Source organism: Oreochromis aureus, linkage group 3, assembly GCF_013358895.1.
Source record: "Oreochromis aureus strain Israel breed Guangdong linkage group 3, ZZ_aureus, whole genome shotgun sequence".
NCBI classification, from domain to species: domain Eukaryota; kingdom Metazoa; phylum Chordata; class Actinopteri; order Cichliformes; family Cichlidae; genus Oreochromis; species Oreochromis aureus.
In genome coordinates, this window is record NC_052944.1 from 106272176 (window position 1) to 106416354 (window position 144179).

The 144179-nt window shown below is 43.1% G+C and overlaps 2 protein-coding genes, 1 long non-coding RNA gene and 1 pseudogene across 4 annotated transcripts; 1 reads left to right on the forward strand and 3 right to left on the reverse strand.

Annotated features, from left to right (window-relative positions):
- The first annotated feature begins 5411 nt into the window (after window positions 1-5411).
- Window positions 5412-12225, forward strand: LOC120438608 (annotated as a pseudogene).
- A 27913-nt stretch (window positions 12226-40138) lies between these two features.
- Window positions 40139-91176, reverse strand: LOC120438600 (muscle M-line assembly protein unc-89-like). Of its 2 annotated transcripts, none has more exons than XM_039608995.1 (11): window positions 91066-91176; window positions 74595-74939; window positions 74365-74484; window positions 53847-54179; window positions 53258-53539; window positions 48384-48713; window positions 48005-48106; window positions 44889-45068; window positions 42432-42749; window positions 41905-41964; window positions 40139-40271 (listed from the first exon to the last, which is right to left on the reverse strand). In XM_039608995.1, the coding sequence occupies exons 1-11, from the start codon at window positions 91094-91096 to the stop codon at window positions 40237-40239; spliced, it is 2136 nt and encodes a 711-aa protein (XP_039464929.1). In that variant the 5' UTR covers window positions 91097-91176; the 3' UTR covers window positions 40139-40236. The 2 variants fall into 2 exon arrangements, with proteins under 2 accessions (XP_039464929.1, XP_039464928.1); XM_039608994.1 differs by having other exon boundaries at window positions 44889-45170; window positions 47792-48106.
- Window positions 58805-61275, reverse strand: LOC120438701. Its single transcript, XR_005612058.1, has 3 exons — window positions 61158-61275; window positions 59682-59685; window positions 58805-58834 (listed from the first exon to the last, which is right to left on the reverse strand). It is a non-coding gene; the product is annotated as an uncharacterized LOC120438701 (long non-coding RNA).
- Window positions 91177-92625: 1449 nt separating the features above from the next.
- LOC120438666 lies at window positions 92626-100185 on the reverse strand. Its single transcript, XM_039609137.1, has 9 exons — window positions 100017-100185; window positions 98654-98695; window positions 98296-98532; window positions 98014-98127; window positions 97013-97087; window positions 96829-96885; window positions 96415-96480; window positions 93541-93582; window positions 92626-93457 (listed from the first exon to the last, which is right to left on the reverse strand). The coding sequence occupies exons 1-7, from the start codon at window positions 100048-100050 to the stop codon at window positions 96437-96439; spliced, it is 603 nt and encodes a 200-aa protein (XP_039465071.1). The 5' UTR covers window positions 100051-100185; the 3' UTR covers window positions 92626-93457; window positions 93541-93582; window positions 96415-96436.
- Window positions 100186-144179: the final 43994 nt, after the last annotated feature.

Below are 144179 nucleotides of genomic sequence, written 5' to 3' on the forward strand. Positions count from 1 at the left end.
AGGAAGGATCTCACTTTCCTCTGAGAAGGGGTGCAACCGTCACCATCCATGAGGTCAGTTTTCTGAAAACTGGCGATAACCCTCACTTTATCCTGATCAACCGAGACACCACCAGCATCCACTACATGACCCAAAAACCTCACAGAGCGTCTGAGAAAGTGACATTTTTTCTGCGCCAGCTTCAGATTGCTGGTCCTCAGGCGAGAGAAAACAATCTCAAGACGTTTTAGGGCCTCCTCTTCTGAAGGTGCAAACACCAGCAGGTCATCAAGATAACACAGAAGGCTCGAAAAGTTCAAGTCACCAAAGATGCTGAGCATCATCCGCATAAAAGATGCTGGGCTGTTGCATAGACCCTGGGGAAGTCTGTTGTACTCATACAGGCCAAGAGGTGTAGTGAAAGCCGTGTACCGTCTGTCAGACTCATGGAGGGGAACGTTGTAGAACCCGGATGTGAGGTCCATGGTGCTGAAGAAAGCATTCCCACCAAGGGCAGCAAGACAGTCAGCCTGATGGGGCAGTGGGTGAGCATCTTTAACAGTTTTGGCATTGAGCCAGTGGAAGTCAGTGCATATCCTCATGTCACCTGACTTCTTCCAAACCATCACCAGTGGTGAAGCGTATTCGCTGGTGGACTTACTGATGATGCCTTTCATCTCCATGTCTGACAGCACCTCTCGCAACTTATGATAGTGAGCCGGGGGTACTCTGCGATAGGGAAGCCTGAAAGGGTGGTTGTCAGTGAGGTGGATACGATGGACAAAGTCTTTCACCTCACCACAGTCCAGTTTGTCTCTAGAGAACACATCTTGGTAAGTCAACACAAGCTCCACCAATTTCCTCTTCCACCCATCTGACACTTCACAGCCCTCAATGTCAATATCAGCCAACCCAGCGTCTTTGAGTAGCTGCACAGAGTCAGGCACAGGGTCTGATGAGGGGGGAAAACTGGTACACTGGTCAGTCAGAGTCTCGCAGAGACCTTGAGTGATGGGCAGGTCTTCTACAGCAATACAAGGAAAGACATCAGCAATCTTAGCATTGCGACGAAGTGTCACAGGGCTCTGTGTTGGGTTAAGGACTTTCATAGGGACCCAACGATCTCCCCACATGGGTGTTATAATGCGCCCCACCATTACGTTCTTTGGAGTGGAACGGGCTGACGTGGGTTCCACAATGACAGTACTCCCTGGAGACACAAGGGCAGACGGTGGCAGCTTTCCCCAAACTACATATTCTTTTTGTGGCAAGAGAGTGACACTCTTCCGCAACCTGACTGTACCAACTTTATCTGGCATCACAGGAGCAGACCACCGTGAGATACAGCTCAGCAACTGCAGGAAGTCTTCACAATCAGTGCCAGTGTAATTGGAGTTAATAAGCTCCCAGTACTTTGTATCAGCCTTCATCTTCTGAATGATTGGCCGGATCACATTGCTCCCCACAATGAGTTCATCTTTTTGCCCAGGAACCACAAATGTTGGCACAAGAAACCTGGTCCCATATACTTCAATGTCCAAATCATAGATGCATTTCGGTTGTGTGAGAAGGCCACTGCAACCAACCAGCACCACATTTTCAGGGGCATGCTGCGAAATCAGAGCAACACCAGCGGCTCTTAGCTTGCAATCAGCCTCTTCACTCAGTGTGCATGACATACTCCCTGAATCAAGCATGCCTGTTAGGGAGCACCGCCACTGACTGACACTGGGTGTAAAACAGCTCACTAGCCCTGTCAACTCTTTGTGAACCCATAATAACAGTCTTCTCATCAGAGAGGCTATTACAGCAGTTAACATATATGGTTTTGGATCGGTTGCATTCGTGAGGGTTTCATCAACACCGCCCATGCTACCCCTCTCGTCACATGGGCTGGCTAGTTTAAAGCAGCACTGGTGGGAGGAGGGACTGACATGTTTGGTTTCTGGCGCAACTCGCCTCATGTGTCCAGGGTCAAAGCAGCTGTGGCATAGCTTGTACAGCCTACAATGCACATGGGTTGTGTGTTCATGTGAGCCACACACTCTGCACGAAGCACGATGAGCACTGCGGTGCCCATGGGAATGACCCGTGGGTTGTGGGCGCCTAGGACCAGTGGCTAATGATGCAGTGCACATGGACAGAACCTTGTCAAACAGTGCTACCATCTGTTGAACACCTGGCTCAGTTGGAGGAGGGCCGGAAACTGGCAAAGATGGGGGCGTGACATGAGAAGTCAGGGGAGGACAAGCAGAGGGCTGCTGCACACTTACCAGGTCCGCAGAAGAGAGAGGCTGACATGTGGCTGCAGAGGGAACAGAGGGCATAGGATACAAAGATGGCTCATGTGTTACTGGGACTGCTTTGAGCACCGCCGGAGTGGGGCTGGCTGTTAACAGTAACAGGACTTTGATGTGGGATGGACAGGCATGCCGTATTATGAGACAAAACACTAGACTGTCTTATTTTCCTCACATAGTTGTCCAGACGGCTCTGAACCTCAGCCGCAGTCCATTCCTCAGGAGCCTTCAGTTGAAAAGACAAGGCAAGACTGTGATCAGGACAGTGATTAATGAACATTGAAACAACCTCACTACTGGGGTCCTCTACCAGTTTGCCACGCCTGCGGAGACACTCATCAGCAGCGTCAATAGACTTGTTCAACCGGATCCAGTAATCCATGGCATTCTCACCTGGACGTGGCACAGTACTGTAGAAATCTTTCATGGGTAGGCTGGAATATGTCAAGTCGCTGAAGTTAGACCTCAGTATGTCAAACACAGCAGTGATAAGATCATTCCCATTCAACTCAGGGCGGCAACAAAGTGACACCTTGACCACATCTCTGGTTTTGCCAATCAGTCTAGACATTAATATGGCGAACATTTCTTCATCTGTGTCACAGCTGATTCTGTGCAGATAACATCTCATCATGTCCTCCCATTCACTGATGGGGAATAGATCTGTGTTGTCACCCTTGAAGTATGGTGGAGCTTTGGTGTCTGACTGAACAACAACCTTCAGCTGGGACTGGTCATTGCAGCTCGAGGGCACATTCTGGGAGACTGTGGCTGGGTGGGGCCGGCTGGTGCATAGAGTTAAGAGAGGATGTGATATTTTCCCCAATTTGCTTTGCTAAGTCAGTAATCAAGCTGCTCAACATGTCACTAGTGACAGCCTGGGTGTGTGTTTGGCATTCGCGAGCAGCTGGTGTGGAGCTAGCTGCTGGCATTAATGGTGAGTGCATCACTGACTGGTCTACAGTGTGGGCACCAATACCGGGGGCTACTGGCCTACCCCTCCCAAAACACTTCGGAGCAATCTGATGACCCCTCCCCAAACCAAAGGTCACATTACTCCCTGCAGAGAACAGATCAGGCATAGCACTATCCGCAGTTTCCTCACCTAACATGTTGACCCAAGTGAGATATCACTGTTCAACAGCAAAAAAAAAAGAAAGAGCCTAACCCACACACACAATTATACAAAACTTCACAAAACAATGAAAAGTGTGGGGAAAAAAACATCAAAGAATCCAAACACCATAGAAAAGAAAATAAAATCAATTAAAACAGGCTGTAAAAGTCAATATCAATAGAAAAAAAAAAAATCACAATCTGTACCTGTATAATTTGAGGCAACAATATGAAACAGTGACAGAAATGATCACCTATGTATTTGCCCTTTAAGTTCACAGTGACAGAGATGCCTGCGAGCCAAATTGCAGGGCATCGATCACAAACGGACGATATAAAAACCTGTGAGTCAAAGCGTAGGGCACAGAACCCTGGCACACAGCGCACAGCTGCAGAGAGGAGGCGGGAAAACAGCGGCCGCAGGGGGAGGAGGAGATCGCGGACTGGCGATGTCCCGGGTTTCGGCACCAAGTGTAACCGGTGTGTTTCTGCGTTGTGTCTGACGATAAAAGGTAAAAGAAAGAAAGAAAGACCTCCAAGTAAATAGCTTGCCCACTCCAGCTCCTCTCCCACAGGGGAATTGTAGAAAAGGGCTGGCATTTATTATTACACTAAACATAAAATATGCATTTACACGTAACATATTTGATAAAACAAAAACAACAACATGAAATCCGACATACCTGACGATAAAAGGTAAAAGAAAGAAAGAAAGACCTCCAAGTAAATAGCTTGCCCACTCCAGCTCCTACGACCAAATACAAACAGTGGGGAAGAGGGTTAGCTCAACCCACCACAACTTCCAAGCTAGCAAGAAGTATATATATCCATGCTAGCATTTATGGTTCTTAAACACATTTATGATACATACATACTACACACTTGTAACGTCTAACAAAAAACAGGCTTAATAATGACAATGATTGAACTAAAATCACAATCAGAAACATCCAGGTGGCCAAATATGCATTATATGAGCGTTTTACAGTGTTGGGAAAGAAATTACACCAACCTCTCCCACAGGGGAATTGTAGAAAAGGGGAGAGGCAAAAGGGGTACACTGTATTTATAAGGTTGCACCAAAGAAGAAGAAGAAAAGAATGAGGAGGGGCTCTAACTGATAATGAACATAACTACAGGCTTGGAGGTCCTAAAGGTCAGGTATAAAAGGAACAGTTTGGGGGTTTAGAACACATTTTGTGTAATTATAACAATGTGATTTATGACCCTGTTACATATAGAAACTCCGTCATGCTAGCTAGCACGCAGTACGAAAATGTCAGCATACCGAAAATAAACTCCACCTAAACTTGGTTTATATCTGACTCCGATAGACTGCAGGTCATAACTTCTTACCTGAAGTTCAGTTCACCTGACACGCGGACCGGCGGCCGCTTCGGGTCTCTCCTCTTGCCTCCCTTTTCCTTCATCCACCTGCTGGCTTCCACCACTTGCTAATGTTATTGAATCTGTGGAAGCTCTGCGATAGCCACCACACGAAGTAACGAGTAACGAGCCTATCTAAATCCCAGTAACGAGTAACGCGTTCCTGGTTTTGGCATAATAACTAGTTACCGTGCTCGTTACCACAATAATAACGTAGTTACTGTAACGCGTTACTTAATAACGCGTTAGTCCCAACACTGCTTGTGACTTCTGTGGACAGGAGGAGACATTTGAGCATGTAATGTTGGAGTGCGATAAGTACAAGCGAGAAAGGGAAAGATTGCAGTTTGAATTGCAAGAAAATAGTGTTCACCTAAGGGTGAGAGACATATTTCAAAGAGATGCAGGGGATGTTGTTTATAGGGCAGTGTTTGGCTTTTAAAGATTGACGGGTGTGTATCCGAGACTGTAGCTTATGAAACCGTTCTGGCCCACACTCCTTTCCAGAAGGTGGCGGTAAATGCACCTAAAAGTTGTTTGCCAACCGCCATTAAAATGTAGGAGAAGAAGAAGAAGAAGCTGCAGGGAGAGGCGGAGCAACACCTAAAAAACAAGAAGTTCAAAGTCATTTTGCAGAAGTGAAAGTGAGAGAGAGCAGCAGCAGAGCTGCAGTCGAGTCCTGTTTGTCTCTAAAAGAAGATTCACTGGAGTCCATCAGGTTTCTCTCAGCAACAGTGGTGAGTGCAGCTGATCACACTTCCTGTTTCTACACAAATCTTCACTCTGTTCACTTCATCAGGGCTCTAGAGTGCCACCTCATTTCTCCATGGTGCAACTTAGGCTACGTCCACACTACACCGGATAGATTTGAAAACAGCATTTCCGTCTGAAAACGCTTCGCGTCCACAGTAGCGTTCTCAGTCGTTTTCAGAGTTGCGCGTCCACATTGAACGGGACGAAAATGCTTACGTTGCAGTCCTGCGCCTGCGTGAAACGCAAGAAGATTCGACCTGTCTCATTTCTGTCTGCCGCTTATTTACTTTCCGGCTGTTTGAATCGTCGCGGCAGAGATGAGCAGCGTGATAGGAGTGGATGTAGCTGTGGGTAATGAGAAAAGATGAAAAGAACGATTGATAACTTTTTCGTTAAGGCCAGTGCTCTGACACGGAGCCATCAACCTCTCGGGTTATGTCTAACACTGGTCTGCAGACGGCATCAGATAATGAGCCACATAAGATGGACTCTGAGCCCACAGACAGTAAAAGGGGGAAGTGTAGACATTTGGAAGAGAGCGGCCTGACCAGTTTCTCTGACTATGATACTGTAAAGCTGACAACATGATGCATTTACTGTGGTGAGTAGGCAAAGACCGTGCTTGTGCCAAGGTAGGGATCCCCAACAGGATCTGTTTCCCCTGCGTCGGGAGCATTCACTGGGCAGGGAAAGCGGACCCAACGGACTCCGCCTCCATCACGACCAACCAGACGTGGAAGTAGTGAACTGTTTTAGTGACAACGTGAAAAATGAGTGTGACCGTTCAGTTTGTGGGTTACAACAGAAAATGATACATTTATTGTTCTCGTGTGTTATCGGACGGGATAATTTTAATAAATTAAGGACATTTTCCTGATAATTATCTGTATCCTCCTGTAACTTTACTGTTTAAAGAGCTAAAACCTTCAACATTTCAGGATCAATAAGTCCTTATAAGACGTGTTTGTGAGCTAAAAATCAAGAATGTGGGATGCTGTTTGTCTGTGTCAGCCAAACAATTTCACATCTTTTTAACGACTGTATTTATGTTCATCCCCAAAAGTTGATTCTGTTCATCTGGACGCTGCACTGTACAGCAGACACGACAATGTTAAGTTTGTGTTTGGGATGAACCAGTTTGTGTCTGAGGTGTTGCTGGGTCTCCAGTTACTCTGAGAACTGATGTTCAAGATTTATATTTTGACATTTGCACACAGGACCAACAGTCCATGTACAGTGTGCAGAGCCTTCCAAGTCAAATCACACTTTAACAATATAACAACATAACAATATAAAGACAGAAAAAGCAGAAGGATAGAAATAAAGTCCGGAGTAGGGTAGTCGTACTATTTTCTATATACAAAGAAAAAGAAGAAAATGTACAGAGAGTTTGTAGTCTCTACCTCTGTAACGGAGGGAAGGTGTTTTATTCGCACAGATGTTATTAAAAGGAGAGAAACCCTCCTAAAAACGGACAGAGCAGTAGAGCAGCCAAGGGAATTCACACAAATTTAAAACTGTAAGACTAAAATATAATTTATTATATTTAAATAGTTAAAAAAATATAAAAGGAATTAAAAAACAACCCTGGCCAGGGAGCGACACAATAAAAATCAATAAAACCACGTTAAAAGTCCAGTGGCGTCCGCCACGGTATAAAAGTCACTAATTAAAAATCCAGTGTAGCGGTGGTGAAGAGAAACCCGGCGGCGTCCTCACTTTCGTCTCTGCCCCGGTGCGCTAAAACAGAAAGGCAGCGGCAGTCACTAATCATTTTTAGGCGGCTACCATTCATTAAGGGGACAAGTCAAAAGACTTACCCCAGGTGGGCAGAGCTCTCAACTCTGCCCGCCGCTTCCTTGTGACCGCCAATCAGTACCGGGCCGCCTCGCCGCTTCTAATTCTCCGCAGACGTGTATGCTGGCCTCCTGTTTGCAGGCGCTATATCCTCCCGTTGCTGCAGTAGTCGGACTGCTCGCCCCACGTCGCTGGCGCTGTATCTGCTCCTCTGACGCCAAGCTCCACCACCTTCTGTGTCACTGGGCACACTGTATATTACCACTCACTCCTTTTCTCTCAGGTGTGTCCAATCAATAAAATGGGAAAAGGGCAGAGTCCCTCCAGGACGGATTGATGGTGTAACCAAAAACATGCAATAAAAATAAAACACTGCACAAAATATAACCACAACATGCAATATAGAAAGTAAATAACACACTTTACAAAAACACAACAAGCAAAACAACATCCGTCCTCCCCTGGATGACACCTCTTATTGCACTCACAGCACATGTGTTCCACAGATCTGTTTCACAAGTCTGTTGTGAGTGTATTGTCCATTGGTCAGTGAACCGATGATACATTAAAAATGAGGTTAAGTAGTGCTGTGTTATTTTAAGTGTTCTGTGTTTTTTGTTTGCCATCAGTCTGACAGTTGTGGGGAAGAAGCTATTGAAGAATCTTGTTCTGTGTGTGATGCTGCTGTCCACTCTGTTGTGTCTGAGATTGTATGCACAGCTTTGTATGTGCAGGTCCATGGAGGCAAGTTTTGTTCCCATAATCCTCTCCGCAGACTTTCTGACTCTTTGCAGAGCCTTCCTCTGTGTGTGTGTAGTGTTTCCATACCAGACAGTGATGCCTGCGGTGAGGATGCTCTCTATCAGTCCTCTGTACGCCTGGGTGAGAGGGCGGTGGTTCATCAGGGCTCTAGACTAACTTTTTGACATGGGTGCACCGGTGCGCCTAACTTTAAAAATTTAGGCGTACCGGCACAAAAGTTAGGCACACTCAAATTTTTCAACCACATCGCTTAACACCGCAGTTTTACATGTGCACTTTCTTTGGGGGGAAGTCCATACAGACAATATTCATTTCTTAATTATTAATTAACAAACTTGTGCTTAAAGTGCTTTGTCAGTATTGTAGAAAATGTTAAACTTAATCATCATCTTGGCTCCTCTGACGACCTGTTTGCTGCTGCCTGCTGCTGAAAGGCAGTGGGGAGAGGGGACACTTGTGCATTGCATTTATTGCAGCATATAATGTGTTTTCTGGATACACTGCTGTTTTTTCAGCATTCAAAGATTGATGGCACCGTGTCAGAGCTGACTATGAATTTCAGATGGATCAGTCCTTAACTTAACACAAAAGTTATCAATAGTTCTTTTCATCTTTTCTTATTACCCACAGCTACATCCACTTCTGTCAGGCCTAGGCTGCTCACTAGGGCTGAGTACCATCACTGATTTCTATAATCCATTCGATTCCGGTTCTCAAAGTCCTGATTCGATTCAATTTAGCCTCAGACAGTCAGAAATATTATAATTCTGATCATTTATCAGTACTGATACATGTGAGACTTCATCAGAAATGTGAACATCACAGCAGATGCCTTTGTGTGAAAGTAACTGAGAATAAAACACAGAAAAACATGAAGGAGATTTTCCTGGTCTGGCGTTTTATAGCAGATAACCTTAAAAATATTCTGCAATATTCTGCAATTTTGCATAATTTTAAGAAGTTTAAATTTCTTCAGTATTGAACAGCAGAAAATAGGCTTTCTTGACCGAGGTCATTTAAGTGAAAAAAGAAAAGGAAAAGAAAAAGACAGCGGCCGACAGCGCTGTAAACAACGGTAGACTGGTGGGTAATAAGCGAATAAATAATGCAGAAAACAGATTTGAGACGGGAAACTGTTCTTGAAGTACAGAGAGAGAGAGAGAGAGAGAGAGCTGTGCATGAAGTGTGATTTTTATCGTGGTGGAAGCAAAACAGCAAAAGTCAGAGGGAGTTCATGACGACATTGATCAAATGTAAAGCGTAGTTTGCTGCTTCTTTTGCTGCTGGCTCGGCGAATTTTGGTTGGAGAGACAAAACTTGCAGCTCAGAATCAGCGCAAAAAAGACGGAAACACAGCGTGGACCCGACGCATCAGAATCGCTCAGCTCCGACAGCGTGTCCGTGTTCGGGCCGTCGGGTGAGAAAGCCCAGAAAGACAAAGCTGATTCTGATGCGTTGGGTCCGCTCTGTGTTTCCGTCTTTGTGTGGAATCCGTTAATGAATTCATATCGCTTTATTCAAGCTACTCACCTCGGTCTTCCACCTGCACTTTCAACTGGACCACGGCCAATCAGAGAGGTCCCGCCCCTGACTATCTCTGATTGGTTTTGTCCACGATAGGGGTATAATGTGTGTCTGTTGTTGACCACACGGAGAGTTGCAGAGAGTTTTTTTTTTTTTTTTTTTTTTTTCTTGTTACCTGAAAATATTTGGTCGCACTGGTGCGACCAAATATTTTTTTTTAGTCGCACCACTGAAAAATTTGGTCGCATTTGCGACCAAATTGGTTGCACTCTAGAGCCCTGTTCATGCCAGCTTTCCTGAGCAGCCTAATGAAATAAAGCCTTTGCTGGGCTTTTTTTCACAGTTGCTGTAGTGTTGAGAGTCCAGCTCAGGTCTGATGTAACCTGCAGTCCCAGGAATCTGTGGCTGTTTGCCGTCTCCACCTCCGTCCCTTTGACAATAAGGGGCTGCAGGGGAGGGGGTTCTTTCAAAAGTCCAGTATTAATTCCTTGTTCTTGTCTGTGTTGAGGATGAGGTGAAGAAGCTTCTCTGATGAAAAGAAACTCAAAGAAGTCCAGACGCTTTTCTTTCCAAGCTCCTCAGACTACTGACGTTTGTTTCTCTCTTTTTAAAAATGAAATTTAAAGTGAATTTTGAATCAAATGTGTTTCTTTTCTTTCTCCCTCAGAGTGCAGACATGTCTGCTTCCAGCAATCTGCGATCTGAAGATCAGTTTCTGTGCTCCATCTGTCTGGATGTGTTCACTGATCCAGTCACTACACCATGTGGACACAACTTCTGCAAAACCTGCATCAGTCAGCACTGGGACATGAATCAGAGCTGTCAGTGTCCCATGTGTAAAGAGACTTTCTACACTAGACCTCAGCTGAGGGTCAACACCTTCATCTCTGAGATGGTTGCTCAGTTCAGACGTGAAGCTCAGCAGAAAGCCAGCAGCAGCAGCTCAGAGCAACAAGCTGCCAAACCAGGAGAAGTTCCTGTGACGCCTGCACTGGAACCAGACTGAAGGCCCTGAAGTCCTGCCTGGTGTGTCAGACCTCCTACTGTCAGACTCACCTGGAGCCTCATCTGACAGTGAAAGGCCTGAAAAGACATCAGCTGATTGATGCTGTGGAGAACTTGGAAGGCAGGATGTGCACGAAGCACGATAAACTTCTGGAGCTGTTCTGTAAGACCGACCAGACATGTGTCTGCATGCTCTGCCCTGTTTTAGACCACAAGAACCACGAGTTTGTTCCTCTGAGAGAAGAATATGAAGGAAAGAAGGCAGAGCTGGAGAAGACAGAGGCTGAGATTCAGCAGATGATCCAGAAGAGACGACTGAAGATTCAGGAGATCACAGAGTCGGTGAAGATGAGTAAAGATGCTGCAGACAGACAGAAAGCAGAAGGTGTTCAGGTCTTCACTGCTCTGATGGAGTCTGTTGAGAGACGCCTGAAGAAGCTCATGAAGGAGATCGAAGACAAACAGGAAACTACAGAGAAACAGGCTGAAGGTCTCATCAAAGATCTGGAACAGGAAATCTCTGAGCTGATGGAGAGAAGCTCTGAGGTGGAGCAGCTCTCACGCTCTGAAGACCACCTCCACCTCCTCCAAAGCTTCTCCTCCCTGAAAGCTGCTCCACCCAGCAAGGACTGGACAGTGGTCAGAGTTCATCCACCATCATATGAGGGGACTGTGGGGAGAGCTGTGGCTCAGCTGGAGGAGACAGTCTGGAAACCCATGAAGAAGAAGCTGTTTGAGGCTGAGCTGAAGAGGGTGCAGCAGTATGAGGTGGCTGTGACTCTGGATCCTGATACAGCTCATCCTGAACTCATCCTGTCTGATGATGGAAAACAAGTGTATCATAGTGATGTGAGGAAGAATCTTCCAGACAACCCAGAGAGATTTTCTTACTATGCTATTGTTTTAGGAGAGCAGAGTTTCTCTTCAGGCAGATTTTACTTTGAGGTTCAGGTTAAAGGAAAGACTGACTGGGATTTAGGAGTGGCCACAGAGTCGATCAACAGGAAGGGACAAATCACACTGAGTCCTCAGGATGGTTTCTGGACTGTGTGGCTGAGAAATGGAAATGAGTACAAAGCTTGTGCTGACTCTCCAGTTGATCTCTGTCTTCATCCTGGTCCTAAGAAGGTGGGGGTGTTTGTGGATTATGAGGAGGGTCTGGTCTCCTTTTATGATGTAGGTGCTGCAGCTCTGATCTACTCCTTTACTGGCTGCTCCTTCACTGACAAACTCCACCCATTCTTCAGTCCCAATCCTAATTATGGAGGTAAAAACTCTGCACCTCTGATCATCTGTAAGGTCAGTCAATTAAGGATCAGATTTCCCCAGTTCAGGTTTAAAGTGCGTTGTTATGATGATTTGTATTGAAGAGAACAAATGAACATATTGAGTGTAAATCCTCTACAGTCTCCATGTTTCTATAGAATCTGATCATCAGGACTCTGATTCACACTTTGATTCTCATGGAGTTTGATTTGAACAGAAGAAAAGTTGAATCAGGAAATGTTCCCACTGATGGAGACTCGAGCTGAAGAGCAAATATCAGAGAATAAATGTCCAAAAGCTTCATTTACAATAAAGTTTGTTCAATGCTTTGAGTGAATCCAGACTCATGTGTGGCTGTTATACGGAGCATCAGAGTCCAGCTGAGTTATGTTGGATACAAACTGCTTATTTTGGCTCTGTGAGGATTTTTGTTCACTGAAAACTGATAAGACGGATAATATTCAAAGAACTCTGTAGAGATTCATGCATCCATGTTCTCCACCTGCAGGTGTGGAGGAGAAAGGTGGAGCACAGACTGCTGCATCCTTCCAGTCACATCATTTTGATGATTATATTTCCATGTTGTGATGATTTGGGTTAAAGATAAACAGAGTTGAACGGCTGCAGTCACAGCATGAATAAGATGCTGAAGCTGAGCTGTCAGTGAACATGTTTCACTGTGATTTGATTTGAAGAATATAAAGTGTGTGTGGCTGCTGACAGCTGCAGTCTCTGTTAGTCTGCATGTTCAACACACACACAACTTTCCCCCTGAGGCAACGATCCAGCAACAACACAAAGAACAGCTGCAGACACACACACACACACACACACACACACACACACACACGATTGTGCAATCACTGTCAGTCTGAACTCTCAAACACACAAACAAACAAACTCTATCAGTGTCGTACTGTTAAAGAACACTACTGTTTAAGGCAGAATTCCTCCTTCTTCAGTAACAATGATTTGAGGTCTCTACCAGTGTCTACAGTGGTTTTAGCTCAACATACAATTTACTGAAACATGTGTTTTTCTTTATGCCGTACAAACTATTTTAAAAGAGCTTTGATCACAACATCTTTGCGATATGTCTGTGAAGGTTCTCAGTCATCCAGGTCATCGTAGTCAAAGGAGTTTGCAAAGAAAAGCATCTGGACTTCTTTGAGTTGCTTGAAGACGTTTCACCTCTCATCCGAGAAGCTTCTTCAGTAAACTTTAGGACCCTACACCACCGAGCAGAACATGTTCCCTCTAAGCCTGAAGGAAAAAAGAAGAAACACACACGCGTAAAGGAAGCACTCAAAACATGCAGTTATCCTAATTGGGCGTTTATAAAGTCAGCAAAGATGCACAGAAAAGAAGATCAGACACCAGCGAAGGAGGATAAGTAATACAGACGCAACAACGCCGTCATCCCCTATGTAGCCGGTGTATCAGAGAAACTCAGGAGAGTTTTCTCCAAGCACGACATCCCAGCAACACACTCAGACAGAAACTGGTTCACCCGAAAGACAAAACTCCTAAACACAAACTTAACAACGTGGTGTATGCTGTACAGTGCAGCGAGGAATGCCCAGACCTCTACATCGGAGAGACCAAACAGCCACTTCACAAGTGTATGGCACAACATAGAAGAGCCACCTCCACAGGACAAGACTCAGCAGTCCATCTGCATCTAAAGGTCAAAGGTCACTCTTTCGAGGATGCCAATGTTCACATTTTGGACAGAGAGGACAGATGGTTTGAAAGAGGAGTGAAAGACGCCATCTATGTCCACTGTGAGCGATCATCTTTGAACAGAGGCGGTGGTTTACGACACCAACTGTCTGCATCTATAATCCAGTTTTGAGTTCCCTCCCCAGACGCCTTAACGCCCACTCACATCCTGGGCCATCTGACCTCAGGAAATCACATGATAGGGTGGGGCCAGGTTTAACAATGAGCTCACCCGAAACCCTGGCTGATTAGGTACCACACCCACTTTCACACCTTGGCTCAGGCGATTAGAGGATCACCAGGGGGTCCTTTTGTCCCTCTGTGGGGGGGATACTCCCACTGGGTTTAAATCTGGAACTCTCCACCATTTGACCTTAGAACTGAAGAAGCTTCTCGGATGAGAGGTGAAACGTCTTCAAGCAACTCAAAGAAGTCCAGACGCTTTTCTTTGCAAACTCCTTTAACATCTTTGTGATTTTCCCCCAATCGGTTATTCCGATTATTTTATTTAGTTTAACTAACAAAGGCTTAAAATTTCACTTAATCTGACCTTTGACCTATTTATTCCTTTATCTCATATTTTCATTTCATTACATAATTTTCTGATTCATCTTAATCCTTAATCTTAACCTTTGACCTATTTCCTTGTTTGCTTTGATCAAACGTGAAATTTCTTTCACCTTTAAACTTCAGGCTTAAATTAAACCTTTGTTAAAAACCTTCTTACTAACTTGTAATTCCAACTTTATGCATTAAACATGCATCTTATCCAGTGTTGGGAAGTAACGGAATACATGTACCGCCGTTACGTATTTAGAATACAAAATATGAGTAACTGTATTCCGTTACAGTTACCGTTTAAAAAGGTGGTATTCAGAATACAGTTACTTTGGTGAAATAAATGGATTACACTGCGGTACTTCCCTGTTTCATATTGTCGCGGGTCAGGACTGTTTGGGTTTGTTTGACAGCTACGTTCTGTTGTTCCAGGCGGCAGCGTTACGGTTGCCATGGTTACAGGGTGACGCGCTCTCTCTCTGCGTGTTTCCTGGGTGAGAGAGCGCTTTTTTGTTGTTGTTGTTGTTGTGCTAAGCTAATAGACAGAATGCTACAGGCATGGCCCTAAAGAATGTAGCCTCATGGGCAGTGTAGTCCGTGCTGCAGGGAGAATGGACTACCATACCCGTTATGTGTCTGTGAGCGAGGGAGGGAGAGAAAGGAAAAGTCCGAGCTGTCACGGAGCAAAAACGGGAGCTGGAAGCATGTAAATATAATAATAACCACTGCAGCCAAGAAGAGTGCCTGACGAGCCCAGCTGTAAGTAAGCTATTAAGACTCAACTGTACACTGTGTTCGTGTTTTCCTCCGGAAAAAATAAGTTCCGTTGGAGAAGCCTTTCAACGCCTCTCTCTGTCTCCCGCAAGCAAAGTTGACCCACACAACAAAGTAAAGCTAGTTTTCGGCTACCAGCCCGACACGGAACCCACCGTATTAGCCAGAGGTCCCTTTACTACGGTTCGGAGCCGCGGACCTTCAGTAACAGTAATAAATCACAGCAATAGTACATTCACGTAGTTGTAAACAGCATGATAATATATTAACTAATCCAAAGTATTCAGAATACGTTACTCTCATTGAGTAACGTAACGGAATACGTTACAGAATACATTTTGGGGCATGTATTCAGTATTCTGTAATGGAATACATTTTAAAAGTAACCTTCCCAACACTGATCTTATCATATAAACACTCGATCAGTGTGACTGAGAGAACTGTAACCTCTCACCGCTCACATTTTAATTTGGTTTATGGCCAATTTTGCAGCTTTTGATATAACAGGCTCTGCTTACCTTTATTTTGAAGGCCTTCTGTGAGGGTGAATCAGTTTCCTCCACTTCTGGCGTCTGACAGCAGCTCCGTCAGGAGCCTCTCCAATCCTCCTTTTCTCCTTTCCAACTGAAAAATCACGTCAGGTCACCGATTTGTTGTGTTCAAATGTTTTCAGAAGGAATTCAGGAGAAAAAGATTTAAAAAGATTTCCTACTGTCACGGTTCTGGGTCTGTTGGACCCAGTATTTTGAGTTTATTATGCTTTGGTTTATATTTTGAATGATGGATTATTCTTTGTTTCTCTGGTACTTTGTGTTTCAGTTATCTTGGTGTTTTGGATTGTTTTTCTCATTCTCTTGTATTGCTGATTGTGGTGGTGGTCATGATGATTATTTGGTTCATGTTTCTGTTTATTTGTGATTAGGATTTGTGTTCTCATGTTTTGTGTGGGTTTAGTGCTAGGTGTCATTTTCTGTCTGTCTCTCAGTGTCAAGTCTGCGTCTTTGTGTTGGGTTCATGTTTCCTGTTTTATTGTGAAAGTCTTTGTCTTATGTTGGTGTGTGAAGCTTGGTTCCCCTGTCTCGTCAGCCCTGATCTCTTCCAGCTGTGTCTCCCTTCTGTTGCCCGTTCCCTCATTACTACCCTGTGTATTTAAGCCCTGTGTTTTCCTCAACCCAGTGTCGCGTCGTACCCTCAAGCTGTGTGTTTCCTCGTGTGTCTCTCTGCAAAGTGTAAGTTCATATTCTCCCAGTGTAGTTTCGTTTTGTATGCTTTTCCCCTGTCAGCAAATAAAGCTGAGTTTTTTGAGTTCATCCCTCGAGTCTGAGTGCCTGCATCTTGGGTCCAACATCTGCCTGCCACACAGCGGTTCACGACAGAACGACGCGACCACAAAATGGACCCAGCGGACTCAGGTTTTGCCACGAAGGAGGAAATGCTCAAGCAGTTGAAGGATTTCTGCCGAAGCGTAATCCACGCTGCTGACAATCCCAAGAGACTTATTCAGGTAGTGTTTTTGATCACTTATTGTCATCCACAACTTTGACCGTCAGTTTTATGGACATAAAAGGTTAAAACAAATAATCACAGGTCTGAGAGCGAGACTCTGCTTCGAACTATTTGATATGGGCAGTCCAGGGAAAGAAGATTCAGCTGCCCTCCTGGAGGCCCTCGCCTCTTGGTATTCGCGGCACCAGCGACCTTTTCCATCACTATTTGTTGCCAAATCACTCGATCCGCCTTTAAGGACGAAACTGCACCCTCACCATCCTCAACCCCTCACACCTCCACCTTCATCTCCAGTAGCTCACTTAGCTGCCCAGCCTCCAGTAGCTCACTTAGCTGCCCAGCCTCCAGTAGCTCACTTAGCTGCCCAGCCTCCAGTAGCTCACTTAGCTGCCCAGCCTCCAGTAGCTCACTTAGCTGCCCAGCCTCCAGTAGCTCACTTAGCTGCCCAGCCTCCAGTAGCTCACTTAGCTGCCCAGCCTCCAGTAGCTCACTTAGCTGCCCAGCTCCCAGTGTCACCTGTGCCGCCTGTAGTCCAGGCCCCAGTGCCGCCTGTAGTCCAGGCCCCAGTGCCGCCTGTAGTCCAGGCCCCAGTGCCGCCTGTAGTCCAGGCCCCAGTGCCGCCTGTAGTCCAGGCCCCAGTGCCGCCTGTAGTCCAGGCCCCAGTGCCGCCTGTAGTCCAGGCCCCAGTGCCGCCTGTAGTCCAGGCCCCAGTGCCGCCTGTAGTCCAGGCCCCAGTGCCGCCTGTAGTCCAGGCCCCAGTGCCGCCTGTAGTCCAGGCCCCAGTGCCGCCTGTAGTCCAGGCCCCAGTGCCGCCTGTAGTCCAGGCCCCAGTGCCGCCTGTAGTCCAGGCCCCAGTGCCGCCTGTAGTCCAGGCCCCAGTGCCGCCTGTAGTCCAGGCCCCAGTGCCGCCTGTAGTCCAGGCCCCAGTGCCGCCTGTAGTCCAGGCCCCAGTGCCGCCTGTAGTCCAGGCCCCAGTGCCGCCTGTAGTCCAGGCCCCAGTGCCGCCTGTAGTCCAGGCCCCAGTGCCGCCTGTAGTCCAGGCCCCAGTGCCGCCTGTAGTCCAGGCCCCAGTGCCGCCTGTAGTCCAGGCCCCAGTGCCGCCTGTAGTCCAGGCCCCAGTGCCGCCTCCAGCAGTTCAGCCTTCCCCAGTGCCGCCTCCCGCTCTTCAGCCTTCCCCAGTGCCGCCTCCCGCTCTTCAGCCTTCCCAGTGCCGCCTCCCGCTCTTCAGCCTTCCCCAGTGCCGCCTCCCGCTCTTCAGCCTTCCCCAGTGCCGCCTCCCGCTCTTCAGCCTTCCCCAGTGCCGCCTCCCGCTCTTCAGCCTTCCCCAGTGCCGCCTCCCGCGCTTCAGCCTTTCCCAGTGCCGCCTCCCGCTCTTCAGCCTTCCCAGTGCCGCCTCCCGCTCTTCAGCCTTCCCCAGTGCCGCCTCCCGCTCTTCAGCCTTCCCCAGTGCCGCCTCCCGCTCTTCAGCCTTCCCCAGTGCCGCCTCCCGCTCTTCAGCCTTCCCCAGTGCCGCCTCCCGCTCTTCAGCCTTCCCAGTGCCGCCTCCCGCTCTTCAGCCTTCCCCAGTGCCGCCTCCCGCTCTTCAGCCTTCCCCAGTGCCGCCTCCCGCTCTTCAGCCTTCCCCAGTGCCGCCTCCCGCAGTTCAGCCTTCCCAGTGCCGCCTCCCGCAGTTCAGCCTTTCCCAGTGCCGCCTCCCGCAGTTCAGCCTTCCCCAGTGCCGCCTCCCGCAGTTCAGCCTTCCCAGTGCCGCCTCCCGCAGTTCAGCTTTCCCAGTGCCGCCTCCCGCAGTTCAGCCTTTCCCAGTGCCGCCTCCCGCAGTTCAGCCTTTCCCAGTGCCGCCTCCCGCAGTTCAGCTTTCCCAGTGCCGCCTCCCGCAGTTCAGCCTTCCCCAGTGCCGCCTCCCGCAGTTCAGCCTTCCCAGTGCCGCCTCCCGCAGTTCAGCCTTCCCCAGTGCCGCCTCCCGCTCTTCAGCCTTCCCCAGTGCCGCCTCCCGCTCTTCAGCCTTCCCAGTGCCGCCTCCCGCTCTTCAGCCTTCCCCAGTGCCGCCTCCCGCTCTTCAGCCTCCCCAGTGCCGCCTCCCGCTCTTCAGCCTTCCCCAGTGCCGCCTCCCGCTCTTCAGCCTTCCCAGTGCCGCCTCCCGCTCTTCAGCCTTCCCAGTGCCGCCTCCCGCTCTTCAGCCTTCCCAGTGCCGCCTCCCGCCTTCAGCCTTCCCAGTGCCGCCTCCCGCTCTTCAGCCTTCCCCAGTGCCGCCTCCCGCTCTTCAGCCTTCCCAGTGCCGCCTCCCGCTCTTCAGCCTTCCCCAGTGCCGCCTCCCGCTCTTCAGCCTTCCCAGTGCCGCCTCCCGCTCTTCAGCCTTCCCAGTGCCGCCTCCCGCTCTTCAGCCTTCCCCAGTGCCGCCTCCCGCTCTTCAGCCTTCCCAGTGCCGCCTCCCGCTCTTCAGCCTTCCCCAGTGCCGCCTCCCGCTCTTCAGCCTTCCCCAGTGCCGCCTCCCGCTCTTCAGCCTTCCCCAGTGCCGCCTCCCGCTCTTCAGCCTTCCCCAGTGCCGCCTCCCGCTCTTCAGCCTTCCCAGTGCCGCCTCCCGCTCTTCAGCCTTCCCCAGTGCCGCCTCCCGCCTTCTTCAGCCTTCCCCAGTGCCGCCTCCCGCTCTTCAGCCTTCCCCAGTGCCGCCTCCCGCTCTTCAGCCTTCCCCAGTGCCGCCTCCCGCTCTTCAGCCTTCCCCAGTGCCGCCTCCCGCTCTTCAGCCTTCCCCAGTGCCGCCTCCCGCTCTTCAGCCTTCCCCAGTGCCGCCTCCCGCTCTTCAGCCTTCCCCAGTGCCGCCTCCCGCTCTTCAGCCTTCCCCAGTGCCGCCTCCCGCTCTTCAGCCTTCCCCAGTGCCGCCTCCCGCTCTTCAGCCTTCCCAGTGCCGCCTCCCGCTCTTCAGCCTTCCCCAGTGCCGCCTCCCGCTCTTCAGCCTTCCCCAGTGCCGCCTCCCGCTGCTCCGCCTTCCCCAGTGCCGCCTCCCGCTGCTCCGCCTTCCCCAGTGCCGCCTCCCGCTCATCAGCCTTCCCCAGTGCCGCCTCCCGCTCATCAGCCTTCCCCAGTGCCGCCTCCCGCTGCTCCGCCTTCCCCAGTGCCGCCTCCCGCTCAACCGTCACTACTACCTTTAGCTCAGTCACCTGTACAGTCGCCTCTAGTTCATTCCCCTGTGAAGCCATCAACTCCACCACCCACTCCTCTTTCACCACCACCAGTAGCTCAGCTCGCACCTGACCCATTGGCCCAGTTCTCCGTAGCAGTTCAGTTTTCTGGCCAGCGTAACATTGAGCCAGGGGTCCCAATTCCCTCTGGCTCTACATCAGCTCCTGCTGGAAGCTCTGATGAGCCCATCCAGCACTCCGCAGCTCCCATGCCGCCACCTGCCTTCTCCGCTGGAGGGCCCGAGAGGCCCGTTCAGCCTCCGTCTCATGTCTCCGCTGGAGGGCCCGAGAGGCCCGTTCAGCCTCCGTCTCATGTCTCCGCTGGAGGGCCCGAGGGGCCCGTTCAGCCTCCGTCTCATGTCTCCGCTGGAGGGTCCGAGGGGCCCGTTCAGCAACCCGTCTCCGCTGGAGGGTCCGAGGGGCCCGTTCAGCAACCCGTCTCCGCTGGAGGGTCCGAGGGACCGCTCCGGCCTGCAGCACCACCGCCTCCGGCTTCCACGCCGCCGCCAGCTGCAGCCTCACCATCCTCGCCTGCTGCAGCCTCATCGTCCACGCCAGCTGCAGCCTCATCGTCCACGCCAGCTGCAGCCTCATCGTCCACGCCAGCTGCAGCCTCATCGTCCACGCCAGCTGCAGCCTCATCGCCCACGCCAGCTGCAGCCTCATCGTCCACGCCAGCTGCAGCCTCATCGTCCACGCCAGCTGCAGCCTCATCGTCCACGCCAGCTGCAGCCTCATCGTCCACGCCAGCTGCAGCCTCATCGTCCACGCCAGCTGCAGCCTCATCGTCCACGCCAGCTGCAGCCTCATCGTCCACGCCAGGTCCAGCCTCATCGTCCTCGCCTGGTCCAGCCTCATCGTCCTCGCCTGGTCCAGCCTCATCGTCCTCGCCTGGTCCAGCCTCATCGTCCTCGCCTGGTCCAGCCTCATCGCCCCGCCTGGTCCAGCCTCATCGTCCTCGCCTGGTCCAGCCTCATCGTCCTCGCCTGGTCCAGCCTCATCGTCCTCGCCTGGTCCAGCCTCATCGTCCTCGCCTGGTCCAGCCTCATCGTCCTCGCCCTCGCCAGCCTCATCGTCCTCGCCCTCGCCAGCCTCATCGTCCTCGCCCTCGCCAGCCTCACCGCCTGCAGCACCGCCGCCGTCGGGTCCGGCCTCTGTGTCTTCGTCCACGCCGGGTCCGGCCTCTGTGTCTTCGTCCACGCCGGGTCCGGCCTCTGTGTCTTCGTCCACGCCGGGTCCGGCCTCTGTGTCTTCGTCCACGCCGGGTCCGGCCTCTGTGTCTTCGTCCACGCCGGGTCCGGCCTCTGTGTCTTCGTCCACGCCGGGTCCGGCCTCTGTGTCTTCGCCCACGCCGGGTCCGCCTCTGTGTCTTCGCCCACGCCGGGTCCGGCCTCTGTGTCTTCGTCCACGCCGGGTCCGGCCTCTGTGTCTTCGTCCACGCCGGGTCCGGCCTCTGTGTCTTCGTCCACGCCGGGTCCGGCTTCTGCTCCGCCATCATTTGGCCCTGCCTCGTCTGGCCCTGCGGTTGCAACACCGCCGTCAGAGCCAGCTCGACCTGTTCCGCCTCGCCTCTGCCGGCCGTTTTCCAGGCCTCTACGTTGGCATCATGGCCGCCGAGGGCGGCCTCCTGAAAGACTTTGTCGCCGCCGCTGGTTTCGCGGCCGACCCGGACCTGTTCAGTGGCCGCCACTGCCTTCCTAGTGGTCGGCCTCCTGATTGGTTTTGCCTGCGCTGCCGCCGTTGCCGTGTGCACGGTCGGCCTCCGGAACTGTTTGCCCGTCGCCACCGTTGCCGTGTGCACGGTCGGCCACCGAACTGTTTTCCTGTCGTTGCTGCTCGCACGGTCGGCCTCCTGGACTTTTCATGGACTCATGTTAGGTCTAGTTTGGTTTGGTTTTGATCTGTTTTTTTTTCTTCTGTCTCTGGACTGGTGCTCCTTGTGTTTTGTTTGGGCCCTCCGTCCTGGACCCCCTCCGCCCGCCCTGGTTTGGTGTCCTTCGTGCTTCTGTTTTTTGTTTGCGGCTGTCGGGAGCCAGCCCTTAGAGGGGGGGTACTGTCACGGTTCTGGGTCTGTTGGACCCAGTATTTTGAGTTTATTATGCTTTGGTTTATATTTTGAATGATGGATTATTCTTTGTTTCTCTGGTACTTTGTGTTTCAGTTATCTTGGTGTTTTGGATTGTTTTCTCATTCTCTTGTATTGCTGATTGTGGTGGTGGTCATGATGATTATTTGGTTCATGTTTCTGTTTATTTGTGATTAGGATTTGTGTTCTCATGTTTTGTGTGGGTTTAGTGCTAGGTGTCATTTTCTGTCTGTCTCTCAGTGTCAAGTCTGCGTCTTTGTGTTGGGTTCATGTTTCCTGTTTTATTGTGAAAGTCTTTGTCTTATGTTGGTGTGTGAAGCTTGGTTCCCCTGTCTCGTCAGCCCTGATCTCTTCCAGCTGTGTCTCCCTTCTGTTGCCCGTTCCTCATTACTACCCTGTGTATTTAAGCCCTGTGTTTTCCTCAACCCAGTGTCGCGTCGTACCCTCAAGCTGTGTGTTTCCTCGTGTGTCTCTCTGCAAAGTGTAAGTTCATATTCTCCCAGTGTAGTTTCGTTTTGTATGCTTTTCCCCTGTCAGCAAATAAAGCTGAGTTTTTTGAGTTCATCCCTCGAGTCTGAGTGCCTGCATCTTGGGTCCAACATCTGCCTGCCACACAGAGGTTCATGACACCTTCAGCAGGTGAAATGACAAGTTTACAGGATCCCAGTGTGACAACAGTCTGCCTCACACCAAGGAGCAGCCTGAAACAGTCATAAAGCTTATATACTGTGACAATAAGATTATTCTGGCTCTCTTCTCCCAACATGAGTCTGCTGCCAATCTTCCCCTTCAGTCCCTTTGAACTTATACATACGTATGTTTTTCTCATTTACAATTGTAAACTATTGGATTAGTTTCAATTGACCGAACGGTTCAAAAGTTACAGTGATTTAAAAACACGTTGCAAAAACCTGTCGCCGCTTGTTGGATTGTGAGTTTCAGGCATTAAAATGCAATTCTACATCCGGACACTAGAGGGGAAAAGTAAAAAGGTTCTTAATATTTTGAGGTGTTTAGCGGGACTGACATGGGGTGCTAATTTTGATGCACTTAAGAGTATTTATCTCACGTTGATTCGATCAAGATTGGATTATGGATGTGTGGTATATGGATCAGCGGCTGAAACTTCCTTGAAAAACCGGATGTAATTCAAGCTCGAGCACTGAGACTTTGCTTAGGGGCAGTTAAAACAACACCAGTATGTGCTCTACAAGTGGAATCGGGAGAAATGCCGCTGTATATTAGAAGGCAACAGCTGTTGGTTAATTATTGGATAAATTTGAAAGGTCATGACGAAAACCATCCTGTTAAAGTGTTAGGGACTTGTTGGGAAAGAGGAAAGGTTTTTAAAAATAGTTTTGGGTGGTTTGGGGATGATAGAGCAAGAACTTTTAAAGTGTATGACGAAGACTTCAATCAGACAGTGTTGTGGCCTTTACGACCCATATGGACATTGAAGTGTATTGACGTAGACAGATCATTAACGGACACTAAAAAGAGGAAAGTGACCACAGATATTTGTCAAAAATTCTATAACAGATTGGAGAGCAAATACAGTGACTTTTTACAGGTTTAGACAGATGGGTCAAAAGATCCTAAGACTGAAGCGACTAGTGTAGCTGTGGTAATTCCGGAGTTAAATATCAAGATTGCGAAAAGGACATCAACTTGTCTGGGTGTATATGCAGTTGAGTTATATGCCATACTGCTGGCTCTAGAATGGGTGGAAGACAGCAGAGTCTCCAAAGTACTGATATGCAGTGATTCATTGTCCGCATTATTAAGTATTGAACAAGGATGCACAACTACCCATCAGCAAATTCTGTATGACATTCTTTTTGCTCATCATAGACTGTCTGACCAAAATAAACATGTGGTGATAATATGGACTCCGGCTCATGTGGGTGTTTTGGGTAATGAAAGCGCAGATAGGTTGGCCAAAGCAGCTGTTAAAAGAGTCGACATAGATGTAAAGTTACCATTGTCAAAATCTGAAGGGAAAAGTGTAGTTTGGACAGAAAGTAAGAACTTCTGGCAAATGGCATGGGATAATGAAACAAAAGGGAGACATTTATATAGGGTGAAAAACTCGGTAGAAGCTAAGAGGAGTAGCGGATTAAAGAGACGAGAGGAGGTTGTTATCAGCAGAATACGGAGGGGCCACTGCTTTTTAAATGGTACTCTTTTTAGGATAGGTAAACATCCGACTGGGTTGTGTGATGGGTGCACTGATATGGAGACGGTTGAGCATGTACTCCTTAGTTGTAGGAAGTATGCAAGTCACAGGAGGGTGATGTGGGGTGAAATGAGTGGTGGAAGGGGCCTTACATTTGAACAACTGGTTAATAAGTTAAGTCATGGTGAAGGGAAAGTGGTGGTTTTTCGTTTTTTGAGAAATACTGGTCTCATCAAGAGGATCTGAGGATTAAGGAGTGACGGACGGTTAACAGCCAGGAGATGGCAGTAATGCAACAGTTTTGGATGCAAGCTGCCGTTAAACTTGACTGAAGAAGAAGAAGAAGAAGAAGGACACTATGGCTGTGTCCCAATTCAGGGTCTGCACGCTTGAAGTACGCATTTCAAGTGCGATTACGTCACCGCCACGCGACGACGGCTGTCCCAATTCAAAGTGTACTTCAAATGCATACTCCAAATGCGCCGTCGATTTTCCCAAATATCAAGCGTGGTCCGTGCACGCCGTGGTCCCATATATCCCACAATCCATAGCGCAGCGGTGGGTGTGGATAATTTTTGCCGCAAAATACGGCAGAAGGGGAGCGTCAAGAGTGAACTGTCAAAAGTAAGTACTGAATATTATGTCACTTATTTATGTGCGAATGTTTAATAACGAAGAACATTAAAACATTACTGTTGGCCACATGTCGGCAAAGTTATGTGACATTAGTGATGTTTGTACTTTCAGCGGTAACTTGGTTTTAAAGCCTCTACTTCTAAATATATATATATATATGAATATATATATATATATGATATATATATATATATATATATATATATATATATATATATATATATATATATATATATATATATACATATGTATAGTTGACCTTAATCTTACAGAGAATGTGATGATTTTATCAATTAAAGTTAGTCATATATCCACAAACACAACAAGCTGAAAGTCAGTGATGCTGCTCGGTTTGCAGTCCTGAATATGACGGCACAAGCAGGATTCACTGCACTGTTAATGTTAGCTATGTTATATTGCTGCCTCTGTTCGGTGGTGTCGAGCCAAACGGACTTTAACGTGTGTTTGAACGAGCTGACGGTTCACTCGTTAAGCTGAAAGAAAGATGCTTTAATCACAGGAGTCACACATGTGTCCACTGTACCATCTGGAACTCTTCTTGTTTAGCACTTTTCGTAATAACACAAACACTAAATCCTCCTTCTCTTGTGCTGTTTTGTAGCAGTGTGTACACCTGAGACTGTCACCTGTCTGCCTGTCCTGCACTCTCTCTCTGTTTCTTTCTCTCTGATTGTGGAATAAAAGTATGAACATGTATTTATAAGTTACACTTGTGTTTGAATCCTGCAGCTTATCACACATTTGATTTCCATGTGTGACAACTGCAAGTGTCCAGAGTGAGGACAGACTGAGGGACCCACTGCTGCACATCATCTGTGAGGCTTTGCACCCCTGATGATCCACCAGGACAAACTCAGCAGTGTGTGAGGAAGAGGAGGACGAAGAGCCAGCAGCAGCTGACAGATGGAGAGAATAGACAGACTGTTCCCTGTTTGTGAAGGACTGCTAGGAAAGTTTAACATAACTAATTGTCTGTCCTGAATCAGTCTTATTAGGTAATGTTCAAATAATGTTATCATTCCAGTGTTTTCAGTGTGGGAGAAAGTACTCAGGGCCTTCAAGTTACACACTATGAAAGGCAGCAACAAGTTTAATATTCAGAAACCTAAAGTATGTATCAGCAGCAGAATGGAGCTAAAAATAAATGTTTGTTTCAGTTCTATGAAGCTTTCAGTATTTTGGATTAGTAGCACTGCTGTTTGTTGCATCATATTGCTGTAATTGTTTATATGCTTTATATATTCTGAGGTAAGTTGATCTATAGTGTTACATCATATTCTATAAGCATGTTATGTGTTTACTTTCTGCCCAGTTTGACCCATTTAACAGAAGTCAGCCTGTTTAAGGCTCTGATATCTGTTCTGTATGACTTAAAGCAGTTATGACATGGTCTGATTTTCTCACCCAATAAAAGAATATTTAATATATCAGTCTGATCTTCATTCTATCAGAAACAGTTTTCACAGCTCGTACATTTTCTTTTTACACATATATGTAAGCATTGAGCCAAATTTAGTAATGCCAACATATTAAACAAACAACATTTGTCTCTTATATATAATACACCTATATATGCACTGTCAAAGATATTTGTCTTTGAGTGAAGATTTAAGGTGATAGGACTTATAAATAACTGGAACTTGAATCTTTACTGAAGCTCAGTATTTGACACAGAGTTCACTCACATGAATTTCACTCACATGTGCTGTACCAGTGTACCTGCACATGTGATGTGACAATAGAAGTTATTTGATTTGAGAGTTCAAACTCACTGCTGTAATAACTTATAATGATTAATATAATAACTATAATATTGGCCATATCATATTTACACTGACTTTAGTCTCATGAACAACATTAGCTGATTGTTATTTACTAGCTAATCTTAAATGACTGTTCAGTACAGATATGAAGGCCAACAATCATGTTTTACAGTCCTGTGGTCTCAACCTCAGATACTTATTAAATCACACAAAGCTGGTGTAGAAACAAACACACGAACAAAATATGTTCTCCTTCATTTCTGTCAAACAAAGCTGTATGAAACGTTTCCAGCGGTTGGTGTTATGGTTGCTAGGCAACCTGGGAAGCGCGACGGAGGCTAAACCGTCCCATTTCACGAGCCTCGCACTTCCGGCCTTAGCGGTCTTTGAGTACGCGGCCCTTGAAGATCGTTGAGGCTGCATACTTTAAGGCTGCAGCCCCTGAATTGGGATACAGCCCCTGAATTGGGATACAGCCGTAATCCCTCACCTCTAAACAGCTATCTTCTAGGAGACACACTGCTGGCTAATGATGTCATGTGATCAAACAGCGTAATTTAATTGGCTGAGAGCCGCTCGACTCGATCTAGTGCTGATTGCTCTGGCTTGGGTCATTTAAGTTCATCATTTTTGCAGGTGAATCTTTGCAGGTGAATTTTTTGCTGGTGAATATTTGACGGTGAATTTTTTGCAGGTGAATTTTTTTCAGGTGAATATTTGATGGTGAATTTTTGCAGGTGAATTTTGCAGGTGAATTTTTGCAGGTGAATATTTGATGGTGAATTTTTGCAGGTGAATTTTTGCAGGTGAATTTTGCAGTTGAATTTTTGCAGGTGAATTTTGCAGGTGAATATTTTGCAGGAAATTTGGAGGATAAAAATTCAGTGTTATAAATTCAATGTCTAAAAATAGTTGGATTCTGATGATACTATATTTCTTCCATACACACAGACATCATTACAGCACAATATTAAACATCAAGAACAAAGCTTGTACCTCATTTATGTGTATGCAACAATATTACAGTACGGTGTTTAATATGAAAGTAAACAGAGTGTTGTTACAGGCAGGATCACAGATCCATGGGTGAGAGTCTGAGAGCTCACAGGTCTGAATCTGAGCTTGAACACATTCATCACTCTGACCTGTTTGATGTGTCGGAGCTCAGCACAAACAGTTTTGCGGAAAATGTCAGGAAGGTGAGCATCATGTACTTTATTTCAATAAATCCTCACAGTGACAAGCTTCATATGAAGCCCCGCCTCCTATGACACGTCCTTCCCCATTTAGACACGTCACTTCGTGTCTTCTTGTTTTACTGTAAAAATGTACAAGTCGGCTTATTTCTAATTACTTATAATCAGCAGTTTTTGCTCATGCATATGAATGAATGTAATAAATGTGATAAATTTAAAGTATTAAATGTAATGTAGCATGATTACCATACATTCAGATTACAGTTCATGTCACACTGATATGATATATATATATATCAGATATATAACACATTCAGACCACTGGCATCAGCACACAGTGATAGGTTTGCAGCTTGAACCTATTCGCTGGAAAGTTGAAGACAATGTAATTACACAGCAAGCAAGACTCGAGTAGGCAAGTTCTTTATGTTTCACGTTGAAGCGAGATCGATCAACTGTAGACCAGACAACAAACGACGGAGGCCCAGAAAAGTACAATCAAACGATGAGTTTATTGACAACGGAGAACAACCGTCAGCATATGGCTTTTTGCTCTGACAAAAATACACTGAGTTCTGGTTTTATAGCATAGAGGATCACACCCCCACATACACGTCAATACAGGTCAAAAATACATTATGTCCAGTCATTGTTTACAGACAAGGGTACATCTTGTACATCTCTAATAACTATGAACAGACATATAACTTCTCTTTTTGATAACACCTTCCTTTTAAGGTAATAACTTCAAGCTTCAGGGCCTCTAAGGGCTAATAATGGACCCTCGTCCTCAATCACTAAGTAGACTGAATTGGTGCAGGTCTCAAATAAGAAGCAGAAGACACTTGGGCCTTCGCTCAGGCCTGCTACTAGATTTATGTGTATTGTAAGCATGCATGCAATTAACCTGCTATGTTCTCATCTTCCCTCAACATGTATCACCTGGACACTCTCACCAGTGAAGCTTAAAACCCTCTTGGATGGAACATCAACTCTAAACAAGCACAGTTATGCATTGTGTATAGAATAAACTCAACCTGTGAATAAAATGAATGTGATGACAAACATATTCAATGCAATATGAACCCTGTAAACAATATTACTGATAAAATAATACTGTAGAACATGTTATTAATGCATTTATCATAAGGCAGAGTATATGGCAGCAATAAAAGAATCTCTAAATCCCAACAACGTGCACGGGAGAGAACTGGACAGGCGCCGTTCCTTCGCTTGACCCCAGTTGCTCTCGTCCACTCTCCCGTAACACTGCTCTTTTATTGTGGTTACATGAATATGCATAGGTTCATTAACATATGACCTCGGTATACATGTGAACAAAGAATACCGTGTGTGTGTGTGTGTGTGTATCTGTGTGTGGGGCTCAAACTGTGACCCCAGGAAGACTCCCCAGAGCCGTCCATCTAAACAAAAGGCACTTAGCCTAAAACAGATATAGATACGTTTATCCTACCATAAAACAATAAGACAAGGTACGACCTCTCCCATGCTCCTAAAATGTGGGTGTGAAAGTCAGAGAGCTCTGGAATGCACACAAAGCTTGCAGACTATTAAGGATCAAACCTCTACCAATCTACACCTAATTATATACTTCTAAGCATATATGAGTAAATATTTCTAAGCATAAATGACAATAAACAATACAAATCTAACACACAGATATAACAAGTACATGCATGATCATAAAATTTTTCTCTGCTGTTTGTTAAAAGCAAAAGCCGATCTTCTCTGAGGCTTTGATGGTTGCTGACAGTCAGCAGCTTTGACCTTTGACCCACATGAAGCTTCAGCGTTCATCCACAGAAGGTCTTGCTCCATACTAACATGTGACACAGAGTCAGGACGCTCCATGGCGATCCATCAGAACACAAGGAAACACTACAGCAGCACCGAGGAACAACACTGAAGGATTCACTTCAGGTTCATTCCTGCTGTGCCAGTTCACAGTGAATTCCACCTCAAGGTGCTTCATAGCGCACTCAATACTTTAAGGCAAAGACACTAGAGCATTAGAGCAAACCCCAACAATCAAGTATCTCAGGGTTTTGTTCACAGATGGAGACAGAATGAAAAATAGATGGATGGTTTTGTTTTTACTTGCTGTTCACCGTGTTGTGTGTCTCGGTGAAAGCTTTGTTGGAGGCTGATCTTTTGGTTTTGGTAGTTCTCTGTCTCTTTTTTATAATGTTCTGTCTGTTTTTATGGCTGTTAATATCCTGATCATGTTCATTCTGAAACAACATCAATGAAGCACCTGCAAATGTTGCTGTAGCACCGCTCACAGCAGGGGAATCACTTTTGCACTCCAGTTTTGTCTAGACCAGGGTGTAACAGGAAGTGAAACGAGGAGGGCAAAGAAACACTCACCTGATCCAGCCCTAATTATATGCTTTAGTTAGGGCTGGATCAGGAAAGAAAGAAGGAAAGTTTGAAGCCTAATCTTGAAAGTAGAGATAGTGTCTGTCTCCCAAATCCAAACTGGAAGCTGGTTCCACAGAAGAGGGGCCTGAAAACTGAAGGCTCTGCCTCCCATTCTACTTTTAAATACTCTAGGAACAACAAGTAAGCCTGCAGTGCGAGAGTGAAGAGACCTGAACACTGAACAGAATCAGAATACTTTATTAATCCCTTGACTACGTCATGATCCACCTGATTCCTGCGTACAGACAGAGGCTGAAGCTCTCCAAACCTGTCATGAGGACTAAAAAACTGTGGAGCAACAAGTTGCTGGAGGAGCTTGGCACATGTTTACAGATGATACAATGAGGGCTGCTTCTAACAGGATGAGTTCATGGACACTGTCAACTCCTATATCCACTTCTGTGAGGACAGCATTGTGCCATCACACACCAGGGTGAGTTATAATAATGACAAACCCTGGTTTACTAAACTCAAAAAGCTGTGGCTAGAAAAGAGAAAGGTGTTTACAAGCAGAGACAGGGACTGCTACAGAAAGGCCAAGTACAGGTTCAGTAAAGAAGTGGACTTGCTAAACACCAGCACTGTGAGAAGATGCGGCAGCAGATCTCAGAGAACGACTCGGCCTCTGTGTGGAAACGTTTTAGGAGGACTCAAAACTAAAGACTAGAGTCACGTGGGCGTTGCAAGCAAGATGGCAGCTGGCTAGGAGTGCTCCTTCCACCGACATGATAATGTACTGAATATTGCAAATTCGTAGCTTATATTTTGGATCTTGTTTTTTTTTTCTCAACGCAAGCCGTGCTGCTGTCGTCTTTGTAAAGAGAAGTAGCTCGAGACAGCCATGGCTCCGAAGCAAAATAGGGAGAAACTCGGCACCCGCAGTGGCTTGCAAGATGGGGGTGAACAACAAGGCCAAGCGGAACAGCGAGGCCAGAAATCTCCATATGCAGACAACCTGCTGACTGAAGTATTAAAAACTGGAAGTACGCTGCAGACTGTCGCGGCTGATATTACTTCGATTAAGACTAAACTGATGGAATTAACCACCGCAGTCACGGATGTGCAAGAACGGGTTACTGAGGCAGAGTCACGCATTTCTAGCATGGAAGATGTTACAGCACGGCTGCAGACGGAGGAAACAAAAATGAGCAAACGGTGTGAGGTTATGTGGGATCGCATACAAGCCCTCGAAAACTACGGCAAAAGGAACAATGTAAGAATAATTGGATTAAGAGAAACTGTTGGTGCTGACGGGGCGTTGCTGAATAGCGTCCACAAGATGATGGCTGAGGGGCTTGGATTAAATATGGATGACCTCGAGTTTGAGATTGAGTAATCCAACTAAAAGGGAATACACCTTCTACTCTCATTCTCACAAATCCTTTTCTAGATTGGATTTTTTTCTGGTCTCAAATACTCTGCAATACAGCTGTCTAACAAGTTGTGATATTAAGAGTATTGGGTTAACTGATCATGCAGCAGTGGAATTGTGTATTAAATTAGGTACAGAGAACAGAGTAGGATATAGATGGAGAATGAATGCCTCCCTTTTATTGGATAAGTCCTTTCTGACCTTACTTGAGGAAGACCTCAAATATTTCTTCCAAATTAATATTGGAAGCACCAAACACATAGGAACAGTGTGGGAAGCTTCTAAGACATTCGGGGGTAGCTAATAGCATATGCTTCTAAAAAGAAGAAAGAAAGTTTAAATAAAATCCAAATATTGGAAAAAGAAATCAAATATAAAGAAAACCTGCTTTCAGGGGTTTACACAGAGCAACTATATAGGGATATATGTGGATTAAAATTTCAATTGAATGAGATATACAACAAAAAAGTTGCATATTCTATGCTTCGCCTGAATACTACATTTTATGAAGGTGGTGAAAAGAAAGGTAAAGTATTAGCAAGACAGGTTAAAAAACAGGATTTCTCAAACTTCTTTTCAGCTATTAAACATGAAAATAATTTGGTCACATCAATTAGAGAAATAAATGGGATATTCAAGAATTACTACAAAAGTTTATATACATCTACTGTTTCAGGAAATCAAACAGGTGAAAACCTTTTTCTGTCTAAACTGGACCTGCCCAACCTGCAACAGGATCAAATGGAATGGCTCGAGGGTCCGATTACTGAGGCAGAAGTCAGTGTATAAGCCGTGAGACCAGTTTTCCCGTGCTTCACTCGCGTAGGTCAGTTTGAAGAAGAAAACAACTCCACGGGACTCCGATGTGAAAAGATGTAACAAAAAATTTATTCCACAGTTTGCATCTTACAGGAGTGGTCAGGTTTAACTTCAAAACTTCCTCAACAAAATAACCTACTACGGTAGGAAAACCGTGTGGCTCTGTTCTACCCTGCTGCCGCGTATAGCTTATACCGTCTTAACTCTTTTTCTCTCTCCCCCCTCCCGCACCGCATGCGTTAATTTGCATACATAGGTGATGCCCAGATTTTACTATAAACACGAGTCTTTAAGGCACATGTATTCATGATACTACGTAACCAAACCAACACAGCAATAAAATAATTTTAGTTCCACCATAAACATGCATTTACTTCCTAAATTATTAATTACACAAACAAGCTTAACAACAGCGAAATATAAATACTAAACATATGAACTATCTTAACTTGGCTCCCACATACCGGCCCCTAATTGTGACTCTATTACACAATTACCAAATTAAACTTGTGGAGCCAAAGTACACAAACTTCAGTCTCTGCGGTTGATTACGTCAGTCCGATTCCTGCAGAAGGCAAATCCTGGGCCTGTCCAGTACACTCGTTTTGGTTTTGATCCTAACCTGCCGCACCATTCCTGCCTTGTCCGAGATGGTATGGATTACTTTCCCTGTAATCCAAGAGTTGCGTGGGGCTGCATCGTCAACAATAAGCACAATGTCTCCAACCAAAAAGTTGCGAGATGGATGGGTCCACCTTTGCCTCTCTTGAAGCTGCGGCAAATATTCCCTTGCCCATCGTTTCCAGAATATTTCCGACATGTATTGCACTTGCTTCCATCTTCTTCTTGCGTAGAGATCTTGCCTGTCGAACAGTCCGGGAGGAAGAGATGGTTTATTCCTGAGAAGCAACAGGTGATTGGGAGTGAGTACTTCCAGATCGTTTGGATCGCTGGATGCTTTGGTTATTGGCCGACTATTAATAATGGCCTCTGCCTCACACAGAAGTGTATGCAGGCTCTCTTCATCCAGTGTCTGCAGCCTCAAGGTAACGTTAAGGATTTTCTTCACTGACTTGATTAATCTCTCCCAGCCCCCTCCATGATGGGGTCCTGAGGGAGGGTTGAATGTCCACTGAATGCCTTGTTGTTTTAGGTGGTCTTCAATTTTGGACACATTCCATTCAGCAATGGCTCTTTTAAGTTCACGCTCTGCACCAATGAAGTTAGTTCCATTGTCGGAACGAAGGATCTTTATCTGGCCTCGTCTGGCTATGAAGCGACGGAGAGCATGGATGAAGGAATCTGTGTCCATCGAGGCTGCCATCTCCAAGTGTATCGCACGAGTAGTTAGGCAGGTGAAGATGACTCCATACCTCTTCACCGCATGCCGACCACGTTTGATCTCGTGACGGACCAAAGTAGTCCACTCCGCAGTTAGTAAATGGAGGGTCATCTGGCAGAACTCTGTCTCGGGTAGGTCGGCCATCTGCTGCTGTCCTGCAACTCCATGCGCACGCCCGGCAGGCAATACACCTAGCGAGTATTTTTCTTACTGCAGAGTTGGCACCGGGTACCCAAAATTTTGTTCTCAACTTGGAGATAACATGATTGCGACCACAATGAGCCAAGTTCTCATGTATTTCTCTAAGGATAAGCTTTGTGACGTGAAGATCCTTGTTCAGGATTGCTGGCCGCTTAGACTCCTCGGGTAGAGCCGCTCTGCTGAGTCGCCCTCCGACCCTGAGGATGCCTTGTTCAAGTACTGGCCTCAGTTTGAAAAGACTACTAGTCCTCTTTACCCCTTGACCTTTAGAAAGCGCGGTGATCTCTTTGGGAAACGTCTTCCTTTGACAGTAGCGAATGATTGCTTCTTCAGCCTTGGCAAGGTTCTCTACAGTTAGCTTGTTGGTGTCCCCTTGAAACAGGCTATCCTTGAAACCTTTCATATCCCTCTCAACTTCAGGTTGAGCTTTAACAGCACTCAACTCCTTCCTTTTGCGACACAGTTGCAGCAGAATGCTCTTGACTTTAAGCATCCATGCCACTGCCCTTTTAAGCTTAAACCAGGATGAGAAGTACTGCAGGAACTCCAGCACTACATCTTCACATTCCTTGATTGTACTAGCACACACCAGGTTACCCTTTACCTCTGGGTCATCTATAGTCAGGCCTTCAGCTGGGTGCACCTCTTCTGGCCACTCTTCCATGGGTTTGGTGAGAAAGTCCGGCCCCTGTAACCATGTGGGACTGCATGAAGCTCTCTGCTTGGAGCCCCCTTGACGCAAAGTCGGCAGGATTCAGTGAGGTGCTGATATACCTCCATTGCTCTGGACTGGAGCATTTCAAGATTGCATCCACACGGTTAGCAACAAAGGTACGGAATCTACTTGTTTGATTGCTGATATACTTGAGTACTGTGGTACTATCTGACCAAAATACAGATGGTTGGAGTGGAAGCTGCAATTCAGATGCCAGAACCCTGTCCATGCGTGCTGCCATTGTTGCTGCGGTAAGTTCCATGCGGGGAACTGTAATGGGCTTAAGTGGGGCCACTCTTGCCTTTCCCAACATGAATGCGCAGTAGACTTCGTTACGGCTGTTCCTCTGTTGCAAGTAGCTTACTGTACCGTAGCCCTCTTCACTGGCATCAGCAAAGTGTTGCAGCTGATTGTATACTGACTCTCCAAAGCCCACAGGTTTAAAGCATCTTGGAACGCTTATGTTCTCTAGCTGGTGGAGCTGGGTCTTCCACTTGAGCCACCTGTGAGCTAGGTCCGCAGGTATGATGACATCCCAGCCAACCTTTCTCCTGCAAAGCTCTTGCAGAATCTTCTTCGCTTGAAGCGTGACCGGTGACAAGATACCCAGTGGGTCGTAGACAGAACTCACAATGGACAAGAGGTTCCTCCGAGTGGGTGCCCTGTCCGGCATTACAATCTTGAACCTGAAGCTGTCAGATTGAATACACCACTGGACTCCCAGCGCTCTCTCAATGGGAAGTGTGTCCTGATCCAGATCGAAATCTTTAACCTCTGATGCCCTTTCTTCTTCTGGAATAGCAGACAGAACTGCTCTGCTATTGCTTATCCATTTTGTGAGCCTGAATCCACCCTCTGACATACAGCTCTAAGAGTGTGGTATAACTGTATGGCTTCCTCTCCTGAGCTCCCAGCCTTCAAACAGTCGTCCACATAGAAGTTGTGCAGCACTGTGTCGACCGCTTGGCTGTTGGCTGGATCTCGGTTGTCTTCAGCACATTTGCGCAGAGCAAAGCTGGCGCAGCTTGGTGACAGTTGCACCGAAAATGTGAACCACCATCTTGTACTCCACCATTTTCTGAGTAATGTCACCAGATGTCCACCACAGGAACCGAAGAAGGTCAGAATCTTCATCAGGCACCTTTACTTGGTGGAACATTGCTTCCACATCTGCCATGATGGCCACTTCTTCTTGTCTGAATCGGATAATTACCCCAAGAAGGTGTACTGGTCAGATTTGGTCCTTGTAACAGCTGATCATTTAAGGTGGTGCCTTTGTACGATGCTCCACAGTCAAAGACCACTCGAAGCTTGTGTTTCTTGGGATGGTAAACTCCGTGGTGCGGTAGGTACCAAACCTTTCCATCGTCACGACCAAGGTCCTTTTCTGGCACTTTCACTGCGTAACCTTTGGTTATGATGTTACTCATGAAAGCCGAGTATTCTGTGTGGAATGGAGTATTCCTCTCCAACTTCCGCTTTAGGTGTAAGGCACGTTGCTCAGCCACTTTGTGGTTGTTGGGCATCTTAATGCGCTTGTTCCGCAATGGCAGAGCGATGCTGTAATGTCCGTCCACAATAGTAGCTGACTCTGTCGCTATCTCCAGAAACTGCAAATCCTCTCTTGACATTTCTTGCTTCTCGTTTCTTTCACACTCAGGGAAGTCACATTTAAACTGCTGGTCCCAGAGTTCGTCCAATTTGCTAACTGATATACGGTTTGCTGCAACCTGAATCAGTCCGCATGCTGCCCTTTGAGAACTGCTTCCTTGGAGGGGTTCACTGATGGTCCAACCGAGCCTTGTCTTCACAGCATATGGACCGCCATTCTCGCTGGCTATAACTTGCCAAGGTTCGACAGCTTTAGGCGCATTAGCCCGATTAGCAGTCCAATCTTTGCTTCAATCCTAGGTATAGACACCTGCTGAAGGTAGGTCCACCTGTTCACGTAGTCTTGAGAAGGAGCATTGTCGGCAGAAGCAGGAATGTCACTGTGACTGTACATTTCTGGCAACTCAAAGAAGTCGTCACTGTCTAAGCTGCTTACTTCCAACCCAGACACAATGTGGCTACTGACGACCTTTTCTTCTCCCATCGTTTTCAGCAAAATGTTTGTCTTCCTGCCAGTCAAGTTAAGCTCATGCATTAACTCTTCAGTACAAAAGCAGGCAGTACTACCAGGGTCCAGAAAAGCATAAGTGTGTGTCACCTTTTGTCCTCTTTTAGGTTTCACTTGGACTGGAACTATTGCCAAGATGTGCTCTGTTTTCTCTGCATCGTGAGCAGGTGCTTCCATTTCAACAAATCCATTCACGATTGACTCTGTTTGGTCTTCTCTTTCTAATGATTCCACTTCAGAAGCTGCCCTTTTGCTTGTAGCACTGGGCTTAGTCTTCATGTGTAACACTGTGGGGTGCAGTTGTGCACAAACCTGACAACTTGCCTTTTCTTTGCACGAACTACTCATGTGTCCCTGCTTAAGACAGCTGAAGCATAGTCCTTTAGTTCGCATGAAATCAATCTTTTCCTTATGAAGTGACTTCCTCATCCTCTTGCACTGTTCCATGGTGTGCTCTTCACCACGACAGAAGAGACAGGGTTTGGAAAATGCACACCCCTGATTTCCGCTGACCTTGTTCCTTTCTTTAGAGGGTACGTCCTGTGTAGCGGTGATAGTTGCAGCTGTGGTGAATCCTTTTCTGATTCCACTTCTCCTTTGCAACCTCTCATCCACTTGCCCTCTAACTTGGACCTTTAAGGTGCTGTCCTTTATATCGCCGAACAATGGATGCAAAACTTCTTTGGCCTGCTTATTGACAAACTCCGCCAGATCTGCAAACTTGACTCTCGTTTTCCTTATCTAGGACCCCACAAGCAAATGTTCTCCACCTTTCTCTCAGCTTGTACGGAAGCTTGGAAACGATAGCACGCATGTTGGCCGTGTTATCCAACTCCTCCATGTACTCCACATCCATCATTGCATTTTGACATCCAGTAAGGTAGAGGCCGAAAGCATGCAGAGCCTCTCCATCATCTGACTTGATGGTTGGCCAGTTAAGAGCCTTGTGAATGTATGCCACTGATATCTTGAAGGCATTTCCAAAGTGCTCTTCCAACAGTCTCTTAGCCGTTTGATATCCATGTGTGGGTTCCATATGAAGACAACTGCGTATCAATTCTCGTGGTTGCCCACTTGTGTACTGTTCCATGTAGTACAATCGATCCTTGTCGCTCTCTGTTCTATCCTCCACACCAGGTTTGGTCCACACTTTCTAAACTGGGTTAAAGTACTATACAAAGAACCAAAGGCTGCGGTAATATCGAATGGTCTGGTTTCACCTTTTTTTAGTTTGTCACGTGGAGCTCGTCAGGGTTGTTCTTTAAGCCCCCTTTTGTTCTTAATTTTTATAGAAACATTGGCAGTGAGTATTAGATCAAACAAGGAGATTAAAGGCGTCATAGGTGGGCAGCAGGAACACAAACTCCTCCTCTATGCTGATGATATTCCTTCCATTATAACAGACCCACTTTTATCAGTGCCGCATTTAATGGACACCATAAATGCATTTTCCGAGGTGTCAGGTTATACTATCAACTGGGGAAAGTCTGAAGTAATGCCACTATCCCCACTATGCTATCCATACATGGTAGAAAAATTTAATTTTAAATGGGTACCTAGAGGGATGAAGTATCTTGGGATTAGGCTAAGCCAAGATATGGAGGACCTACCCCAACTTAATTTTGACCCAGTCCTTCTAAAAATAAAAACAAATATAGAAAAATGGGGCAAATTAAAAATCTCATTGTGGGGCAAAATAAATATTGTAAAAATGATCATAGCTCCCCAATTTAACTATGTAGTAATGATGTTACCAATTGCGATACCGTCCGGATGGGAAAAGGGCAAGAATCAAGCGAAGTAAATTATATGCTCCTAGAGAGAAGGGTGGTTTAAGTTTACCTGATCCAAGATTATATTCAGTCTCATTCAAGATGGCAAAATTGGTTAATTACTGGGGAAAAAATGCAGCCGGACAGGAATGGCTAAGTATAGAGTCTGAGATTTATACTCCTTTTGATCCAAAAGGTATGTTGTCTCAAAGCTGCACTTCAACGAACCCAATTTTGTTTCATTCTAGCCAGGTTTGGCTCAATATACATAGAACTCTTGAAATATCACCTCATGTGCAGTTTTACTCATCTCTTTGGAACAATCCAGCTATTTCTATAGGGAAAAATATTGTGTTTTGGAAATTGTGGCAGTCTCATGGCATAAATGTTATTAGCAACTTATTTAAGGATGGGGAAATTATGTCCTATAGAGACCTTGTTCAAACATATAAATTGGAAGGGAAGGAAAATTTCTGGAGATATTTGCAAATTAGACATTGTGTGACGTCGAAGTTCAGAAGGGGACATGAAAATCTTGTTCTAAATTTTATAAATATGCCTCAGGAGCACCACACAGCATCATGTTTTTATAGGTTGGTAAACGATAATAGAAGTGGGGAATGTTCGAATATTAAAACTTTGTGGCAGAAAGATTTAAATGCACCAATTTCAAACGAAAAATGGATGGGCATTTTGGCGGAAAATGGGATTTATGTTAAGGAGGCGAGGAGCAAATGCATACAATATAAAATTCTGTATAGATATTATCATACTCCAACAAGATTACATCGTATGAAGCTTATGCCTGACTATCTCTGTTGGAAATGTAAAATTGAGGCAGGGACTTTCCTACATTGTTTTTGGGAATGTTCCCTTATAGCTCCTTTTTGGAAGGAAGTCGTCACACTCTTAAAAGGTTGGTCAGGATTAGAAGTGCCCTTAACTCCTGAATTGTGCTTGTTAAGAGACCGTTCTCATATTCCAAGAATTCATAATAATATTTTTACGGTTGTTATGGTTGGACTGGTAACTGCATCGAGGATTATCCTTAGGCACTGGAAGACTACAGCACGTCCTGAGCTAAAAGACTGGATCAGAGCAATGGCAGAGACTGCTTCCTATGAGTCCATGCTGAGTAAACTTAAAAATGATACAGAAGTCAAAGATGAACATTGGGACTACTTTTGGAGCTATTTGAAGCAAAAAGGAAATCATGACCATATTATCTTAATTTGAAGGACTTAACTGTGACCATCGGTCCAAATCTTACTTAACCGTCAATTTTATTTGCCTACTTCTGCGTTTCTTCTGTTGGAATCCTTTGTTATTTACTCTTTTCTTTCCTTTAGACTTGTAAGGGCAGGGGTGCACACCAGCAGGGTTTTTTTGTTGTTGTTTTTTGTGGGCATTTCTTTTTTTGTTTGTTTGTTTGCTTGTTTTTGTTTTGTTTTGTTTTGTTTTTCTCTCCCTCTTATACAGGTTTAAGTATATGTTGCAAAATCAATAAAAAACTTAAATGTCAAAAAACTAAAGACTGACTACAAGTCTGAAACCCCCTCTCCACTGACAACTTCTTCTTGGCCAACACCGTCAATGATTTTTACTGCCGTTTTTATGAGCCATCAAGCAGCCTTCAGACCTCCACCAGCCCCAACAATAGAGACACCTTGGACACTAACTTTTGATTAAAGTGTTGTCTTCCAGTATGTTTCGCACTAAGTACCGAAGAAATTTCCTAATGTTGTAAATCTGCTCAACGTTTGGCAATAAAACCCTTTTCTGATTCTGATCCCTAATAAATTATGTAACAGCTGTTGACAGAGGAAGATCAAAGCTTCTTTAAACTGTATGAACCACAAAAAGCAGAGGGTCTGCTCTTCATCTGCTCGTCATCTGCTCTTCATCCACCAGCTCCTCTTCATCATGTTTTACCACCAGAGGAATTGGGGTTTTTATTTTTTCCTTTCTGTGGAACTCGTCAGACGTCCTGTAGGAGCAGACAGAGGAGAGTCAGACTAAGCATCAGATGGATCCAGTCTGGTCTCATATTGACACACATGTAACATCACATGGTCCAGTTTCACAAAGAGAAGTGAAAAATCAGCTGCATGGGAGATTTTTGGCAAATTTAATGTTTTTTTAGGGTGCTGAATCCAAAAGTTATGTCCATTTCTCTCCATCATGTACAGTGTTTTTTGCAAAACATGAGGAGTTTACATTAAAAAAAGTACAACAACGATAAAATAAAGGACACATATTTTATTACAATTAACTATGTATCATTGTTCTGAGATTCCTCAACTTCCGCTATGAACAAAATAAACCTGTTGGGACATGATCATTGCTCATCTGATCATCCTTACACTTTCTATTTTTATGTCTCTTGAGTCTCTATCTTAGAAATACTTGAATTAATGTAAGAAATCATTATTGGATATGGTTTTCTGACTCAAATATAGAACAGCAGATTTCAGTCTAAAAAGGGAAATTGTAAACTTTATTACACTAAAAACATGACTTTTGCCAGACAACCTGACGAGATGGCATTTTTAAATACTTTTTCCCAGTTTCAGTCAGAAAAAATCTATAAGAAACAGTAAATCAGTCCAGCAGTACTGGAGGAGGTCCAGAGGTGCACAAGGAGGCCACCTTAAAGATCTGACACATTTAAATCAGGTCTGGTTTTATTTCCATCATCCTTTAAGGAAGGTTTGGATTTGTAATGTCACTGTAATATTCACATCATGTCAGTCACCTCCACACTGAACATTTCACACCAACTTTAACAACAGGTGAAGAACAAGATGAACAGAGAGAACGAGGGAGGAAGAGGACATGATTCAGAGGAAGGAGGGAGGAAGAAGACAAGAGGAAGACAAGAGGAAGAAGAGAGGAAGAATACATGACTCAGAGGAAGGACAAAGGAGAAGGGAAGGAACAAAATGCATAGAATTAAGGCCGCGGTTAGCCTGCGACTTTTGCATCCCCCAATTTTGGGGCAGGAATTGGCCGGGGTTTAGTAGTCTGTTGGGGCATTACATGGGGATGTGTGTACTGTGTGGAGAGTGGAGAGTGGGTCATGCCATTCAAGGCATCATTTTTGCAGGTGAAGAAAGCTCTCTGTGGGGAACCACTGCTCCCCACTCCTAACTTTTCACTCCTATTTGTCCTGCAGACTGACATTTCGAGGGCTGGGGGCCATTTTGTCCCAGCAGGTAAAAGAGGGTCCACCAGCCAGTGCTCTATATTAGCCTTTCTCTCACATATGTAGCGTGAGAGAAGGTATAACACTGTAGAAAAGGAGTGTCTGGCTATTCGGTGGGTGGTGCCGGGGAGGCAGGTAAGGCCACAGGTGGTGGCATTTAGACTTCTCACAGTCTCTTCTTTTTATAGTGAAGCAAGAGGAGTGCCAGCTCTGAGCAGAGACTGTAGCTGTGCATAAAAACGTTGGGAAGCTGAACTGTGAGCACATTGTCTGTGTGTTGGGTCCATGTTACAAGTACATTACTCAGAGGAAGGAGAGAGGAAGAGAACAAGAGGAAGGACAGAGGAAGAGATATTTTTAATAGGAAGGAGAGAGGACGAGTACATGACTCAGAGGAAGAAGCTCTATCACTGACCTGTGGATTTCTTTGTATGTTGATTTTCGGCAGCCTGAGTTGTGGTAGTTTTATTGTCTCCTGTGGAGCAGACACACAGAGTCTCAGCTCAGAGTCCTGATGTAATTATTTCCACATCAGACACTTGAACACATCACATGACTCTGAACATGTTTGTAAAATACTGGAAACCAATCAGTGACAGTGATCAGAGCTGCCAGCTTCAGTTGTGTTGGAAAAGCAGCGATCATCAGACACACGTCAGTGAGTGTGATCCTCCATCATCTTCTCTGTCGTGTAACGAGCAGCTCTTCACTGCTGTTTGTAATCAGTTATTCTGGACAAACAGCTCTTACAGCAAACCTTCAATGATTCTACATATGTCACATTCCCATGATGCATCACAGGCTGTTTGATTGGATCGTATTCATTAACATAACATTATCTAATTGGATAAAATATTTAACTTTGAGCTGAACTGCTTTTCTGTGAGAATTCAGTGTCAGTGGACACACTAAACACTTTCTGCAAACAGCTGTAACTCTCACCTCTGACACTGAGAGTCACTACTTTCTGTAGCAGCATGTGTCCATCCTTGTTGTAGACGGTGCAGGTGTAGACTCCACTGTCAGTGAGGTGGAGGTCTTTCAGGGTCAGACTGAGGTCTTTAGTTGTCAGTGGGTCTTTCTTCATCTCAGTGCGCCCTTGTATGTCAGGCTGACTCTGGCCTCTCTGATACGTGTGGACCGTCACATTCTCATGTCTCCACAGCAGAGTTACATCCACAGGCAGGTTGTCTTTGATTCTGAAGGGCAGAAGGACAGACTTTTCCCCCTGGGTCACCTCCACCATCTCCACCTGCAGAACTGACAGCAGAACATGAACACAGACAGACATCAGTGAGGTTGATCCTCCATCATGTCCTCTGCTGTGTAACCAGCAGCTCCTGTTTTCAGTGTTTCTCTGACTTGGAGCTGAACTGCTTGTGTGTTGATGTGAGAGGCTGCACAAACAGCTGTGCAGCTTTCTGCTGGTAATCAGTCAGACTTCTTTCTGGTTGCTGTTTGACTTTGTGACTGACTGTGTTCATCACTTTTATGGATAGAGTTTGTAGGTGCAGTGAGGGGTGGAGGGTGTTGGGTTTGGTGGTGTCAGGATCTCGTGTCTTGTTGCAGATGATGTGGTTTTGTTGGCTTCATTGAGAGATGACCTCCAGCTCGTTCTGGGCACATTTACAGTTTAAAATGTGAGAAAGATCAAAGTGACTCTGAAGCTTCATCCATATGTTTCACATTTTAATTCTCTCTCATTTAATGAGCAGAGAAGGTTTCAGCAGCTCAGAGAGGCTGTAAGGGGACGGCTGAGGTGGTTCAGCATCTCATTAGGATGTTTCATAAATGTCCAACTGCTTCACTCAGAACACAGTTTGACCTCCAAACAGAAATCACTACACTCTGAAACTCTCTGAACACTGAAATTAAACCCTTAAAATCACACGACCAAATATTTTACTGTACAGAGCTGACAGATGGACCAGAGGAGACTTTAATACTGACTGGTTAGATCCATCCACCAAACATAAACTGTTCTTACTCAGCGACCTTTGAACCTGAGGTCCAGTTCTTTGGCTCTAACCTGTAATGATGACAGAGGTTTTTCACACAGTAGAAAAAAACAGAATATTTATGTTGTTGGAGTCTGAAATTTAAACCAAACTCTGATTCATCCTGTACTGTTCCAGATGTTGTTTTTATGTAATGTTGACTCTTTCATGACCTTTTCTGCCTATAATCGACTAAACTAAAAGTATATCAGAATCTCACTGAATCTCATCTTCATCCTGTTAGAATTAGACACAGCTGACTGCACAATGATTTAGGCTTGTTTGGTACATCATTCAGTAGGTGGAGGGACTTTTTAATCCATCACAGTACAGCAAACTAACATGTGAGCTTCAAATGAGCAGTCCTTCCCTTTAAATCTGAGCTCCCTTCTTCCTCTCCTGTCCTGTATTTCTTAGCTCTCTTTCTTTTCTCTCTGTGTGTGAAATGAGCAGTTGAACCTTTAGCTGCAACACACTGTGAGTTCAGTTACTGTCGCATAAACCAAAAAAACAAAACACCTGCCTACTTATAACCCTTGATTTAATATCTTCTTTTTATGCAAAATCTCCTGGTGATTAATAAATGAACAGCATTTCCCTTCATGTGTTTCTATTTAGGCTCAGATCGATTTGATGTTTGGAGGCTTGAAGTGATGTGAAATAATAAGTCGACCCAAAAGCATTAAAGCAAAAGTAACGAGGATGTTTTGAAAATACAAGTAGAAACTACAGATAATTTTTTTTATAAATGTTGGGAGTAAAAGTAAAAAGTAGTCAGAAAAAAAAATATTCAACTAAAGTACCTGAAAATTGTACTTAAGTACAGTAAAGAAGTATTTGTACTTTGTTACTTCCCACCTCTGGGTATAGGTAGGTATAGTAGTATATGAAAGTATATAAATATAAAACAAGCTCAAACTGAAAGCTTAAACTTAAAGAACACAAAATTCTGTTAATTTAATATGAAATATATTTGTATAAACAAACATTAGACTGTGACACAGTCCTACATATCAAACTGAGAAAACAGTCTGCTCTGATGGTGGACTTGTTCTGTTTTCCTACAGAGCACCACGTCATCTTCTTATATCAACATCTGCCAGTCTGTGTACAGGGAATGAGGAAACCCCGTTCATTTACTGAGATCAACAGCAGACTTTCCAGTGTAAGACTTCATAAATATGTGAACATGAGCTGACTCTGGAACAGCTTCTATACAATCATGGACTGTAAAACAGAGGCAGGAGCCACCCTCTCTCTCCTGCACTGTACGGCTCAACTCACATACAGCAAACCTGCACTGATTCTACATATGTCACATTCCCATGATGCATCACAGGCTGTTTGATTGGATCTTTTTCACTGAGGATTTGTAATGTGGATAAACAGATGTTACTCTCACCTCTGACACTGAGAGTCACTGATTTCTGTAGCAGCATGTGTCCATCCTTGTTGTAGATGGTGCAGGTGTAGACTCCACTGTCAGTGAGGTGGAGGTCTTTCAGGGTCAGACTGAAGTCTCCAGTTCTCAGTGGGTCTTTCTTCATCTCTGCTCGTCCTTGTGGAACTTTCTTGTCTTCATGTTTCCACTCCACTGTGACGTCCTGAAGCTTGATATCAGTTGTAAATGGCAGCAGGACAGACTGAACCCCTTTAACTGTTTCCACCATCTGAACCTCAGGAACTGAGAGGAGAATATGAGACAGACAGACAGATGTCAGTGGTGGTGATCCTCTTTCCTCTTTCTTCTACAGTTATTTTAGTTTTATATTGTCAGAGTTTTATTTAGTGTGGATTTTTACATTTGAATTCATTTTAGTTTCACTGAGTTTCCAGAGTGGGTTTGTTCCTTTCACTTCAGTTTTAAGTTTTAATTTAGCTTTCATGACTTTCAATCTTAGTTTTAGTCTTTTTATTTTTGTTACTCTTTCATTTCATTCTCAAATTACTTACATAACCCGGTCTGCTTACTTCTTACTTACTTACTTACTTACGTAATATTAACCGACTCCATCCCTTCCTTACTCCCCATGCTGCTGCCATCCTTGTCCATAGTCTTATTGTTAGAGTGAATTGTTAATGTTTGTCATTTTTATGCTTACCATCCATTTCTACATTGTTTAACTGTGGGATGAAAGCAGTTCCACAGTCCCCCTCCCCAGATTCTTGAGTTTTTGGGTGAGGGGCTGTAGGTCTGATTACAGACACATCCTATCTGGAAGGTCTGTTTGATGTAAGCTTCCTGCCCAGCAGGAGGTCTCTCTCTCTCTCACACACACACACACACACACACACACACACACATATATACATACAGTGCCTCGTCTTTGTAACCAAGGGGGGTTAAGAGGGGAGGTACGTGTTGTAAACTATTGTGTGAACTGTAACAGTTTGTCAATAAATAGCTGCGAGGGAAGCTGCTCTTTGAAGGACTTTGGGCTGGAGACAGGTTAGGAGCGTGAGCTCCAAGAGCTGGTTCTTGACCAAAGGCCTCCCTTGCGCAAGTAATCAATCGAACACTGTTGCCTTGTTTTTCTTTCATGGGAATAAGTCCTGGATACAGCGAGGTCTGAGTTTAGACCCAACACTTATTACATCCCGTATTGATTACTGCAATTCCCTCTTATTTGGTCTTCTCTAAAAGGTCCCTTCATAAACTCCAACTTCTTCAAAATTCTGCAGTTCGGGTCATAACTCATACTCCGTCAAGAGTTAATATTACACCTAGGGATGGGTATCGAAACCCGGTTCTTGTTGAGAACCAGTTCCCACTGTTTCAATTCCTTGGGATTGTTTGGCATTTTTGCAAACGATTCCCTTATCGATTCCAGTCGCCCCGAATGACGTCACCACGTTGCAGAGGGTCATTTACCTGGCAGGAAACATGGCGGCTCAAACGCTAAAACGTTTGGTCATACTTTACGAGAACGGATGACAACAGGGCAACTTGCAATACTTGCAAAGTAGATATTTCATTTAAAGGAGGAACACTACGAATATGCAAAAGCATTTGCTCACAAAACACGCGATGACCTTAAATGAATGTCGTGTTTTTAATTCCACTCCGGACTCGTGAATCTCAACCCAGCAGCAGCGGTAACGTTTGCACGTCCTCTCCCGTTAATGCGGCAGGTAAATAATCAACTAACAGTGCATATTATGTTAGCGCGATCTGCCTTATTACAAAACCTGCCATTACTGTGCATTTAGGTGACCGTGATGAGACAGACAGACAGAGTCTGGCTGGCTCAGCTGCTGGCTTTTCTCGCTGCAGTGTACCGGTAGCGTCTCCTTTCAGGCCAGGATAGATGAATGTCACCGAGCAGTGACTAAGTTTGTGGTCAAAGGCTGCCACAGCAGATGCCCTCGATGTTCTGTAAGTGAATGTGTTTAATTGTAGGCAGTGACATTACTGGATATTCTTGTGTAATTGCTACAGAATAATTTATGTTATACTTTGTTATTGCTACAGAAGAATATTTATTTTATTATTTTACATTTACATTTTTTTTCCTGGGGACCCTGTGACACCACATTGAAGAGCCGTAGGCTGTGGATCTCTTAAGATCTCACTGTTGGGTTTGTAAGGCCATGTTACTCCTAAATATCTATCTTGTTCAAAGAGAAGATATAAAACAAAGTTCTAAGCTAATCGACCTTAGTGTTCTCCTTTTTTTTTAAAAAAGAATCGATAAGAGAATCGAATCGTTAAACAGAATTGAAAATGGAATCAGAATCGTGAAAATATTATCAATACCCATCCCTAATTACACCAGTTCTTCAGCAGCTTCACTGGTTGCCCATATAAGCCAGGATAAAGTTTAAAATCTTACTTCTCACGTACAAGTGTATCCATAAATCTGCTCCTTCCTATTTGTGTGACCTGCTTCATATCACCACTGTCTCCAGCCCTCTCAGATCCTCATCTGCTATTCATCTTACTGCTCTGTCTGCACGTCTCATCACTATGGGGAACAGAACCTTCGGTCACTCTGCTCCTCGGCTCTGGAACTCTCTTCCTCCAGTCATAAGAAAAATAGACTCTCTTCCCGCATTTAAGTCACAGCTCAAAACACATCTGTTCAAACTGGCTTATTCGCTTTAGTGCTGATTTTATCTGTTGTCAAGTTCTGTTTTGCAATTTTAACTTATTGTATGTATTTTATAACTATTGCTCCTTTTATTAACTTTGTTCTTTTGTAAGGTGACCTCAAATAAAATGTATCATTATCATTATTATTATTATTATTATCATTATAACTCTATACACATTTTATAATGTGGACAAACAGCTGTTACACTCGCCTCTGACACTGAGAGTCACTGATTTCCGTAGCCAGATGTGTCCTTGCTTGTTGTAGACGGTGCAGGTGTAGACTCCACTGTCAGTGAGGTGGAGGTCTTTCAGGGTCAGACTGAGGTCTCCATTTTTTATTTGCTCGTTCTTCACTTCTGTGCGACCTTGTATGTAAGACTGGTTTTGGTCTCCCTGATAAACGTGGACTTTCTTGTCTTCATGTTTCCACTCCACTGTGACGTCCTGAAGCTTGATATCAGTTGTAAATGGCAGCAGGACAGACTGAACCCCTTTAACTGTTTCCACCATCTGAACCTCAGGAACTGAAAGGAGAATATGAGACAGACAGACAGATGTCAGTGAAGGTGATCCTCCATCATCTACAGTTATTATAGTTTGATACTTTCATTGTTTTTATTTAGTGTTGGCCTTTTCTTTTGAATTCAGTTTAGTTTCTGTGAGTTTCCAGAGTGGGTTTGCTCCTTTCACTTTTGTTTTGATTGTGTGTAAATGTTTAGTTTTAGTTTAGCTTTTATTACTTTCACTCTTAGTTTTAGTCTTTTTATTTTTTCAATGAGGACAAACAGATGTTACTCTCACCTCTGACACTGAGAGTCACTGATTTCTGTAGCAGCATGTGTCCATCCTTGTTGTAGACGGTGCAGGTGTAGACTCCACTGTCAGTTAGGTGGAGGTCTTTCAGGGTCAGACTGAAGTCTTTACTTTTCAGGTCATAGTGAGGCATCTCAGTGCGGCCTACATAAACCTGATCCTGTTTCTGACTGCTGTCGTTACAGTGAACCATCTTTTCTTCAGGGTGAGTGAGTTTCCACTCCACTTTGATCACCTGAGGAAGCTCACCTGTAATTTTAAACGGCATCAGGACAGACTTCTGACCTTGTGTCACCTCCACCACTACTGACTGGTAGTCTGTGAGGAGAACAAAGCAGAACATGAGCTGTACAGACAGAAGCAATGAGACGTCAGTATGACAGACTCAGTTTGGTTGAAGATCAAGGGGACTGAGATCCTCTGGCTCATCTATTCAAAAGAGTAGATCAGACTGAACATCCAGCCTTTTATAGCTACAGACATACAGAGTGCTATAATAGAATATTTTGCTAATACAGGGCTCGCAAAATCGCTAGCCCGACGTCCCGGGGCTAGCGATTTTTCCAGTCTGGCTACCAAAATCTATCTCAGCCCTGCCCGTCGGGCTATCATAGGAAGGAAAAATATGTGTCAATGCTTTTGCATTTTCTTTCGCAAATGTAGCTGAGTAATTATGTCATTGGCATCGATGAGCCTCTGTCAATATGTGACATATTGAAATCGCGTTTGAATTTGTGCTTGTTTTTTGCTTTCACTTTCACTTTGCGATCGCGCGAACGGTGTGTAGAGAGCGGCAGGACTGATTGGTGAGTGACGATTAATTGCGCACCAATTCCTCTGACATCGTCTTATCACTCATTAGCTTACTATTCAAACGTGACAAGTGAAATCTCCTGCAGCAAGCTTAAACATGTGAGAGGTTGATTGCGCAGAGAATCGCTGACCGTTATGTAAGTACGTGTGTAAAAGCAGCAGGATTTACGCTGGAATTTTAGTTCTGCTGAGCCAAATAAGACAGGTCAGGGTGAAGAAGGGGCAGCCAATGAAAAGCCTACCACAAAATGGAAAAGTTATGACAAATCAGACTGAGGCAAAAAGAAAGCTCAGCGTTTTTGGTTTCATGGACAAAAGAATTTCTGTGGCTGGAATATGACGAGCTAAATAACATAATGTTCTGCCAGGTGTGTTGTGAGTTTCCCTCGATATCTGAGTCGCCAAGCGCCTTTGTTACTGGGACCAGTAATTTTAAGAAAGACCCCATCAGAACCCATGAGAAATGCAAGAAATGCATTATTGCTCAGTCTGCAATATCTTTCCCAGAACAAACAGCAATTGCAAAAAAACATACTAAAAATAAACCAAGCACAAGAAGAAGTCCTGAAAAATCTTTCAAATGCATACTATGTTGCAAAGAGTGAACTACCATTGTCAAAATTTAGCAGTCTTTGCAAACTTCAAAAAGCAAATGGCCTAGATCTTGGTTCCCCTTACCTCTTACCCTTGACTTCAGTGTAAATTTCAGATTCAGGATCTGACACAGACTGATTCATGTTCTACACAGTTCTTACAAGTTCATAGAAATTTCTGTTCAATTAGAAACAAGTATTTGACTTGATGATTGTAATTTTTATACAGTTGTTGTGATTTGTATTTTAACAATTTTCTGATTAATTTTTGTTTCCATTACAATATTATACTTTAATGTATAATATTGTAAAGGAAACAAAACATTAAAAAATTGCTCTCTTTTTTATTCGGGCTACTTAAATTTATTTTGGGCTACCAAAAACTGAAGAGTGCCTGCCCGAAGGGCTACCAGAGATTTTGAAATTTTGCGAGCCCTGTAATAGTTAGTCATGCATAAATCTATTCTAAATCTATTATGTATGGAATTTCAGGAGCGGGACCACGCCTCCAAACACGCTCCTTCCGGCTGCCATCTATATAGGTTTCCCCAGTTCTGCAAGCTGATCATTCTCGTTTACGTGCCCCACCCTCCCTCCATCCTTCTTCTCCATTCTTCACCTTCTTCGCTTCTGTTTAGTACATGGGGATCTGCCAGGCCCAGGAGCCATCGCCAGTCCCCTTTGAGGCCTTCCCCAAACCGCAGCTCAATTCATGTCAAAGCATTCACTTTTACCTACTAAAACGCTGTCAAACCTAAAATGAGGACGTGGGCCCAGCTAGTGAAATGAAATATAAGGGATGAAAAAATGAAAATTGGGTAATGTTTAAACTTTGCCTTTAATTTTATGCATGCTGAGATAGAAAGAGGAACTGCTGAGACTGATTGTGAAATATGCCAACAATGTGCAAGAAGGTCCTGAGTAGGGCTGGGCCATATTATACCGTTCCCGGTAATACCGGTAAAATGTTAGGCAACGATAAGAAAATGAAATATCGCGATAGAATATGGGTAAAATGCACATGCGCAGTGCCTTTGTTTTCATACGCACATGGCCGATTGTTGAGTGAAACGTATGAACCAGAATTGGTTTGTAAAAATGGTGGAACTTCAGTGATGTGGAACTGGTTTGGGTTTGTCCCTCAGATACACAACAAAGCACATTTTTTTGTAAAACATGCAAGCGGGCCGTCGTTATTGCCGTATTTGTCGGAATGAGGTGCTCGTAAATCTGGGAGTAATCTGGATCCTAAACTCCGTCCACTTCAGGTCCCAAAGTCAAACCAACACTGCAGCATCACTGAGAGTTAAAAACTGTCTAAATTCTTTCATCTTTAATAAAATGATCAGCATTGCTGCTTTACCAGGTGTTTAACATCCAGGCATCCATGAAAACAGAATTTATTACATTTAACGGAGTTAGAAGTTAGCAGGAAGCTAGCGGAAGTTAGCTCGCTAGTTTCGCTAGTTACCTAAACATGATATAGCATGTTACTACTGAGAGATTTCTGAAAAAATTCAAACGTACTGCTCTGCTATCACTTCCAACATAAATGAAGACAGGAAACTAAACAGCAGTGATGTTTGTAGGGTTACTGAAGTTGGGCTAGCTGGTATATAATGATGTGCTACGTGATCGCTAGCGACACAGCTATGTTAGCATAACATAAACAGTGAAGCTGGAGGATCAATGCTAACACTTTTCCACTCGATAAAAGTTAACGTGAAGGTTCCTGATGGTTAGAGACAAATGAAATCGCATGGCAGGATGCTGTAAACGGACCAAACTTCAGTCAGGAGAACAACTGAGATAATCCACCCACAATACGAGGTTAGTCATTAATATACTGCAACAACATGGGAATAGAGCAGCTGTGATAGAATACAGCATTAATGAATCAATGGTACAGAAGTGGAGGAAGCAAGAAGAATGAGTTGAATAAAGTTTGATTTATCTGACTGCTTTGTTTCACTTAATGTGCCTTATAATCCCGTGCACCTTATGGTCCGAAAAATACATATTTGGCTTTTTTATTTGGCACACTGCAGTTTAATGTTGCAAAGCACCTCTTTTTAACTTCAGTGGATATTATACATGGTTATGCTCAGGATATGTCAGCCCATTTCTACTGGAAATGCCTTTTGGTTAAACTTTCAGCAAGGAATTTGCATTTCACTGTTAAATGTTTATATAGCTTTAATGCCTATAAAAACAGCTTCTTGTTTAAGTGAAAATAAATGGATGGGGTTTTTTTGCGCTAGTAAAGTTGTGGAGTTGTATTTTGTCTTGCATCAATTATATCGTCAGTTATATCGTTATAGCAAATTTTCAAATATATATCGTGATAAATATTTTTGGCCATATCGCCCTGCTCTAGTCCTGAGTTCAATTCCACCATCAGGCCGGGGTCGTTCCGTGTGGACTTTGCATGTTCTCCATGTGTTTGTGTGGACTACCTCCCACAGTCCAAAGAAGGAGGATCGGTTAATTGACTAATCTAAATTGCCCATAGGTGTGAATGGTTGTGTCTCTGTGTGTTAGCCCTGTGACAGACTGGCGACCTGTCCAGGTTGTACCCTGCCTCTCGCCCTATGACAGCTGGGATAGGCTCAAGCCCCACTGAAAAGGATAAGTGGAAGCGAATGGATGGATGGGTGTGTATTTGTACATATTGGAATTTTGAACTGAGCACTTCAAAAAGACTTTGCATAGAGCACTACTGCACCAACACTGTAAATAAACTCAATGAACTTTCATTCCTGAGTCCTGCGTTTGAGGTCAGTCAGACAAACCATGAAAGCTTGATCTCATCTGTCAGTCATTAGAAACAGGAATACTGCAATGTATTTATGATTTTAACTAAATTACTATGTGCAGTATTTTCAGTTCTATGTTTTCCTCTTTAACCACAGGTGAGCCAATCAAAGGTAACAACACAAAACATTTAACAGGAAATATTTAAATCCTCTCTTCATTTGCTGCTCTCTGGTTATTTGTGGCACAATTTCAACATTTAATACAAAATATTTGTCTCAAAAAGCATTGCACTGTGACACAGTCCTACATATCAAACTGAGAAAACAGTCTGCTTTGATGGTGGACTTGTTCTGTTTTCCTACAGAGCACCACGTCATCTTCTTATATCATCATCTGCCAGTCTGTGTACAGGGAATGAGGAAACCCCGTTCATTTACTGAGATCAACAGCAGACTTTCCAGTGTAAGACTTCATAAATATGTGAACATGAGCTGACTCTGGATCAGCTTCTATACAATCATGGACTGTAAAACAGAGGCAGGAGCCACCCTCTCTCTCCTGCACTGTACGGCTCAACTCACATACAGCAAACCTGCACTGATTCTACATATGTCACATTCCCATGATGCATCACAGGCTGTTTGATTGGATCTTTTTCATTGAGGATTTGTAATGTGGACAAACAGCTGTAACACTCACCTCTGACACTGAGAGTCACTGCTTTCTGTAGCAGCATGTGTCCATCCTTGTTGTAGACGGTGCAGGTGTAGACTCCACTGTCAGTGAGGTGGAGGTCTTTCAGAGTCAGACTGAAGTCTCCAGTTCTCAGTGGGTCTTTCTTCATCTCTGCTCGTCCTTGTGGAACTTTCCTGTCTTCATGTTTCCACTCCACTGTGACGTCCTGAAGCTTGATATCAGTTGTAAATGGCAGCAGGACAGACTGAACCCCTTTAACTGTTTCCACCATCTGAACCTCAGGAACTGAGAGGAGAATATGAGACAGACAGACAGATGTCAGTGAAGGTGATCCTCCATCATCTACAGTTATTATAGTTTGATACTTTCATTGTTTTTATTTAGTGTTGGCCTTTTCTTTGGAATTCAGTTTAGTTTCTGTGAGTTTCCAGAGTGGGTTTGCTCCTTTCACTTTTGTTTTGATTGTGTGTAAATGTTTAGTTTTTGTTTAACTTTTATTACGTGAACTCTTAGTTTTAGTCTCTAAATTCTGTTTTGTTACTTATAAATCTATACCTATTTTGGACGGTGGACAAACAGCTGTAACACTCACCTCTGACACTGAGAGTCACTGATTTCCGTAGCAGCATGTGTCCATCCTTGTTGTAGATGGTGCAGGTGTAGACTCCACTGTCAGTGAGGTGGAGGTCTTTCAGGGTCAGACTGAGGTCTTTAGTGTTCAGTGGGTCTTTCTTCATCTCAGTGCGCTGTTTCTGATCTTGGCCCTTTAAGTGACACTGGTCTTTACCAATCTGATACTCATGGACCATCTTGTTTTTGTGTTTCCACTCCACTTTGACATCCTGGGTGAAGCCTTCTTTGATTTTAAAGGGCAGCAGAACAAACTCCTTCCCCTGTGTCACCTCCACCATCTCCAGCTGGTACTCTAAAGAGAAAACAGAGGAGAACATAGTCAGAGAGACAACATCCTTTACATCTAGATGACTCATTGTAGAGACGTCAGGTCTGAACTTCCTGGAGCCAGGAGATTTTCTGACTGAGGCCAGACCCACAAAATCAGACACTTCCTTTGATAGATCCAAATCTTGTACCGGTTAAAGGACTCAGTATAAGATTTGGGGACCGATGAGCTACTAGAAGATGGATCTTCAAAGTCCTCATCCCCACAATGTTGTGCACCATCAGACTCTTCTCTCTCTCTCTTCTTCTTTTTTACATTTTTCATGTAAATATTCTGTTTGGTTCTTCATTTGTGTGTTTTTAGTGTTTATGTTTTATAATTGTACTTTTCTTAAGTGTTTTTGGTCTACTTCTTAGTTCTGGGTTGTATTAGAGTTTTTCTCTAAGGGTTTCTTGTTCCATTTTTTGTGTGTCTGCATTTCCATGTTTAGTTCTCACTTCTCACTTCCTGCTTTATGGGATAGTTATTCATCCCTTGCTCTTTACTGTGAGTTTTACTTCCCTCATCTTATTATCTGTTCTTTTACATCTGTGTCTCATTTTCCCAACTGTCTCTACTCCCCTGATTACCCTTCTCTGTGTGTATACATATAGTGCTGATTTCTCTCAGTCCTGGTCAGAGCATCAACTCTACTTCTCAGTGAATTTTCTTCATGTACTTCTGCTGTATTTCTTCTATTTCCTTCATCCCAGTGCATTTCCAAGTTCCATGTTCCGCTAGTTATGGTTATTAATTTTCTTTTAGACTTTATATGTTTCCCTGTTTGACTTTCCTCTAAAACAGCCTAACAAAGATTCAAATCCTCTCTTCATTTAGAGCTCTCTGGTTATTTGTGCCATAACTTCAACATTAAATATAAAACAAGCTCAAACTGAAACAGCACAAAGAGCTATCGATTTAAAATAAATTGGAGTAAACAAACATTAGACTGTGACACAGTCCTACATATCAAACTGAGAAAACAGTCTGCTCTGATGGTGGACTTGTTCTGTTTTCCTACAGAGCACCACGTCATCTTCTTATATCAACATCTGCCAGTCTGTGTACAGGGAATGAGGAAACCCCGTTCATTTACTGAGATCAACAGCAGACTTTCCAGTGTAAGACTTCATAAATATGTGAACATGAGCTGACTCTGGATCAGCTTCTATACAATCATGGACTGTAAAACAGAGGCAGGAGCCACCCTCTCTCTCCTGCACTGTATGCATTAGTGATGGGAGTTCCGGCTCTTTTTAGAGAACCAGCTCTTTCGGCTCAAAACCTGTTCTTCAGGTTGTTTTGTTGCTTTAATTAATTTATTATAAACAACAATATAGAATCATACACAAAAGGTATTACTAATGTAAAAACAACGCGGTTTCATATATATATATATATATATATATAGATAGATATATATGTGTGTGTGTGTGTGTATAGTGGAACCCCAACTTACGAATACCCCATTTAACGAAAAATTCAAGTTACGAAGGCACTGAACGGCAATATTTCTGCCCGTGTTACGGCAAAATGCCCGTGTAACGACATCCGCTGGCTCTGATTGGCTGAGCCTACAATGCCCACAATGCCTTCCGAATCATGTTACAACCCCTTGAACGTTGTTCTGGTTAGCAATTAGCCTATAGCCTAAAGTTCAGCATCGCCTCACTGAAAAGGCGCCATGGCTGCTTCGACTTATGAAAATTTTCGACTTACGAAAGACCCTGGGGAGCGGATTAATTTCGTAAGTCGGGGTTCCACTGTACATACATATATATACAGTGTTGGGAAGGTTACTTTTGAAATGTATTCCACTACAGATTACATGCCCCAAAATGTATTTTGTAACGTATTCCGTTACGTTGCTCAATGACAGTAACGTATTCTAAATACTTTGGATTAGTTAATATATTATCATGCTTTTTACAACTACGTGAATGTACTATTGCTGTGATTTATTACTGTTACTGAAGGTCCGCGGCTCCGAACCGTAGTAAAGGGACCTCTGACTAATACGTCGGGTTCTGTGTCGGGCTCGTAGCCGAAAACTAGCTTTACTTTGTTGTCTGGGTCAACTTTGCTAGCGAGAGACAAAGAGAGGCGTTGAAAGGCTGCTCCAACGGAACTTATTGTTTCGGAGGAAAACATGAACACAGCGTACAGTCGAGTCTTAATAGCTTACTTACAACTGGGCTCGTCAGGCACTCTTCTTGGCTGCAGTGGTTATTATTATATTTACATGCTTCCAGCTCCCGTTTCTGCTCGGTGACAGCTCGTACTTTTCCACTTCCTTTTTCTCCCTCCTCTTGCTCACAGACACATAACGGGTATGGCAGTCCATTCTCCCTGCAGCACGGACTACACTGTCCATGATACTACATTCTTTAGGGCTATGCCTGTAGCATTCTGCCTTTTAGCTTAGCACAACAACAACAACAAAAAGGCGCTCTCTCACCCAGGAAACACGCAGAGAGAAAGCGCGTCACCCTGTAACCATGGCAACCGTAACGCTGCCGCCTGGAATAACAGAACACAGCTGTCAAACAAACCCAAACAGTCCTGACCCACCACAATATGAAACAGGAAAGTACCGCAGTGTAATCCATTTATTTCAACAAAGTAACTGTATTCTAAATACCACCTTTTTAAACGGTAACTGTAACGGAATACAGTTACTCATATTTAGTATTTTAAATACGTAACGGCGGTACATGTATTCAGGTACTCCCCAACACTGTATGTACATATGTATTGTGAGTACAAGAAAATAATTATTAGAATGTAATGTGTTAAATTTGTTTAGATCACAGTAATAAGGAAGGATTGGTCTGTGTTTTAGTTTGGCTTAGCTGTAGGCTTGAGAGTGTGTGTAATTGTTTAGAGGGAAAGGAATTTATTGACACTGAGGGTCTGCTGTCATAAAAGGAGACAGGAAGCTACAGTTGGGGGTTGCTGATGCTGATGCTTGTACCTTTAATAAAAACTCATAATTGCCATAACTTAGAAGTAGGCTTGCAGGAGACTCTCCACCTTATCTTACGCATAATGACGTGAAGAAATACTTTTTAAAGTTTCTATTTAAAAAGTTATTTAATAAGAAGGCAATAGGCAGAGTGTTACAGGCATAGCTCTCTCTCTGTCTCTCACTAGCAAACTTGACCCAGACAACAAAGTAAAACTAGTTTTCAGCTACGAGCCCGACACGGAACCCGACGTATTAGCCAGGGGTGCCTTTACTACGGTTCAGAGCCGCGGTCCTGTTTTATATACGTGCGGAATAGTTTTCTATACGAGATCGCTGCAAAAAGTGCAGCCTTACCTAATGTCCACCCTACTGTTACTCATTTTATATTAAGATTTAAAAATCTCGTTGGTATTGTTATTGCAAATAACCTTCAGTAAAAGTAATAAATCGCACAGCAGTAGTACATTCATGTAGTTGTAAAAAGCATGATAATATAATTAGTAATCCAAAGTATTCAGAATACATTAGTCTCATTGTGTAACGTAACGGAATACGTTACAGAATACATTTTGGGGCATGTAATCTGTAATCTGTAGTGGAATACATTTTAAAAGTAACCTTCCCAACACTGTTTATACACAGGTGCAATCAGGGAATGAGAACCAGGCGGGAGACAGAGCTGGGGTAAATTATACATAACAAGACAAGGGGAAGCAAAACTAAACTCACTGCACCTAGGACTGGGACTATCAAAATAAAACAGGAAACAAGAGACAATTCACAAAGACGTGGACATGACACTGACAGACAGACTGAAAGAATATAACACATGGAACACAAGGAAGACAGTCACTTAAACTAGAAACCAGAACAACAAATAACATCAAGAGAACAAAACCACGAATAACCAATAATCAGGAAATATAACTTAAACAGAAAACACTGGGAAACACACAGGACCATGACATTGTGGACCTTGTAGGTTGCTTTGCTTTCACTTTTCTGTCCAGATCATCCCAAACCAGCTCGATGGGGTTTAGGTCTGGAGACTGTGGTGGACACTCCATGTTTTCAAGCTCACCATCTTGTTCTATTTTCCTGAGGTAGTTCTGGCATAGCTTGGAGTTGGACTATATTTTAGGTCATTATCTTGCTGTAGAATGAACCTCTGACCAACTAGATCCGTACCAGAGGATATTGCATGGTGCTGCAGAATGCTGTGGTAGCTGTTTTGGTTCAGTAGTGTTACATACTGTGGAAACACCCTTTCACCTACTCGATGAAAGACTCGATGATAGATGAAAGATTTCAAATTTTGATTCATCACTTTATGATACCTTCTTTCAGTCTCCTGTATTCCAATGGCAGTGTTTCATGGCCCAGGCAAGCCTCTTTGTCTTATTCTAATGCCTTAGCTTTCTTGCTGCAACCCATCCTGTCAAACCTGCAGCTTTAAGTTTTCTCTTGACAGTTCAAACTGAGACTTATTTACTATGACCACTATTAAGCTGTGCTTGAAGCTGATGTCCCTTGAGCTGCCTACCACACCAGTTGTTAACTCTCGGAAACTTGTCCTCCGATTCAGTTGTGGCTTTGCGTCTGCAAGACGTCTGCCTGTCAAAGTTTGTTTCTGAGTGCCTTTGATGATGAAGGAAACTGTACTCACTGACACCTTGACTTTTGTTAAGATGAGATTACCTGAAGTGCCTCAATGCTATGGTTTATATTAATAAGTGTCATATAATTATATAGTGTAGTATTGAATGGACGTGGCCCTGATAATAAAGGTATTAGCAGTGTTGGGTAAGTTACTTTAAATTAGTAACTTAGTTACATTACTAGTTACTTCTCTAAAAAAGTAACTCAGTTACTTCAAGTTACTCGTTACTTTCAGAGTAACTAGTTACTAGGGAAAGTAACTTTGGTTTTACTCAGAATTCTCTTGTTAAGGTGTTGCTTCCGTAACTGGATACCCAGCAAGATTGCCAGTCTTCTAGCTTGCTTACTTGCCACAAGTGCACTGTGCCACCTACCAACAGAAAGGAAAAAATAATGTGCACATTTCCACGAGAGAAATCCGACGCCTGGACCGTCGTTGACCGCCGCCATGATTCTAGCCTGCTTTTTACATCCAACACAAAAACTGCAGTCATGGTGCTTTTGATTGTACTCAGAACTTGGAAATTCTGCCTTCTGAATAGGAAGATGTAGGTAACACCAGACTGCAGATGAGCTGCATACAGAGCTGGACTGGGACAAAAAATCGTCCCGGGCATTTTGACTAGAGACCGCCCACCATTATAGGAAAAATCATAAAGCCTTTGAATGAAAATAAACACTGTTGTGACAGTGATGTACACTGTTCTGATGGTATATATGTATCAATCTATCAATTGTTTGTTGTAAGATTCAGATAATTATTTTTTAAAAGCGAGACATTTTAAATGAGAATAATAAAGAAAACTATTTCCTTGTCCCCCCTTTCCCTGTTAATGCCCTACCTGGCCCCCTGGCAACACTTTGCTAGACCCGCCCTGCACAGTTACCAGCTGTCAGCTACGTAGAAAAGGATCCTGGTGTTATTTGTCTCTCAGAAACAGCTCATAACTTCCCTTCAACTCATTCATGTCACCTAAAAAGGTAAACCTGTTTCTCCATCACCTGTTCAGCTCTGATGATTCAGTAAGGACATCTCCTGGTTTCATCTGCATGTTTCCTCTCACCAGATAACCAAACCGATATCATGACCAGCAGCTTTACAGCTGTGGCTCCAGCAAACATCAGCTGATACTAGAAATTAATATTAAATAAATTCTAACAACAGCTGATCAAGCTTAAACGTGCTGCTGTTGTTTAACGCGACATCCGCTGGTTTCCTCTTTCTGGAGCAAAGTGGGCGATAAATAAATAAAGAGAGAAAAGCCGATCAGCTGATCATTGATCAGTTTCATGACTGAAGTAGAAACGGAGAGAATGAGAGAAGAAGAGGCAGCTGTGCAGCTTCAGCTTTGTGTCTTTTTTCATTGTAGCTGAAGTCCGGGACAAACTGTGTTCCTTTTCACCTCAGTATGAAACAGCGTAATATTTTCTCTGAATACCAGACGATTCTGTTTTTTACGGGACGGTTGGCAACTCTAATAATTAACCGTATGAACAAAATAAAGTTCAACATCAGTAACATAGCACCCACACAGCTGTATAGAAACTCCATCATGCTAGCTAGCACGCAGTACGAAAATGTCAGCATACCGAAAATAAACTCCACCTAAACTTGGTTTATATCTGACTCAGATAGACTGCAGGTCATAACTTCTTACCTGAAGTTCAGTTCACCTGACACGCGGACCGGCGGCCGCTTCGGGTCTCTCCTCTTGCCTCCCTTTTCCTTCATCCACCTGCTGGCTTCCACCACTTGCTAATGTTACTGAATCTGTGGAAGCTCCGCGATATCCACCACACGAAGTAACGAGTAACGAGCCTATCTAAATCCCAGTAACGAGTAACGCGTTCCTGGTTTTGGCATAATAACTAGTTACCGTGCTCGTTACCACAATAATAACGTAGTTACTGTAACGCGTTACTTAATAACGCGTTAATCCCAACACTGGGTATTAGTCTACGTGTCCTTTAGTGGTAGAATGTAGGAGACTCTCATCCACACTTATCTGCCAGTGGAAATTTACTAGAAGGGAGTAGGGCTAGGTCGCAGCCCCGCCGGAGCTGAGAAAAGACTTTGCAGCTAACAGACAATAGCCTATGAGTACGCTATGCACCGTGACAACTGAATGCTTGTGTAACACTGTTGTTTAGACTTGAGTGGGACAGCCTGTAATAAAACTGTTGAGCGCACACCGCCATTTCGAGATTCACAGCAGAGTGTCATGCAGGATGCATCTGCCTAAGAAAACTGTAAAATGGTCTACTGAGCATTGTGTTGTCTTCCATCAGATGCCAGTGAGGAATCAAAAGAACTCGGTAGAGTGTGGATATTTAACACTTTCTTTGCAATTTCTCTGTAGGAAAGACCTACATTTTTAAGTGTCATGATGGTCTGTCTCTTTCCCATTGTTAATTGCCTTTTTCTTGCCATTTTTGTTAGTAACACACGACTTTCTGCAGTACAATACTATTCAACTTATGATCACAAGGGTATGGTATCACAGTGTGTTCCAGCACTGCTTTTATGCAGACAGAGGGACCTGTGAGTAATCCAGAAAAGTTGGAACACCTGTAAAAATGAGAAGCAATATATTTCAAGGCTTGATCCTATCCTGCAGAACAGCTTTAAATTGTTAACCCATTTTGTGTTCCCTAAAAATGGCCTTTTTGCATAACACTGAAATGTACACTATTTTTCAGTTTTAGGTAACCTTACCTTTTTTTTTAACCTCTGGCAGTTACATTTGCACCATTTCAAGGTATTCATTGGACCTGAACGACTTGAATTGCCGTAAGTAACTGGAAAAATTGGGGTGTTTTAAAACTTTTGACTGGTGGAGTAGTTATAGGTGGAAAAACTCTGCATGCTGACAGGTAGGAGAGAATTAACAGTTATTAGTGGTCAACCTGGTCTTAACCCTCTGGCGTCTACAGACGTGCCGCCGTGTCAAAATCACATGACCAATTGAAGATGACACAGCAACAAGATGCAGTGACCCAGAGTCTCCATTTCAACTTTGCAGCTGAAAATAGTTGTGGATGATTACTCTAACTTTCTAATGTGACGTTGTTGTCCCTGGCTCTCTTTCTCTCTCTCTCCCTCCCCTCTATTCCTGTGCTACTACCGCCCCTCCCCCCTCTGCTCAGTGCAAGCACAAGGCTCACGTTCGGAGTGAAGCAAAAAAACTGCGAGAGAGCGAGAGAGAGAGAGAGAGGGTGAGAGAAAGAAAAACAAAAAACACGGCTCCCAATAAGGAGCCAGCTCATGTCGTTCACTTGAAAGATCTGGATCTAAGATCCGTTTCGTTCACGACCGACACATCACTAATTTGGTTGTTTAGGAAGAGGCGGAAGTTTTAGGAGCAACACCGGCAAGAGAAAGTGGGCAAGCGAAAGAAAGAGAGAAAGCGAGTTTTCATATGTGAGACATTAGTGACGTTTAGCGTGTTAGTTAGTTAGTGTGTTGTGTAGTTATTGTTTTGTATTGTGTGTCAGTTATACTGTTGAATGTCACATTTGCTCCAAAAAAGCCACCAAAGGCAGATTCCAGTGTAAACACTCTCCCCACATGGAAAACTGGACTGATACACCTCCTGCTGTCAGACCTGCAGGGTTTAGGCCTGTGGTCTTCTGCTATGTTTTATAGTGGACAGAAACTATTTTTTTGGAGTGGCACAAATAATTTGTGTGCCTTCTTATTTGATGCAGAACACCTGATTGTTCTGTAAATAGTTTTAAATGGTGTTTTTCTAACAACAAGCCATGGATAAATCCTGAAATTAAGGCTCTCCTCAAGGAGAAGAAGAGAGTCTTTAGATCTGGAGACAAAAAGGAGCTGAGAGTTGTCCAGAAGAAGCTGAAATGGAAGATAAGGCAAGGAAAGGAAAACTACAGGAGGAAGATGGAAGAGCAGCTGCAACAGGACAACATCAGAGGGGTTTGGAACAGCCTGAAGACAATCTCAGGACAAAAACCAACCCCCCAGGCTGCAGGAGACTTGGGGTGGGTGAATGACCTAAATAAATATTTTAATAGGTTTGATCAACCACCCACCCCTCCCACAGCATCGTCCCCCCTGCTGCAATCTCCTTCATCTCGGGACTTCACACCTCTCAGCTTCACACCTCCCAGCTCCCAGTCATTACACCCACCCCCGGCTTCTGTGGACTCCAACATACACACCCCTCCCCCAAAACCCACTCTTTCTATCTCAGCACTTCAAGTGAGGAACGAGCTTCACAAGATCAAGGTGCGGAAGGCTGCAGGTCCAGATGGCGTCAGCTCCAGGCTCCTGAGATGCTGCGCACATGAACTGTGTGGCATCCTAGGATATCTGTTCAACCTGAGCCTGTCACTGGGGAAAGTACCACAGCTGTGGAAGACCTCCTGTGTGGTACCGGTACCAAGACCTCCCATCCCAAGGACCTCAGAAGCTACAGGCCGGTAGCCCTGACATCGCATCTGATGAAGACCCTCGAGAGGTTGGTTCTAAACCATCTGCGCCCCCTGGTGAGGTCTTCATTGGATCCGCTGCAGTTTGCTTACCAGCCTGGCATCGGGGTGGAGGACGCCATCATCTACCTCCTGCACCGAGCTCTGACTCACCTGGAGAAGCCTGGAAGCACTGCGAGGATCATGTTCTTTGATTTCTCCAGTGCTTTCAACACCATCCAGCCACGACTTCTGAGAGACAAGCTGGAGCTATCGGGAGTGGACCACCACATGTCCCAGTGGATACTGGACTACCTCACAGGACGCCCACAGTATGTGAGGTCACAGGGCTGTGTCTCTGATATGCTGGTCTGCAGTACGGGGGCCCCACAGGGAACTGTGCTGGCACCGTTCCTCTTCACCCTCTACACTGCAGACTTCTCCATCAACTCCCCACGCTGCCACCTACAGAAGTTCTCTGACGACTCTGCCATGGTCGGCCTCATCACAGGTGAGGACGACTCAAAGTACAGACAGTGGACTCTGGACTTTGTGGACTGGGGTCAGCAGAACCACCTGCAGATCAACGCTGGTGTTGGGTCTAAACTCAGACCCCACTGACCCCAGGACTTATTCCCGTGAAAGAAAGACAAGGCAACAGTGGTCGATCGTTTTACTTGCAAGGGAGGCCTCGTCGGTATCTCAGAAACGCACTTCGAATCTCATTCCGAATGACCCCGACGACGGCCTCCTCTCGCTGCCTTTTATTGAAAAGGTTCACACAATACACAATAGTTTACAACACGTACCTCCCCTCGTAAACCCCCCTTGGTTACAAAGACAAGGCACTGTATGTATATGTGTGTGTGTGTGTGTAAGAATGTGTGTGTGTGTGTGTGTGTGTGTGTGTGTGTAAGAATGTGTGTGTGTTCTCCTGCTGACCAAAAGGGTCATAAAAGCAGGAAGCAACATCCTTGGTCATAAAGAGGGTAATCTCCCCCACACCCAATGTATGGTTCACCCTGGATAACACAGTGAAGCCATACAAAGGGCAGGAAGCTTACCAAACATCAAACAGACCCCCAAGAACCTCGAGAGGCAGGGGAGGGGGACAAAGGAATTCCTTTCATCACAGAGTTAAAACAATGTAGAGATGGTAAGCATAAAAATGACAACATTTAACAATTTACTTTAACAGCTGGGAAAACCAAGGAGTTGGTGGTGGACTTCCGGAGACGCAGACCCACCACACTGACACCGGTGAACATCCAGGGAGTGGACATTGACATAGTGGACTCTTATAGGTACCTGGGTGTTCACCTGAATAATAAACTGGACTGGAGCCAAAACACTGATGCTCTTTACAGGAAGGGTCAGAGCAGACTCTACCTGCTGAGGCGGCTGAGGTCATTTGGAGTCCAGGGAGTGATTTTAAAGACCTTCTATGACTCTGTGGTGGCATCTGTCATTTTTTACAGTGTGGTATGTTGGAGCAGCAGTTTATCGGCAGCTGAGAGGAAGAGGTTGGATAAACTCATCAGGAAGGTCAGCTCTGTTCTGGGATGCACCCTGGACCCAGTGCAGGTGGTGGGAGACAGAAGGACTCTGGCCAAAATAACATCTCTGATGGACAGAGTCTCCCACCCCATGCATGGAAATCTTGCTGAATTGCAGAGCTCCTTCAATGAGAGATTGATGCATCCTAGATGCATGAAGGAGCGTTTCTGCAGGTCCTTCCTCCCTGCAGCTGTCAGACTGTACAATCAGAACTGCTCCCAACAAACATAGATGTTTACATCAGCGCTGTAACTGCAATAATTTAACCAACCGATTCACACTACAACCTGGTTTGCCTCTTATCTGTAGTTATTTTTATTTAATTTCATAACTGTACAGTACTCTGTTTATAGTAACCGTTGTCCTTAATGTAAATATCTAAGAAAAATGGTGTATGTTTCTGTTCTGTGTCCTGTGTACTGTTTGTTTGTATATGTGTCTTTTTGGCTGCTGTTACAACCAAATTTCCCCTTGTGGGACAAGTAAAGGATTATTCTAATTCTAATATAAAAACCGCCCGAGGCCTTGGCTGCATTTTTAGGTAAATAATACCATATAACTTTGTTGTCTGGAAAACTTGTGCATAATTTTTAGAAATGTGCAATTTCTGTTTGCATTTCAAGTTATGAAAATGATTCGTTAAACATGTTTGTGGGTTTTACAGTAAAAAATATAACTTTTTTCTACTCTGATTTTTAATTTTTTGTCTGAATTTAGATCAATTGTACTAATATAGTATGTCAAAATGAAAAAAATAACTCAAATTTCAGATATTTGAGGTTGTGCTGAAAATAATGATTGTCAAATCAAACAAGGCGAGATAAACAGTTTTTGAAGGTGAAATATAGAGTTAGTGAGCAACTATACAATCAGTGCCCCAAAGAAGACCATGTTTTTACACTATAACCGGGAGATTATTAACAGCTGATACTTATTTTATATTTTCGGTATCCAGTGTTGAGAAGGTTACTTTTAAAATGTATTCCACTACAGATTACAGAATACATGCCCCAAAATGTATTTTGTAACGTATTCCGTTACGTTGCTCAATGAGAGTAACGTAACGGAATACTTTGGATTACTTAATATATTATCATGCCTTTTACAACTACATAAATGTACTATTGCTGTGGGATTTATTACTTTTACTGAAGGTTATTCGCAATAACAATACCAATGAGATTTTTAAATCTTAATATTAAATGAGTAACAGTAGGGTGGACATTAGGTAAAGCTGCACTTTTTGCAGTGATCTCGCATAGAAAACTATTCCGCACGTATAGAAAGCAGGTCCGCAGCTCCGAACCGTAGTAAAGGGACCCCTGGTTAATATGTCGGGTTCCGTGTCGGGGTCGTAGCTGAAAACTAGTTTTACTTTGTTGTGTGGGTCAACTTTGCTAGTGAGAGACAGAGAGAGGCGTTGAAAGGCTGCTCCAACGGAACTTATTGTTTCAGAGTGTTAAGGTTCAAAAATATAGGGAAGGAAACACAGGAGGAATGCAAGTAACCACACTGGTCCAAAGGGTAAAGACGATGATTTTAATGAAATGACACGCGTGGGAGAATGAGCGGACTCCGTAAGCAGACAGCCCCACAATTTCAATCTCCTAACATCAAACTACAGTTTTATATGCATCAGAGTATATTTAGTGACGCCCCCTCATTGCGTCATCACATACATCAGCTTCAAAACCACAAATGTTCTATTCGACAACTTAAGGCACAATTAAAAGTACACTGGCTTCCATCTTCTCCCCGGTGGTTTCCCGTAAGCCAGCTCAGCTCTCGCATCGTGCATCTACTGCTTCATCAGTCAACTCTCACCTACACCCTAACAGTGTGTGTGTGTATGTCTCTGCGCGTGCACAGAGTGTGCATCTGCTCTCTGCACCTTAGTTGACCTCAACTTAGGCAACCAGGCTAAGGCCATCCTGTGTTGTGATGATCTTAACTTCTATGTAAAATGTATAAAACAAATATTTCAATCTACTACAACTACTTAAAACTTAATCAAAGCTTAATCAGACGTATAAATGCATAAAAGATGATAATAGCATCATCAAAACTCTGGTTTTGGTTTCACTTCCTGCAAAAGCATGTAACTTCAAAGACATATAACTTCCTGTCTTCTTTTAGCACAGAGTTACTCTTTCACCCTGCAGTCTGCATAAACATTAAAATTATAAATTCCAAAGCACTTCGGGTTATAGATTCAACTCAACAGTTTAAAGTGGTTTTTTACTGGACCTGTAATAAAGGCTAATATGATACCAATATGTTTGAACATCTGAATGCAATATCAATACCTCTTGTATCAATACTTCTTGTATACATATGCTTGCTACATGATTATGATGCAACAGTAATGACAGTAATAACAGAAATAACAAAATAATAAAAATAGAATTAACAAAAATAAAATAATAAATGGAAATAACAAAAATGACAAAAAATAATACTTCGTTCCCAACAAGAGGAAAACACGAACACACCTGCAGTACGGACTTCACTGCCCATGAGGCTACATTCTTTAGGGCTATGGCTGTAACACTCTCTCCCTATTGCCTTCATTTTAATTCTGCTCAACCAATTGGTAGAGCACATTTTCAGGCCCTATATCTAACTGAGGCTTTCACTGAAATTGACCTACATTGTTGAGTCTTTTCTACCAATTGGTTTAAATCTGTAATGCCAAAAAAATCCACCAGAAGGCACTGTGAATGGAAACTTCCCAACCAGGAAGTCAGAAACAAAAAACGATCCAACATATTTTGAGTGTTTTTGATAAAACTAAGGTAGGAAGATATCATTTTTTGATATATGATAGTGTTAAAGGACTTACTAAACAGATGTATGTCACTTGACAGCATTAAAAAAGCGAAATTAAATGTTTAATAATTTTGTTGAAAAGTGGTCGACCAAACGGTTGATTTGTCCCTTTATGGTGCTAATGATAAGTGTTATTAAAATTGATTATTTGCCATAAAATCAGACCACTAGACCCATTTTGTTTATCCATTGCACAGCAAGAATATGCTGAAATAATTTCCTCAGTAAGTCATTTCCTTAACTTTCTGAGTTAATATTAGTAAATATTGTAAAAATCAAGAATAACACATGGAAATCACAAATATCACAACTGATTACCTTTTAACCAAATTAAAGTAGCTGGTAAATTAATATTACTAAGTTGTCAAAACTATAATTTCATGTTTAACAAGTACTACATGGACGCTAAACAATTATATGGCTAAAATTCACATGGTCCTGTGGCATGATACTCATGATACCATCCACCTTCAACCACAGTGTTTGAGGTCTTGGTTTCATATGAAGGCACAAGGGCTGGCACTCTCCACCAGTACCAAGCACACCATTGTTTTTCTTGTGACATTACCAATAAGTTTGATGTGTCACATGGCCCTCTTCCTATTGAAAAAACAAAAGTTGTATCCAAGATGGCCGACTTCTAATTGGCCACCATGGTCACCACCCATCTTGAGGAGTTTCCCCCCTGACATATACTAATGTGCCACAAACAGGACTTTAATATCACCAAACATTCCCATGTTGTTACGGTGTATCCATATAAATGGCCCACCCTGTAGATGTCTCCAGGAAGGCTGCCCAACGGATTAATTTTTTCAAGAAGATGTCAATGTCATATTGGCCCACTTGATTGATCTATATTATTATTGTTTATTTATTTTATTTTAAGTTATTACAAATTGGACAGACAATTAGACAGAAAGAAAGAGAAAGAAAGCAATGGAGAAAAAAACAGAGGGGAAGGGAGGACAGTAAGAAAAGACACTGAGAAAATCCGTTGGATCACCTATTAAAAGAAGAAAAAACAAAACCAACAACAAGAGAACGACACAATATAGAGATCAAAGCAACAACCTAGAGACGTGTAAGTAACAGTAAATACTAAATATTGAATGTTACTGAGCAGCACGCAGGACCAACACCGCACAATGTGCTTTAAAGTAGCAGCAAAGGAAGATATAGTTTATGTCTGTGAGCACCCGTGTGTACACCTGTGTGAGTGAGCCCACTTGAGTTTAAAAGATTTATCCATGTAACGATCTGCTAGAGGGTGTGGGGAGCCATAGCCCTGCCCCCCACTTGACCACCGCGGAGGAAACTACACCCACCCCATCATCCAATCATCTACCAGACTACATAAGACAATACACAGCCAGGTTGAGTTCATTCTCCACTTCTCCTGTGCCTCTCCCCCACCTGCAGGGTGGACTCCTGTAGAGCAAAGACCTCCTGCACGGATGTGACAACCTCTCCGCCAGTTGAAGAGGCCCCCATTTCCGCTGGTGCACCAGAGGCCCCCTGCGCCAGGGCAGGGCCCCCGTACACGCACCCACCCACAACCGCCAGCGACACACCAACCAGGAGCCGAGCCCCCAGGGCCTAGCCAGGAGCCCAGCCAGAGCCCGGACCACCTAGGGGCATCAAGGCTACCAGGCCAGTGACCCACATCCGAAAGCACAAACCCTCCCCCAGTCTCCTGCATGCAGCCATTGGGAAAACACCACCCATGAGGACGATTGAGTGAGACGATTGAGTGAGACATATTAGTGTTAGATTGTAGTTCTTGTGACCATTTTCGTGAGTGAGTTTCCCCTTTTGTGACTGATCTTCTCTGAACAGTTTTCCCCGGACCTGCTGCTTAACTTCCCGCTTGGAGTACGAGTGAGCCGGTGCTTGGAGGCACGTGTTGGAGTGCGAGTGTGTGAGAGGATTTTCCCTTGCAAAACCTGCCTTGGATGCCTGAACCCCTAGATTCTTCCCCACTTGTACATATATTGCATCTGGTGTTGTGTAAATAAACTGTCAAGTTGAACTGCAAATTCCTGTATGCGCCTGACTCCTCCCTTACCCATGACAGAAGCCGATCAAAGGAGCTCAGAGGGATTGATCTAATGTGTTGGCAGAGGCTGTATCAAGACTAATGTGGTCTATCAGACGGTCTTGATGGTATATTGGTTAGGATTGAGATTATTTTGATTTTTCCAGTTTATGAGGTTGGTTTTCTTGGCAATGCATATGGCAGTGAAAACCATGTGGGCTGTATTCATCTCTGCAGTGACGTCATCCAAGTTGCCCAACAAGCAAACTAGAGGGCAGGTTGTATGTTACATTTCAGACACTTTGATAGGTCGTCACATTTCCCAGGCCAAAACCTTTGAACTGGTGGACAGAACCAAAGAGCATGGATATAATTGTCTCCATGTAGTATTTTGTATTGTATTAATTGCAGACTGGGACTTCTAATCAATTGAAAGGTTTTTAAGCATACCTGTCAGGGACCTGGGTCTGAGGGACCTAAGGTCCATGAGCAGTGTGGACTTGTTATTATTATATGTGTTTTAGCTGCTCTGTGCTGCTGTTGTGTGTTTGCTCATTGTATGTATAGGCAGGTGTGTGCTGGGTGTCTGCGTGTGTTTGCTGGTGCGGCTGTTTCCTGTAGGCCAGGTAACAGGCACCTGCAGGCCTGGTGGGTGTGGCCCTGCTAGGGGGCTGGCCACATGGAGATCATGCCACACACCTGCTGCTGATCAGGTGCATCGGAGGAGCTATTTAAGAGTATGATGGAGCTCCCACTGACCCAGGATCGTTGAGTGAGACGTCACATCACTGTTTTTAGAGAGACAAGTTCAGTGAGGGTATGCTCACAGTAGTTAGTGTCCTGACAGCTGTTTCTATTGTTTCCCCCAGGAGGAGCGTGGAAAGCCAGAGAGCAGCGAGCACAGGGAGTACAGACACATGGAGCGGAGAGAATGAGGCACAGACTTATTGGGAAGAAGACACGACACAGGAGTCAGGGGAGCGCGGGATTTATTGTGTGAACAATTTACAGCACTGTAAATAAACGCACTGTTCATCATAAAGAGTCCTGCGTTTGGGTCTTCATTCCCCACATCCCCACATCCGCCACGCAGACCATGACAATACCTAAGACCAGAAGTTTTGGTCTAAGCTGACTGATAAGTCTGCTTCCCATTTTGCAATAGAACAGGATATTGATTGATCTATTTTAGAAAGTGTTCTGTATCTTTTTGACAATAATTTTTGGGTTTTACCTCTCTGTGAATCGCTACCTTATCGTGGTGGAGGGGTTTGTGTGTCCCAGGGATCCCAGGGACTATGTTGTCTGGGACCTTACCGGGATTACCTAGGATTACTAGGCCCCACCCTGAAGCCAGGCCCGGGGAGGGTGCCTGAGGGTGAGCGTCTGGTGGCTGGAACTTAATCTACGGGGCCCAGCAGGGCACAGCCCGAAAAAGGGCCATGGGCCCATCTTCCTGTAGGCCCACCACCCGCAGAAGGCACCGTAGGGGTCGGATGCATTGTGTGCCGGGCGGCGGCCAGGAGGCCCTGGCGGACTGATCCCCGGCGACCAAGACTGGCAATAGGGACATGGAATGTCACCTCTCTGGTGGGGAAGGACCCTGAGTTAGTGCGTGAGGTTGAGAGGTACTGGCTAGATAAAGTCGGGTTCACCTCAAGGCACGGCTTGGGCTCTGGAACCAGTCTCCTTGAGAGGGTCTGGACTTTGTCTTAGTCTGGTGTGGGTATCTTGGTATCCCCTTGGCTTGCTGCCTGTACGTTGGGTTTCTCCCAGTGGACAAGAGGGTTTGTTCCCTGCGCCTCCAGGTCGGGTAACAGGTCCTGACCATCAGCGCTTATGCACTGAGTGGCAGTGCAGAGTACCCAGCCTTCTTGGAGTCCCTGGGTGGGGTACTGGAGGGTGCTCCTCCAGGGGACTCTGTTGTCCTGAAGCTCAGCCAGCCTGAAAAGGACTATTTTTCTTCTGTTCATTCAGAGCAGAAAGTTAACCTCACAAAGACTGTTTTCTCTGAGCCTGCTCCTCTGACTCTTTGTGCTCCAGTGCTCAAGACAGCTGTGGTCGTCACCTGCAGTGCCACCACCTGCTCCACCATCTGCGGCTCCCACACCATTGCCTGCAACGCCACCACATGCGGTTTCCATGCTGTCGCCTGCAACGCCACCCTTGTCTGGTCCTGCCTCGTCTGGTCCTGCGGCTGCCACGCCCACATGTCCACGTCCTCCTCAGCCCGCATGTCCACATGCTGCTCGTCTCACACATCCACACCGTCGCAGGTCGGTGTGCAGAGACCTCCGCCTTCTGAGCTGTGTTGCTGCCTTCCTCGTGGCAGGCCTTCTGAACTGCTCCATCGCTGCTGCTGCTGCCTTCGCGGTCAGCCTCCTGAACTGTATCCTCGCCCCCACTGCCTTCCGCACGGCCGGCCACCAGACCTGCTCTGTCACACACCCTTGACAGTTTAGTTTATTCTTGTCTGAGTCAGAAACACTTTCACGTGGAGAGCTGCATTCATGAAAACTCCCACATCAAAATACCAGCCTCTTATTTATCTTGGGGAAACTGTGAGATCATGAACTCTCCTCCTTGAAACAAATTGAAGGTTTCAGCATAAAAAAATATGACAACCTTCAATTTATGGAATTGACATAGTAGTATGGACCGCATTTTTATGGTAGTCTTCAAATCTAGAGGCTAATGTCCAACGAACAACTTTGCGACACTTTCATAAAACCCAGAGAGCACTTTTAAAGAAAAACAGAAACTAGGTGAAAGTCTGGCCTCTCTTACACAAAATACAGAGGAATTATAGGTTGCTCAAGACTTTTGAACAATATAAGAGTTTTAAGAATAAATAAAAATATTAAGGTGCACTTCAACATTATAATTCAAATCACATGTAGTGTTAGAGTAAGGGTGTTATTTTTCTGGGCAGGAGACTGAACAGGATGTCCTGGACTTAGATAAGGCTAAGAATTGCTAGATCATTTTAATGCAGCAAGGTCAGGCTAGGGAGGTGTTTTTCTTCAAATAATAATATCAAAGAATAAATAACACTCTGTGTTTGGATGATTTTATGAAAACATGGAGCTTAAATGCTGCTCAGTGTTTGGTGTCTCAGAACCACCTGGCAATCCCATGAAGTATTCGACATGGCTCAAAACTGGGCACTTATTTTATTCCATTATTTTTTTACTCTTAAGCGCAGAAATATTTACATTAAACTCTGAAAAACAGTTTCAAACACAAGCAAGTTTTAGTAGAATGTTGGAAGTTTTCCATTCATTTCAATGGGACAAAAAATGCATAAAAAGCTTAATACTTTAAAAAGTATAAAAGTAATAAGCACCAAAAGTCATAGCCTGCATTAGCAAAAATAGCCTTGTGGTCGCAAATTTTGAAGCCATCCTGATAACCTTCTCCCACCAACGATGTGGAGATCCAAATCCAATTAAAATCAAGACACTCAAAAAGATGCTCTGTAAAAGAGTAGAATTCTTGGAACAGAGTTTAATACACTGAATCATATGAACAGCAGGAAAAATACATACAGACATTTAGCAAGAAAATTACAAAGCAGAAAGCAAGCAAAGCAAAACCCCGGGGTGTACAGCCTTAAGCACAGACAGCAGAGCAACACAGAGACGGACAGGTAGCAGCAGCAGGAGGAAAAGAGCCCTGGGGGTGTCCTCTGGTCCCCTAATATAGGGACCAGTATCCCCGCCCCCTGCTGTTGGGTAACTTTCCCACGCACCCAGGAACAGCAGGTGCAGGGTCAAATACCGGCCAGAGTTCACACCTGGCCCTGGCTGAGGGCCCGGTCCAAAGTGACACCAATAGGTTAACCCTTTGCTTTACCCTCTGACAATAGGTCACAACATGGTCAAAGGTCACACATTAGTACAGCAAATAGCATAGTTTTTGTGATAATCTTATGATATTAATGTGAATAATACTTGGCCTAACTACATCAAATATATGAGTTAAATGCATTACATAAAAATAAACACTCCAGTGTAGGTTTATAGTGTGTGTGTGTACATGACAGTGATCTCATTATGTTGTTTTCAGTATCTCTGCTACCATGTAACATTTATTGTGTGTGTGTGTGTGTGTGTGTGTTTATATCGTATGATATTTTATTGTGATGTGTTCAGGATCTCTGTTACAATGTTACTGTTTTGGTTGTGCTGCATGAAAGATGTTGAGTGTGCATTAGGGAAGGTTAGTTACCAGAGCTGGAGAGTGAGTTATTCAGGCGAACTCTCAACAGCATTAACTGCCCTGTTACTGTACCAACTTAATAAACCTCGATGAAGCAAAAATGTCTTGTGCTTAAGACTCTATATGAAAATTAAAATATATATGTTCAGTGCACATAGATATATAGTGTATATAGTTACATAGTTATACATATCACACAAAAATCCACCACAGCCTCACGGATCATTCAACAGCTGTTGTTTCATTTGTAGTTTCATTTAAGGACCGCTGCAACTGCTGTGCCTCTCCACACAGACAAAATCATGCCTGTGTGGAGAGGCACAGCAGCAGGGAAAATGCATTTGTGGCATTTCTTTCACCAATTAGTGTACTTTTAAACCTCATTAAATCACTAAAGCTGATTCTGAGGGAGGCACTCACTGATGTTTCACTCAGTGATCCAATAACACACACAGTCACACACTCACCTTTTCTCATCTTCAACATTTTATATCTGGGATACATGAAGACACCAAAGGCAGCAGCCAGGAGAACCACAGGAACCAGAAGAGCAAAGAGAACTATGGGCCAGACTGGAGGAGGACGTACTGTAATCAACACAAACACAAACATCCTGAACATCATCCAACAGATTTTGATGAATTAACATCAGAGTTCACTTCTTCTCTGAACTTCAACCTTTATCTGCGGCACTGACCTGTGATCTTGAGGTCTACATAAGTCTTGCTCTGATCTCGTCCATATTTTCGGACAGTGCATTTGTAGGTTCCACTGTCAGAGACTGTAGGGTTCCTCAGAGTGAGGCTGAGGTCTCCAGTCTGCAGAGCGTCGGCTCTCATTGATGTTCGGTTGGTGTAACGAATACTTTGTTCTTTAAAATCATCACTGCTCCGCAGACGCACGTGAACTATTTTGATGTTAAGGTCCTCTCGGTCCCACACTGCTGCTGTGGACTCCAGGGCAACATCAGCTGGTACGTGACAGGGCAGACGCACAGACTCCACCCCCTCATACACCTCCACTGCTGAGGCATGCTGGGAAGCTGAGGAGAGAACCATGAAGCAGTGCTGTGAGTTGGTGATACGGAATGAGGATGTAAATGCACAATGAGATCAGGTCAACGGTCAAAGTCTTTATAATGTAAAGATGAGGTCAGTGCACAGGTGATCAGTCCAACTAATCAGGTAAAGAGAAGAGGACCACAAACACAGGAAGGCTATCAGTGAATACCTGGACCTGCAAAGGACCTGAAGGACACACAGCATGAGACAGTTAGATCCATGTGAACGACATTAGAGGAGAGCAGGTCATCACACAGGACCACCTGTTTCTTATCACTAATATATAACCTGTGTATATCCTATAACATCAATCTGTCACATCATCTCTGCTCTTTCACTGCCTGTGTTTGCTTTTGACTTTTGGGGGTTTCTGAGTTTCATTTTGGACTTCAGTTAGTTTTGAGATGCTTTGCTGTCACCAAATAAAGACTCTAGTTATCATTTAGTCCTGATATTAAGTCAGTTTGACCATTTTAGTGAGTTTGTGCAGAGACAAGTGACCCAACAAAACATTCAAGTTTTCAAGAGTTTCTGAATTCTTTAAACAGTTCAGCAGTAAGGAATCAGCATGGACAGCACACCTAGTTAGAACACTCACCAAGTGAATCTTGAGATAAGAGACAAAACATTCATCAATTTTGGGCCTAAAAATATACATTAAAGTGTTAACCCAACTGACTGAAAGACAAACCAAGGCAATATTTATACAACAAATACCATTTATACATATATATTCATTTGAAATGGTACAATACATTACCAGCACTTTAAAAGTCTATTGTCCAGAAGCAGGTGTGAAAATATTAAATACTAAAAGAAATATTAAAAGTCATGTAAAAATTAACATTACAGCTCTTGTCATGAAGTATTTAAGTCAATAATGTACCAAAGTTGTCTTTATCTGGCAGAATACTCAAAAAATATCACGTGATGCACAAGGATCGAAAGTTTGGCATGAGTTACAAAACACTGAGAGAAAACATACCAAAGCAAAGAAAGTTTAATTTCCTTCAGACAATCTCTTCAAGTGTTCACAGTTTCTTTGAAAACCATTCTTGAATAACAACAGATAAGCAAGACACCATCACCAGAGGAAAAGTCAAATGTCAAAGAATGATTATGCAAAACCTTCACAATGCACTTATTGCAAGCAAAACCCAAACATTTAACATAGTTATTCATCCTTCTGTGCATTGCGTCCATTCTGCATCACATCGCCTAGAGCAGGGGTGGGCAATTCCAGGCCCCGAGGGCCGGTGTCCCTGCAGGTTTTAGATCTCACCTTGGGTCAACACACCTGAATCACATGATTAGTTCGTTACCAGGCCTCTGGAGGACATCAGGACGTGTTGAGGAGATAATTTAGCCATTTAAATCAGCTGTGTTGGTTCAAGGACACATGTAAAACCTGCAGGGACACCGGCCCTCGGTGCCCACCCCTGGCCTAGAGCGTCAGATCAAACAACATGACAATGCCAGTACCACGAGAATACAAAACTGAGTATGAGGCTCTGAAGTCATTCAAAGCTGTGTCAACCAGCAAACTTGAAGAGTCATTCCAGCTTGTGTGTTGTTCTCCAGCTAATGAATCTTGCATAGTACGTACTTGTTCAATACGTCTAAACAAATATTAAAGCCTTCCTCCAGAGTAAGCGACAACACAAGTGGAGTGGAAGCAGTGGAAACGTATCAAAGAGCAAACAGAAGATGGAGCTCATTTTCACACCAAACTTCAGAAACACACTGCCACTCTGTCAGAGCTTATGGTTGTCTACCAAGACAAATCAAGAAGTGAAACAACCACCCATTTCCACCTAGTTCAAAATCAAAACAGGGAGTACAGGAACATGATAAGAAATTGCAATGAAACAACAATTATTGTGTATGTTGACTTGTCTGAGGCCTGGAAATGTAAATTCATCTCAGAAGTACAATCCTGTCATTATGGACAAAACCTCCCACAGATAACTCTTCACACTGGCATGTTTTACACCAAACATGAAAAGGCAGGGTTCAGCACAATTTTAGAGTCCAAGCACCAGGATGCAGCAGCCATGGATCAAGCCCTGAAAGATATTCATGTCAGATTGCCATACATTCTCGAGCTACACTATGTTACCACTGACTAGTTCCCGTCTTACAACACTATACTCATGCAACCCTTGAAATCTATTACAGGAACTAGACTAACTCATCAAGTATTAGCTCAGGGGAATATCATCCATCGCAGACATTTCATGTTTCTGCAGTGAGCCAAAGATCTGTCAGTGTTTCAGTCTTACTCTTTTGATTCTGGATGAACATCAGAATTCGAGGGCTGTTGCAAAACAAAGTCCTCTGGTGATCTTGATGGAAGCAATGGAGAAAGAGCTCAGTAGAGCACCTGATGGTACTACAACTAGAGCAGGGTCAAGTGATGTTTGTAGAGGAGACTGGCTTGTTGTCATGTATGACCAAAACTGATGGCTGGCTAAAGCTTTAACAGTTAATGAAGAGCATCAAGATCGTCATGTAGAAATATTTCATCATCATGGGCCAAATGTCGGATTTCAACAAAGAAAAAAGGACGCCAAGATGTCTGCTTTGTTCCATTTGCTGCTGTTTTAGTTAATCTTAATGAACCATCATCACCAGTCTACACAAGCAGAAGCTGGGACATATACCAAATATCTCATGGACAAATGTTCGGAATTATCTTCTCCATGACCAACATAGGGAGATTTTTTTGAACTACAAACTGATTATATGTGTCGAGCTTACACACTTCTCCAGCAAAAATGTACATTATTAAAACATGTTACACCTGGGAGATTGTACCAAAACATGGTGAGACAATCTGAACTTTGTGTAACAATAATATGTAAATATGTTTTTGAAAAATCAAAAAATATTTTTTAGAAGATTAGAACCTGTTTTGTCCCTAATCTCAGGAATCACTGTCACCACTGCACGTTGATCCTGGATAACTTTTCTTTGTGAACTAAAGAAACTGTGTTTATTGTAGCCACAGAACCTGATCCAGCACAGTCTGTACAGAACATGAAGGAACACTGTTTGGATTCATGTTTCCTTCAGAGGTGAAGACACAGGTTAAACTCTCTCTGCTCCTGCAGACCATCAGCTGTGCTGTAGTTACATCACTGTGCTCCATCATGATAAGCTGAAATGTCACTGACAGAAACAACAAATTATGTTTCTACATGTAGTTACAGCACTTTAAATTCTGTGCTCAGTGTTGACATGAAAGGACACTGAAGGATGATGTACATCAATATCATCTCTGATCACATGTCACAAACACAGGCTGAGATTTTTCTTTCTTAACTAAAGTCAGTTCAGGACGTCCCTGCTGGGGGATTCCCATGATGAATGTTTCTTCTTCTCTCACTCTGTTTGTACACCTCTCTGTATCTAATCATTACTTACCAATAATGTCTGTTGGAGCTATTTGTTCTTTATTTTTATTATTTTGAAATTAAAGTTTGTTGTTAGTTTACTTATATTTTGGGGTTTATTTACAAGTTTATTTGTTGGTTAATATTTTGTTTCAATGTTTTGTTTGTTTGTTGTTATTTTGTTAAATTAGTTAGTAAGAGCTGTAGGGCCATTTTGTTTCTATAAATAAAGAGACTGGCATAGGACCAGCATGCATTGGGGTGGGCCTATGGTTTTTTACCAGAGCAGGAGAAGCAGCAGGAAGGATTTTTGTTATTGCTTGCCAAACTGGATAAATAAACCGTAAAAACGCAACTTTCAAGTTTGGACAATGGACTTCTTTTGCCTGCGTACGAAATATTACCTCAGTGCAGCAGTGGCTTGTGGACTTTAAATTGTGGGACATTAGTTTTGTCAAAGGTAAAGGAATTGCCACTACATAAAGTAAAAAACCAGCCCTGTGGACAAAGGAATAATCCTTCATTAATGGATATGTTGGATATAAGGATTTCAAGGACCACCGTCGAACTTGAATAAAAGTTATTGGATCGTCTGGTGAGTAATCCAGACGGATTTGATGTTGAGGCCTGGATCAACATGTCACTCGTTCATAAAAGCTGGTGAGTGATAATATTGTTTAAGCCGTAAAGGAAAACGGTGAAGCTATTGGAGTTTAAAGACATAATCTCACTACAAAGACTGATGAGCTGAGTTTTGATGTACTAAATTGGTGCATAATTGGATCGCTAATTGAAACATGCCAACGCCCTCTGTGGAAATGTTTGTTCGCTGCAATCAGCCGGTAAATAGATGTCATGTTTGTGCTCTATGCTCTGGATTCTCAGTGTGCTGTGCATCTTTATAATGTTTGAAATAATCCAAGAGGACAATAAAAATGTCGGATATTAAGAGTAAACAAGAGGATGACACTAAGATGCAAGCAGAGAAAAGAAGCATCAAATTTACGCCAAAGGGTTTGGATTTGTATATAAAGACGTGCCAAGAAAAGCGCAGTTCAATGTGTAAGCAAGCATCTAAGTACATGGGGAAAACTTCTGCTTTATTGACCTCACATGAGAACGTTAAGGAAGTGTCTTCTGAATTTGGGAAGTTTATTAAATGCTATCAAGATGCAAACGCTTTGCAAGAATCCTTTTTAAGTTTGCCACTGCCAGAAGATGAAGTGAAAAGGCAAACCGCACATTTTCAGTCTAAGGTGACAGCATTCTCTGGTTTTATGGACAAAGTAAAGGTTTGGTTGCAGGAAGCAGGCGAGCCGTATACTGAACAAAGCAATACTGCTCTTAATGATCAAGCTGTTGAAAGTTTGGATGAAATAAATCCTGAAGACAGTGTCTCTAATATCTTAAGTGTAAAGCCACCTTCAAAAACATTGTCACAGCAAAGTCGAATTTCATCAACATCTTCCGCACGCATTAAAGCTGCGGCTGACAAGGCAGCGCTCATGGAGCGACTCGCTGCATTAAAGAAAAAACATTCTATCGAAGCGCAAGAGGAAAAACTGAGAAAAGAAAAAGAAAAACTGAGAAAAGAAAAGGAGATATTATCCTTGGAAACAGAGCTGGCAGCGACTACTGCGAAGCTTCGTGTCTTAAAAATAAACTCAGTTTGTAGCTCTGAGCATTCTGATGGAATGAACTCTTATTTTGGAAGAGGGCACGTACAAGAAGCACCTAGTTTAAATCCTTGTGCTGATACATTTGTTCCAGCATCAAGAGATTACTCTGGTATAAATTCTGCATCTGAATCACAAGTAATCATACCAAGACAAAGTCAAACCCAACATGAGGTGGATGATTCAGCTCAAGTGACGCAGCAAACACAGCCTCAGTCTCCTACTTTGACTGAGAATTGCACGAAGGAGATTGTAAATATTATGCAAAAACAAAATGATATCACTACTTTGCTTGTAAAACAAAACTTATCTTCTGTCCTCCCCGCCAGAAACATCCCTGTGTTTGATGGAGACCCTTTACAGTACAGATCATTTATGAATGCCTTTGAAAATGGAGTGGAAGCTAAAACTGATAACTGGAGTGACTGTTTGCATTTTTTAGAGCAGTTCACTAGGGGGCAGCCTAGAGATTTGGTGCATAGTTGTCAGCATTTACCTCCTGAGCAGGGCTATTCCACAGCCAAAGATCTTCTTGAAGAACATTTTGGGAACGAAAATAAAATTGCCTCTGCATATATGGAGAGGATTGTGAGTTGGGCACCTATTAAAAGTGAGGATGTGAAAGGTCTACAGTCATTCTCTCTTTTTCTTCAAGGATGTTCGAATCTAACACAGCAAGTTGTTTATATGAAGGAGTTGGATTTGCCCTCAAACATGAGAATGGTTGTTATGAAACTTCCATATAAATTGAGGGAAAAATGGAGAGTTGTTGCATATGAACTGCAGGAACAAAATGGTTACAGAGCAGTGTTCACTGATCTGGTTGCCTTTATAATAAAACAGGTAAAAGTAGCATCAGATCCAGTGTTTGGCAACATCCAAGACTCACAATCTGGAAGCAGCTTTAAAGCTTCAAGTTCCACCAAGCAAAGAAAAAAGGGAAGTAGTTTTGCCACTAATGTCAGTACAGTGCCAGGAATCAAAACTCAGTTAACTGGAAGCAGAACAAATTCCACTGTTCTGCATAGTTGTTTGTTTTGTTCACACAGCAATCATTTACTAGAAAATTGTAAGCAGTTTAAAGCTAAAATGCATCGGGATAAGTTGACTTTTATCAAGGAAAGGGGGATTTGTTTTGGTTGTTTAAAAGTTGGTCACACAAGCAAAGACTGTAGGAGTCGTTTGGATTGCAACGTGTGTCACCAAAAGCACCCGGGTTCTTCACATAGAGCGAAAAGATCCAGGTGCGTCCTCAGAACAAACTCAACAGATGACAAGCTGTAATGTCAACTTTTCAACTGCAACCACTCAGACATGTGGGCATATTGGGGCCGGTCATGAAGTTGATGCAGTTTTTTCTATAGTTCCAGTGCAAGTTAAGAGCCAAAAGAGTAATAAAATTGTGCAAACCTATGCGTTTTTGGATCCTGGAAGCTCAGGTACATTCTGTACAGAAACTCTGGCAAAAAGACTGAATCTAAAAGGTAAAAAGACCAATATCCTTTTGAGAACAATGAGTCAAGATAGGATTGTTAGTGCAGAAGTTCTGTCTGGTTTGGAAGTGTCTGGGTTGGAAACGAATGATTTCATGCCGTTGCCAGATGTTTTGACTCAAAAGACCATGCCAGTTTCTACAGTCAATATTCCCCAGCAAGGCGACATCGATCAGTGGCCTCATCTTAAACCTGTTAAACTTCACAACATTAATGCAGATGTGGAGCTATTGATAGGCACTGATGCTTCCAATGTTTTAGAGCCATGGAAGGTGATAAACAGCGTGGATGGTGGACCTTATGCTGTAAAAACAAAGGTTGGCTGGGTCATAAATGGTCCCCTGCGCACTGGAAGTAACAGTGGAAATAAAACCAACTGCACTGCTGTAACAGCCAATAGGGTTTCTGTTGAGCGTCTTGAAGAAATGTTGATTAAACAGTACAATCATGATTTTAATGAAAGATCATCAGAGGAGCAGAATGAAATGTCCAGAGAGGATCTGTGTTTCATGGATATTGTTAGTAGTTCAATAAAGCTTATTGGAAATCATTATCACATTGATTTGCCTTTCAGGAGAGAAGGTCCCAGCTTGCCAAATAACCTCTGTGTCGCGGAGCAGCGTCTCCAGAGTCTCAGACGGAGATTTGAAAAGGATGCTCATTATAAGGATGAGTACACCAAATGTGTAAACAACATGTTTGAACAAGGATATGCCGAGTTTGTGCCTGCAGATGAGTTGCACAAAGATGATGGAAAGGTGTGGTACATCCCTCATCATGGAGTGTATCATCCCACAAAGGGCAAGTTAAGAGTTGTATTTGACTGTGGAACAACTTATAAAGGAGCATCATTGAACAGTCAGCTTCTGCAGGGACCTGATCTCACAAACTCGCTGGTTGGAGTTCTGATCAGATTTAGACAAGAGCCTGTTGCATTAATGGCGGACATTGATTCCATGTTTCACCAGGTGCACGTCTCAGAAAAACACGTCAACTTTCTCCGTTTCCTGTGGTGGCAGCATGGCGACACTACAAGGCCTGCACAGGAATACAGGATGAAGGTGCATTTGTTTGGAGCAGTATCTTCGCCAAGCTGTGCAAATTATGCTCTACAGAGAACTGCAGATGATAATGCACAACAGTTTCCAGCTGAAGTGGTTGATACAGTCAAAAGAAACTTTTATGTGGATGATTGTTTGAAATCTGTTGCTTCAGAAGAGGAGGCAGTGCACATGGTGAAGAGGCTGACAGATATCTGCGCTAAAGGAGGATTTAAGCTTTCAAAATGGATCAGCAACAGTCGCACAGTGCTCATGTCAATCCCAGAGGAAAGAAGAGCAAAAGAAATTAAGGATCTGGATTTGGACACAAATCAACTTCCAGTTGAGAGAGCACTGGGTTTACAGTGGTGCATGGAAACAGACAAGTTCCGGTTCAAAACCTCCTTGCAGGACCGTCCAACAACCAGAAGGGGCATTTTGTCTGTGGTCAGCTCACTGTATGATCCTTTGGGAATCTTGTCTCCCTTCAGTATGCCAGCTAAACTGTTGCTACAAGAGCTTTGCCGACAAAATTTGAAGTGGGATGAAGTTATTCCCCACTCTCTTTCCCAGCGTTGGCGTGATTGGCTGGAGGATCTCCAGCTGATTTCAAAGTTCAAAGTGGAACGTTGCATTAAACCAACTTGCTTTGGAAGACTAGATAAGGCACAACTTCATCATTTTTCTGATGCAAGTCAAGATGGGTATGGAACGGTGTCATATTTAAGGTTGGAGAAGAATAACATCACGCATGTTGCTTTTATCCTGGGAAAGGCAAGAGTTGCTCCTCTTAAGCAAATTACAATTCCCAGATTGGAATTGACGGCTGCAGTTCTTGCAGTTCGAGTGAATATGCTTCTGCAAAAAGAGCTGCAGGTAAGGTTGGAAAAATCAGTTTTTTGGACTGATAGTACAACAGTACTGAAATACATCTCCAATGAAACCAGAAGATTTAATACTTTTGTTGCAAACAGAATCGCTGTCATCCGAGAAGCAATGGATGTGAATCAGTGGAGATATGTTTCTTCCAAGGAGAATCCTGCAGATGATGCATCCAGAGGCATGAGAGCTGGAGATTTCCTCAAATGTAGAAGATGGATAAAAGGGCCAGAATTTCTCTATAGATCGGAAAAGGAATGGCCTAAACTGGATGTGGAGTACCGTGTAATTTCTGCAGATGATCCAGAGGTCAAAAAGGACCTGACAATGAATGTCATTGTGAAGGAATTACAAAATCCTACCAGTTATCTTATCCACTACTTCTCGTCTTGGGCAAAACTTAAAATCTCTGTAGCCTGGCTTTTAAAGATGAAAGAGGCTTTGGTGTTGCTGGTGCAGAAGAGGAAAGAGTTGCTTGCTGCAGGTTTGAATAAGAATGATTTGGAAAGTCAGAAAGAAGTGGAGATAAGAATGGAAAGATTTAAGACCACTTTGAAAAAAGGAAATCTGACTCCAAAAGACTTAGTAAGGGCAGAACAAGCTATTATTCAATATGCAGAACAACAGAGATTTACAACTGAAATGGCTTTAATCAGCAATGGCCTCAAAGGAGTCTCTAAGGGAAGTTGTCTCTACAAACTTGATCCAGTGTTGGATGCAGGAATCCTCAGAGTGGGTGGCCGATTGAATAAAGCAGCCATGCCTATGGAAGTAAAGCATCCTGCAATTTTGACAAAAGATATGCATGTGTCAACACTGATTTTACGCTGTATCCATCAAAGGTTGGGACATGCAGGAAGAGCACACATGTTGTCCAAACTAAGACAAAAATACTGGATACTAAATGCAAATTCTGCTGCCAGGAAAATTATCTCTCGTTGTATCACGTGTAGACGCAACAGAGGAAAGTTTGTTGAACAAAAGATGGCGGATCTCCCTGAAGAGAGAGTCCTGCCAGACACAGCTCCATTCACAAATGTTGGAGTGGACTATTTTGGACCTATAAGTGTTAAAAGAGGACGAAGTCTCCTTAAAAGGTATGGAGTTCTTTTTGCTTGTTTGACCAGTCGTGCAGTACATCTGGAGATTGCCTGTACACTTGATACAGACTCCTGTATAAATGCTGTGCGGAGGTTCATCTGTAGACGAGGCCCAGTGTCGACCATTAGATCTGATAATGCTACAAATTTTGTTGGGGCGAATCGAGAGTTGAAAGAAAGTTTGACTGGGCTGGACCATGCTAAAATTCAAAAGGCTTTTGTTCAGGATGGCATGAGATGGAACTTTAACGTCCCAGCAGCTTCTCACCAAGGCGGTGTGTGGGAGCGCCTCATTCGCTCAATAAAGAGTATTTTAGCCTCAGTTCTCAAAGAGCAGGTTCTGGATGATGAAGGACTCCAAACAGTCTTCTGTGAGGTTGAAGCTATATTGAATGACAGACCCATTACTAAAGTTTCGGATGACTCAAATGATCTTGAAGCACTAACACCCAATCACTTGTTGTTGCTGAAAAATAAACCAATTTTACCACCAGGACTGTTTCATCCAAGTGATCTGCATGTCAGGAAAAGGTGGAAACAGGTACAGTACATGGCAGAGTTGTTCTGGAAGAGATGGCTTTCTGAGTACCTACCTCTGATGCAAGAAAGACAAAAATGGATGAAGACTAAAAGATGCCTTATACCTGGAGATGTTGTTTTAATTGCAGACGCTACAGCTCCAAGAGGATCGTGGATGATGGCGAAAGTCTTAAATGTAAACCAGGATGCAAAAGGCTTGGTGCGTTCTGTGAGACTACAGACAAAGACTAGTGTTTTGGAAAGGCCAGTGACAAAACTTATTTTGCTACTGGAAGCCTCATCGTGAAGAAAACCCTCAACAAAGATTAAGGACCTGTTTAAGGGAATAGCTCCTCCTTTTGGGACTTTAAAGTAATTGTGATTGTATGCACAATTAGGGGCCGGAGTGTTGGAGCTATTTGTTCTTTATTTTTATTATTTTGAAATTAAAGTTTGTTGTTAGTTTACTTATATTTTGGGGTTTATTTACAAGTTTATTTGTTGGTTAATATTTTGTTTCAATGTTTTGTTTGTTTGTTGTTATTTTGTTAAATTAGTTAGTAAGAGCTGTAGGGCCATTTTGTTTCTATAAATAAAGAGACTGGCATAGGACCAGCATGCATTGGGGTGGGCCTATGGTTTTTTACCAGAGCAGGAGAAGCAGCAGGAAGGATTCTTGTTATTGCTTGCCAAACTGGATAAATAAACCGTAAAAACGCAACTTTCAAGTTTGGACAATGGACTTCTTTTGCCTGCGTACGAAATATTACCTCAGTGCAGCAGTGGCTTGTGGACTTTAAATTGTGGGACGTTAGTTTTGTCAAAGGTAAAGGAATTGCCACTACAATGTCTGTCTCTCTTCCACAGCCTGTCTTTGTCCTGTCTTCCTCCCTCCCCCCCACCAGGCATTGCAGATGCCCCGCCCTCTGTATTATCATAGGGTCTAATAACAGTATAAAGAGCCTTGCAGCGACTGTTGGTGTGATGTGATAAATAAATAAAACTGAATTATAATAAATAAAGTGTGATATGTAACAGTGCTTCAAACAGCTATCACAACAGCTAACCCTAACCCCCAGATAGCAAGGAAACATTGAAACAATGTTGAGTCAATATCAGGCGACATTGAATCAACGTTGAAGTGTGACGTTGACCCAACGTCACTCTTGCACCCATTTTTAACATTGAAACAACGTCAGGTTTTGATGTTGAATCAATGTTGAAACCTGACATTGATTCGACGTTATATTTTCTAACACTGTTGACATTGAAACAATGTCAGATTCTGATATTGAAACACTGTTGAGCTATGGTATTGATTTTCCACCTCTTTCGCACAGTTGCTTTTTATTGAAAAAAAAACAAAAAAAACAAAAAAGGTCAATAGACATGTATCATTTGCAAAATACTTTATTAAAAGACAAAGTTTCCTATTTACATTTCTATGTTTCACATCACTTTTTATTATTTACTCCGGGATGGGGATGGATGATGTGTGTCCTGCGCGCCACCCGTACGATCTGGAGCATATCTGAGCCATTTCTGGACTGCTTGAGCAAAGACCAACTCAGACATAGAGTTCGCCCCTACCTGCTGCGCCAGGCCATCTAGGACAAAAATAGACACACACACAAAAAAAACAAAGACAAAAAAAGGGAATTAGAGCACATGAATAAGCTCTTGTTAATTGTCTTCAGCAGGGAGAAAGTATGTAAACTTCTAGGCTGATAAACATGAAAGTCACCAGGCGGAAATCAGCAAACTGCCGCATTTGATTTCCAAAGAGCTATAAGCTGAAAATGTGATATGTCTTAGCATGGTGTGCCGTGTATCCTTTAAAAAAAAAAAAAGAAAACATGGGGTCCTCGGGCTGTACAAAGTGTACAACCCGAGGACAAAACAAGCCGAAGACCAAAGACTCCATCTCCAGATTAACCGGACATGAAAGTCTTGTTATTAAGAAAGACAAAGTAATATAGCAAAAAACAGACATAGGAAATGTGAAACACATCCAGCACATCAATTGATCCCTTTATTGTTCACTTTAGGCTCATAAAACTACAATAAATGTTAAAACTTACCAAATATGCATCTGCACAGCGCTGTCTCTTTAAATGCCCTTTTTTGCTTTGTCTGGTCCTTGGTATTTTTTCCTCTGCCCAGTTGAGTACAGAGGCCAGCTCCTTTGTAATGGCATAAACCATTACACAGCGGACTCGCACCTCCAGTGTGGTCCAGCAGCACCAATCAACGCAAAGCGTCTCACCTATAGACACATTTTATGAGATGGAATTGGCGTGTCTCATGTCTTAAATGTGTATGCAAGTGCTTGTGTGTTTACTTCATGTAATTGATGATAGAAACATGTCATTTAGTTTTCCCTAAAGCCTGATTTTCAAGTCATACAAAGAATAAACCAAAGTATTGGCAGTACAATGTATTTCTATTCCCTTTTGTAGGATATTCATTTGTTAGTTCTTGTAACTGCTAAAAGTGTTTACTAGTTTTTGCCTGTCACATATATTTGTTATACCATGTAAACTGTGAAATTCCAAGATTTTCAAACTTGCCTTGTAATAGTGGCCTCACAGAGTCTCTGGAATCTACAGGAAAAAAAAAAAAAAATCACAACAAGATGACATTCAGGAGTATAAACTGGGTTTTTTTTTTAGATAAGAGTACAATGACATTGTGATGCAGCTTTAAAGCTTTTTAAAAGCATACCATCTACAGGAAGACATCAGACTCTGCATGCTGGCGAGATCGCAAAGCTGTGTCGGTTTGTGCCGGAGTGGCGAAAGGTGCGGAAGCTGGGTGTGGCATTATGATGGTTGCTATCAGTGGGCTGGGGGCAGACTGCGGAGTGATGAGGGCTGTTTAGAAAAAGATAATTTTTAAGTATTTAAGAATACAGACAACTTGTCAAAAAGTTTCCTTGTGTCAGACACAGATATGTACACAGACACTAGACATTATTTTATTACCTGGTATTTTCACTCGAGGGGCCTGGGGAAACCATTTTTTTTGTAGGCTGCTCATCCTCTGAGTCCCGTATATGTGTACAGGGATTTGGTCTAAAGAAAAGAAATTAAAACGGTCTTAAGTAATTGTAAATATGCTTTTGGCATATTGTTTCCGAAAAGTTAGTTTGATTTCTAACAACACACACAGGAAACAGAGACGTGCAAGAAGGTACAGTATACAATGAATTTTTGAAGTGCACAAGTGTACACGGCTTTGCATTTTTAAAAGTTTACAAACTTCCACTTTTTGGACTATATTATGTGGTGATATTGCAGTATGCAAGCACCACAGATATGTATAAAAGACAAGATCATAAATTTTAGCAATCAAAGATATGTTTGTGAATAAAAGGGTTTTACTTGTGCTTTCTTTTAAGACTGGTCTGGGTTTCTTCTTCGGACTGAAGGTCAGTATCACAGCGTTCACGTGGATATCTCTGAAGACTGCGTTCTGCTTCGTGAAATGTGCCTGGAAATACAAACACAATGTACGGCCAGACATACATTACGTGTGGACAAAAGGTGCAACGCATAGAAAAATCAGCGGTTTCAAAAATACGCTGGTACGTGTGGACGTAGCCTTATTCATTATTCAAGGCACAAACGGAAAGTCATGTACGCGTGCAACGTAAAGTTGTAACAGCTGTCTGGCGAGGCGGGAGCGGCTAGCAGGTCCAGCAGGCATGTGGTGTGGAGGTTAGCTGAAATACCCGAAGCCAGTCGGTTAAATCCAATAACAGACCTTTATTTTATTGTATACAATACACCATCCAAGCCAGGTCTCCACGGCTCTACTCTGTCCGTACATACATGTGCGGGGATCGGTAGTCGCAGGCGCCAGGCCGTTACAACAGTAAGGTTTCTTAGAGAGAAAGAACATGAGCAGCATGAAAATGGATGCCGCTAACAACAACACACCCACTAGGAGACCCCCTAGTGGTGCTATGACCCAAAAGGGTTGTTACACAGTCACATGGGCATGCTGCGTGAGCATTCAAACTGAGTCTAAAGTTTTCGTGTGCGAATTGAAGCGAGTGCTCTCCAATCATCAAAAGTAACAAAGTCATTGAACACGTTTATACAGTTAACTTTATGTTTATCAATCATATATCACAGATTTAGAATTTTTTGTAGTACTAAGCAACTACAGAGCGAAAGTCTGGGTCAAGCGCCGAGGCGACGGCAAGAACAAAGGAAAACTCGAAGCGTTAAAGCTAGCTTTGTAAGGGAATATAACGAAGAAATTATGAAACGAAAATGTTTTCTTTGTTGATATACTTTGTTCGCAGTGCAATTTATTTGTTGCCGGATTGTAAGAAGTAGACACAATTTCCGGCTCGTAAATAACAGTAAAAAACTCGTTAATGTACAACATTAACGAGTTTTTTTACTGTTATTCAAATGCAAACATGGAAATAACGAGTAGGAAAAAAAAAATCATTCATTCTTACCTTATACTAATCGTGGTGCAGGCCAGTGCAGTGCATGACCTGATGCCTTCTCCGGTCAATTCCGCTGAGAGTAAATCAAATGTCCCGCTCTACTGTAGAAGACAATGAATACCTGGGGGGATGTACCAATGTGAGAGGGGTGCTGCGGAATAGTCCAAGTGATCGCTGCTTTAATTTCGGTCAACTATACATAAATTGCACGTAGACACGATTTTTTAAAGCTGGTGAACTAGACCAAGTCATTGATAACAAATGAACAATAAATCTACTTTCTCTGGTACTTTATACCTGATCAGTTGCAATGCAATTTAATGCTCAACTACAAATCGATGGTTTTGATGGTGACCGGGCGAATGATGTCAACTATAAATAGAGCGTTTTCTCGGCGTTGTTGTTGTCACCTGGTCGACTATAAATAGATCAAATATCAATGACAAAAAACAACGGTGAATCAACATCGTTACAACGTCTCTATAGTAAGACCGTCGGTTTACCACAGTATTTCAATGTTGTTACAACATTGGCATTTCAACCCCGACCATATACGACGGTTCGGATGAAAAATCAACATAGATTCAATGTCGTCTTGCTATCTTGCTATCTAATTGTGACCCGGCTCAGGAGGACCGCAACAAGAGTGGGGTGTCCCGCGACTTCCCACGCCTAATGCCGGGCTCACACTGTGCGTCCATAAAAATGAAGGTTATAACAGAAATTCTGTCGCTCGCTCTCCCTCTGTGTCTTTCACTCACACAGACACACACACCACCACCATCAACTTTGCTAAATTGCTAATGAAAAACATTGATCAGGCAGCTGTGATTGAGCAGCAATGTAGATCCAACTATTTTCACGGTTGTTGTGGTCGTGATAATTTTGTGAGGCCACATCGAAAAGGCTCGGGTGAGCTTGCCATAGTTGTACAAGTTGTGACTCCATCGCTTGTGTCCAGATCACACGCTGCGCCCTATTTTTTGCTGACATTTGTGTTTGCGCGTGCGCAGTGTGAGAAGCTGCGGTGACACCCTCACGACGGTCGCGAGGATTTGACCAAGCGATTGATGATCGGGAGCTGGTCATGAGGTGTTAATCGCTTCTCGTTACCCCACGTACACTACACGATGCACGACGCACGATGAAGGACAAAATCGGGCCGATCGCCAAAACGGTCGCACGACTCAAAAATCGGCTCAAAATGGGCCAAAAATCGCACAGTGTGAGCCCAGCATAAACAGACACAGCCACAGCATCGGGCTTTTAACAATCATTTATTTACGTCAGTGGCACTCAGTACAACGATAGTGGGAGTGTATGATTTCAGGATGAGCTAAGGCATTCAAGCATTCACAGCAAGTGGAGATGTGAGGATAGCAGGGGAGCAGTGAGGAGCTAAAATGTGAGCTAATTTTGTCTCTGATAGCTTACTGGTTCTCGTGTGTAGCCTCGTTAGAACAAACGCAGAGGTTTGATCAGGACACAGAGAGCAGACGTCAGTGTGTGTGCATGCAGAGAATAAGAGCGTCTTTCTTACCGAGTAAGAGGAGCAGCAGCATCAACTGCATCTTCCTCCTGCAGTCAAAGTCCTGTTAAATCTGATCCTCAGACAGACTGCAGACACACACAGAGAAAGACGCACAATCACCAGTTTACTTTCACTTTCACAGCAGGGCTCCAGGATCTAAGCTTTAGGAGGAATCAGCTCCAATCATGCACGCAGTGGATTCCAATTTAAAATTGAAGAAAGTATATAAATCATTTTAGTGTCTGCTTGGAGCTGAACTCACTCATGTCCCACTACAGTGTTTGTTTCTATAGCAACATAATTAACTGGATATCCAAGAATAAGCCAGAATCAATAACTACAGATGTTTATTTAATGTGGTGTTTCAGGGCAGAGCCTGTAATTATGAAACTTGGTCAAAGGCTCAATTGTGATTATTTCTACAACAAAGTTAAAGAACGATTTGCAGCAAAGCAGAAAAGATGAAAAATGTGCACAACATCGTTTCTGCCTCTGCACAGAGAGACAGCCCAGCATCAAGCACTTACAGCAGCATGACTCAGTACAGACCCTGGACCAGCAGACTGACACTGCACACACCTGGACACAAGTTAACAGGTCATAGTTCTTGTATTCATGTAATCCTCTCTTACTTTCTCCCACTCTCTGTGCTCCTCTCTCTCTCTGTGCTCTCACCCAAATAATATAGGTAACAGTGACGCACAATTTAAAAGCCAATAAAAGGCATGAAACGCACATCTGTGCACATCTGGCAAATAGAGACATGCCAGGATCAGAATCATGTTTATTCCCAGGTTTGAACACAAATGATGACTTTGTCCTGGTGTCTCCATGAAAAATAAAGACATAGTGGTCCAGAGAAGAATATACTGTGTGGTAGTTACAGTACGTCTCTGTATAAATACACATACCATGATATGCACTACCTACAGATATTAGAATAGAAATCAGAGCTTATGTCAGGGCTGTAATTTATTAACTAATAATGATTAATGAGGTTACATCATTAAACACATGCACAATAAAATACTTTAATTACCACTCCAAAGACTGACTTTATATATGTTGACAGCTGTGAGGGAGCCCCGCCCTCATGCACGCTCTGTTACTATAGTAACCTCACAGAAGCCATGTTATTGGTCAAATTAAAAATGCTCCAAAAGCACAAACACAGCCCAGAGGTCCAGTTCAGGTGAAGCTAGCAGCTACAGCCACCTGTGTCACCATCCACCTGTCAGTCAGAAAGGCCACGCCCCTAATAATGCAAACGTTAATATAAAAACAGGCGTTATGAAGAGACACCAAACAGTTTGTGTATCAGGCTGCAAACATGTTTGTTTCTGCTGTAAACTTTGACACGAGTCTGATTCACTGCTTTCTGTCTGTTTGGGTTCTCAGACTGTGGGTTGTGACCCCCCAGGTGGGACATGGAGACGCTGCATAGCTGTGGATTGAAAAGTGGCCCATGATAAAGAGCCCAGTGACAGGTGACATATTAGCTCCTGTATCAAAGGTGGCAGGTTTACTTCCTGCTGACACACCTGGTCTCCCCCATCAGCTGTCCACCTGTTCATCCTCCAGCAGTTTGAAAGCTTTAGCAGGGTAAACGTTCAGTCTCTGTCCTTGGACCTCTGCATGTTGTCTCCTCTCTGAACTCCTCAGCCAGTCACTCACAGCTCCTTCAGGATAACATGTTGGAGTCACTCTGGGAGAACTCACCTGCCTGCACACTCTGTCCACATCTTCACCTTTCCCACTCAGTGTGGGACCACCTGTTCTCTTTGTAAAAAACCATTAAAGGTAGCTCCAGGTTCTACATCTGCATTCACAGGTGTTGTGTTTAATTATGAGACTGATAAATTTTCAGACATGATTTTATTTTATGGGTTTCGGGGATTTTATTCAATACATGAGACTTGAAAGATGAAAGAAAAGCAATCATGCAGTAACATAAAACACTGACAATCATACAGAAAGATGTTAAAAGTAAAACATTCTTCAGGTTAAAGGGAGTTCTTCCTTCCTACTGTCACCAAGTGCTGATCATACCAGTGCATGAGGAGTGAGATTTCCAACAACAAGCATCTGATGGCAGCAGGAAAGCTGAGGAGAGGAGCCGTCACTGACTGTCTGTGTGTAACTGAATTATTAAAAACATCCTGAGACTGAGGCTCATTTTACTGAATGATTTATTTGTTTAAATGTTATTGATATATATTTTTTATATTTTCCATCAGATCATATCTGCATAGAAACAGAAAATCCTAAAAAGTTTAAAATGTTTTGTGCAGCTCTTCATGATGAACAATCAAATAACTGAGTTTCAGGAGACACAAAGAGAAGAAGAGGAGCAGAGTGAAGGATGAAGGTCGTCCATCAGACCGAGTGTGTCCTCAGCTTCCTGTTCAGAGACAAACATCACTGATGTCAGCTCTTAGCTGTTGACCTCTGACCTTTGTTAACACACCTGTACGGAAATGTTACCTGCTCTCAATCAATGCACAACACCTGGATCAGCTGACTGCTCTGGAACACACACAGATACAGTTTAAAGTATTAGATATGCAGTGTTGGGTAAGTTACTTTAAATTAGTAACTTAGTTACATTACTAGTTACTTCTCTAAAAAAGTAACTCAGTTACTTCAAGTTACTCGTTACTTTCAAAGTAACTAGTTACTAGGGAAAGTAACTTTGGTTTTACTCAGAATTCTCTTGTTAATGTGTTGCTTCCGTAACTGGATACCCAGCCACACTGCCAGTCTTCTATCTTGCTTACTTGCCACAAGTGCACTGTGCCTACCAACAGAAAGGAAAAAATAATGTGCACATTTCCACGAGAGAAATCCCACGCCTGGACCGTCGTTGACCGCCGCCATGATTCTAGCCTACTTTTTACATCCAACACAAAAACTGCAGTCATGGTGCTTTCGATTGTACTCAGAACTCGGAAATTCTGCCTTCTGAACAGGAAGATGTAGGTAACACCAGACTGCAGATGAGCTGCATACAGAGCTGGACTGGGACAAAAAAAATCGTCCGGGCATTTTGACTAGAGACCGCCCACCATTATAGGAAAAATCATAAAGCCTTTGAATGAAAACAAACACTGTTGTGACAGTGATGTACACTGTTCTGATGGTATATATGTATCAATCTATCAATTGTTTGTTGTAAGACTCAGATAATTATTTTTTTAAAGCGAGACATTTTAAATGAGAATAAGAAAGTATTTCTTTGTGCCCCCCTTTCCCTGTTAATGCCCTACCTGGCCCCCTGGCAACACTTTGCTAGACCCGCCCCTGCACAGTTACCAGCTGTCAGCTGCTTAGAAAAGGATCCTGGTGTTATTTGTCTCTCAGAAACAGTTCATAACTTCCCTTCAACTCATTCATGTCACCTAAAAGGTAAACCTGTTTCTCCATCACCTGTTCAGCTCTGATGATTCAGTAAGTTTATCTCCTGGTTTCATCTTCATGTTTACCTCTCACCAGATAACCAAACCGATATCATGACCAGCAGCTTTACAGCTGTGGCTCCAGCAAACATCAGCTGATACTAGAAATTAATATTAAATAAATTCTAACAACAGCTGATCAAGCTTAAACGTGCTGCTGTTGTTTAACGCGACATCCGCTGGTTTCCTCTTTCTGGCGCAAAGTGGGCGATAAATAAACAAGAGAGAAAAGCCGATCAGCTGATCATTGATCAGTTTCATGATTGAAGTAGAAACAGGAGAGAATGAGAGAAGAAGAGGCAGCTGTGCAGCTTCAGCTTTGTGTCTTTTTCATTGTAGCTGAAGTCCGGGACAAACTGTGTTCCTTTTCACCTCAGTACGAAACGCGTAATATTTTCTCTGAATACCAGACGATTCTGTTTGGCAACTCTAATAATTAACCGTATGAACAAAATAAAGTTCAACATCAGTAACATAGCACCCGCCCAGCTGTATAGAAACTCTGTCATGCTAGCTAGCACGCAGTACGAAAAAGTCATCATACCGAAAATAAACTCCACCTAAACTTGGTTTATATCTGACTCCGATAGACTGCAGGTCATAACTTCTTACCTGAAGTTCAGTTCACCTGACACGCGGACCGGCGGCCGCTTCGGGTCTCTCCTCTTGCCTCCCTTTTCCTTCATCCACCTGCTGGCTTCCACCACTTGCTAATGTTATTGAATCTGTGGAAGCTCCGCGATATCCACCACACGAAGTAACGAGTAACGAGCCTATCTAAATCCCAGTAAAGAGTAACGCGTTCCTGGTTTTGGCATAATAACTAGTTACCGTGCTCGTTACCACAATAATAACGTAGTTACTGTAACGCGTTACTTAATAACGCGTTAGTCCCAACACTGTAGATATGTCCTCTGTGTGTGTGTGTGTGTGTGTAGAGCACCACTATGTTTAATATTAGTCAGTTTAGTTATGTCTCTAGCACTCCTACAGGATCATTGAGAAAACATAATGTTTAGAGTTACTATGATAAATAAAACACTTCATTTCCAGGTATATATGTTGTTTTACCTGCTTTCTTCTTATAATTAGACCCCATTCCTGCAAAACTGCTCAAAGAAGTCCTGCCATTAATTAATGCTTCAATCTTAAATATGACCAACCTATCTATAATAATCGGCTATGTACCACAGGCCTTCAAGCTGGCTGTAGTTAAACCTTTACTTAAAAAGCATCTCTAGACCCAGCTGTCTTAGCTAATTATAGGCCAATCTCCAACCTTCCTTTCATATCAAACATCCTTGAAAGAGTAGTTGTCAAACAGCTAACAGATCATCTGCAGAGGAATGGCTTATTTGAAGAGTTTCAGTCAGGTTTCAGAGCTCATCACAGCACAGAAACAGCTTTAGTGAAGGTTACAAATGATCTTCTTATGGCCTCTGACAGTGGACTCATCTCTGTGCTTGTCCTGCTAGACCTCAGTACTGCGTTCGATACTGTTGACCATAATATCCTATTAGAGCGATTAGAACATGCTGTAGGTATTACAGGTACTGCACTGCAGTGGTTTGTATCATATCTATCTAATAGACTCCAATTTGTTCATGTAAATGAAGAGTCCTCTATGAATGCAGGACTCTGCAGGAATGTCTTAAAGACATAAAGACCTGGATGGCTGCTAACTTTCTGCTTCTTAATTCAGATCAAACTGAGGTTATTGTACTCGGCCCTGAAAATCTTAGAAATACGGTATCTAAGCAGATTCTTACTCTGGATGGCATTACCTTGGCCTCCAGTAATGCTGTGAGGAACCTTGGAGTCATTTTTGACTCGATTTTGACTTGACATTTTTTTCACATTTGGTGGTAAATAAATTCACTTTCAGGTGTGTTGTTATGGTTACCTGTTGTCTCACCAGCTTTCCTCTACCTTCTGAAGATCACCTCACGGTAAACAACATCATCAGGGCCTAAAGACAGAAAAATGAATGAATGATGCTGCAGCTTCAGTTGTGACTCACAGTTTGATCAGATGTGTGCTGTATGGCCAGAGTCCAGCTCAGTATCTCCAAACTGACTCTGAACCATCATCTCTGTTAAAGACTTTTCCTCTGAGTTTGTGCTGGAAGGATGAACGAAGTCACACTAACTTTGCTATCACTGATTTTAAAAAGAGCACATCTGTGTTCAGAGAGAATAAAAAGTATCAGTTTCTACAGAACAAAACATCAAACAGAGATTAACCTTCTCAGCAGCTCCCAATGTGAAGGTGTGTGTCCTTCATCACTACACTGAACCATCGTCATCATCATCAGTACCTGAAGTGCGAGTCCTCACATCAGAGTAGATAACATCTGGATCATCAGGACTTTTACCTGGAAAACACACACACACACACACACACACACACACACACACACACACAGAATCATTTACCTGAGAAACCGTGTGTGTGTGTGTGTGTGTGTGTGTGTTATGCTGCTGAGAGCACACGCAGCGTACCTCTCCTGTTGTCTCTCTGTGTGATGGTGACGTCACTGCAGTTCACATGTACAGGAGAGGAGGAGTGGAGCGCTGCTGAACAAAGAAACACACAAACACATTCACAGGGTTTCAGAGTGACGCTGAAGATCTAGTTCATGCATTTATTACTTAGGCTGGACTCTGTAATTCATTATTATCAGGAAGTCCTAAAAACTCGCTGTGTTTTGGAAATGACAGTCTTCACTAGTGGGGATAGTTACAAAGCTTTCTCCATTATGAATTAGCATACATGTTTTTATTGAACATTTGAAGAACCAGCAAAAATAAAACCCCAGAAACTCTTGTAGAGGACATAAAGTCAGAGACAGAAACGACAAGGAGCAGGTGCATCTAGTACAGGTAGAGCTGCTGCAAAAACCCACAGAGCTCAGCAGCCAACGCAACAAATTCTGGATCCTTAGCTTTTAGTTAGCATTAGCAGCACATCCTGCGTCCGATGTGAAAGGACCTTTATGCTGCGCACTGTGACTCACAGCAAAGGTCCCGGGTCGACCCTGACTTTGAGTTAAACTAATCCTAAAGTAATAATGGTTTTTCTAACCACTGACATACCACAACTTTATCCTTTCAACAGCTGCTGAAAGTTAGCGGACCTAGCTGCTATCGGATATTTATATATTGATCCTCCAGCTTCAAACTGTATTACCCTTCAAGGACCTCCAGTTCAAAAAAGCTCCCCTCCGACAGCCAAACCCATCTGTTCTCTGATTGGATAGTTAAATTTGTGATTGACATGACATTGACCAATCAGATGAAAGGAAGAAAAACCGGGTCAAAATTTGTACTTGTAACTTGCAGGGTTTTTTTTGGCTAAGTCCACATACAAATCTTTTTTACACAAACACAAATCTTTTTTACATATACAAAGCCTGACTTACAAGTACAAAATATTTATGACCACAATTTGAGCCCATATTAATCATCTATTTAAAAAACAACAACTCTGAAAGATTTCATACCTTTCTGTTTCCTCCAGAGAACTCCCCAAACCACCAAAACCAGAAGAACCACGGAAACCAGACTTGCTACAACCGGAACGAGGATGGAGGAGGAGGAGGGAGGAGCGGAGGAGTCTGTTACAGGAGAAACAAGAGCAGGAGAGTTCACAGGATTAGAGGAGGTGCGGGTGTGGAGATGAGCAGAAGGATCTGTAGGAGACATGATGAAGATGGTTCAGCCTGTTTATTTTCAGCTCAGGTTAGTTCATGTTTTTAAACAGGAAGTGATGTCATTGTTCTGACCTCTGACCCTCAGAAAGCCCGGAGGAGATTCTCCAAACACATCAGTAGCACAGGAGTAGAGACCTTCATCAGACTGCTGGACGTTTGTGATGATGAACTCTGATTTATTTTTATTTCCAACAAGACTTCCATTAAAGAGGAAATAGGCTGTGATGATGTCACCATTACTCTGTCTGCAGCGCAGAGTGACATCACTTCCTGCTGGCACAGGATGTGGAGGGATCTCCAGGATCAGACCTTTATTGGATCAGCAGACACAAACAGAGTGATGCAGAGAGCTCATGAGTCTGTGGTTGGGATCAAATGTGTTTGTGTTCTTGTTGGAGTCTCACTGATTGTTTTCACATCATCAACTCACCTGCAGAAACAGTCGGTGCAGACAGCAGCAGCACACACACACCTGTAACAGGAGGACAGAGGTCACTGAGGGTCAGAGGTCAGTGACTGACACAGCCTGAGTATATCATCTTGAAGAACAGTTCCTGTTCCATCAGTGAAATACAGTAAAGAGAGACGATGTCAGAGGAAAAAGTGTGTAAGGCGACTGAACTGGTTTAGGAGGAAGTAAAACCAGTTTACTGTGATGGTTTAGTCAAGGACATTCTTACAGCATTGTTTCAGTCATCAAGACATTCCTGCACTTTAACTAACTGATGTGTATCATGTGGCTTGATGCTCACACACACAGGTGTACACAGACACACACTGTGTCTTCCTTGGCTGCTGCCACTAAACATATTGTGCAATATCCGTCCAGTGTGCTGCTCAGCAGGATTCAGTGTTTATTATTTACTGTTACTGATGCATATGGTGGCTGTTGCTGTGGTTTCCTTAGTGTGCTGGCTTCTTTTTGCTTTTTGCTTCTTTTTGCTTGTTTTTCTTCAGGATGTGATCAAACAGATTTTAGTGTCTTTTCTCTCTCCGTCCCTCTTCTCCTCTATGTTTCTCTCCTTCTGTTAACTCTCTTCCCAACTTATCTTTACTTTGTTTTTCTTCTGTCCCGGCCCCAGTCCTGTCTGTTCTGAGTGTAATAACTTAAAAGTAAAACAAATCTAATACACTATGACATTTAGTGTAGCAAAGCCATAACGATCCCTTTGGGAAAATAACTGTGGGGGGCGTTTTTCTTTCTTGGCTTTCAGATTGTTCTGATTATTCTGATTGTTGCCGGTCAGGACAGGCAAAAGAAATGGTGTCACCTGCATGTCAGTGAAACTGTATACTTACCTTCTTAGATATGATACAAACCACTGCACCTGTAATACCTACAGCGTGCTTTAATGGCTCTAACAGGATATTATGATAACAGTATTGAACACATAATACATTTGGGCAGATTTGTAGAAATGAGAGCTGCTCAGTCCAAACTGGCTGAAAGCCTTCTGTCCTGTTGGAGTCTGTGCTGTGAGTGGTTCTCATACAGTGCTCTTCTACACTACCTGAACTCTCACTTTACTCAATATTTACTGGCTGTATGAAACTTGCCTCATTCACACAAACACTTCTTTCTGTGCTTTTTCTATCAGAGTGCTTCATGTCTAACATACATACACATACATCCACAGTCCAATGCATCTAACTTTGTGTTCATGTCCTGCCCAAGAATATTTAGCATGCAGACTGGAGCCGCCAGGAATCAAACTACCAACCTCCGGGGTCTTAACAGACGCCCCACTCTACCTCCTGAGCTGTGAGAGTGAAAGAATGAAGGTTGGACTCACCGAGCAGGAGCAGAGAGGCAGCTGCAGCCTTCATGCTGTCTGGATGCTGACTGACTGTGTCAGACGCCGTCAGCTTCCTTTCATCACTTCCCTTAGATCACATCGTGTGTCCCTGTGAGCTCTCTGTATGAATATGCTGCTGTTTCTCTGATGAGTTCAGCTCAGCTGTTCAGCAGGCTGCAGCACAAACTGTTGATGATGTCATGCAGAAATATTACATCAGCATCAGTAAATAATAAATACTGAAAGTTACTGTGGTGGTTTGATCCCTGGCTGCCTCAGTCTGCATGTCACCATCCATTTATCATTTACCACATGAAGCTGTTACTGTGCATTTGTGCTATATGAAGAAACTGAATTGAGTTGCTGAGGCTGTGATGAAGAGGAGGTGATTAAACAGGCTGTTACCCCCTCCACCCTCTGCACCACCTACTGGACAGACAGTGCAGCTCCTTCTCTCACAGATCACAACATCAGGAAAGCTTTCCTGCCTCAGACCCACACCTGCATTCATTTGTTAGAGTTTTACTTATTGTGCTCTTTATTTTATTAATGAATTTATTTGTATATTTTTATTCTATTCATTTATTTTTTCTTGTCATTCAATATTTACTCACTGAGCTGTTCGACCAGTAAACCTGTAAATACCTGTTATTTTTATAGGTTTACACAAACATCTTCTCTCTGTTGGAGCCTAACTCGTGCTCTAATAGCACCGTCTCAGTCTAACCAGGTAACTTTGCTGCCTGACACTCTACAGCGTACATATCGCCTGCATCCAACAGTAAGACAAACCGAGCGTCTAAATCTAAACTCTCATACAGAACTTAAACCCTTTGCTTTACTATTGAATTATTCTTGACAAGTTCAGATTGTGGTGCAGTTTTAAATTGATACAAAGAATCTGGTCATTGGTCATTAAGCTGTAAATCTTGTCAAAGCACAGAGACACTACGAGCCCCTCACTGATCCTCACAGAGACCACAGGAGGGTGGATGAACTGTTGGTGTCTTTGCTGATGATGTCACACAGAGGGTCTGTTACAGGGAGCGATGGTCCTGGTGTCCCACAGTGACCACACATGGGAGCAGGTCATGTTACAGTTATTTCAAAGGTTCCTGATCAACAGTTCCTGCTGCAGTTTCAGATCCTCTTCTGATCACAGGAGAATCAAACCACCAAAGGAGACGACTGACCTTTGACCTCTGACTCTCAGCATGTTTGCTCTGCAGCTTATAAACAAGCGTCTCATAATAAGATGATATAATAAAATATGTCATTACAATCATGTCAGATGTTTGTGTTGTTGACATTAATGTCACAGTTATAGATCATGAGAGCAGAAGTGGTGTGTTCAGGTTTGACTGAGCTGCTGTCATTAGATTTAAATAGAAGTGAGCGTCCAGCCAATGAGATCAGTTCTGCTCTGTGTGCTCTCTCCTGGTTGGTCTGTGGATGTTTCCATGCTGTTGTCGTTACAGGTTATTTTAGTGTGTTTGGGGGTGTAGCGTCCTGATGGTGTTTCTCCTTCAGCTCGGCTCTGTTTGGTCGTAGGTCCAGTGTTTTGAGTTTCTATAACGTCTTCATGTTTTTTGGTTCTGAGAAACGTGTCAGTTCCTGGTTTCTGTTACCATGACGTTGTGTCTCTGTTTTGTGTCTCTGGGTTTCTTATAGGTGACTTCTGGTCCTTTCGTTCTCCTGGTCCCCTCTGTGAGTTGTGTCCTTTGGTGTCATTGTTATGAAGTCAGTCAGGTGTCTCTGTTTGGTTACCTGTGTGAGGGCAGTAAAGTGGCCTTTTGAAGTTTATAAGGCAGTCTGATTCATGTTTCCACACTTTCATTCATTAATTCACCTCAAAAATGAATTAGATAACTTACTGATGGATGAGTGAACAGATCAGAGAGAGGACTCTGTAGAGTTTACATGTTTTTAAACTTTCAAGTCATTGAGAGGCTCCATCAGCTCAGTGGTGAGGTTGTTGTCATACCCCTCAAACCCCTTTTAACTACCTTTTAACCAATAGAGGTCATCCAGGTCTTTAACAGAAGCCTGCAGTTTAACTCTATAGATCCAACAGCAGCATGATAAAGAATGATAAAAATACAAGACTACAATAAACACATTCAATTAAAGTGTCACAGGTAAGGGTCTCATAGTGTGAGATAGTGCAGGAACTTTTATATTTACAGTAAAGTAAAAATGAAGTTGGTTAAAACAGTAAAAGTCAGACTGACATTGTGTAAGAGAGGAGTGCAGACTGCATTAATAAATAACATGTACACTATAAATACAAGTGCATGAAGGTGAAATATAAATCATGTTTGGGCTCTTGTGGCTCACAGGTGAGTTCAGGTGAGTCATCATCCAGATTGATAGAGAAGAGTAGGAAGGACTTCCTGAAGTAGCATTAAACCTTGTGAAATGATGACTTACGGTTCACAATCTGGTGTTGATTTATAGCACGTGCAGTCCCAGGCCAGTAAGAGATTAAAAACAAATAAAAGAATTTTAAGGATCCTCAAATGTAGAGGTAGGGAGTGGAGTGAAATTAAAATGGGGGTAATGGCTTATCAGAGCACACTGGGATGTGATGGAGCTGTCGTGCAGTTGCCATGGTGATGCTAGTATAGTATAGTGTGTATATGTGAGGACTCAGGAGAGGCCCTCTCTCTCTCTCTCTGTCTTGTTTTTTGTCGTTCTGCCTCGTTGTGTTGAAGCTCTGACACCCTGAGGTTACTTTGTACAGACTGTTCATTTCTTTATCAGAGAGCAAACTCCAGCAGAGTCAGCAGATCATCATTTCCCCACTACACATGTTTATTCTGTGATATTTGAGTCAGAGTTGGTACGTTTTTAGTCAGCAAGTAGGAAAATCATCTCAGTGGTTATTACTGAATAATGTTAAAGATAAAAGTGGAAAAAACCTTGTGTAATGTTGCTGCTGCAGCAATTTCCTCCTTCTCCACCCAAACTGAAACCAGCTGAGTGCAGAGGCAGGAAGATAAAAACATCACTGATGAACTTTTGTTACACGCAGTAAGAACATGACTGTAACTGTAATGTGATTACTGAATGTATTACAGTATCAAGGACAAGCCTGTCTGAGTTCTTTGTGCTCATTGTTGCTCTCAAACTGTGAAACACCATCAGCTGAAAGAATAAAAACTACAACTGTCAGTGTAAACATTCGTTTACTCCACTGTAATAATCATACCTGACTGTAGTCCATCAGATTCTCCCGTGTGTTGGTGATAAAGTTGTCATATTTATAAATCTTTTAACTCACACAAGTTTTTACTGCCTGTTTCTTTCCAACAGGTTTAACTTTATTAATATCAGCCTCCTCTCATGTCTCGTGGACCGAACTGTTCAAACGTGGGACAAAAAGGCTTTAACTTTTTCCCCATTCACAAGTCAAAATTTTGGGTTATTATCGAAACATTTTGACTTAATTTACAGGTAATATATTGATTAGAGTTCATTTATTCTTTCGGTGTTGTTTTCTCTGTTTCCTGGGTGAGGACCTGCTGGATTATATCTCTCGGGTGGAGTGGTGGTGTTGGGAAGAGGGAGGTCTGGGCTTCTCTACTTAGAGAACAGATCCACGACCAGATAATTGGAAGAAGATGAATCAGGAAGTTGAAATTCTGAAAACAAAAATCTGACTTTGTTTTTTCAATGGTAGAAAAGATATTTCAATATTCTTTTGTCCTTTCCCCTCACACCCTTAGATTACTCCTCAGAGGCAGGGCCGTGCAGAGATGTTTGAAGGGGCGGGTGCTCAAAGTTAAAAAGAGACAGACAGAACCAGGAAGAATAACAACAACACACATTCATCAAGAACCTCATATGGAATCACATCATACTATATCACTGTGATCATGTGGGGACAATGCAGAGCAAACATAGCCTGTGTTTTACCTGATGGGTACAATGTTGCTGGAGGGCAGAGCTGTTGGTCTGAGACTGAGACATTAAAGAGTCCACAGGAGAGATGGGAGCTGATTAAACAAGTGTTATGAGATAATGATAAAATCCAAAGATTGGTGACAGCGCTTGGAAACACAAGGCAACAAAAAATGTGAAAAATAAACTCTGCCTGTGAAATACTGTCTGACTCTCTTCCTCCTTCTATCACTCTCCACTTGCTGTCCATCGGAGAACAATTTGCTGAATTTGCTATTGTATTGATCTATTACTTAATTATCCAGACATAACACCTTTACACCTAATCCATAATAAAGTAATGATAGAAAAATATTATAGAAACAAAACATTTATACTTGAATACTTCTGCAATGCAACAGCTGGTACAGGTGTTATTGTTACCTGTGCTCTTTGTAATCCAGCTGCTGAGGGATCCACTGCCTTCAGCCTCACACAGATCCTACTGTCACTCTTTCCTCCTCATGTCCTCACAGGGCATGTCTGGAATGTGGCCACAAGTTTGCATCATGGTACTGATCCAGAATCCTTCCCTTATCTTTAATTCTTAGTGCTACAATAATAAAGTAATGGGAATAAATAAAGTAGTAAATAAAAAATAATGCATATACAGTGATACAGTTTGTTTGACTATCATCTCTGTGCAGGGAGAAAGCTTATAAAATATTTAAGCTGTAGAGACACAAAATGTTGCTGCTGTAAAATCTGCTTTTTGTCATATTTGAAGTATAAATCTAATCTGTTTCTTAATGTATGTTCTTTTAATATTATAATTATAATAATGTGCGTATGCATAGAAAGGGGGGGAATCCTGTAACTTACTGTAAAACTAAATATGTTCCCTAAAACGGTGCACAGACCTACAGAGCCCTGACTGCTGTACCCAGTGAGCTGGCAGCTAATGAGCATCACACCTGTGCAGGTAATTTTTGTCGCACTATTACACACACAGCACGCTCGTCTGTTTCAATTCGTCAGTTGCCACGCTGTACACCTACTTACTGGTTTCCTTTGCATCAGTCTGTGTCTCCCAGTTTATTTGTGTTTCTCCTACAGCTCTGCACCACCCATGTGGCAAAAACTGCGCGTGCGCTTTGTGAGCTCGTTCCCACCTCGTAACCAGTGCACTCTGCCGTTAAGGGCGATCATTGGTTAATGGTAGTCATGTGACTGCTGCGATCCAGGTCATTTTATTTAACAAAATTGTGATTAATAGTTAAATATTATTGTTGAGCGGCACAGACAGGACTCCACACACACACACAAAAAGAAAAACACCCTCAAGAAAAGGCCACTTGTGTTTTGATTCATATAAAACATGGAGTTTGTTATCATGTTTGCCTTCAGGTTCAAATAAGCTAAGCCTTTTTTAATAATGCATTTTCTCAGTTTAAACATTTGATGTTTTTTCTCAGTCATCTTGAGATTTTGTTTGTTTCATTTATCAATCAATCAAAGCTTTATTCGTCACATGGAGGTTGCCCTGCAGTGAAATGGGACTCCCTCCGACGTTACACACACAGCACAGACATTACATGGGGATACAAGTCGGAGATCGGTAGCGTTACACAAAAAACACTGAAATGTGCACTACAATGGGAAAGTACAAGAGGAAAAAAAGAGACCTCTACTCATGCTGTGCATGGTACAGCATGGGAACAGGAAACAAAAAAACTCCTCTGCACAAAAGCACATAAATGTCCACAGCACAACATTGTGAGAGACATGACAAGCCACAGGGTTGGGTGGGGGTGAGTAGCAGGGGCGATTTTAGCCCATTTTTGGGGGTGCTCAGCACCCCCAAAGCTCTGATCCTAGAATCGCCCCTGGTGAGTAGTCATCCGAAGCGAACACAGCAGCCATCCTGCACAGCGCTATCGTTCCAGCGCGGTACACAGACCCGCCGTGTTCCTCCTATGAGATCATTACTTTCTTCTTCCCTGATTTTTAAATTGTAAACGTTTCAGTCCCATCATCCACAGACAGGACAGACTCAAAGACTCATATCAAACTCATGTTTGGATCTGTGTTAGTTCATTAACTGGGATCAGCTGCAGAAATCCTCTCAGGAAAAGAGTTTCAGCTTTTCTTCAGGATCACAGTGATGCGTTCAGGAACACCTGTGAAACACTGCAAACAGGAGCTGAGTGTTCTGCTTCTCTCAGTGGGACGGCTCGAGTGTTTGGCTCCCTCTGTGGTTCACTTTGCTGGCCTCTAGTGGGCACGAGGTGAACTCATTATGTTGGTAACAGCTGTATTTGACAGCAGCCACCAGTCTGCAGTTCTGTATTTGAACCTTTGAATCTCCATAAGTGCAGATGTCTGTGGGTGGCAGTAACTGGGTGTGCCCCACCTTTTACCCTATGACAGCCTCCCCCACTTAACCCTGAGCTGGACGAAGAGAAAACGATGTCTTGTATTTGGCAGCTGTTACATCAGACACTGTGACACAAACACCTGATAACTGAACAGGTTTCCTGACAAACTCATTTTTATTTTGCTCTGAGACATTTTCATTCACACAGCTGTGTCCAGCATGCTCCACCCACTGCTCCTAAAAAGGTGTGGTCAGCGATGGATCTCAGCTGTGCCCGCCAGCCTTCCCGGTGCCCCTCCCCTCGCCTGCAGCCGAGCCACAAACCATCCACAGATACACACAGTATTGTTAACGTTTACTCCACATGACGCTGACACACCTTATATTTGGTCAGAGTTACAGAAACAGCCAACAGTGCACTTTCCAAGAACACAGGTTTGTAGGAGTTTATACATTAGCTGTGTGATCATACTGAGAACAGACACATAGGACACAACAGGCTTAAACAGGCCTCACTAGCAGCTGACAGCGTCTTCCACTTCAGCACCGTCTGTTCACTGATGTCCTTCACTCATCAATAATCAAACAAACACATCAAACTGATTGATCAGTGATCAGAGCAGATGGATCAGTGGAGCTGATCCTGATGGCCTCTGTTTATTTCCCTGCAGAGGAAACAGAAGAGTCACACCTCACACACAAACAAACAAACAAACATAAATTAACTAACTAACCTTTAACTGTGAGCCACACCCTCTTGTATCTCCAGGCCTCCTTGCTGTTGACCTCACATCCGTATCTCCCAGCATCTCCCACTGTGGGGTGTCTCAGGGTCAGACTGAGGTCTCCAGATTTCAGAGAGTCTTTCTTCATCTCAGTGCAACCTTTGTAATGGTCATCCTGTTTGTCAGGCCAATCAGAGCCGTTCTCATACACGTAGACCTTCCTGTATTCTGGTTCATAACATTTCCACACCACTTCACTGTCGTCAGGCAGGTTTTCTGTGGTTTGAAAGGGAAGAGAGACAGACTCCGCCCCCTCCTCCTTCGCCTCCACCTTACACTCTGAGAGGACAAGAAACATATAATATTTTACTTGTTATTGATGACACACCAGTCGTGGACTTTATGTTTTTATTTAATCCACCAGTTTTTATGTTTTTTCATAAAAGCTGAATCAACATAAAATGTTTACAGCCTGTTCATAGCCCAGCGTGATCCTTAAACCACTGGCTGTCGTGTGTAGACATGATGTCTCTTAGATTCTGGGAAAACTGCTCTGATGAGGAGAGACAGCATCTATCCAGCTTTGGAAGAAGGATTTAGGGAAATCTGTATGCAACACTGAGACCAGGATGTTTCAGGCTCACACACCTCTCTGCAGACACCTGCTGCTGTTGTAAAGTTTCTCTCATTTTAAAACATTGTGAACGAGCTCAGGTTTTTTTTCTTTTGCAACACTGTAGCCAGGCTGATAGAGTCAGAGCTCTGAAGTCTTATGTCTAATTCTCTTACACTCATCTTATCTCATGAACGTCTTCACAATATCTGAACCACTACAAAAACTGAATAAAATTTACACTTTCCCACAAACTTATCTTTGAGCCTGGCTGATACATTAACTGCTGACATTCACCAGTTTCTCTTCCACAAATTACTTCAATCATTACAAACCACTGACTTATCAAACACAAACTGTGAATAAGGATCATCTGCGTACTGACCTTCGACTTTCAGCTCCACTTTTTTCTCCATCAGGACTTTTCCCTCCCTGCGGTAGACGGTGCAGGTGTAGGTGTCTCTGTCTGTGTGTGTGGGGTATTTCAGTGTCAGACTGAGGTCTCCAGTCTTCAGCGGGTCTTCATTCATTTCTGTTCGGTTCCTGTAACGTCTGTGCTGTTTTTCAGGCTGCTCAGAGTCTTTCTGATACACGTGGACTATCCTGCCATCTCTGTCCTTCCACACGACTTTATTTGCCTTAGACAGGTGAACTGTGGCTTTGCAGGGCAGCTTGGCAAACTCCACACCTGAACCCACCTCCACCTCACGAACTGAAAGGACAACCAAGCACAACATGAGCTGTACAGCATCAGCAGCAAACTTCCTTTGACAGGATGAAGTGAAATATTTACAGTAAAACACGTTGGACTGGTTCCAGTCTGAAACGTGTTCCTTTGCTCCATGAAGAGACTGTGCTGTGTTTGGTGTCCAATCAGCAGCAGAGCTGAACTGAATGTGTCTGTCAGAAACAACCAGAGTCAAAGCTTTCAGTGTCTCATGGTTTCACTCGAGTCAAAGCTGTGAAGAGTCTAAAAGCTCGAGGGAGAGGTGGACACAGTCTGAGTGTTTCTGTAACACTCATTTCATCACACATCTGACTGCACTTACAGTAAACCACAGACAGGGTAACACATGGACCTGCTGTCATGATGTTACTCTGTGTTTTCTGGAGCTTCTAGCCTGGAGATTTGCTTCTTTAATGGTTGTCACAGCTTTTTCTATCCATGGCGCCTTTTTTTCTTTAACCACTATTATAAGACTAATCAATTTTACCAAGAGAAGGAACATTAGAGGAGAGCTGAAATTAACTGGTGTGGTTATTGATTGCACCTAACTGTTATGTTATCAGTCAGTTGCATCATCAGTGGATAACAGGATGGACACTCCTGCAGGCACTTAGAGCTCAGCGCGTCTCCTCACTACCAGCTTTAGTTAGTTTCTGTTAGCCTATAATGATAATACCGGAAACTTTGGCCCTTCAAACAAAGAGTCAGTCCAGACGTCTTGTACAGGATAACTATGATCTAACAGTTCTTGGTAACCATCAGTGATGTAAAGATCACCAACAACTCATTCAGGACGGAGACGTCAGCTATGGTGTTGTCAAATCACCAAATCAAACTTTGCTGATTACCTTCAAGGTTCTGATATTTCATCAGATGGTCCAATAAAACACTCACCTTCTTTGTTCTTTAACTTTTTGTATCTACAAGACAGACATGCACCAAACGTAACAGCCAGAAGAACCACAGGAACCAGGACACCTGAGAGGACTTTGAACCAGACTGCAGAACGAGGAGGAAGTTCTGTAATCGACACAAAATAAACAACCTGAACATCAACCAACAGATTTTTATAAATCCCCATTAGCATGCATCTGACCTGACAGCACTGACCTGTGACCTTCAGGTCTACATAGGTCTTGTTCCGATCTTGTCCATACTTGCGGTATGTGCAGGTGTAGTTTGCACTGTCAGAGACTGTGGGGTTCCTCAGTGTGAGGCTGAGGTCTCCAGTCTGCAGAGCGTCGGCTCTCAGTGATGTTCGACTGAAGTAACGAATGTTCTGATCTTTAAAATCGTCACCACTCGGCAGACGCACGTGGACTGTTGGGTCCTTGAGCTCCTCACGGTCCCACACTGCTGCTGTGGAGTCAATGGTAACATCAGCTTGTACCTGACAGGGCAGCAGGACAGACTCCACCCCCTCATACACCTCCACCTCCACCCCTGAGGCATGCTGGGAACCTGAGGATAAAAATATAAAGCAGGTGAGTGCTGTGATTTTGTAACAGCTGAGAGACTCGGGACATCAGGTAAAGTTCCAAAGTTTTTCCTGATGGTTCACAGATGAACTAAACAGGTAAAGAGGAGCCGACTGAGTCAACAACCAGGAAAGTGAGTGACTCAGTAGAAGCAGACGTCTTCTGCACATGTGCAAACATGTCAGCCTGTCTGACTCTGAGCCGTCCCTCTGATGGACACATCTCTGATGCTGTCCATGCTGGAACATTTGGTGGTGGATTTGTGTGTGACATGTGTACCTATATAATAGGGCTGCAACGATACACAAAATTCACGGTTCGGTTTGATACTTTGGTGTCACGGTTCGATATTTTTTCGATACAAAAAATGTTCATGCCTTTTTAATTTGTCATTTATTAAAATTATAAATATATATTTTAACTCAAAAGTACAGTTTTTAAATGTAATGTTGCTGAAACAACAAAATAATTAAAAAATAAAATAAATCTATCTGATCGAGGAATCACTCATCTTTGGAAAAGAGAGTGTATTACAGAGAAATGGCTCTTTCCAAAATAAAAGCTATACTATACCCTTCTTCTTGGGTATATTCTCAGCACCATATTAAACATATCAGGTCCCCATAAGGAGAATCATGTGCTAACGGCTGTCTAAATGACTCGGGTAAAGTTTGTAGTATGCGTGTGTAACAAGTGTCACCTGGCAGTTTGTTGCTCTCTGCCAGGTGATTGGCTGAAGAGCTGTGAAAAGGTAGTGGGTGTGTGGGGTGAAGTCAGCGCTCTTCTGTGGAAGAAACCAGAGGCAATTAATTCACTCGGGTGCGAGTGGGTATACTGTCAGTAAGAGACTTTTGCCGTTTTTGTTTGGATCATTTGCTGGTTGTGTGTGCCTATTTTTAATGTGTCGTTGGACTTTTTTAGTGTGACCACCAATTTTAATAGAAGAATTGATCAAGCCCTAGATCGACTGCGCGCAGGGAAACTGATCAATATTGTAGGTATATTGAGTGTTTGTTTTTAGCTTCATGATTTTAAATGGTTTCATAAAATTGACATTTTATTGGGTAATATTTTAATTGATAATGTTGTTTGTTTTTCAGCTGTGCTGTCTCTGCTGTCCTTTTTCGTTCTTTTGATTGATTTGTAATTTTCTTTTGGTTAGTCCGTCCAGCCGTAAAGGCGGTTATTGATTGAGAGTGAGTTGTGTAAGGGCGGACTAACCTCCCTTTTTTGTTTTTTTGTTTAATTGTTTGTGCCACTTCCCTTTGTCTCCCAGATTGCAGGCCATACATAGCGCTGAGTCCCAGCTGCGCTGAGACCTGAATTGTTTGCAGTGCGTGTCACGATTGCAGTGTCGCTAAGCGGGGTGTGACGGGTTGCAGTGTAGTTATATTCGCACGGTTAGTGTGGTAAGTCTCATGTGCAGCTGGGATATCAGCAGGATGTGTTGTAAGTCCTGTCTGGAAATAATGGGGCATTTGTATGTTTAATTAATGTAATAAATAAATGATCAATTTATTTCTTTGTCCCGTTCACTCATACCTTGTCCTCGGTTACATTTTGGCGTTGTTACGAACAGGATTCAAGGGAGTGGCCGTTTTTTTGTTATTTTTTTTAAGGACAGCAGGGACAGGTTTGTAAGATTGGAGTGAAGGAGCAGCCAGGTCTCGATCGCCATCATGGAGGGAAGCGAGCAACAAACAATGGCCCAACGTATACAGGAGTTGGAGAATGAACTTAGAGACTTGAAAACAGCATCTGTGGGTACAGAGAGGCCCTCCACATCAACAGGAGCTACAGGAAGCGAATCAGAGACTGTGAGACCCAATCCTGTGGTATATGTACAACAGGATAGAAAGTTGCCAACATTTTCAGGGAAGTTGGACAATATGGGCTCACTGACTCTGGATGAGTGGATTGAACAAATGAGAGACTTTGTGCGCACGAGAGGCAGAACTGAAAAAGAGCAAGCTCAAATAATTTTTAACCATTTAGAGGGTACTGCACGCACTGAGAAAGTTTTTACCAAAAGAACAGAAAGAAAATGTTGAGAAAATTTTTGATACACTGAAAGAAACTTACAGCTGCTTAGATTCCCACATTTCTTTGTGTTACGGGTTCAGAAATTGAGGATGAGAGTAAAACAATGATGGTCCAGAAGAGGTCAATCAAACAATTGATTTTAATGAATGCACGCAGCGTGGAGAGGTGCAAACTGCAAAACAGTTGTACATCTCTACCCAAAATACACTCTAGATTGCTTTTATAACATCAGGGTATTGTAACGCCCCCTCTTGCGTTTACAAGCACATAATTTGCATGTACAGAACATTCATGTATTTTAAGAATTAACTGCAACATAGAGGTTCCTCTTTCTGGCATCCTCTTAAGAATATGGTGATGATCTAAGGCCTTTGAGGTCACCATGGGCTGGACATCCTTCCGTCACCTGTAACTAGGCAAACTCAAATGCAACAAGAAGCTGAATACATTCAGGCCTTTGCTCAGCTACTATTTTACTATACCAATATACTCAGCATATGAGTTATGATATATATATATTTAACTCAATCATTTTAAAGTAGTTATAACTGCACCTGTAATAAACATGTTAATATTTGATTAGGATAACCCCTATAATATAAATTATACCATAATGCCAGCAGCTTCAATAAACACTTTGATGAAATGATAATTAATGCAATGACAAGATGATGGTTATGTAAAATAATCCCTGTAATTCCACAATTCCCCCTTTTGACGTCTTCCGAAGACGTCACTACACCATTCCCAGGTCCACTACCTTCGCTCTGACCCTCTCTAGCCGCCCCCTGACTCAGCAAATCCGACAACAACCTCATGTCCTCTAGGTGGTCCAGCAATAAAACACCAGCCCCCACTTGAAAACACTTCATGCTTAGGTAATCTCCGCTCCTTTTCTGGGTCCTTCTCTAGTGGAAATCTTCTCCTGTAAGGGATAGAAAACAAACAACCTTTCTCTGCTACACCTTACTAACTTACTGTGTTCATCTAAGGTTCCTGTCATTATTCAAAGTTAGTTCACAATATCATATCAGGCAAAATCACAAACCCTACTGCCACGTCTACTTTGTTAAGCTCTTCAGCTAGACTCTGTACCGGTTTGCCAATCTGTGTGTACATGTGTCTACACTTTTAATGTCTAAATGCACATCTGGATGTATGTGCACTTGTATGTCTATCTGCATCTATGAGTCAGTGGTTTTTCAGAAAAAAGGCGTTAAAGTGAAGAATGTTTCCTGACTATTAACTCCTGATACTGGAGGGACTTTCCGGGTTGCCCAACCTCTTAGGTTTGGCCTTTTACACTTTTACTAAAGAAATTTTAACAGAGCCCAAAGAGATTTTTATTTTGCTCCTGTGCTTGACAGGTTAAGCGAAGTTGTTTTTTGTTTTGTTTTGAAATTTTTCCCTTCTGTGTGTGTGTGTGTACCTAAGTAAGAATATGATAATCAACATAAGATCCCTGGTTTGCAAATGATTTTCTGCCCCCGCTGCAGGGCAACATCATGTGGTGGTGAGTCTATGTTGGCTAGTTTAATGCAAATATGTAACAGTTGCTTCATTACATTGCCCACTCAGAGTTGCGCAGTTTCAAAGTATGTGGAGAATTCAATACACATTTCTTGGCTAATTATTTTCCCAATAAAAGTGAAATCAAACATTACATTTGATTTCACTTATGTATTATCCTGTTCTGGGCTCTATCCATTATATTAACTTTATTTAATCTCAATACTCTTTATGTGTGTGAGCAACGCTTTTAGTCTTATTAAACACAACCCAAGTAAAATGCACACCATCCCCATGTCAGCCTAAATCTCCGCTAAAAAGCACACTTCAAAGTTTTCTATCTGGATTTACGCCTCTTTTGGCCTCAAGCATATACATAACATGCCAAGGTTACTGTTAATGCCCGTTAGACAAGTTTCCATTATCTACAACATTTGGTTTCACCCGGCTCACCCTCACACATTTCCTGTTCACTTATTGCATATTTATCTTTAACACCTTTTACCTCAGTAGTTGCTAAGCAGAAACAAAGCAACCTGTGGTCCACTTTTACCCTGTAAAATAAATCTATATCATGTTTGTGTCTGTAAGCATGTTTTGCCTTCATTCATTACACTCCACGCCATTCCTGCAAGTTAGGAGCTGTAAAGTTGAAAGCTGCATCAAGTCCAGGCCTTTGGCCTGGCCTATATTTAAATCATGTGTGTTTGTAAGCGTGCGTGCAATTCACCTGCTATGTTCTCATCTTCCCTCAACATGTATCACCTGGACACTCTCACCAGTGAAGCTTAAAACCTGTTTGGACGGAACATCAACTCTAAACAAGCACAGTTATGCATTGTGTATAAAATTAACTCAACCTCATGGTAACCTACCTAAGTACCTGTCTTAAGAGAGACCTCTGCACAGCTCAGACGCCAGTTGCAAGAGCTCTCTAACATTAGAATCATCAGCTGTGACTTATATAGTGTTATTTCGGTACTTTATACTTCACACATTTTTGAACGTTGTTTATATGGGGAGTTCCTCTTTTTATGTCTATATTTATTAATATGCCTTGTGCACTAAAGCTTCCTGTTTTTCAGTCTGGCTGAGCACTCGTTTGTGAGTATAAACTAGCCTCTACAAGCCTTCATTAGCAGATACACATTACAAATACTTCATATATACAGAGAAAAACCCAATAATCCACATTTCACTATTTTGTTCTTTGGTTCAGATTTGGATTCTGTATTGTTCTTTATTTCTTATTCTTTATATTTACATTGTTTTTTGCTAGTCTTGGTTTATTGTTGTCTGTTTGGGAGCTGACATAGTCTCTATAAATAAGCTTCTTTTGGTGGGGTAGCATCAGGAGAGAAGCTCCAGAGAGGCATCTTCCATGTTAAACACTAAAATATAACAAAAGAGATCTCCTCAACGTGTTGTATATTTTTAATATTTCCTTATTATTTTGTCATAAATAAATCAACCAAATAACTTAAGCTGTGTGACAGCACCTTGCGTTTACGCCAGGCTGTGAACTGCCCTAAATCTACTTGCTACACCCCCTTTTCACCTAGTTTAATTTTTTTCAATTCTAATTTAAACTATTCCTGACTTCCCTCAATGCACACTGTAAAGTGTAAAAGATACAATTAGCTTTCTCCTGGTAAAAGGTCCTACCTTATTTTCTCTACCTTTGGAAACATCCTCTATCGAGTTAACCCATTTCATTTTTCAAACTTAGGCCTGATTTCTTCGCCCCCTTTAACGGGTAGCGCATATCCGGTCTGAACACTGTGTTTGGGCAATTTACTTAATTGTTGCAGGATTTCTATGTTATGTAAAGTTCCTCTCATCCCTTTTATGCTTCCATTATAACCTGTGTCTAACAAGCTTTTGATCTTCTTTGTAATATAAACAACTCGGTGTATTTGTGCTCTGTTCTTCTCCTTTCTCTCGTCTGATCATCTCAAGTACGTCCTGTACCAAATTTGCTTCCTCTTTTCAAGTCCCACATTTAATTACAAGCTCAAACAGATTTGCCCTATATTGCTGTCTCGACGTGTTTCCTGTCAACTTAACAGAGTTATTCTCAGAACTCAGAGCTGAGGTTCCCCTTTTCTAAGTCTGTCTGTTCTACAAGAGAGCAAGTCGGTAAACAAGTTTATCATCACAAAGGTTATTAGGCAAAGGTCACGTAGACATTTGCCTAGTAACCCTAAAAGAACACATTTCATGTAGCTAATCGCATATATTAACACCCCCCTTTTTGTGACACATCTCATGTGTTACAAACTCAAAATCCTTCACTCGAGCTTAGGAAATTAAAAGAAAAGTTTAGTCCTATCATATTATGTATAAATGCTCCGGCCCTTCAAATCTGTATTTAAGGAATGAAATCAAATTAATCATCATGTCAAATCCTTTCTTGGCTCCATCCACAGCCTGCATCCTTGAAACGTCCTAGAAACAAAAACCTGTGTGTTAACCAGAACATCACCTTTTATACTCAGTTTCTCCACTTCATCCAACCTGTATTATAACAGAAAAGTTAAAACAGAACAATTATCAGTCATGTGTCCAACCTTAGTCCAGTCTTTTGTCAGTGTCCAGTCGGTCCAACCTATGGTCTGCCTCGTCCGTCCAGTCACCATCCATTTACACACATTCACTCTGCGCATTAACATCAGGTATTGCTGACAGTGGAGACTATCTCGCAAATATTCAGTCTTCACTCTCAGCAACATCAACTCATTTATTTGTTTTACTTTGTTTTTAAGAAAATAGTTCTTTCTGCTTTTAGACTGGATTGGCTCGCGGCAATCCTTTTACTTTGTCAGCGCTGTTATCCACTCTTTTGCAGGCCTGCTTACAACAAAAATGAGAAAAAAGAGAGCTGAGTATTAGCTCATCAAAGTACAAAACAAAATCACCTGACAGGTTTTTTCCTGAGTGCACTGTTATAAAAACTATGGGCCCTTTTAGACATGTCCATGTTTATCAAAACTCCCTCTATGGAAATAAAACAACAGCCTCAAAAATCTAAAACAATCTTAAATTTCACCCGTTCGACACACCGAAAACCTTGTCCAAACTGCACCGTTTCGTACACAACAATAACCCCGGTTAAGCACTTTACCATACTCAGATTCAGCCTAACACCTTACAACAATGTGTCAACACTAATTTATAAACCTCCTAATCAAATTTGCACCTCTGAACAATCTACCCCTCCTTTAAGGCCTCAATCACACACACACAGCAACCTCCTCTGTCCACATTCACACGAGCTCTCAAACTTTTTCCATACTCAGCCATATCTCAACAATTTAACTTGGCAAGAGAAATACTTTTTTAAACCTCATGCCACTATTTAATTATTTTCATTTTCTTTCTATACTCATCACTTGTTTTGATCACTCAGTGCAAAAGCACTGCTAAGTCACCCTTTTAAAAACTGCTTTAATAGTTTTCTTGTGTTTTTCCATCTATTTTAAATCTTTCCATCAATTTTATTAACCATTCACACCATTCTCTCACTCATACAAGCAGCAAGCAGATCTTCATTGCATATGCTTATGTTCTTAGCCAGGTTTTTAATCAATATCTGTTCATTAAGCTTCAGGAGCTTGTCTTTATAAGGTTAATGCATTTTCTGTTTGTGTGTGTATGGGTATATGTTATTTTGCATCTATGACTTCACAGTCTCCCAGACTTCTTCCCAACTCTCCAGTTAAGCAGTCAGTTTTCTTTTTCCCCGAGTTACTAACCCACATTTTGATTTCCCACCTTAAATTACCGCCCTCCTGGTCTTCAGCCAGGAGCTGGGGCTTGCTTTTCAGGTTCCTGGACACATCATGCTGTGAACAATTCAACCAGAAACTTGCCTTAACTTATCCATAGATGTTAACTTCTAACTTTCTTCCGACTGCTGGATCTGGAGAGCGGTCCAAGTCTGCTTTACTCCTGAAAATAACAAAACTAAGACATTTTCATTATTATCACCAGTGGTTAAATAACCCATTTCTCTGTCTCTGGTCAGAAACACCAATTATGCCAGGCATGTAAGCGTGTTCTTCCCTGCATTTTATGTTAATTGGGTGTAAACTGAGTTCTTCGTTGCCTTGCGATGTATTCATGTTAATGTACACTACGTGTAAGCTGTTTCTTCATTGCATCCTATATATTCATATTTAATTTATGCATTTCACCACTGAGCTTTAGATTCAAACTATCTCACTTCTGATTCATTTCAAAAATAATCTCACATGTAACAATTTGTATATGTGTGTTTTCTATTCATTAAGGTAATGACAATTATTTTCGTTCATTATTCTTACCTTTTCTAATGTTTACCTCTTTGTTATGCTGTAGTGGACATCCCTAAACAATTCATGAGTTCAGGTTTCAATTTTCAATCCAATTATATCCTATATTCTCGCAGTCAAACTCTCGTCCAGCTTCATCTCTCACTGGTCCTCTCTGCACAATGTCCTGTTCGGGCTTCAAAGCTCCAGCAAACACAGTCTCAACTCAGCTGCTGTCTTCTTCTCTGTTTCTTTACAGTCTTTCTTTCAGATCAAGTCCCAGCATGGCAAAATATCACTCAATGTCCAGTGCTCTTCCACAATTCTTTATCCCACTGTTCAACTGCCCAGCCTGTATTTTCACAGTACATCTTGCATTACTCTTACATGCTGCTGCTGGTCGTCAGTCGTCATCAGTGTTAATGGATCAGTGGCACTGTCGTTTGCCTGCTGTATTCAAGTCCACGATGTTCTGTCGGTCTTCATCAGGCGATTAACTGTCCTTTGAACTTCTTCTCCGCTTCAGGGACAAAGTGAGAGATCCAGCCGCACAATTTCGAGCCAAAAACTGGCTTATTCTCCCAATTCTTTTAATCTACTTTTCTGCTGCTGAACTCAAGGTTGCAAAGTTGAAAGACGCCCACCTGTATTGACACACTAAACCATATAATTATTAATATATGCATTTTTCCTTAAAGGCTTCATTTGCTTCATCTTCTTAGAATTTAACTCTGTCCATTTCTCTGGGTGCTCCCCTGACATCATCAGTCACACACACACCTTCCTGTCACACACACAGCAGCACAGTATTTCCTATTTCTCTTTCCTGTTTCTACCGATTAATCAAACACTTGTTTTTTCATATTTACAGTCTACAAACCCTCTTTAGTTTTACTAAGTCTTGGTCTAAAAACAATACACCTTCATTTCCCTCACACACATTTAAACCGAGCTCTTTCACACATCCAAACAATTAACCAAGTGTATATGCTTATGTGTTTTGAACTGAGAGAAAAAGACACTCAACCTCTCATACCATCACTCATGCATTTCTTGAATGAAAATCACTTTCAAACTTTAAAACATCCTACTTTACATCACAAAAGAAATATATTTCATACACACTTTTAAATGTTCTAACCTCTTTCAGACGCCCTAAATCGTCTCACACGCACTGCCTTCTCTCTCTCAAACTTCCCTTTTCACTTACTCAGACAAATCACCCAGTCACTCAAATCAAATACTGACAGCATTCACACAATTAAAATCACTCGAAATACGCTTTCATACGAGTATTTTAAACATGCCTTTCATAATCAGAAAGAGCAAGTCAAAAGAAAAAAGAAAAAGAAAACTGAAACCTCTCATCGTCTCACACCCCGCTTCTCCACACACATCACCATTCTTTAGGTCAGTTTTGTAGCATCAGTCACACAATCATTACACAATACCCTGAATCCAACATGTGTATTTACACAAACTGTTATAAAATGTTGGTCAAAAAACACGGTGTGATTACAAAGAGTCAATAAAACATGAGTCCTATTACTCTCAACAAGTATTACGTCGTTCAAGGACGTGTAAAGCAAAACCCATACTCCAATTCTACATGTATCATAAAGTAGTCATCATAATTAACAACCGTAATGCCAACAAAGTAGAAATAAAAACAATTCTTCCCTTAAAACACCAATATAAGTCGTCCTTAACCCAGGCTCTGCAGTCAGTCATTAGCCACTCCTTAGTAAACAGGAAATGTCACTCTAAATATGTCACAGGCATCTCATTTACATAAACACAGACACACTCTCAAAATAAACAGCCTGCTGCAGTGCCCGTGGCAGACAGAGCCTATATACAAACATAGAAATTATAACACAGAGACGTCTGATAAATTAAATAATATTTACAAGGCCTTAACTTGCATAACCTACCGAATTTAGACAAAATTTTAACTTAACCCTCCAAGGGACAAACTCCCTGAGTTTTTTGTGATCAATTTAACCAGTCTCGGCCCCGGACCGTGGTCACATATCTAATGTTCTATCACAATTTAAAAGCGTCAACCAACTCAACCCCTGCCGAAAAGCTCTGTTTTGGGGACACTTCACATCCCAGGCTTCCCCGAAGTTTCAAGTTAAAGTTACACGCCCGAAAACCGGTTTCTACTGACCAAAAAGTGCAAACCACCGCCCGGACGGCAAACTGACCCAGTCAGTGGCTATTTTGGAGTGTCGTAGTTCTCCACACTTGCCAAGTGAACTATCCTCCCGAGGAAGATGTCGATCGTCACCGACAAATTGGAAGCGTCACCTTCCGACAAAAATGCACTTGTTAGACTCCCAGAGTCCCGCTCTATACAATTTAATTATTTTGAAGACACCCCAAAACTCACAAACCCACCATATCGGTGTCCAAGCCCGGCTTTATATTCAATTATAACTGTATGACCATATACAGATTTCAAATGACCTATATCCTAAATTCAGTAGTCCAACTACTTTAACTTGTCCTTTTCCTATTTCCGTTACTTTTACCTATTCCTATTCAGTAGTCCAACTACTTTAAATTCTCTTTCCTTAGCAGTCCAACTGCATTTCCTTTAATCAGTACTGTCACTTAACCTTACGTTATCATTACTTCAACTTCAATTCTCATGAGATTTTCACCAAAATCAAAACAGACGTTTACCAGTAATTTTCAGTGAGTAGACTTTCAATTTTGTCAGAACCAATTCAGCACTGTTTGGAAATAATTCAACAGGTAGTGCCTTACCTTTGAATAAGCCGCTTATGTCCACTCACTTCGACCACTGACTCGTGTCTGCCTGTTTGAGCACCTTGGACCCTCTCAGTCTCAACCTCCAACTTTTCTCCCTCAACCGCCAATGCACCAAATGTTACGGGTTCAGAAATTGAGGATGAGAGTAAAACAATGATGGTCCAGAAGAGGTCAATCAAACAATTGATTTTAATGAATGCACGCAGCGTGGAGAGGTGCAAACTGCAAAACAGTTGTACATCTCTACCCAAAATACACTCTAGATTGCTTTTATAACATCAGGGTATTGTAACGCCCCTTCTTGCGTTTACAAGCACATAATTTGCATGTACAGAACATTCATGTATTTTAAGAATTAACTGCAACATAGAGGTTCCTCTTTCTGGCATCCTCTTAAGAATATGGTGATGATCTAAGGCCTTTGAGGTCACCATGGGCTGGACATCCTTCCGTCACCTGTAACTAGGCAAACTCAAATGCAACAAGAAGCTGAATACATTCAGGCCTTTGCTCAGCTACTATTTTACTATACCAATATACTCAGCATATGAGTTATGATATATATATATTTAACTCAATCATTTTAAAGTAGTTATAACTGCACCTGTAATAAACATGTTAATATTTGATTAGGATAACCCCTATAATATAAATTATACCATAATGCCAGCAGCTTCAATAAACACTTTGATGAAATGATAATTAATGCAATGACAAGATGATGGTTATGTAAAATAATCCCTGTAATTCCACATTTGCAACGCAGATTTTTCAATCGTAAACAATTAGAAGGTGAGTCTCTAATTGACTTTTCTCATTCTTTGATGGCCTTAATGGACCAGATTATTAAAACGGATGAGGAAGCCGCAAGAAAAGCTTCAAAAGATCTGCGTGATCAATTTTGTGATGGTGTTAGAGATCAGACATTGAGGATCAGGCTGAGAGATTTAATTAATGCCAATCCACAGTGGACGATTCGTGAGGCGAGAGCTGAAGCGACCAGGTGGATGGCACAGTATGAGAATCAGCCTTTTAGGTCTAGATATAATCAGTCTATTTCAGTCTCTGGAGATATGCAAGCTTCCTGTGAAAGTGTAGATTCCAGAACATCAGAATATGCTGCGTTGGTGTCCCTTTTTAAAGCCCAACAGACACAATTAGAGTTGGTCATTAAGGCATTAAACCCACAGGAGGTGGCTGCTTCTAGCAATCACACTTCTCGACGTAGAAGAACGGTGAATGGTAAACCCATTTGTTTTAGGTGTGAGCAAGTTGGACATATTGCCCGATTTTGCCCGACATTACCCAATTCTGATGGAAATCAGCATGAAAGAGCAGCTAGGGCTGATGGCCAAACTACTAGGGCGGCGGAAAACTAGTACCCACCAGTGCACAGAGCCACACACTGGTGGGAGGGTTGCAAGGCTCCAATAATGTAGAACTCAGCCATCTAGTTGGTGAATGCTTGGAAGGGGAGGTTGATTTGGGTGGGGTTATTATTTCATGTTTGCTGGACACAGGGTCCATGGTCACAACAATCACAGAAAGTTCTTTTAGAAATAACTTTTCTCATCTCAGTGACGAAAAGCTCAAAGACTGTGGTTGGTTGGGGCTTAAAGCAGCTAATGGCTTACAAATTCCTTATTCTGGGTATATTGAGTTGGATGTTACAATCCTGGGAATTCACCTACCTCGTCGAGGGGTGTTGATTGTGGGAGATCCAACAGATAGCCACATGGCACAGAAAAAGACATCTGTACCTGGTGTGTTAGGAATGAATGTATTGAACCCTCTGTACTCTGAATTGTGTAAACAATATGGTTCTGACCTCTGGGAGGCTCCAGTTTTGAAGACTGCGCCCCGTGGGTGGAGAAGAGCGCTGAGATACTGCCAAATGATGGAAGGCATGGCAAATTCTCCCGAACCCCATCGTGTTAGAGTACAGGGTAAGAAGTCTTTCTGTGTTCCAGCTGGAACGCAAAGTTATGTTCCTGTTACCTGTCCAAAGATGCCCGTGAATACACCCATTGACCTTTTGATTGAACCCCTAGGGCCTGATGATGGTTTTCTCCCGGAAGGCTTATTGGTGTCTCCTTCATTGGTAAAGGGAGAAGGAGGGGAGGCTTTTGTTCCAGTTACTAATGTGGGTAAAGCTGATGTCTGGTTGACACCTCGTCGGGTGATTGCTACAGTTCAACTGGCCAGTGTGCTAGTAGAGGGTCATTCTGAAATACAGGTCTCTGTAAATTCACAGTGTTGTACAGCTTATATTTCCAGTCATACAATGGCATCCAATTCAGCGGAATTGGATCTGCCTGAATTTGAAAATCTTGAGGAGAGCGAGAAACGGCAAGCAAAAGTTTTATTGCAGAAGTATAGCGGCATGTTTGCCAAAAATGAGTTGGATGTTGGTTGTAGTAAATTGATCACTCATGAAATTCCTTTGATAGATGAAACACCAGTGCGACAACCTTACAGGCAAATCCCTCCGTCTCAGTATGAACTGGCAAGGGATCATATCAAACAGCTGCTGCAAGCTCGCATCATCAGAGAAAGTAGTAGTCCGTATTCATCCCCAATAGTTCTTGTTCAAAAGAAGGATGGAAGTCTACGCATGTGTGTCGATTATAGACAGTTAAACGTCAAGACCAGAAAGGATGCATTTCCTCTGCCAAGGATTGAAGAATCCTTGGATGCTTTGACTGGTGCTCAGTGGTTTTCCACTTTGGACCTGGCTAGTGGTTATAATCAGGTGGAAATGGCTGAGAAGGATAAAATTAAAACTGCATTTTGTACCCCGTTTGGTTTGTTTGAGTTCAACCGCATGCCTTTTGGTTTGTGTAATGCACCCAGTACATTTCAGCGCCTGATGGAGCGTTTGTTTGGAGATTGCAGACATCAGTCGGTGCTTTTGTATTTGGATGATGTGATTGTTTTTTCATCCTCTGTGCAACAGCATTTGGAGCGGTTGGAAGAAATATTCTCTCGTCTGGATAAAGAGGGGCTTAAAGTGAAACTCTCAAAGTGCCAGTTTTTCCAGAGGCAAGTGAAGTATTTGGGGCATGTGGTGTCTGCCGAAGGAGTTTCTACTGATCCAGATAAAATAGCTGCAGTGCGGGATTGGAAAATGCCCAGCAATCTAGCAGAGCTGCGTTCCTTTTTAGGATTTGCTAGTTATTATAGGAGGTTCATAGCGGGTTTTTCAAGCATGGCTGCTCCCTTGCATAGACTGGTCTCGACACTCCTCCCTCCAGGTAGAAAAGGTAGGACCCCCCCAAAACCGTTATTGGATTCCTGGGATTTAGAGTGTGAACGAAGTTTTCATCAGCTCAAGACTGCCTTAGTTTCTGCACCAGTGCTTGCTTTTGCTGATTTTCAGAAGCCATTTACGTTGGAAGTAGATGCAAGTTATGGCGGTCTAGGGGCAGTGCTCTCCCAGGAGTATGAGGGTAAGTTGCGGCCAATAGCTTTTGCTAGTCGGAGCTTAAAGCCTACAGAGCGGAATATGAAAAATTATAGTTCCATGAAGCTTGAGCTTGTAGCTCTTAAGTGGGCAGTCACTGAAAAGTTTAGGGAGTATCTTTTGGGTCATCGTTGCACTGTATTTACAGACAATAACCCTCTAAGCCATTTGTCCACGGCAAAGCTAGGTGCCACAGAACAGAGGTGGGCATCAGAGCTGGCCGCTTTTGATTTGACCATAAAATACCGGCCTGGGGCTCAGAATGCTAATGCAGACGCACTGTCCCGCCTACATGGAACTGTAATGGAATTGGATGGTCCGTTATCTAATGATATTGGAGTGCAGTGTGAGATGATTCCTAGTGTTCAGGCAGAGATAAGTGTTTTACCTGGTTGTTCTTTCTCTGATCTCTGTAGGTTACAGAAACAAGACCCGGTGATTGACCCTTTCTTAAAGTATTGGGAGGTGGCCAGGTTGCCCGATTCAAAGGAAAGAGATGGTCTTGGTAAGGGTTCGAGGGAATTGGTCCGTCAATGGGGGCGGATGAAACAAAGGGAGTCTGTGTTATATCGCTGCACTCATACTCCTGATGGAGGGAGGGAGGTTGACCAGCTTGTGTTGCCGCAGTGTTTACAGAGCCGCGTCCTTCGTTTACTCCACGATGAGCATGGCCATCAAGGGGTTGAGCGTACACTGCAGTTGGTACACTCACGATATTATTGGCCACATATGTATGTAGATATTGAGAGATGGTGCAGAGATTGTGAAAGGTGTGTTCTTTCTAAGGCTGTTGTGCCAAAGATTAAAACCTTTATGGGCAGTATTTCTGCATCTCGGCCTCATGAAATTTTGGCAATTGATTTTACAGTACTTGAACCCTCAACCGATGGTAAAGAGAATATTTTGGTAATGACTGACATATTTTCTAAATATACTCAGACTGTCCCTACGAAAGATCAGCGAGCCAGCACAGTGGCAGAAGCTTTAGTGAAGCATTGGTTTCATTTATTTGGGCCTCCAAGTAGCATACATTCTGATCAGGGGCGAAATTTTGAAAGTGCTTTGGTGCAACAGCTGTGTAAGATTTATAAGATAGAGAAGAGTCGGACGACTCCCTATCATCCGCAAGGTAATGGTCAATGTGAACGATTTAATCGTACACTTCATGACTTGCTGCGTGCCCTGCCTCCTGAACAAAAGCGCCGGTGGCCCCGGCATCTCTCCCAAGTCACATATGCGTATAACACCACAGTACATCAGTCAACTGGTATGACTCCATATTATTTGATGTTCGGGAGAGAGCCACGTTTGCCAGTGGATTTTTGGCTGGGTGCTGGCAGTGGAATTGATGAGGACGTCACTCTTGAAGAGTGGGTACAGGAACACTAAAGGTCCCTGGCTGCTGCATATGATGTTGTGCAGCAACGGTTAGAAAAGAGAAGGGTTCAGAGAGATTTGAACTCCTCTAAATGCGCTAGCCCTGATTTGGAGCAGGGCGATTTGGTGTATATGAGAAACCACTCTGTAAGAGGTCGCAATAAGATTCAAGATTTTTGGGACCCCACGCCTTTTCAAGTAGTGCGACTTCCTCCTGGTCATGGCGTAGTATATTCAGTCGCTCCTGCTGGACACACTGGTCCACTTCGACAAGTACATCGAACTGAGTTGAGAAACATTCCAATTAGGGAGTTAGATGGAGATCAAGATAGTGGTCTACAAATGTCAAAACAGGATGATCTAACTGGAATGTTGGCCACAAATAACAGTATGGTTGATGAAGTGGAACAGATGTTTGCAGAACAGGGAGATGGAAGTGATTCTGCGGTGTTGAAGGAAGGGACGTTGAGTCCCACACATATGGGGGTGCCCCATTTGGACTGTTCTGGAGACCTAGAACCTGGGGAGGAAGATGTTGCCAGCTTGGCGCAAGGGCCTCGTAGGTCAATAAGGAAGACTGCTGGACAGCACTCAAACCCATTTAAATTGCCACAATCCACTATAAAATGAGCCAAATTTTAAGTGTGCTCTCTTTTCAGCTCATCGTCGGGTCGCCGATGCCCTTTGAAGGGGAGGGTTGTAACAAGTGTCACCTGGCAGTTTGTTGCTCTCTGCCAGGTGATTGGCTGCAAGAGCTGTGAAAAGGTAGTGGGTGTGTGGGGTGAAGTCAGCGCTCTTCTGTGGAAGAAACCAGAGGCAATTAATTCACTCGGGTGCGAGTGGGTATACTGTCGGTAAGAGACTTTTGCCATTTTTGTTTGGATCATTTGCTGGTTGTGTGTGCCTATTTTTAATGTGTCGTTGGACTTTTTTAGTGTGACCACCAATTTTAATAGAAGAATTGATCAAGCCCTAGATCGATCTTGGCGCAAGAGGGAAACTGATCAATATTGTAGGTATATTGAGTGTTTGTTTTAGCTTCATGATTTTAAATGGTTTCATAAAATTGACATTTTATTGGGTAATATTTTAATTGATAATGTTGTTTGTTTTTCAGCTGTGCTGTCTCTGCTGTCCTTTTTCGTTCTTTTGATTGATTTGTAATTTTCTTTTGGTTAGTCCGTCCAGCCGTAAAGGCGGTTATTGATTGAGAGCGAGTTGTGTAAGGGCGGACTAACCTCCCTTTTTTGTTTTTTTGTTTAATTGTTTGTGCCACTTCCCTTTGTCTCCCAGATTGCAGGCCATACATAGCGCTGAGTCCCAGCTGCGCTGAGACCTGAATTGTTTGCAGTGCGTGTCACGATTGCAGTGTCGCTAAGCGGGGTGTGACGGGTTGCAGTGTAGTTATATTCGCACGGTTAGTGTGGTAAGTCTCATGTGCAGCTGGGATATCAGCAGGATGTGTTGTAAGTCCTGTCTGGAAATAATGGGGCATTTGTATGTTTAATTAATGTAATAAATAAATGATCAATTTATTTCTTTGTCCCGTTCACTCATACCTTGTCCTCGGTTACACGTGCTTGTTGTTTTTGTCTGCTTCCACTTGTCTTTGCACTAGGATGATGTCGGCATAAATGTGCAGTCATATTCGTTGTGTTCCCACTAGTGCTGTAAGCGTTAATCTCGTTAAAATGACATTAACACCATAACGCGGCAAATCTTCATTAACGAGTTACAGCGGATTGCCCCGTGCGTGGGGCTGGAGAGTGTTCCAGATTGACTGGCGTTTAGATTAACTGGCGTTGGTCGAACAGATGTGTGGCAGTCTTGCGTTTCAGGAGCTGCTACCGACAAACCAGCAAAAAAACCCGCCAAATGTGTCATCTGTGACACTTGTGAGGTTATCTCAAACACACGCCGTCAGTCTTGATGCTGTTGAACAACAAAATGTTTAAAAATGTCGCGAGTTTACCTGGTGATATCCTCATGCACGACGCGATCGCAAAAACAGCAAACAATTAACACCACGCCGATGTTGTTCACAGGACAGGAAGAGTAAACGATCGGGAGACTCTTGTCGTCGTTATCGTCCCCCTCGCATGTTTTATTTCTCCGGTTTCAGCGTTTTTGCTTCACAACTAAAGCGTGCAGTTTACTTTGTGTGCACTAACATGGACTCGAATCAACCAGCGCCACCTCTGGCCAAGTGCCACAGCCTACAGCCAGATCAACTTGTGACACACATCTGCAGCACGTTTGAATTCGTTTCATGCACAACACATTTGTACCTTTCAATTGTGTCTGTTTGTGCGTCATGCAAATAAACCTTTGAAAAGAATGAAATGACACTAATATTTCACTAATATCAGTCAGGCAGTTGCCATGTTGCAACGAGCTTAGCTTCTGTCTTGCTAGCTTGCGTTGAGCTCAGTGGATCTGCGCTCGACAGTGCAGCCTAGGCGGAGTAGTCGAACGCAGATCCACTGAGCGCTCAACACAGACAGCATCATTAGAAGAAAAGTTGATAAAATAAATTAAAAATTTTGTATTGTTCGATACATATGCGTACCGAACCGAAAGCACTGTATCGAACGGTTCAATATCGATACGAGTATTGTTGAACCCCTACTATATAACTATATACACTATATATCTTTCTGCACTGAACATAGATATTTTAACTTTCACGCAGAGTCTTAAGCATGTGGTTTATTAAGGTGGTACAGTAACAGTTAATGTAAGGGGAGAGTTCTCCTGAATGACTCAACCTCCCCAATACACACTCGTCTTTCATGCAGCACAACCAAAACAGTTACATTGTATGCGTGTCTGTGATTATGTCATACTAGATAATCACACACACACACACACACACACACACACACACACACACACACACACACACACAGCGAATTTCCTTTAGAGCAAAGTGCAGTGTGGAGATGATGAAGCAGAATTTAGCTTTGTGTTGGGTGATGAAAAACAATCAGTAAGGTTTCATTTGTATATTTACAATAATTAATGCAAAATTAATCAGAATAATCTGAACGAAGCTGACAAATATGTAAAAGATGCCACTGTGACATGAAACAGGTGAACAGCAGAGATGCAGTTTGTTCAGAATAATTTAAATATTACCTAATGTTATATTAACAAAGTTACCATTGAAATTTTAAGATACTGAAGTAAAAAAAAAAAAGAATTCATTTACTTCAACCTTCTAAATATAAACAGCTTCTAAACAAACTGTTGTGATGTTGTGTTTCATGAGTCATGCACACTGTCATTAACCTGTTCTTCATGAGCTGCTTCAAAATGAATAAAACACTGAGATCTGCGTGAATGTGTGTCAGTGCTTTATCCATGATGAGCTAAAACCTCACTAAGCTTCATAGTTTTCAGTTATTTGAGCCATGTGATGGGATCCGCCCTGCATCGACCCGAGCAGGGAGGGCTTCATTCAGCAGGACACAGAGAGCAGACATCAGTGCACTGCATATATAATAACCTGTGTGTGTGGGTGTGTGTGTGTGTACATGCATACAGAGTATCAGAGCAGCTTTCTTACCGAGGAAGACGAGCATCAGCATCAGTGGCATCTTCATCCTGCAAAGTCACGTTAAATCTGATCCTCAGTCAGACACATGCAGCAGCACTGCAGACACTCCCAGAGACTGCTGCACAAACACCAGTTTACTTTCACTTTCATTTTCAAGCAAGGGTTAAAAATAATTGATTTTTAGTTTGAGATTTATTATTGTTGTTGTTTTTTCTGTCCTGTTCAGCAGCTTTAGAAGGAGAATTATGATCTGAATGCTTTGTCAGTTTATTTATCCTGTATGTGAATAAATAATATGTTAATGTTAATAATATGATTGAGCTGACAGGTTGGGAGGGGCAGATTATCAAGAAGAAAGAGACAGAGTGATAAAGAGAAAGAGACAGAGAAAAGAGGGAAAATGTGCAGTAATAAGCTGTTCAGAGGCTCTGAAAGCTAAAATTATCTGAGAGTCCTGATCAAAAGTTTAAGACTGCTTGAAAATGTCAAAATCATGTTTTGCATGGTTGGATCTTAACAAGGTTCCAAGTAGAGCTTCAACATGCAACAAGAAGAAATGGGAGAAAACATTTTTTTTGAGCATGCAATTTATTTGAAACAATGCTTAAACTGAAACAGGCAGTTTTACAGCTGATCAAAAGTGAAACTGAACAGGAACATGCAACAATGTAACTATGAAATAATCCAAACATGAACCTGAACATTGAAAAGCTCTATGATGTGATGTGACTAGGCATGAAGACAAAACAGACAACCTGACAAGGAATGAACAACAACACAGAGACTAAATGCACAGAAGGAGGTGATCAGGGGAAGTAGAAACACATGAGGAAACAGCTGACTGGAATACACCTAATGACCAATGTTCCCTCTAATTTTTCATGTGTCTGAACACACAAACTCCCTGAGCGTCCCTTGGACCACTGTGAGCAACAGCAGACGTGTGCACTGTGGTCACGCCAGCATCTAATCCATCCAAGTTACATGGTTTATAAAATAATCACATTACAGCATTTATATTTATGTTAGACTAGTTTTAATTAACTTCTTTAGCCCACTTACAATGAAAATGTAAAAAAATCTTGTTCATGACCTGTGTAGTATGTTAACACTATTGGAAGTAAAAATAACTTGAACTCCAATTTTTAAAACACAACTTTCTTTTTTTTTAAAATAAAGCTCTGACTTGTATTATGAGTCTGTGGTCTGGGAGAGAGTCCTGTAACTCTCTGTCTGCAAAATATAGTATATAAAGACCAATGTTGGGCAATTAATTATATAGTTACTTCTTCAAAAAAGTAGCTCAGTTTTGCAAACAACAAAGTTTTTTGCAGTTGTTTACCTAAAAATGCACCCAAAGTGTTTTTTAAACAAACATTTCAAACTATTTACAGAACAATCAGCTGTTCTGCATCAAATCTGATGCCACAAAAATTATTTGTGCCACTCCAAAACATAATTTCTGTCCACTATGAGATAAAGGAGAACAACAGCCTGATACCTGCAGGCCTGACAACAGGAGATGTATCACTCCTGTAAAACCTGTAACATTCAGCAGTCGCCTCATTGTTCTGACACACAACAAAACTATTGACTACACTACACACTAACTACACACTAATTACACACTAACTACACAAGATTTGCGCTAAACGTTGCAAATCTCTCACGTCTCAAAACACCGCCGTCACTCCTAAAACTTCCCCCTTCCTAAACATCTAAATGCCATGTTTTGATTGGTCGACATGGTACATTTTTCCACCAATAGGAAAGGGTGGGTTTTTGGTTTAAATCTTTGCTCACAGGCTTTCGAGCCTTTTTTCTTATAAAACGCCGTTTTTACCATTTCTTCCCGCAGTAAATATAAACAACGATAGTATTCAGGAAGAAAACCAAACATTGCAGATATTTTTAGCATAACTCTGGTTTTACGTGGCCTATCAACACAATTTAAAAACTGGTATAAAGTCCACACTTTTCCGTCAATTGTTCGTCTGTCCTGCTCACATCTCCAGTGGTTGTACACGTTGTCATTAACGTGGCTTCACTCCACATCAGCCACGCCGCTTTGCTAGCTAAAACACCGGTGTCGGCACATAAGGACGCTGTCATAGCCTGTCAACAACGTTGATTAGCTGCGTATACGAATGTGAATCGCATCATTGGCTGGACTATGGGATAAGGTGGCATCGTTCTAATCCCATACGGGAGCAGCCAGTCACTTACTGACTAACACTGCAAAACAGAATTGTTAACATAATTACTTTAATTTCAATTCAGGTTAGAATTTTTTTTTTGTGCGCAACGCAGATTTTTTCTGCGCAGAGACCGTGTCAGCAGTGCGCAATTGCGCACGTGCGCAGCTTAGAGGGAACATTGCTAATGACACCACAGGGGAACTAAAATGAAACACACTGAACATGGAGACACCCAACTCTTCAAAATAAAACAGGAAACACATACGTAGGCATGACACACAAGCTTGACAACATGAAACATGCAGACAAGAAACACGTGAAACGGAAGACGAGAAACGACTTATGGACTCTAGTAATAGTAAATAGACTCTTCAGCTCGGACGCATCTCTCACCCTCTCCCTCCCTTATCTTTCCTGCTTAACTTCATGTCCCTGTCTGGTCTTGTCTAACTCTAACCCTCAAAGAGTCTGTCAGTCTTGTTCTGTAAAATCTAAAGAATAATGGATTTGATCAACTGGTCCGGTAACGAAATTAACACCCTCTTCTAGATGAGAAGCCGAGATATTTGCTGCCAGATACTTGATGGTTGGTCACATCGTTTATCTGGCGAGACTCTCAATGGAGGACACTGAACGACATCTACCTATTCAGAACCACGATAGCAGAGTTCTGGCTGATCGGAGCGTACTTGGCCCTGGCTTATCAAAGAACAAGAAGCTTTTGCTTCTTGTTCTTTGATATAAGGTGGCCAACATAATAGAGGATGGGCAGGGCTGTGAGTACTCAAACTGTTTATTGAATGCATATGGACAAGATTTTGGAGAAGCTCATGGCTCTGCAACGAAATTGAGAGAACTTGTGACCAGTGACGGACATTTGACCAACTGTAAAAATTGGATGCAGTTGTTCGCACTAAAACCAAACAACCACCATCTTCACTCACACGACTATCCCACTGATGCCAGCTGCCAAGGTCGAAGCTGACTGGAACAGCAAAATTCTCCACTGATAACAGGACTGTTTGGAAGTCTTTATCCCTCCTTCACTGGAGAATGTTGACCTTCACTTAACCGAGCGTGGTGACACTTCCTCTCAGCTGAACATGGGACACACACAGACACGCACAGATGTACACTGACATAGACACGCGCTCACACACCCCTCCCCAAATCCAACGCCTCCCATGCTTGCCTCCTATCCGATGTACAACAAGGTTCAGCATCACTTTAGGATGCACAGAGTTTGCAGTCCTTGATGCTGCTGTGTATGTTGGCATATTTCCCTTTTGCTTGTCTTGCTTTTCGTGCTGAGGAGTTTTTGTTCTCGGTTCTCATTCGAATCCCCTATTAGGGATCAGGATGAGCAGAGTTTCTTTTTCCACTTCCTTCTGTGTTAATCATTTCATTGTTTTCTTTATGCTACCTGTTCTAATCTGTCTCACCATTGTGATGTTTGTGTATTGAATGTACAGTTGGAAAAGATCCAATTTCACTGCAGGCAAATGCAAGTGACAGATAAATGCTTCAATCAATCAATCAAATCAGAAATGATACTGAACTTTATATTATTATATTAATTCTAATAATTATATTAAACAAAACTAGAATGAAACTGAACTTAAGCCTAACTGTCATGGCGTGAGCCTTATTAGCAGATTGGACCCAAAACAGATTCAACTCAGACAGAAGATGTAGATGGTGAGGGCAGAAATGCATACTAGGAACTAGAATGTCTATGGTGGGCACTGGGCTGAGAAGAAAGCTGAATGACTACTGTTATGAAGTCTACTTAGTGAAGCTAATGACTGTGGCAGGTGCTGGGATACAATAAACACTATGAAATGAGGGCTGTGGGAGTTCAAGGCATGAAGGGATCCAGTACCCTGCAGAAGCCTGCTTCAGGTTCTTACGAGGAGGGCGCCTAACCCAGATTTTCTGAATGTTGAATTTCATCTACAGTGGCTTGCAAAAGTATTCGGCCCCCTTGAACTTTTCCACATTTTGTCACATTACAGCCACAAACATGAATCAATTTTATTGGAATTCCAGGTGAAAGACCAATACAAAGTGGTGTACACGTGAGAAGTGGAACGAAAATCATACATGATTCCAAACATTTTTTACAAATAAATAACTGAAAAGTGGGGTGTGTGTAATTATTCAGCCCCCTGAGTCAATACTTTGTAGAACCACCTTTTGCTGCAATTACAGCTGCCAGTCTTTTAGGGTATGTCTCTACCAGCTTTGCACATCTGGAGACTGAAATACAGACTCGAGTAGTAGCTTATGCTAGTCGTGGCCTCTCCACAAGTGAAAAGAATTACCCTGTAGATAAATTAGAATTTCTTACCCTCAAGTGGGCAGTAAGCTAGAAGTTCCATGATTATTTGTATGGGGCTAATTTCAAGGTGCTGAGTGATAATGTAACCAATACGTCTACTCACCAAAGAATGAGTGAAGATAACAAGCAGAGGACAATTTATTTAGGGTCTGATGGCAGTTTACCATCGGTGTCCAACACTTTAAAGGATTGATGGACATACGTCCTTAACACTTCTCAACATACCCTCTCAGACATCAGCTTGACACTGATACACCAAAGGAAACTTAACCAACTCTAAGTGCAGATGTTTACAACCTGAACAACTTAAAATTTCCCTGGAATGCAATGTAAACAAAGACAAGAAGAGAAAAAATATATTTTCTCAATGACCACTTATGGTCACTTATGAACATATTATGCAGAGTCTTTTTTTTCTCAGTCCTGTGGTTGTAACACTACAACCTCCTCAGTCTGTAATCAGAGAGTGTCTATTTGACAATAACCAAAACATCTTGTATAGTCTTTGTGAATGCAAACCCCCCCCCAAACCAATCGTGATAGCTGGCCAGCAAAAAAAGGAGAGTGTATGGCACTGAGTGCGGACATGTGTGTAAGTACGTCGGTCCAATACTCGAGGTCGGGAGGAACGGATGGCAGCCGCCGATCCTTTAATGGCACCAGCGAGACAGCACAGCAGCGAGGCTTCTGGCAGGAGAACGAACAATAGTCTTTTTAAGGCTACTGCAGATGGAGATATTCCCCACTAGCTCACCCAAGCTTGCTCTCTGGCACAGCTACAAGCCATGTGAGCTCGTAGCCCCTCCCGCCAGGATGTACTACCCCAGTCGACCGTTGTAAAGCAGCCGCAAATCAATAGCAATACAAAAACCCTCAAAATCATTGAAGAACATTTTATAACCGAACACCCAATATAGATATATACATATATACTGAATATCACACAATATCAGATAACCAAATTAACACTGGGTTTGTAGTGTTCTGTTGCAGAGTGTAGCAACTCTGATTAAACACCAAGCTAAACCTCTGTCAATGAATACAGGAGTCCGAGTAGAGTTGACTTTTTACTCAGAATCTTCATTTGACAAGCGGTGAAAACTGTAGTTGAAAAGAAATACAGAATAGAAAAAATGATCGTGTTTACATAAATATTGCATCACAAAATAACTCAAAATGTGACCTTACATCTTCGTATTAGCTTGAGCAACAGTAATGATCATCAAAACTGCCTTTTTTAACATGTAAAAATCAACCTTCATGAATTACAAATAAAATATAGTTTTTAACAAATACTGCTATTTATGCCTTTTTAACACCTTTATCATGAAATATATACACTTACGGCGTTGCCTGAACAATGTTCCCAAGTGGATGGCTGTGGATAAGCCTCAGAGCATGACCGCATGTCACTCTCCCTCTTAGAGCAACCAGGAAGAGGAAGTAAACAGGAAATGAACTGTAACCCACCAGGAAGTGAGGTCATTAGCAAGTTCACCTTCAAAATTAAATCTACTTAACATTTTTAACTCTTTTTACTGTTCTTTTTAACTTAAATACATACAAATGAATATTTTTAAAGCAAACATTAAAGATAAATGGCATAAATGCCTTTGAGGCATCACACTCCCCGCCTGGCCTATGTGAGGCCACTATGAACCTGAATGAGCCCACACAACAGTCCTTAAATCAGGCCTTAGGCAGAAGAAGAACCACTTCTGCAACTGGCCTTAGGAAGGTTCTTGTGTCACCTTGGTCGGTCGTCGTTTTACCTCAACCTTTCTCACATGTCCATCCTTCCCAGGAAAGGTTGCTGTGACTATGGCCATGGGCCAGTAGTTGCGGATGGTCTGCTTGTCCCTGAGGAGGACCAGATCCCCAACTTGAAGGTTTCTGCGTGTCACTGTCCATTTTGTGTTTGTTGTAAGGATGGTAAGTATTCTTTGCTCCAACGGGCCCAAAACTGGTTCATGAGTGCTTGAACCTGCCTCCATTGTTTTGTGAAGAGGTCCTTATCTGTGAAATCTCCTGGAGGAGGTGGAACTCCTGATTTCTGTGTGAGGAGCATGGCCGGTGAAAGAATGAAAGGTTGGTGTGGGTCTGTAGACACAGGTAGGAGTGGACGTGCATTGATGATAGCTGTAATTTCTGCCATTAGTGTTGACAGCACTTCATGGGTTAGGCGACTCTTTTGCTGCAAGAGCATGGAATCAAGGATTCTCCTGGCAACACCAATCATCCGTTCCCATGAGCCTCCCATGTGGGAAGCATGTGGAGGTCTGAAGTTCCAGCTACATCCTTGCTTGCTGAGGTACCCCTGTACAGTATTATCCATCTCCAACTCCTTGCTAGCTCCAATGAAGTTGGTCCCACAATCAGACTGAAGTTCCTTTGCAGGGCCTCTGAGAGCGAAGAACCGCCTAAGAGCGTTTATACAGCTAGATGTGTCCATAGACTCAATCAGCTCAATGTGGACGGCCCTTGAACTCAAACAACTAAACATCATGGCCCACCGTTTGCTCTCTGCCTGTCCTCCTCTGGTGCGTCTGGTTACAACAGACCAAGGCCCAAAGACGTCAAGCCCAACGTATGTGAAGGGAGGGCAAACCTTGAGACGTTCCGGTGGTAAGTCAGCCATACGTTGTTCTTCCGGTCTCCCACGCAGCTTCCGGCAGATTACGCATTTGTGTAGGACTGAATTGATTAGTCGCTTACCACCCAAAATCCACAGTCCAGCTGCCCTTACTGCACCTTCTGTGAGATGTCGACCTTGATGTCTCACCTGCTCATGGTGATGTCGTACGAGCAGTAAGGAAACGTGGCTGTCCTTGGGTAGGATTACTGGGTTCTTTTCTTCACACGTTAGTTGAGAATGTTTCAGTCTGCCTCCAACACAGATGAGACTACTCTCCAAAGTTGGACTGAGTTTATGCAACGGGCTGTTTGTGGGCACCACTTTGTTTGCTTGGAGGGCTGACAGTTCCTTGGCAAAGGCTGGCCTTTGTGCTGCTTGCAGAATGACATGTTTCGCTTGAGCTATTTCGTCCACAGTACGGGGTAAGCAACATATGTGCCATCCTGTACACCTGCTGTTTTGGTTTGAATGTTTGTGAGATCTTGCCACATGGATAAGGAATGCCACTGCTTGCAGTAGAGAGGTAAAGGTGGAGAAAGCGAAAGCGATCAGGGTAAGTACAGGTTCCTTCAGATGAGTAGTGAAGGTGCGTACCTGTGGTCGAATCTCTGAGTCATTTCCTGGGTCGATAAGCTCAAACGTCTCACCGGTTTGTGTTGTTTCTGCAGATAACTGATGCAGGAATGAAGGTCCGGTGAACCAAGAACTCCGTGCCAGATGGGATGCAGGCAACGATCTGGATGCATGGTCCGCAGGGTTTTCTTCCGTGCACACATAATGCCATTGTTCTGGTCTGGTAGATTGTCGGATACGTTGGACTCTGTTATGGACATGTGTGTAGAAGCGTTTTGTTGTATTACAAATGTACCCGAGTACTACCTTACTGTCCGTGTAGAACCTGACAGCATCCAATTTCAGATCCAGCTCCTCCCGGATGAGATCCGCCATTTCTACTGCAAGGACAGCGGCACAGAGTTCGAGCCTCGGGATGGTTGGTTCAGACTGGGGTGCTAATTTGGCTTTGCCCATAACAAATCCTACTTCCACTTTTCCATCCTCCTGAATGGCTCTCAAGTAAGCGATAGCCCCAATGGCCATAGTTGAGGCATCTGAGAATACAAACAACTCTGTGTGCGCAGCTTTGGTGAGCGAGGTTGATGTGTACGCACGTGGCACATGAAGCTCCTTTAGGACTTGAAGAGAATCTCTCCAGGTTTCCCATTTCTTCAACTTGTCTTCTGGGAGAGGTGCATCCCAGTCAGTCGGTTCCGAACTAAGTTCCCTAAGAAGAGCTCGTCCCTGGATTGTGACAGGTGCCAGCATACCCATCGGATCAAAAACACTATTGACCGTAGAGAGGACTCCACGTCGGGTGAAAGGTTTGATAATAGTTGATGCAGAGAATGTGAATGTGTCTTTTCTGATCTCCCACAGCAAACCCAGGCTGCGCTGCATGGGTGCTGTCTCCCCACTCAAATCCAGATCCTTGATGAGTGGGACACAATCTTCTGGCGGGAAAGCTCCAGTGACTGCTGGACTGTTCGACACAAACTTGTGCAAGCGGAGGTTTGATTCAGCAAGTGAAGTCTGAGTCCGTTGGAGAAGGTCGATTGCTTCTGCTTCAGATGGGAGAGACACCAAGCCATCATCCACGTAAAAGTGCCTTTCCACAAATTTCACTGTGTCGGCACCGTACTTCTGGGCACCTTCAGCAATGGCTCTTCGCAGACCATAGATGGCCACAGCCGGAGATGGTGAGTTGCCAAAGACGTGAACCCTCATGCGGTAGTCGATAACTGCCTTGGTGAGGTCGTTGTCCTCATACCACAAAAACCGGAGGAAGTTGCGGTGCCTTTCATGGACCAAAAAGCAGTGAAACATTTGTTGGATGTCGGCGAGGATAGCTACTCTCTCCTTGAAAGCGTAGAAGGACACCCAAGAGAGAATTGTTGAGGTCGGGACCAGTCAGAAGCACGTCATTGAGGGAGACCCCGCAGTACTGCGCGCTGGAATCAAAAACCACCCTGATTTGGTTGGGCTTTTGTGGGTGGTATACCCGAATGATGGAAGAAACCAGCACTCTTCATCTTCCCTCAAGGGTGGTGCCACCTCTGCGTGACCATTGGCAATGATCTTCTCCATGAATGCCACATATTGTTTCTGCATCTCGGGTTTCTTCCTGAATTGGCGTTGCAAGGATTCAAACCTCTTAACCGCATGCTCTTTATTATTTGGCAAGCGTTGCCGTGGCTCCTTGAACGGCAATGGAGCAACCCAACTACCAGCGTCATCTCTGTGGACATTAGTATCCATGATCTCTAGGAAGAGGATGTCTTCTATTGATGGGGCAGGTTTGTTATCATGTTCAGATTGGTTAAACACTGTGTGTCCTAGCATCCTCTCTGGCATTTTGTTAGACTTGCTGAAGCTTGGCTGTGTTTCTTTGACCTGCATGAAACTTGCACAGGGCTGAAATATGGAATGGCGACCGCTGTCTAGCACATGGGTCTTGAATGTGTCAACCGTTGGCTTATGCACATTACCTAGGCACACCTCCCTATCACTACCCAGCCTAGATCGAGGCGTTGTGCAAAGGGAGCGTGTGGCCCGTTAACTTGCTGCCTGACCTTGTGTGCTCTAAGCACGTCTCTCCCAAGCAGCAAGAGTATCTCTGCTTCTGGGTCCAGATCAGGGATGTGTTTGGCTATATGGTGGAGATGAGGCTGATGCAAAACTGCACCTGGTGTTGGGATTTCAGCTCGATTGTTGGGGATTTCACGGCACTCAAGGAGTGGTGGAAGAGGTATGAGAACGTTGCCGTCCAACGACTCTATCTGGAATCCTTCTGCCTTTCTGCCGTACGTTTCGATGACGCCGGAGCATGTTCTGAGATGGTATAAGAGTGGTTTGTTCTCCACACCAAACAGCTCAAAGAACTCTGGCCTGGCTAAAGAGCGATTGCTCTGGTCGTCCAGAATTACATAAGCTTTAATGGCTTTGTGTTTTGAATGTTTGGGGTAGACCTTTGCAAGGCAGATCTTAGAGCAAGAACGACCCCACTGGCCGGGGCCACAAACCTCTGTGCAGCTGGTTCTAACATCAGTTACGTTCGAATCATCTTCTCCTCCCGCCGTTCTCTTGTGGTGGTGGAGGAGCCTTGGTGAGTTGAGGTTGTGGGCCAGGGTGCATGGCTGCATCATGATAGATGCTTTCACACTCTAAGCATTTCACGGAAGATTTGCAGTCTTTGGCAACATGTGAAGTTGAAGAACAACACTTGAAGCATATTCCTTTCTGTTTTAGAAAGGCCTTCCTGTCATCGATGGACTTGTTTCTGAATGTCCTGCATTTTTTAAGTGGATGAGGTTTATTGTGCAATGGGCAGTTCTTATTAGGGTCGTTGTTGATTGTAGAGACATCTGTTTTGTGAACTGCGATAGACTTGTTGGTGTTAAAGCTCTTCATAGGTAATCTTTCTGGTTTTGTGGGGTTTGCGCTGTTGCTTTGACGAATAAAGCTGGGGTCATTTCGCTTCCTTGCCTCATGACACACAAAGTTACAAAAGTAACTAAAGGGAGGGAAGCAGCCGTTGTTCTCCTCTTTGTACCACGACCCAGATGACACCCACTTCTCCTGGAGCCCATATGGGAGCTTGTCTACTATGGGTCCCATACCTCTGGAGGTGTCTAGATACGACAGGCCAGTGAGGTATCCATCCTCCTTGGCGCCTTGTATCTCCATGAGCAAATCCCCAAGTTCACGTAATCTGATGTGATCTTTGGCCGCAATTTTTGGAAAACTGTCAAGTCTCTGAAACAGTGACTGCTCAATCATTTCAGGGGCACCATAGCAGTCATTCAACCTCTCCCATGCCTTGCGCAGAGCCAAACCGGCATTATTCATGTGCACTGAGCGTATGCATCTTATTTGCTGTCCAGACTCTTTTCCTAACCATTTGGTCATGAGGTCTAATTCTTGTGTTTCTGTAAGTTGAACCTCAGCCACAGCGTTAGTGAATGAGGACCGCCATGCACGGAAATTCTCTGGCTTATCATCAAATTGGTACAGTCCTGACGTGACGAGATCACGTCGCGCCAAATACTGTGCCAGAGGGTCTGGTGGTTGTGACACGCTCACTGGAAGCATATGTCGGGGTGTTTGTGACTGAGCACCTAGATACGTGCGAGGGTTTGTCCATTCGATGTCAGTCTTCGATTCAGCTCTGGTCAGTTTAGACAGGTTTGTTGTGGGTGGATGTGTCCCATCATCCGCTTCAGGCTTGGGCTTGCTATTGCTATGTTGGAATTTCGCTAAGCTTGCAGGTGGATGCCATGTTCTGAAACTGTCTTGTGATTCTGCACGGTCTACAGATTTAACAGGTGGGACAGATACTGGTGCAAAGGTAGACAGATTCTGATCATTTTGAGAGCAAACATATTCACTAATACGTTGCAATCTAAGCCTGTCTTCTGACTCAGATTTCACATTTTCTACATTTCCATGCATTTCTGCTACATCTTCTAACACCTGTGCTTCAGCGATGGCTGCGTCTGCTTCACGATTTAATGTTAGCACTTCCAGTTCTGTATCAATTCTAGCGGCTTCCAACTGATTTTGAGCCTCTCTAGTTTTCCTTTCTGCTTCTCTAGCAGCCTTTTCCAGTTTTAATTTAGCCTCCTGGCTAGCATACGATGCTCGTACCTTAGCAGCTTCTGCTTTAGCTCTGGCGCGAGCCGCACTTACAGATGATGCTGATGTCACGTTGCTCCTGGTATTTGATACCGATGACTTGTTGCTTGCTGCCATCACGAACACGTGGGACATCATCGAGTGCCGCCTTTTCACTGTAGTGTTCTGTTGCAGAGTGTAGCAACTCTGATTAAACACCAAGCTAAACCTCTGTCAATGAATACAGGAGTCCGAGTAGAGTTGACTTTTTACTCAGAATCTTCATTTGACAAGCGGTGAAAACTGTAGTTGAAAAGAAATACAGAATAGAAAAAATGATCGTGTTTACATAAATATTGCATCACAAAATAACTCAAAATGTGACCTTACATCTTCGTATTAGCTTGAGCAACAGTAATGATCATCAAAACTGCCTTTTTTAACATGTACAAATCAACCTTCATGAATTACAAATAAAATATAGTTTTTAACAAATACTGCTATTTATGCCTTTTTAACACCTTTATCATGAAATATATACACTTACGGCGTTGCCTGAACAATGTTCCCAAGTGGATGGCTGTGGATAAGCCTCAGAGCATGACCGCATGTCACTCTCCCTCTTAGAGCAACCAGGAAGAGGAAGTAAACAGGAAATGAACTGTAACCCACCAGGAAGTGAGGTCATTAGCAAGTTCACCTTCAAAATTAAATCTACTTAACATTTTTAACTCTTTTTACTGTTCTTTTTAACTTAAATACATACAAATGAATATTTTTAAAGCAAACATGAAAGATAAATGGCATAAATGCCTTTGAGGCATCACAGGGTTACATTAACATTTTACCACAACTTCACCAGATGTAGCTAAAAAAAACTAAACTCATGTCCAGTCCAGTGGGACAGCAAGGAAAGGAAAAATGGTTGCTTACGTGCGGTTTAGAGGGTCTACCTGAAATTGAAGCAGCCATTGAAGGAGGTGAAGAGAGAAATATGGCAGCTTGGTCAGCACTAGTGGCCTCTATAATGTATGCAAATACATGCAGGTCAGAATCTCCGCCCCTCAAGTGCGCCCCCAGACAGTGCCAGCAGATTGAAACTGAAAAAAAATTGTAAGTGAAACAAAAAATGTAGTTCCAATTAATTGTTTTTCACTATCAATTTTTTTCACTTTCAATACAAGAGTACACTTATTTCAGTTACAATATTGTTTTTCGGTTTCAATATTTTTTCAGTTTCATTTTAAGGTGGCATCATTCTAACCCAGGGGTGGGCAATCTCAGTCCACGAGGGCCGGTGTCCCTGCAGGTTTTAGATGTGTCTTCGAACCAACACAGCTGATTTAAATGGCTAAATTAGCTCCTCAACATGTCCTGAAGTTCTCCAGAGGCCTGGTAATGAACCAATCATGTGATTCAGGTGTGTTGACCCAAGGTGAGATCTAAAACCTGCAGGGACACCAGCCCTCGTGGACTGAGATTGCCCACCCCTGTTCTAACCCCATACATATTTCGACTGAGAGACACCATACCATTGTCTTCGGCCACGATGTGCTGAGATCAGTGAGCACATACTGTATGTCTCAGTTAGTTTGTTTTGCACTTTATTGTTGAGTAACTGATTTATCTAAATTGTTTTGATTTATAATTGTCGCATTTGCAATAACTTTACTTAGTTGGATTGTAAGTTTTAATGTTTTCATATATTATTGGGAAAGTGTTTGTTTTACAATTAAAAAAAGCGTTTTAACAATACATTGCATTAATGCATAGTTTGTATAACAGAGATGTTTTATTTTTGTCATTTATGTCAAATATGATGTCATCAAAATTCTAAGTTGTGAATTATAGTTAGGACAGCATAATTAATATTTGAGTTGCTGACCCTGTCTGTTGACAGGTCAGGTTTTTTTGTACACTGGATTGTTCCTGAGGCGGATTCCTCCAGTGAATTAGATGGCGAGCCTTCCCATCTGCACTTTGAAAGACTGAGATTCGCTTCTTTCTTGATGATCTGCTGCACCTTGCAGTTGTCATGAGTCGCTGTGTGGCAGGCAGGAGTTGGACCCAATATGCAGGCACTCAGGCATGAGGTTTAAACACAAAGAACTCAGCTTTATTTGCTGGCAGGAGAACGTCACACAAAAGCAAACTAAACTCATAAACTAAACTCACAGTGAGACACAGGGAGATCCACACAGCATGAGGGACGACACAACACTGACTCAGAGAAACACAGGGTTTAAATACACCGGGAAGTAACGAGGGGAATGAGACACAGAAGGAGAGCACAGCTGGGGGAAATCAGAACTGACGAGACAAGGAAGCATAAACTGAACACACTGAGATAAGACAGAGACCTTCAAAGTAAAACAGGAAACACATAACACAGACTGAACAAAAGACACAGACTCACATGCAGGCACTACAACAGAGGGAACAGAGACGTGGGACCAGGGCAGACACAGACACTGACTGGACGTGGGGATACAGCAGACAGGGGAGACAGCAACTGTGGATCACAGACAGAAAACCAGAACACTAAAACTCTAACAAAACCCCACCCAGAGAACCTAAACTAAGAATAATCCTAAAACCCATAAAGCAAAGCTAGAATATAATGAAATAACAAAATCAAAGAACCAAAAACACAAAACACTGGGTCGACGACCCAGGGACCCTAACAGTGGTGTGGTAGGACTGTATCACTCACACTTTCACACACAGCTGGTTATACATAACACCACTGACTGACATTCTCTCACAACTATTTTCTTTCACACCCTGGGAATTTTTGGACTTTACCCCTTGGACATGTTTTATTTGGGATACTTTATTTGAACATTGAATTTGGGTAATCTATTTTCTATAACAGTTAAGGAGCCAGGTTACTAGGGTGTCCCAACATTGAGATCAAAAGTTACTATTTTAGTAGTTTATGTGTTTACTTTGCTTTCATTTGTTGTAGGTTTTCTTTTCTACAATTGTAAAGCGCCTTTAACCTGTGGTTGTCAAACTCATGGTTTATTTCACTAAAGCCGGCTGGTTCTTTTGAGTTACATTCCTGTCTCTGTGTCTCATTGAAACACATCCCTGTGCTTCTATAGTCGAACCTATTGGCCCATTAATATTGTCTTTAATTAATAATAATTAATATTGTCTTTTCCCATTACTGTGTTACACAACCATGTCCAGGTACAGTACACAATGAAATGAGACAATGTTCCTCCAAGACCATGTTGCTACATATGACATATAACAGACAATCAACACAGGACGACATAAAGTGCAAAAATGGCAAAAAATCAAAACAAAGACAGAATAAAATGATACAGACACAACAGTGCAATAGAAAAATGCAACAATGGCAGTGGGTTGTGCAAAAAATAGCTTGATGTATGAAGGTGTGTGTGAGATCACAGCAGCAGGTTCATGGCCTCACAGGCAGGTCATGGACAGGATGGAAGCAGTTTGTGCATGAAAAGCAGAAGT

Excerpts from the sequence above, each read along its gene's own strand:
- LOC120438666 (XM_039609137.1), bottom strand. The coding sequence starts at position 100,050 with ATGAAGGCTGCAGCTGCCTCTCTGCTCCTGCTCG. Across the intron at positions 98,533-98,653 it reads TGCACCGACTGTTTCTGCAG|GTCTGATCCTGGAGATCCCT; the intron begins GTGAGTTGATGA and ends GATCCAATAAAG. Across the intron at positions 97,088-98,013 it reads TCTCTGGAGGAAACAGAAAG|CAGCGCTCCACTCCTCCTCT; the intron begins GTATGAAATCTT and ends TTCTTTGTTCAG.
- LOC120438600 (XM_039608994.1), bottom strand. The coding sequence starts at position 91,096 with ATGCAGTTGATGCTGCTGCTCCTCTTACTCG. Across the intron at positions 53,540-53,846 it reads AGTGACTCTCAGTGTCAGAG|TTCCTGAGGTTCAGATGGTG; the intron begins GTGAGTGTTACA and ends TTCTCCTCTCAG. Across the intron at positions 48,714-53,257 it reads AGTGACTCTCAGTGTCAGAG|ACTACCAGTCAGTAGTGGTG; the intron begins GTGAGTGTTACA and ends TTCTCCTCACAG.